The 144179-nt window shown below is 43.1% G+C and overlaps 2 protein-coding genes and 2 long non-coding RNA genes across 9 annotated transcripts; 3 read left to right on the forward strand and 1 right to left on the reverse strand.

Moving 5' to 3' along the window:
* Positions 1 to 16281: 16281 nt before the first annotated feature.
* Positions 16282 to 27784, forward strand: LOC121133063. Its single transcript, XR_005869811.1, has 5 exons — positions 16282 to 16386; positions 16550 to 16701; positions 26439 to 26758; positions 26921 to 27127; positions 27617 to 27784. It is a non-coding gene; the product is annotated as an uncharacterized LOC121133063 (long non-coding RNA).
* A 2116-nt stretch (positions 27785 to 29900) lies between these two features.
* On the forward strand, positions 29901 to 34151 carry Dlx5 (distal-less homeobox 5). Of its 2 annotated transcripts, none has more exons than XM_021234614.2 (3): positions 29901 to 30453; positions 32327 to 32429; positions 33447 to 33580. In XM_021234614.2, exons 1-2 carry the CDS (start codon positions 30099 to 30101, stop codon positions 32410 to 32412), a joined length of 441 nt encoding a protein of 146 aa, XP_021090273.1. In that variant the 5' UTR covers positions 29901 to 30098; the 3' UTR covers positions 32413 to 32429; positions 33447 to 33580. The 2 variants fall into 2 exon arrangements, with proteins under 2 accessions (XP_021090273.1, XP_005082984.1); XM_005082927.4 differs by having other exon boundaries at positions 29911 to 30453; positions 32245 to 32429; positions 33447 to 34151.
* Positions 34152 to 40319: 6168 nt separating this feature from the next.
* LOC106022226 lies at positions 40320 to 98079 on the forward strand. 5 transcript variants are annotated; one of them, XR_001197252.3, is made up of 3 exons: positions 49857 to 50069; positions 83671 to 84315; positions 93062 to 98079. It is a non-coding gene; the product is annotated as an uncharacterized LOC106022226 (long non-coding RNA). The 5 variants fall into 5 exon arrangements; XR_005869713.1 differs by lacking the exons at positions 49857 to 50069; positions 93062 to 98079 and adding an exon at positions 40320 to 40465 and having other exon boundaries at positions 83671 to 84319; XR_005869712.1 differs by lacking the exons at positions 49857 to 50069; positions 93062 to 98079 and adding an exon at positions 41970 to 42546 and having other exon boundaries at positions 83671 to 84319.
* Positions 43294 to 48709, reverse strand: Dlx6 (distal-less homeobox 6). Its single transcript, XM_013122686.3, has 3 exons — positions 47793 to 48709; positions 46352 to 46545; positions 43294 to 44636 (listed from the first exon to the last, which is right to left on the reverse strand). Exons 1-3 carry the CDS (start codon positions 48241 to 48243, stop codon positions 44385 to 44387), a joined length of 897 nt encoding a protein of 298 aa, XP_012978140.1. The 5' UTR covers positions 48244 to 48709; the 3' UTR covers positions 43294 to 44384.
* Positions 98080 to 144179: the final 46100 nt, after the last annotated feature.

Here is a 144179-nt window from a genome sequence, read left to right on the forward strand (position 1 = left end):
TCCTGGGCATGAGGCCTACCTACCCTGAAGTGTGGTTAGCGTACCCAGTGAGACTCCATTTGGAGAAAACTGATTTTTCCTTTGCCAATTGGTATCAGTTGCAGCTCGCTTCTTGGTTAGTCTATGTCCACATCCACCTCTCAGTGCTAGAACCCGATCTATCTTAAACCTTAGACCTTGTGAATGCCACCACAGTATCCATGAGTTTATACGTACACCAGCCCAGCTATTTCTGGAAGATATTGTTTCTTGGAGTCAACCACCATCTCTAGCCCTTAGAATCTTTCTGCCTCCACTTCTGCAAAGGTTCCTGAGCCTGGCAGGCTGGGGGGGGGGTTGATGAAGGCATCCTGTTTAGGGCTGAGTGCTCCAAAGTCTCTCCATCTCTGCAAATTGTCCATTCATGGCTGTCTGTGTTAGTTCCCATCTATTGCAAGAAGGAACTTCTCTGGTGATGGCTGAGTGAGGCACTGGTCTGTGGGTATAGCAGTATGTCATTAGGAGTCATTTTATGTCTGTGTTCCTTTAACAGAGTAATAATATTAGTATTAGAGTTTTCCCCCTAGACTCATAGCCTATCTAGTCTTAGGTTTGACTGGATAGCTTTGACTACTCTAGCAGTCTGGGATATGTGTAGGTCCATCTCATAGAGTAGACCTTAAGTCCAAACAGAAAGTTTTTTGTTAATCCCAGAGCATGTGTGCCGCTTTCGCACCAGCATATCTTTTAGGCATTCACTTTTGTCAGTCACGGTGTCCACAGCTAGGAGACACTGATGATACCTTTCTTCTCCAGTAGCCTGTAGAATGCCTTCCAGTACCATGAACAAGAGTCAGCAGGAGATCTGCTTCTCGTTAGGCGCCAGCTTGACTTCTTCATGTTTGATGACGTAAGTAAGTGTTGTCTTTAGCAATAGAGCCTGGCCATCAGGTTGTGAAGAGTAACCAGCAGGTAATAATAGCCTGTGATGTTTAGGGTTTTCTGTGGGGCCTCTTTGGCCAATAACTGGACAAGTCATTCCTGGCACTGGAGATTCTACTTGGTAGGATGTCTTCTTGGGACATTTTCTCCCCTATTCTTTGGTGAGTCCATTTAGATTACTTTCATACACACACACACACACACACACACACACACACACACACACACACACACATACACACACACACACATATATATATATATACATATATATGAGATTTCCACATGTTTTTTATGTGGCACATGCTTTTAATGTTAGCTGTCCCTCCCCATAGTCCCATTTTTACCTTTCTTCCATTTCCCTCTCTATTTAACCCTCATGTTCCTTAACACTATGCTCATTTCCCCTTCCTTGGGATATTCGTTCCTCCTGCCTGGCCTCTCACTAAGCATCTAACCTCTGTGGTTATGCAGATCATAGAACATATTTAAAGGTTTATATGATAATATCCACATACAAGAGAAAACATATAATATTTGTCTTTGGGGGCTGTGTTATCTCATTCGGGATGATTTTTCTGCCTCTATCCATTTACCTACATATTTCATTTTTCTTAACAGCTGAATAATATTCCACTGCATAAATGTACTACATTTTCACTATCCATTCGTCAGGTGATAGATATCTAAACTGTACCCAATTTCTGATTGCCAAGAATACTGCATCAGTGTACATGGTTTTGCAAGTGTCTCTGTAGTAGGATGGAGCCTCTTTTGAGTACATACCAAAGTGTGGTAAGCAAGTATCTCTGTAGTAGGATGGAGCCTCTTTTGAGTCTATACCAAAGTGTGGTATATCCAGAACTCGAAGTAGATCTATTCCCAGCTTCCTGAAAACTGTGACCCTGATTTCCACAGTGGCTGTATGAGTTTGCACTGCTACCAGCAATGAATAAGTATTTCCTGACTGAACACTTTTAAAAGTCTTAATTCACACAAAAAGTTTACATATTTTTCACTAAAACTCATGCTAACAGCCAGGCAGTGGTAGCACATACCTTTAATCCTAGCACTTGGGAGGCAAAGGAGGGTGAATGTTGAAGTTTAAGGCCAGCCTGGTCTGTAGAGTGAGTTCAAATGTGAAGCCCAGAGAAAAGGGAAAAAGTAATTAAAACTCTGGCAAAAAGTCCCAGGAGAGATGTGTTCTCTATGATGACGTGTCTGGCATGAGCTTTGGAAATGCATTCTGTCCGGATGCTCCCACACTCCAACCTGGGATGTGTGCCAGTTACACACCACATCCAAAAGAGAGAAGAGATGTGAAACAGAGCTTGTCGGGTCTTTCCCAATGCCAGACATTGCACAGGCAATTAAGAAAGGGTCGGGGGCTTGTGATCAACACGAGCTCTTTTCATAAAGAATTTCATAGTTTCCAGAATGTCAAATATGCTGATTCTTTTATTTTAGTTTAGCTCAGGATGGCCTGGAATACATGTTAATTTTCCTGTCTTTCTTTCCCATGTTCTGGCATTACAGCCATGAGCAACAATGCAGAGTTTCATATATACTAATTCTTATATATACAGCTATTCTGTTGCTATTGTTACTATATGGCAATGAGCAGGGAGTTCCCTCCAAAATCTTGTCAAACAAGGAATGTCAAGTGTGGGCCAGCTGTCTGCACTGGTTAGAGTTCTTGGACCTGAAGTAGACTTCCTTGGTCTAGCTCAGATATGGTACCATATGCACCAGCAGAAGCCTTCCATCCTAAAGACTACACTCTTCCCTTTCTATCCAACCCAACCAAGGTACCTAAGGAGAAGAAGCAACATTGCAAATGTATCTCCTGTGTCAACTACATTTGCAACACCCATCCAGTCCCTGATTCCTGCAAATAAGCAAATACCTTAGTAACCCAAAAACTGTGAGGTTGAGAGGAACTGATACATACTTAGGAGGGTATTTTCAGGCCTTGTCCTTACCTGTGAATGCAGATTAATATCAAAGCAGTAATCACAGAGGCAGGAAGAGCCAGATTGTTAGGTACCAAGCCGGGGAGAGGAGACCCTCCCTGGTGCCATGCTTTGCAAGGCCTGGAATGCCTGGGAAACAACTTAAACTTCTACTCTCCTACCTTGGTGCCAAAGATCAAAAGTTCAGCTGCTCTTTGGGTTAGAGTACAAATTCTCAATGGGAATGTTACCGTTCCAGTCCCAAGGAGCAAAACTTGGTTCTCAAGAGCAAGAACAATAATGATAATCATACTAATTTTATGTATGACTGTGTAGTTATTCAATCAAGAAATAGATCATCTATCTTCAGTGTCAAAATTTCATAGGAAGATGATTAGCCAAAATGTCTTCAAAGGCTTCTGGGGGTGGGGCACAATGATAGAAAACAGACTGAGAAAAATTAGATGAAAGCCTTTTCTCAGAAATGCTCAATGAAGAAAATGCTGGCAAGAAAACAGAATCAAACCATGTACCAGCAAGAGTTGAGCAAAAATAGGCCATTAAGCTTAGTTATTATAAGAGAACCAAATTGACCCAAACTTTCCTTTCGTTTTTCACAGTGTGCATAGACTAGAGAATCTAGCATGCATAAAATGTATTTCATATGGGTGTCCACATGTGATGCTGAAAGGACAGTTTCAGATATTTCGAATGATGCTAAGTAGATCATGAGAGGAGATGAGAGGTGATTAAAAAAGAAACAAATAGTAAGTCAAAGATGGCTCAAAGAACAGAAGATTCATGCAGGAAGTGAAATTTGAACTGGTCCTCAAGAGAGGAGAGGGTTTGACCCAGTAGAGAGAAGATGGGAACGTGTCCAAATAAGACAGTACTCACATCAGAACACACAGCAAGGCTTTCTCAGGCCACCGTGAACATAAAGCCTCGAGGGACCTAAGACTCCAGAGTCTTGCCTCAGAATTTGGTCCAAATGAAGGTCCCACTGGAGACTTCTGCATCCCCTTGCCCCAGATTACAACTTTGTTGTTGCTATGCTGAAGATTGAACTCAGGACCTTGGGCTTTCTAAGTAAGCATTCTACCATGGAGTTGCCCTGACTCCCATTAAAAGTTTTTTTTATTAGTTTCACTATATAGTACAAACTGGCCTCAACCCACACTCCTCCTTCCTCGGTCTTCTGAATACTGGCATTGTAAGCCTACACTACCATGCTGGTCAAAAGATTTTCGTTTAACTTCTAAGGTTTATAATTGGAGCATTTCTAGTGTGTGAGAAGTGGAATCCATTGTTGATTTTTAATTTTAGATATTTCATATAGACAACTGAAAGATTTGCCATTTTTATCATGCATGCCAGTAGCTTTAGGTACATTTACATTGTTGTACAAACATCACCACTACCCATCTCCACAACTTTTCACCATTCCATGCTGTCACTCTAAACTCATTAAGTAACTCACCATTACCTCCAACCTCTGGTAATCACTGTTCTGCATTCTGTCCCTGTATATTTGACTGTTTAAGGCAGCCCAGTGAGTGCTGACATGCACATGCACTATGAGATCTTTCATATTTAGCTTATTACACTTAGCATGATGTTATCAATGTTCATGTATACTGCCCTAAGTAGTGGGGTGTCTGTTTTTTTTAAGGCTGAATGTTGTCCGTTGTATCAAGCCATTCTTCTTGTTCTTACGCTCTTGTTAATTGGAGAACAAAGTATGCATGATTTTTGTCAAGATGCAGTATTTATTTATGCTGTGTATGTATCTGTGTAAATGTATGTGCATGTTGGGAGGATGCATATGCCTGTATGTGTACACAGAAGAGGGTGTTAGGTCTCCTTCTCTGTCACTTCCTCCCTCATCCTTTGAAGCAGGGTCTCTCCCTCAACCTGGGCTTACATTTTCTCATGCTGGAAACTGGTAAGCCTTGGTCTCCTTCTTCCTATCTTCATCCTTCTTACAGACATGCAAAGTATGCTGGGTTTGTTAGGTAGGTGCTGAGGTCAGAACGCGGGTCCTCAGGATTTTACAACAAATCACTTTAAACATTGTGCCATTTGTATGGTTCCTCCCCCCCCCCATTCATTTGTACACAAACTTTTGAAAGCCGTGGAGCAGTATTACAACTGGGGTACCAGATTGCCCAAGGTTTATCTGGTCACTAAAAAGATTAAGGGGAAAAGGATAGTTAACATTATCAACTTGACAGGATCTAGAATCACCTAGGATACAGATCTCTGGGCATGTCAGAAAATTAGTCTCTAGAGTCCCTTAATTGAGGTGGGAAGACCCAGTCTAAATATGGGCAGCATCATTCCATGGGCTGGGCTCCTGAGCTGAATAACACCTGTGTGTTAGTTTTTTTTTTTCTACAATTCTCTCGAGAATTCTGCTCCTCTGTGTCAGGCCTGGCTGACCTCACCTGTGTTCATGTGTAAATCCCCTGCTCTATCAGCTAGTCCAGGATGACACAATCTGAAATGACTTGGGTTTCTACGAGGCTTTGCTTCTTAGAAAGCTAAGCAGGGCTTGTCTTACCACAAAGGGGCTTCATATTTATTGCTTGAGCCCACAAGAGAGAAAACCTTGTGTCTCCATCTTTTATACCCAGTCACCTCCTCAGGGGTGCTTCCTAGCCTCAGTGTGAAACTGGGCATAAGAAGGCTTAAAATTTCAAGTCTTTTTCTGTTTTCCAGTCCCTTGGCAGGAAGTAACTCAGACTCTCTTGAGACTTGCTTAGTCCTGTAGATTCTCTCTGCTCCTGCTGTTCCCCAGATGTTGTCTCCATGTGGGAAGGTCACGTGACCTTTCAGCAAACTGGGCTAGAGCTGCTGCTGCTTCACTGAGATGCTGCTGGCCAAGCCTCCAGGCTTGTTGCACCCAGGCTCTTAAGGAGTGGTTGAGAAGCCTGCAGCTGGATCGCTTCACTTGCTCCGCACCTAGGGGTCTGCCCCGGCTAGTGGTGTCCCATAATGATGCTAGCTTAGCTCTGTCCTCTGTTGAATTTCCATCATTTTTTCCTGTCTCCGATTCAGTCTACGAGCAGGCTCATCTAGCCCTTCCTCTACCGCTGCCCTCTCTATAAGATTTCCAATCCTATCATCTTTCATGCCCAACCATGGAGCTTATAGACTCCTCCACATAACAGGGGGTCTGAGAAATATTCGCCACAGCTTTTCTCTTAACCACTCTTACTGACATCTCTTCCTTGTAGCCCTTCTGTGTTTGTATAAGGTCCCTATTATAGTTAGTCTTGGCTGTCAAATTGACTGAATCTAGAATCAACTGAAAGAGAACCCTCTGGACACACCTATAGGGGGTTTTCTTAATGAGGCGAATTAAAGGGGAAAGACCTATAGTAAATATTGGTGGCACTTGACACCTGTAGCCCAGTCCAAGGGAAAAGCCTTTGCTTTTTGCCTGTTTGCTGTCCAGTCTTGCCCATATGCCCTATTGTTGTTGTTGCTGCTGCTGCTGCTGCTAATGTCACAGCCCAGTTTCTTCAGTCTTCCAACTGAACTGAAAAATGGTATCTCTCCAGGAATCCTAGAGGTCTCGGGGGTCTCAGTGGGACCGCTGAGGTATCCAGAGAAGCTCCCAGATTCTCAGTCTTACCAGTATGAGGAAAACCATTGTTGGGCTACCCAGGCTGCACCATGTAAGCCAATCTAGTAATCTCCCTTTTAACATGCATTCATTCTACTGATTCTATTCCTCCAGAGAACCCAGACTAATACAGTCACTTTGCATTGTAACTATAAGCATAGCAAGAGCCTCTATTTTCTCAGTCCAGCTAACACACACACACACACACACACACACACACACACACACACACACACACTGCAAACATCCCTCTGGAGCCTGAAGCCATGGCCATGCCTCTCTAAGTTGGCTTTTTCTGAATGTCCTTCTTCTGCCCTGTTTTCCCATAGTAAAGACTTCTTCTCCTCATAGGGCAGAAGTTTCCCCTTTATCATGTTGGTCCCCTTTCCTGTCTCACAAAGAGACCTAAATTTCATCACTAGTTTGACACTAGTGGAGAGTGTGGACGGCTAAACTCGCCTGGTGACATAACTTCATTCCCTTCTGCTTTGCACAGTTTCTCTTTTGAGTAATTCCATCTATTTCAGGTTTCTGCCTGAAACACTGAGACTTCCTCCTCTTGCTCCTGATGCACCTCTAGATAAGGTCTGGGAATATGGAGCAAGATTGGGAGGGGTTTATAGAGCCTGAGGGCAGTGACAGAGATAGGGCTTAGAGCACAAACTGGCCTAAACTGCATATGTGGCTGAGCAGGTCCGGTTCCCTTTGCCAAAGAAAAGATGTTTGGGAGTCTGTGACTTTGGCAAAAACAAATCACGCATATTTTCTGTCATAATACAAGGGTTACAGCTACCTCTACCAGTCATTTGTCATCACTACTTGTAATTATGAAGATAATACATTAATTTTTAAAAAGTGTATATGATTGTACCATAGGTTAACTACTTTTCATCACAAGCAAGTTTCACTATAATATTTTGTATAGTTTTTGTTGGTTTTTTGGGGGGGTATTGATGCTGTTTTCTTAATCTTTTTTATTTTGTTTCATACATGTTTACAGTATATTTTAATCAAGTCTATCATCCAGTTCCTCCCAGATTCCTACCACCACACCCCCCTCCTAACTTGGTGTGCTTTTCTTTTTCTTCTCCCAAGATCTGATCATTTCTCTCTCAGTTTTAAAGACTATATTTTGGCTGATCTCAGACTTAGAAGATCTCTCATCAAGGACAGTCTATGTTCCTTGGCCATCTGTTCCTGGGGTTTTCCTTTGACTGCCTTCATCCTTTAGACCAAAGGTGTAGCACATTCTGCAGCCTCTTCCTTATTTTTTTCTTAGTGTGTTGTTTCTTGAGAGGAACATGTTGGCATTGTGGGGTTTTTGGTACAGGGCTTCTTATTCTTTGTTTCTGACTACACTTTGGCAGACATCATCTTTTTTAGAGAGACTGAAAAGCTTTCAGATTCTTCAAGCTCTTTTGGGCCTCAACCACCAAAGTATATCCTTCTCTCTTTTACATAAGCCAGTTTAGAACACTCATAATGGTGTCCACAATGCATCTGTGAACAGACTTGGGCTTCTTCTCTCCAGTTCTCCTTGGTCTGTAACAAGAATGCTCCTCGTTGACCAGCAGGTGAACTCTGCCTTGGGTCAAGACCTTGCTTGTCATCCCCACCACTGATAGAGACCACACAACCCTTCTAATCTTCACCTGGAACATCAGCGGCTTCTTCTGTGGCCCTGTGCTTCTCATAGAAAACACAAAGCTTCCATTCATTGCCCACTTCAATGAGTTTCTGACAGCTGGAGTTGGGAAGGAGATACTTGGTTTCATCTTGATGTGGCCAGCCACCTAGGGGACAACGTGGAAAAACAACTGTATGCTTATTTTTAATCACTGAGTGGATCTGGGTTTTTGGTTGTTAGTTTTTGAGATGGGGGCTGTTACTCTATAGCTTTAGTTGGCTCTAAATTCACTATGCAGACCAGGCTGTCCTCTAACTCACAGAAATTCTCCTGCCTTGTCTCTCCAAGCACTGCTCATAGGTGTGAGTCACCACAACCAGCTTGCTTTTATTTTTGTTCTCAGGCTGAGTGTAGTGGCACATCCCAGCATTTGGGAGGCAGGGATGTGCAGATCTCTCTGAGTTCAAGGCCAGCCTGGCCTACATAGTGAATTCCAGGAAAGCCAAAGCTACATAGTGAGACCCTGTCTTGAAAAAGCAAAACCAAAAGGTATTCTTCTTAATGGCCTATGCTTATAATCCCAGCACTTGGGAGGCTAAGCCAGGAGTATTACATGTTCAAGTCCACCCCGACTTGAATCTGTTGAGAAGAAAGGAAAAAGGTAGAGGGAGGGGAGAAGGAGGAAGGAAGGAAGAAAGGGGAAAAGGAAGGAAGGAAGAAAAGATTCCAAAATAAAAGAATCTAAAGGCTTATCACATACCAATGTATCCACGATCGTTTAACAACTGCTAAGAATCCTTGCCTGGGGTCCTCAGAATTCTTCACTGTGTTTGAAAGCAAGAGGCTCACACTGAGGGTTTGATTGGCCACCCCACCAAAAGCATTGTGGCCATCAGCATCACCACATTCCATTGGCAAAAACTTAACAACGTGGCCCTCTCTGGCTGTATGGGAATCCAAGAAATGCAAGATGTGTGTCTTGCAGAGGAAAGCTAGCTGAGTGAGCTTCTAACCAGCTATGCCTGGGGGACAAAGCTTATTATAGCTTCCTTCTCACTCCTCTCACTCCTGGAGTCCTCTGACTCCAGGGATTTAGTGCAAAGGACTCTACGCACTTGTTCTCCTACCGTTGCGTGCTCCTTGTCTTCCTCAGAAAGAAGAGAATTGCCTTCTTTTGCTTCTCAATTTGAGCTCTTCTATGTCATATCTCCTTTACTCTGTGGTAGAATTTCACTACTTATGCATCACAGCCTGAGAACAAACCTCCCTCAAAGAATGAGAGAAACTCTATGATCTAAAGTGGCCAGAGTTAGCTGTGATTATGGGAGCTGTGGACTTGCTATTAGGTAGAGATTACCAAAGAGAAATGTACATCAGTGTATACACATATAACATTCTGTTGTATAAGTAAGACACAAAATAGTAAAAGTAGACTGTCATCTTGTGACTCATTGAAGATGGCGGAGAGTCTGCAGTACAATGCTGGATGCCATTCTCATTGAGTTGGGAACTGCTGAATAGATATGCCCAGTTTGTAGTGAATAACTTCAGAAGGAAGACTTGATAAAAAAATGGAGTTGGGGTCATAAGCATAACACCTTCTCGTGGAAAATCTCAACACTAAACAATGTATTTAGAGAAGATCCCCATGGGGCTGCTTGTTTAAGAAGGCTGGAGAGTTAGTTATGTAAATAAAAACTGATCAGAAGAGTAAGGGAAGAACTATGGCAGAGAAGCAGAAGCAGAGGTCATGCCTTTCTGATAGGCATTACTGTGGTCCACGCCAACAATGTTTCAATAATGATAAAATAAAATAAACATGAACACTAGATCAGGTTGCTATCATACAATGGAAGATGAATGAGGGAGAGAGAATAATGGCCACATAATAGTGACAATATCCTACTCCTGGAAAGGGTAGATAAGTTGTCATACATAGCAAAAGGGACTTTACAGATCTGAATAAGGTCTGGACATGAGATTTTCCTAGCTGTGTGAGTGGACTCAGTTCTAATCATTCAAGAAGAAACCAAGAGGTCAAGAGATACATGAGGTTATGACTGATACTGGCCTTAAAGATGGAGGAAGGAGTTCATGAGCTAAGTGGCATTATATCCTCTAGAAGATGGGGCAGCTTCCATCAGACAGCCAGCAAGAAAACTTACCTCAGTCATACAAATAAATTTAAAATGAATTAAATTTAATTGAAATAAATTCAAACTGATCATACAAATAAATTAAATTGAATTCAACTAACAGTCTCTGAAGCAGAAAGTTAACTCTCCCTAAGAACCTTCAGGAGGAGTAACTTGAATTACTCTCATGAGACCCAGTTCAGACTCATGGCCTACAGACCATATTAAGCAATGTTATGCTTTATCATTATGTATCTAGTAATTTGTTATAGTGGCAATAGAAAGCTAATAGATAGTGTGAAAGAAGATGGGGAGAAGTCACTAGGATAATACTAAGACAACCTTCATCAGATCATTGGCTTAAGACTGATACTTCCAAAAGGGTGGCCAGTGTCCTGAAGGCTGGCATGTGGAAAGTAAGAAAGCTTGTGTGTATAGGAAAGCTACCAACTTGAGGGGAACTTTAAGTGTCTTTAATGGTGTCCTAGAAACCCAAAGGAAATACATTATGAATACTTGAAAACAGGGATTTTCTTAAAGCTAAACATGCAAGATAAAAAGCACACAGCCTTTTAGCATTAAAAAAAACTGTGTGTGTGTGTGTGTGTGTGTGTGTGCATGCACATGACAGAGAGAGAGAGATGCATGATGTGTAGGTTGTGTAAATCACAAGCTTTGTTTTTGTCCTCCAGCTACCAAAAATGACATGGAGACTATTATTAATTATGAAACCTCGGCCTTAGTTTACAGTGATGGACTGTAAGCATTTTCTTTTATTAATAGTGATTGGGAGGGCCGAGGTCACTGTGGACAATGCTACCATGGGGCATGAGGTCCTGGGATGTATAAGAAAGCAAGCTGACTCATGTGGTGGTGGTATACACCTTTAATCTCAGTCCTAGGGAGGCAGAGGCAGTGGATGCCTTTGAGTCCCAGGACATCCAAGGCTGTAATACAGAGAAACTCTGCCTTGAAAAACCAGGAGAAAAAAGCTGAGCAAGCCCTATGAGATGCAAGTCAGTAATCAACATTCTGCCTTGGCTTCTGCTTTGGTTTATGCCTCTAGATTCCTGCCCTACATGATTTCACTCATTCATGGTGTCTGGCCTGCAAGTTGTAAAATAAAATAAATTCTTTCTTCCCCAAGTGATTTTTAGTCATGGAGTCTTATCAAAGCAGTAGAAACCCTAATTAAGACATACCTGGATTAATAATCAATAATTTTAAATCATAAAAATTCATAGTAGATTCAGGCCAGGCATTAGTAGCTCACACCTTTAATACCAGCAGAGGCAGGCACATCTCTGTGAGTTCGAGGCCAGCCTGGTCTACAGAGCAAGTGCCAGGATACGCTCCAAAGCTACACAGAGAAACCCTATCTCAAAAAACCAAAAAAAAAATAGTAGATTCATGTAGAATTCTATTGTGAAAAGCAGTGTTTTGTTAGCAGATATACTTTACCCTTTTTGTGTGATCATAGAAAGATGTTAATTTCTCTATGCTTTGGTGTTTCCATTTTAAAGCCAGGCAATACAGATGAGTTCTCACCAGTTCTATCTTGAAGATTTTTCCAGCTTTAGAAATCTGTGATTCATAGACCACTTACCAACACCACCCCAACACACAACCCACAGATCCACAGTTACTGTCATTGCAGACTATGACACTGTTGCAAGGAACAACCAAGTCAGAAATGCATGCACTATCACCAAAGATGCTTCAGATGTTTGCTGCATGGGCATCAGGAGTGGGAAACTGGGTTTATCCAAAACGTCACTTCCAATCTGTTGACTGAAGCTGACTTAGTCCTTTGGTAAGAAGGATTCCGAGCCCAATTCCAGGTTAAGCAGAGCTGTGCTTTCCTCTTCCCTAGGCTGACAGTTGGTAGCATGGGAAAACAGGGTATGGCCCGGTGAACCCCGTATTTGTCTCTGCATTGTGATGTAAGGATGATAAGGAAGTAAAAAGACCTGTCATTGACATTGCTTATGATTTCCTGGAGGAGGAGACATTGGAACTGAGCCTTGAAATGAGGAAGTGAAGTTTCAGTAGACAAGGAAGAGAGACAATGTTGGGAAGGCAAGCAGGGATGGGTGACTTCTCAAGAACTGTCCACCCAATTATTAGTTCACCAACACTTCTTTTTTTTTTCCTCCAGTGTTGGGATGGATGGCCTGGGTCCAGAGGTAGGGTGGAGGGATGGGGAAGGGGCTTGTGTGGGGAGTGGCATTTGGGGAGTTGGAATCAAGTTTTGCACCAACACTTCTTTGCAGATAGGATTCTGTAACGTGGAGTAAATGGCATGCCTTATTTTCAGTCTAGAAAACAGACATGAAGGACAGCCTGCTTTTATATCCCGTGTACTTCTTCTCTGCCAGTGATAGGCTACGGAAATAAAAAATTTGGGAGAATTTTCTCCAAAACTGCATCCTAGTGTTTTTATTTTTCCTCCAACATCTTTCTCTGGGAGGTAACCAGAGCAGCAGCGATTGCAGCAGCCTTGCATCTCTGAGTGTGCTCCACCGGTGTGCCCTGCCTGTGTTCAGTCATCCAAACCCCAGCTTCCCCAGTGCTCCTGTAATAGTATCTAGACAATCGCTTAGACTCTCACTCCAGTCTCTGACTCTTTGAAAGTATCTAATATCCTCAATTAAATCCCTTTCTACCTAAAGCATCTAGAATAACATTTTATTGTTACATTAAGTCCTCACATGGGTAGTGGTGGAATAATAGAAGATGTAGAGGTACAAAGTGTGACCAGAGAATGTGAAATAACTCAAAAGGGCTCAATAAACAAGACAAAAGTGACAGGAAACGGGGGTGTAAAAAGATCTGTCATTGCTTGCCTGGTGGACAGGGTTGAAACAGTTCACATGGAGTCCATATTATGGGGAACAACTACCACTGATGAAGACTCTCTATAGAGCCCAGAGACTAGAGGTAAGAGTACCATTATCGATATTGATTGCAGTCGCAATGTGTGAGGTAGCTGGAAATTAGGCACTCAAGCTGGGCATGGAAAAATAAAATTTCAAGGTCTAAGGGGAGGCTGTAGATGCAATGCTGCTAATAAAAACCCATTTGATTAAAGAATACTAGTTCAGGGGCTGGAGAGATAGATAGTTCAGTTAGTTGTAAAGCACTTGTCTCACATAGATGAAGAGCTGTCTTCAGATCCTGAGAATCCCCATAAAAATCCAAGTGGTGCACACTTGAAATCTCAGCAGCGGTGCAACGTGAGCGGGAAACAAGTTGGTCTCCGCATGCTGCTACCCAGTTCAGACAAATTTTTAAAAGCATCTGTCTCAAAGATGGGGAAAAAGGAAGGTACCTGACACCTAAGGTCATCTTCTGACCTCCCCACATGTATATGTTCCTACCATCCCCCAATAAACAAAGATACTAGTTTGTCACAGAATAGTTATAGCTATCAGTAGGCCAGTATATACAGATATAGATGAAATTTCAGATGTTCTTAGTCCACTTAAAATGGAATTAGTATTTTCTCCTTTGATTTCTTTCTTCACAGGTGGATGGAGGAAGATTCGGTAAAAGTATATTAGTCAAGGATACTCTGACTGTACCCTCTACCACAGTTACCTTGCACTGCTGAATCAATGTTTTATAAGGAAAATTACACTTCCAACAGTTGTCCTAGGCCACAGAAGAAGGACCAAGAGTACAGAAATGTCCCTGAAAGGGCCAATGTCAAGCCACCACAGTTCCTACCTTAGTTCCCAGACCCTAGTTCCCATGAGCTGTTGGAAGTTGTACTTCCGTGAATCTCTACTAGGCCCGAACATTAAGCTAAGAATGAAATGTCTATTGCTTCTTTTCACCCTCGTGACAATCTTTGTGATATTTACCTAACAATGGTATAAATGAGAAAACAGAAGCTCTTAAGATTTACAAAACTCTTAGCAGCACATACAGCTGATTTATTTCATCCCTTGAAAATTCGAAACCAGGATGAATTACAAGATTTACAAAAAGGCAGGCAGCAAACCGTTTGCCCTATCTACATCTCACCTGGGGCTGGGATGTCAATGAGAGGACATTGTTTTAGTCCACCATTTCAGAGAGTAGGTAAAGGAAATATTGAAGATCAGTATTTAAGGTTTTATGGCCCTAAAGTTTTTTTATAGCTCATCACTCTATTGTGCTATTTTCTGAGTAACAGCTAAAAGTTAAATGTTTGGGCTGGCAAGATGGTTCAGCAACTAAACATACATGCCATGGAGATTGGAAAACATAAGTTTGATTCCTGGGACCCACATGGTGAAAGGAGAGAACCAAGTCCATCAGGTTGTCTTCTGACATCCGCGTACATACCATGGCATTCACATAAACTAAATAAATAAATAAATAGTTTTGGATATTTTGTAAGTAGAGTGCTTTTTCTTATAACCAATTAATTCTATTTTGTTAAAGATAAAATGTTGGAATAATTTCACTATACTTATCTACCAATGTCTTCACAAAACCTAGAACTGATTCTCACTGATTGTCATGACAATCATAAATTGAAAACAGGAAAGATGGGCTTCCCAAAGGAAAAGTAATTTTGCCATGTCTACCCTTTCAGGATAGTGATTCATTACTACAAATCTTTATACCCTACTTCCTTAGGTTTACAATGGTCAAGGAAGTTAAGAAAAGTACAGCCTTGCCTGGTCCCATAACATTGCCTAGGTTAACTCTTCTCATCATCTTACTTCAAAGGAAAGAAGGCAGGAAGGAAGGAAAGAAGGAAGGAAGGAAGGAAGGAAGAGATGGGGGAAGGGGGAGAGAGAAAATAAGGAAGGAAGGAAGGAAGGAAGAGAGGGAGAGGTGGGGGTATGGGGAGAGAGAAAAGAAAGAAAGGAAGGAAGGAAGAGGAAGGAAAGAAGGAAGGAAGGAAGGAAAGTAAGTTTCACTGCATCCAAGAAGCATTGGGCAGGGTGATTAATAGCTGTACAATGCTTTCAAAAGTGGAATGCTATATCTGTACATGCTAACTTTTTGCAATAATCACATTAATACCCTATTCACTTCACTGGTAATTGGATAGCACCATCAGAATGTAATGATGTGCGCCATGCAGAAGTCAGGTGAGATGATCTAATGATGCTGAGATGAAATGCTGTCAGTGCAAGTCTACAAAGATCGTGTAACACTGTCAAAACTGAAAGCAGATTATGGCACTGTGAGTTCTACCACCATTAAAAGATGTTAGAAGGAGAGGGTTCCACAATCTGGGGCAATGTCTGTTATGACAGATCTGCTCAGGCAGCTTTGAAGACAAACTGGCATTCCTCGTCTGATTTTCTTTATCCAAAGGGTTCTTACGAAAATTCTCTGTTAATTTCCTCCATGAACCTCATCAGCCCAGAATAGGACAATGATTCTCAGCAGCAATTTGTGTTTGAAATGTTCATTGTTCCTTCGGTGTGTGGCCCAATGTTAATTGCACCAGATAATCATTTCTTTTTCAGGGACAGAGAGTGCATTTTAAAAGTTTTGTAAGAGAAGAGTCCTTGAAGTCTCAGTCCTTGGAGAAATCTTGGTGTATGAGATCTTTGTTGTAGAGGTCACACTTCACAGAAAAGACCCCTCTCTTTACTCCATACCAAGAGAAGCATTTACCCTCTCTCAGTATATAGTAGATTTCAAAAATCCCTTATGATGGTTCAACCTGAAGAGAAAATGAAGCTTCTCAGTATAATATTGAGAACTTGGAAGCCTTGGCTTTCAAGTCGCTGGAGTTTTCTGTTGTATGAGGAATTTGTACCAAGCACCTTTTAAAAAAATATGCAAACATTTCTGCCAAGGCTATTAGATAATAAGCATAAGAAGTAAGGGAAATAAAATCAGCCCTTATGAAAAGCTAGATGAAGGCTGGACTGGGTGGTGATTCTGAGGTTCCACCTTTGTGTTCTGAATGTAGAAGTTCTGTCATTGACCTGGCTATGTAACAATGGTGCAGGCTGGGTTTCAGCTCTCATCCCCTTTATCGGGGCAAACATGTGAAGAACCCACACAACCATGAGGTGATAGTCTTGAACTTCACTATACTGATGGATAATAGGCCATATAGCTTAGTCCTTCGGTATCTAGAAAAATCTTTGCACCACCAACTGGGTAAGTTTCTGTCATTCTGTATTAATAGACAGAACTCTTAAAGGATTTGGGGGGTATTTCTTTATTGTTTGATTTTTGCATGTTAGAAGTACACACAAAATCAAGACTTGGCCAAGATCTTTCCAGCTGACTTCTGTTGCCATCTCTCTTTCTCTTCTAAAAGTAACCTGGCTTGGATGTTAAATTTTATTGTCACCCAGCGCATAACGTCGATAAGAAATACTGTGAAAATTTTGTCAAGATGGTCTCTAGATACACATGGGAGAAGTGTGTGTGAATGTAAAGAGGAAGAGGCAAGAAGAAACAGAGGCAGATGTGAGTTATGTCTTCCACCTCTCCTGGGGGTGTTGAAACAGTTCTAGAGACCAGGTGCAGTGATGGTTAACACCAACTCTGAAACTAAGATTTTCCTCTTTTAAATATGTTTTTAATTTTTAATTGACACAGTAATTGTACATATTTGTGGGATACCATGAGACATTTCAATCCATGTATATAATATGCAATTAGCAAATCAGGCTAATTGGCATATCCATCACCTCAGACATGTATCATTTCTTTATATTGAGAAGATTCAAACCCTGCTAGCTATTTTTAAATTCATGGTTAACCATTGTCTATCATAGCTATCCTAGTGTTCTGCACAACATTGGAAATTTTTCCATCATTCCAATTGTACCTTGTACCTTAGCTATTATCTACTCATTTTCAACTTAACTTTTTACTTCGCAAACTTTGGCATCCGTTAATGCGTTATGTTTCCTGTCAGAGCATCTTGCCTCAGGCCTCCCTTGTTCTAACTTTAATACTCCCAAACTCTACATACACAGCCTAATACCAACTGCTTCCTCTTTTATTGCTATTGTTTTTTTGAGTCAGGATCCCTGATTTTTATGGAACTTGCCCAATCTGGCCTCCTTGAACTCACAGAGAGTTCCTGCCTGCCTCTGTCTCCTGTGTGCTAGGACTAAAGTCATAAGTTACCATGCTGGGATCAGTTCAGTTTCCTAACTCAGTGACTGCTAACATCTATTGCTGTCATTCTAGATAAATAAATAGGAAAAAAGAAATAAATAGAATTTACAAAAAGAAAATGACACTTGCCATAAATAGTTATTGCCAGCAATACAGCATCATTGTAACTGTCTAAGAATACACAGAAGAGGAGATAATCAATAGGAATGTTATTCTAGTGTCTGAACTAGATACCTGGGATGTCAGACACTTTTCATGCAATCAACTTACTTGCCATGGATTGATAATTAAGTGTCCTATCCTCTCTTGTCCTCATTATTCTATAGCATGAGATAATGATGGCATTTCTGTGCTGGCTCTTGTAAGCAGCAAACACAAGCAAAATAGTGCATATTAATGTCTAATTGTGATAATTTTTATATTTAAAAAGGAAAGACTATCCTCTCTCTCTCTCTCTCTCTCTCTCGATCTGTGTGTGTGTGTGTGTGTGTGTGTGTGTGTGTGTGTGTGTGTGTGAATCTGAGGCCACCCTAGGCTACATGAAACCTTACTACATACATAATCTCCAACTGTGTATTTCTCAGGACTACCTGTCTCTATCTCTCGATCACCTGGAAAGTGATGAGATGATTTATCACCCATGCGCATAGCAGAGCTGAGCAGACATGTCTTTTAGGAGCAATTGGGCTGCAAAAGCTAGAGCTAAATGTTACACCAGCAGCCCAATGTCTAGCCTCCACAGTCATAGAGAGAGGGTTGCAAGATTGTCAATAGGAAGAAAAGAGATTAGGCAGGCTGAATTAGATAGAAGGCTCACCCAGAGGCAGGAAGCCGTTATTCATAGGCCTAGTGAGAGGTAGTGGGAGATGTCTGCATTGTTCATACCAGTCCTCAAAGGCCACATCCCTTACCAACAGCACTGGCAATGGCAATGCCACCACCGCACTGCCCAAACCCACCAAGAAATGGTGAGGTGGGAGTGTCACTGTGGAATGTGAGGCAGTTCAAGTTAATGAAAGGCAAATACATAAACACTGAATAGCTACTTCTCAAGGCCACTGTGAAAGTAAATGTGAATATCTGCAAAATCTCTGCAGGGGTGGGGGTGGGGGGAGCACTTGAAGTCTGTAGAACCTTCGGAACCCATGCCCAGTGCTCCTCGTAAATCCAGGGGCAGAGACATGGCCCAATCTGTAACAGAAAAAAATTATAGAATAGTATTTGGTGCAAGGTGGGAGACGAATGTCCCAGGAATCATGAAGAAGTGAACCATGATGGGGCTGGGGAGGTGGCTCAGCAATGAAGAACACTTGCTCTTGCTGAGGACTTGGGTTTGGTTCCCAGCACCAGCATGGCAACTCATAACCATCCCTTAACTCTGATTCCAGAAGACGTGACACCCTCTTCTCACTCCAAATGGCACTAGTCACACATGTGGTACACATACTTGCGTTCACGCAAAAACTCACACATTTCAAAATAAACAGGTTTTTAAAGTGATCCACCATCAATATCCACAGCCCAGTTCATTCTGACTTCTTTCAGAGGTGTTCTCCCAAGAACTATCTTTAAAAAAACAGCTGTCTCTTGTTCATCACTTTATTAATTACTCTCACGAGCAGAGAGCTTCATAATTCTGCTTTTTGCTTTTGTGTTTCTCTTCTAATCTCAGTCATTGTTCTTATAAACTGGGAAACTTACGGCCTGACCTGTATCTCAGCTGTATGCATAATTAACAGGAGTAATTCTCTTTAAAATATTTTCATGGTAACAAAGATACTCTCTGATTCATTTACTTTTCTCAGTACTAATAGAGAAATGTCCTAGGGAGTGTGGGATGGCTCAGCAGTTAAGAACACACTGCTCTTGCAGAGGATCTGAATTCCATTCCCAGAACCTATATCAGGAGCTTCCAAGTTAAGCTTCAGGGAACCTGATGCCTCTTCTGGACTCTGAGGGTACTGCATTTGCATGCACAAACCCACAGAGGCACACACATATATGTAAAAATGTTTAAAAAATGGAAAGGCTCAGCTCTCTGTTCCTTCATGTTCCAGAGACAGTCACATCTTCTCCTGCAATACCAGCCTCATTCCTGAGACATGATGGTAAAGGTCAGAGTGAAGGAATTTGACTGGGTACCTGATTACCAGGGCTTCTTTCCTGGCAACATAGAGACTGTTGCCATCAATGACCCCTTCATTAACCTCGGCTACATGGTCCAATATAACTCTACCCATGGCAAGTTCAACAAAACAGTCAAGGCTGAGAAAGGTGAACCTTGTCATCAATGGGAAGACCAACAGCTTCTTCCAGTACTGAGATCCCACCAACATCAAATGGGGGTGATGCTGGTGTTGAGTATGTTGTGGAGTCTACTGATGCTTTCACCACCATGGAGAAAGCCAAGACCCATTGAAGGGTGGGGCCAAAAGGGTCATCATCTCTGCCTCTTGACTGCTGCTGTCCGCATACTTGTGATGGGTGTGAACCATGAGAAGGTGACAACCCACACAAGATTGTCAGCAATGCTGCCTGCACTACCAACTGCTTAACTCTCCTGGCTGAGATCATTCATGATATCTGGTATTGTGGACAACTCATGGCTACAGTCCATGCCATCACTGCCACCCAGAAGACTGTGAATGACCCCTTTGAGATGCTGTGGTATAATGACCCTAGGGTTGCCCACAACATCATCCCTGCATCCATTGGTGCTGCCAGGGCTGTGAGCAAGGTCATCCCAGAGCTGAATGGGCAGCTCATTGGCATAGCCTCCCATTTTCCTAACCCCAGTGTGTAACACGATACCTGGAGAAAGCTACAAAGTACGACAACATCAAGAAGATGGTGAAACAGGCCTCTGAGGTCCTACTAAAAGGCATCCTGGGCTACACTGAGGACCAGGGCAACACCTACTCTCCACCTTTGCTGCTGAGGTTGGCATTGCTCTCAAGGACAACTTTGTAAAGCTCATTTCTTCATGTGACAATGAATATGGCTACAGCAACAGGGTGGTGGAACTCATGGTCTACATGGCTTCCAAAGAGTAAGAAGTCCTGGACCACCTGCTTCAACAAGGACAGGAGAGGAATGAGAGACCCTTAGCTACTGAGCAGCCCCTGTACCAACTCAGCCCCCAACACAGAGCATCTCCCCACAGTTTCCATCCTAGACCCCCAGAAGAAGGGGAAGGGTTTAGGGAGCACTACTCTCTTGAATACTGTCAATAAAGTTTACAACACACACACACACACCACAATTAAAGGCCCACAGGGGGGGGGGTGCATTCCTTTAATCATAGCACTTCAGAGATAGAGGCAAGTGGATCTCTGAGTTCAAGGCCAGCCTGGTTTACAGAATTCCAGGACAGCCAGGGCTATGTGAAGTAAATTTAAACTCCCTTCCCTCTCTCCAGGTTAACTGACAGCCGTCTGGCTCAGTTGCTCATAATATGATTCAGAGCAAAGATGTCTGAAATTCTTAAATGACAAGGAAGGTGGGGGGGACACCATTACAATAGTAAACTCCAAAGCACTCAAATAACAAAGAAGGTAATGGGAAATTACAGGGAAAATAACCAACTCAGTAACATATCCTATTCTTCCAAATGTGAACACAGCTATCCTAGCTCATGTCTGTCATTTGCTTATTTGGCTTGTTCATCTACATATACCTTCACATTTTCCCATAAGGTTTAGTGTGATGTCTACATATATTCTGTTGCTATCTGAAATTCAGAAGTTTCATAAGTACCTTCCTATCCGTGGCTCCAAGAATTCCTAAAAATTGTAAGAAAAAAATTCCAGACATCTTTAAATCCCATTTTGAACTAAAGTGTGTACAACATAGTAACTTACCTACTTGAAAATCTACAGCAGCAACTACATGCTCCTCAATTTTCTTGGTAGTTTATAGAAATGCACAAGCCCATGGGGTACATGTAATTAATTATACATCAAAACTTAAGAATCATTGTGAACTGATAAATTGACATGAATGTATATATTTACAAATGTTTTGCTGCAAGTAAGACCAGAGACCCCACTCTCCTCACACTGTGGCATGGAAATTATTCAAGATTTAATGTTGAAAAAGTGAATTTGGAATAACTGCCTCCCATGACTAGATGATCATTTCTCTGTCTGCTAAGGATTGGTTTTAACTGTGTCCAGCCTCCATGTCAGCTCAACATCATTATATAAAATTGCATAATATTTGCACATAACCTATCTATACCCTTTCTAGGCCCCTGTTAGTCTTCAGACATCTGTACTGGCCTGCCCTTGGGGTTCTGAAAGGATACACCCTCAGCTGAAGCCACTAAGAGAACCACCTGTGCACATTCACTACATTCCGTTTTCAAAGGGCCCTGTCCGCCTCCTATCTCTCTCTCTTTCCCTCTCCCCTCCCTCCCTCCCTCACTCCCTCCCTCCCTCACTCCCTCCCTCCCTCTACCCCCTCACTTTCTCCTTCATTCCTACCACTCTTTCGCCAGGGACTGGTCTCTGGCCCCTGTCTGCCCCTTTTTCTGCCCCTTCTCTCTCCTCTTCCAATAAGCCTCCTATGTGAGTCCTGTTGTATGGCGTAATTTCTCTTTGGGGCATTTTTAAAATTACAACAGTCCCTCTGACTAACGCAGTGTGCATGCTATATATCCATAGAATAACGACAAGAATACGCCTTAGATCTTCATCACACGCACTTTCTCTTCAGAAATACATTTGGTGGAAGGTTCATTGACTCTAAGGATGTAAGATCTGCAAACACAGAGTCGACTCACTAAGTCAAGTGCTACTAGAAGATTCTGGCAGCAAGGAACCCATCCTTCCTGCTCACGGCTTTAACAAGAGGCTCCACCGCGGCGTCAGCTGCACTGCACTGGGGAAAGCGATTGACTTTTCTTCTCTGTTGCTGTCATTTTCTTCTGCAGGAACACAGAGGGTTGTGAGTCCAGGTGGGCACTGTGCCTTCTCCTGATTATGCTGTGCCACACAGCAGGGGAACCTCTTATCTCAGGCTGGGGTTGCCTGTTTAAGATTATTTTTTCTTTATAAAAGGTATAAGGCGATAAACACAGCTGTAGAAAAAGGTTTTGTGTTTTCTTTCTGTTTGTTTTAGTCTATTAAAAATGATATAATTAAGTGCAATAAAGTTCCATAAAATTACAGCATCTGCCTTTGTGCCCTTCCTTGCTCTGCAAGTTTTACCTGGCTCACAGTATTTGAATACTCTGAGTGCATCTGACTTCATAAAGTTCCCCACATCTTCACATGGTGCGTGCGTGCACGTGTGTGTGTGTGTGTGAGTGTGTGTGTATGTGTGTGTGTTATGACATACATGTGTTTGTATGTGAGTGTGTACATGTGAAGCCAAAGGTTAATACTTGGTGTCTGCTTTATTTACCTTTTCACCTTTGTTTTTGTTTTTGTTGTTTCGTTTTGGATAGAATCTCTAAGTGAACCTGGAACTTGCCATTTGACTATATTAGTTAGCCAAGGAGCCCTTGGGATCTCCCTGTTTCTGCCTCCCCAGCACTGGGGTCATAGGCTCATGATGCCATCTCGGCCTTTAAGTGAGTACTCATTAAGTGATTTCTCATTCATGCCCGGAGCACATTAACAAGCCAATTACCTTTTAAGATTCTAAATTACTCTTAGAATGGGTATGCTGCTACAGTGTTGCTGCATTCCCATCCAACAGTTCCTATCTCCTCAACTGTACTGGGGCATTTGTTTATTTTTTGTTTTTCAAGACAGGGTTTCTCTGTAGCTTTGAAGCCTATTCTGAAACTAGCTCTGTAGACTCACACAGAGATCCGCCTGCCTGTGCCTATGAAGGGCTAGGATTAAAGGCATGAATCACCACCATCAGGCTACAAGGGGCATTTTTTTAAATCATTTTTTATTTTATTCTTTTTGTTTTTCACATCATGCCTTCTGATCCCCCCCACCCCTGCCACCAACCAAAAAATAAATAAACAAAAAAAATTTTAAAAGAAAAAAAGGGAAGGAGAAAAAATCTTACCATGGAAGCTGTAGTGTGGCATAATGAGTCACACAGTAATCTCCTTTATCCAGACATTTTTACATGCAGGGGTTTATCACAAAGAATCATCGGTCTGGTTCAAGGCCCCTGGTCTCTGTTACATCATCGATGCTGGGCTGTCGCTGGGACTCTTCCTGGACATCCTGTTGCTGGCCTGTGTTGTGGAGATCCTGCAGCCTTGGGTCCACGGGACTGACAACCCCACCCCACCCCATGATCCAGCAGATAGGGTGGAAGTTGGGGTGGGCCAACCTTGGCTCTGGGCCTGGGTAGTTAAAAGGTTGGTCAGCCTGCCCCCCCCCCCCGTCTTTGCCCCCAGGGTGAGCTCTCCAGCATTGCCTTGGCTAGTTGACCCTTGCAGTGGTGAACAAGGGGCCGGGCCAGTCCTCCAGTTTCTAGTACGCAGAATCATTTCTCCCACACCCACACCTACAACCCTACTGTGTTGCCCAGTCCGGGTGTAAGGGCCATTCTCTTGAGTGCTGCTGCTGATGAGGGGCAGGGACAGCTCGCCCCCTCTTATGATCTCAGGGCCACCTCTTGTATCTGCCTCAGGTGTTGATGGAGGGAGTGGCATCTCAAGCCTGCCTGGGCTGCCACAAGACAGATGAGTAGTGGGGACAGTTCTCACAAGCTCGTGCTCACCCACCCCTCTGCCAACAGAGTTAACTCTAGTGTGCTGCACAGGCCAGGTGCAGAGCCTGCTCTCCCGGGTGTTACAAGGGGCATTTAAATGGGAATATTTGTGTACACTTAAGAAGAATAAATGTTATATAAATAGTATCACAGTAAAACTTTCTTTTTTATTTTATATTTAAATTAGAAACAAGCTTGTTTCGCATGTCAGTCCCAGCTCCCTCTCCCTCCCCTCCTTGCCCAACCCCCCCACCAGCCCCACCCAACCCCCACTCTGTTCCCCAGGGAGGGTGAGGCCCTCCATGGGGCATCTGCAGAATCTTTCATTTCGTTCAGGCCAGGGCCTAGGCCCTCCCCCAAGTGTCCAGGCTGAGAAAGCATCCCTCATATTGGGATGGGCACACAAAGTCCATTTGTATGCCAGGGATAAATACTGATCTACCCCAAGCCCCATAGATTGCCTAGGCCTCCTCACTGACACCCATATTCAGGGAGTCTGGATCAGTTCCATGCTGGTCTCTCAGCCATCAGTCTGGGGTTCAAGATCTCCCCTTGTTCAGCTCAGCACACCCAAACTTTTAGAAGATCATCTGAGCGCAGGATGAAGAATGTGCCTCAATGTGTATTTGCAAAGACACATAATAATGGAAAGCCATTTACTTCCTGCTTAGATAAACTTGAAGTGCTTTCAGCTGTGCTGTGAGATTCATCTCATATAGAATACACTCGAGAGGACACTTGATGTGTGTTCCTAAATAGTTATGTTTAAGCTAAATGAATAAACACACTTTCATGTCTTAATTATAAAAACAAAATATGTATAACTCTATGATACACACTATCATTTGAAATAAGCAGAAACTCTTATTAGGTTAGAATTGAGTGGAAAATAGTTTTTGCCTCTGGGTAGTTTTTGTTCCGAATATCTATATAATTACCTAATATTGAGCCCTTGAGGTTATTTTGCTGGAGATGATCTCTAACTCCAGACATATTTTTTAAGCAAAGGTAAGGGGTGTTGAAATTGTGCACGCGAGGAATTTTTCCTTTTGTTTTCCTAGTGCCTCCTCCCTTCTTTTCTTCTCATATCCCTCCCAGCGTGAGTTCATGTCAGTTCATATAGGCTTCTAAACACGTTGACTTGGGCTACACAGATAGCAAAACCTTTGATCCTAGATGGGGAGCTAAATAGTCTTGCAAACTCAGAAGAAGATCTGTTTCTGAATGTCATTTTTGACTAGGGCAGGTGACCCAGCCCATTCACTTGTGTTACCAAAGCCAATGATCAGACACTTGTAACGTGCTGAAAAGCCCTTTCTGTGTGTGCAGTCACTGCTCACATCTTACCTTACCAATACATGGGACAGTTTTCCATGCAGCCATCATACATATTTTAGAGTTATTGCTTTAATGACTTACTAGGTTATTAAACAATCATAGTGCTCTATTTCAAAATAAAATTAGTGGTATTGAAAATAGAATAGTTACTCAGATCTACTTTTGCAGAACATGACTTAAACATTCTCGTGTTTGAGATCTGTGGAATAAAAAACAAAAATAAAAATAAAAGCCTCAATTTGGCATGGTAGGTCATGCCTTTAATCCTGGCTCTTGGAAGGCAGAGGCAGGTGGATCTCTAAGTTTGAGGCCAGCCTGATCTACAGGGTGAGTTCCAGGACAGCCAAGGCTACACAGAGGAACCCTGCCTTGAAAGAATGAACAAAAATGTCCTCAATGAATCATGATCTGTAATGACATGACAGAGAACTTCCCTGCTAGCAAAGAAAAAGCAATGGGTGAAACACTGCAAATAAGTATCAGCCAAAGAACCAGACTTTTAAAGACAGACATGCCCCCAGTATATATTTGAGACCAAGACAGACTTGCTTATATCAAGTGTGCATACATAACACCAAAATATATTATGCAGTCCTTTGCTTGAATTGTGTGCATCTGAATGCTGTGTAAACACAAAACTTTAGATATTTTATGTGCATTGAAATGAGTCTGACACCCAAAATAAGGGGTGCTTTATCCCCGTTTAAAGATATTTCCAGATGGGGCATAAAGGGAAAAAGAGTTAATGTTGGTATTAAATTTTTCTTACCTTTATTTATTATTAAGTTCATCTGACCTTTATTTGTTATTGAGTTTATCTGACCTTTATTTACTATGGGGGTTACTTTAGCTCAGCTGGTAGAGTGGGCAAACAGAAGCCCTGAGTTAGATCACTGGCTCCACACCATCTTTCACTATATAGCAAGTTCGAGACCAGCCAGGAATATATGAGATCTAAATAAGTGAATAAATAAAATGGCACACCCTCACACACCCTTTCCATAACACATTTACTGTGCAGACTCAGAGTGACACACCATTCTTCTCTTTTCTAGAACAGTGAAGGACCAGAAGCCTGCCTGGCCCCTCATTTGGATGAAAAGGGGGAGTGTTTCCTCAGATTGTGTAAGAAAGAGCGTGGCTCTCGGTGTCTTCCAATCACCCCTGCTGTGAAGATAACTGTCAGTATGATATCAACACATGAGAACTGAAAGACAGAGATTTCCCCCACCCCTTCCTGCCCAAAACAACAACAACAAAGGTAATACATTGAAATGAAAGAAGAAAAGCTGAATCTGTAGGAACGAAAGGAAAGGAAAGAATACGGTCTGGAGAAAGGGGTTTATTGGAAATTGAGACAAAGCGGGACCACCAGGTAAGTGGGCCTTTTAGGACCAGCCTGGCAAGATTTTGAGCTGGGAAAGTTTCCTGTCGGCATGCTGTTCCAGGAGGACACTGGGTGGCGCTCGTGGTAAAGGCTTGTACTTCTTTAGGGTCTACCCCACCAACGCCACCACATATCCTTTGCAAATTTCAGCTACCCAAAGATGAAATTATATGCTCCCTACATGTCTCAGGGAGAGCGTGTTGCTGGAGGAGTTTGGTGCCTTGGAACTGTTTCTATGAGGTCGGGTCAGTTGAGATTTGAGAAGCAATAGTGTCCCACCACTGGCCTTAGGACAACACTTGAGGCCTCGGTGTCAGAACTGCCTCCCCAACACCAGCAAAAATTCTGACCCCGGAGGTGAGTATCGTTTGGAGTATGTGTCCAACGTGCTGATCAGACTCACCGATGGGGCTGGTAGCTCACAGACCACAAGAGTGTATTAGTGAAATGAAATGGGACTATATATTGTGAGCAGACTCCAAGCTGTCTACAGTGACCCTCTCTGGGCTGCATTTAAGAAATGGTAAGAGAACAGAGCTCAACTCAGAAAAGCAGCCAAGAAAGTTGAGACCGGTGAATTTCAAAGAGGCACCAAAATTTGGTGATTTCACCCTGAATTGGACTTGATACAGGGGACTCGCATCTGCATAAAAGCCAATGTTTCAGCACTCTGGGTAAAGACTAAAGACATTGCATCCTTTTCTCACCCCCCACTCTTTTTTGAAGTTCATAAAAAAACGTGTGTATGTGTGTGTGTGTGTGTGTGTCCACTGAAAAGAGGAGGTAGTAAGTGAATTGTAGCGATATCTAGAATTATCTTACCACTCTAACCTTGCCTTCAACCAGATTCTGAAGTATGTCTGCAGTTTCCAGTACCAGTCTCATGGGATGTTGCCTTCTCAGGAAGCTGTGAGAGTCCTGATAGACTCATCCTGTTGATGAAGACCATCCTGACCTTATTTTCCTCCTGGGTATTGCATTTAAATCCCAATTAAACAGAATTTTGGGCAGTAGAGGGACCACCCATCTCTCTGTGTACCATTTTTATTTACCTGTAAACACTTGACCAGCCCAAGGCATTGATTTGGAAGAGAGATTTGTACAATTAGGCTCCCTGTGTCTAAGGCAACTCCACGGGCTAGGTGAGCATCTCCATAGCAGGCCAAGATCACACCCAACAAGGTCAGCAGTGTCTTTGTCTCCTTGAAGACACTCACAGCCTAAATCTAGAACCTGGGCAATGGCATAAAAATCAACTGCATGGGATCAGGACCAAGGGACAGTGGACATTTGTTGAGCACCCCCCCCCAGCCCCATCTGTATTAGAAGGGTAATCCAGGTACACCAAGACTGCAAACTCAAAATGTAGGAAAGGGAGGCCCTGCTGAATGCTAGTTCCCTCGAGCTCAGAAAAGCTGAAATTGTCCAGTCAAGGAAAGCAACAGTAGCTGTGGTTTTTATGGGGCCCAGGAGGGTATGGCTGGGAGTTCATGCTTATGTTGCTGCTTCCAATGGGAACTCCAGATTCCAGAGAGGGACCGCCATCCCTCTTCCAGTTCTCTGACACAGGGTTTAAGGCCCCTGGTAGCTCTGTAGCCAAAATAAGGCTAAAGTAGCATTAGCAAAACTCAGGCAGACTTTTCCTCCTTCCACTGGCAGAAGAGTATGAGGAGCCAGAAGATCCCACCCTGAATATTCAATGGCACCCCCAGGTTCCTGGTCATGGAGCCCCCAAGAATAAGACAAAAGGAAGCCCAGAACAGGATACAACTCACGGAGTTACATTTTTGAGGGGAGTGGAAACAGAGCACAAGTGAGGATTATGATCATCATTCCTAAACCCCCACTCAGTCATAAGGAGAGTAAAAGCACATGGTGACAAAATAAACTTCTTTTGGTGGCCTGTGTCAAATGTATGAGCCCTGTCTCCATATATGTATGTGTGTATGTATGTATGTATGTATGTATGTATGTATGTATGTATGGAACTAAGATGCTCACTAGGCAAGAAATAAAGGGGGAATGTACAGGAACACAAACTAGGCAATTGAAAAGGACATGGAGTGTGTATAGGCAATGGAACCAATCCAGGGTCATCAGTGGACATAATCCCACCTCGTAAGAGGACTTTCTTCCCTGTCTACTTTCTGGTCTTCACATTGCCATTTGGTCTGGAGAATCTATAGGTCACATACCTGAATCAATTCACTTTTGTAATAATCAGACTACTGAACTGAGACACAGTCAGTTTTAGAAGCTTCCAAACAGATGAGACTATTGAACAAAAACAGGGCTGCTCAGCTTTTCTGGAAAGCAAGCTAGGAGAGGTTAGGCAACGACCAGCTACTCAGGAATAAGACACTGGTTTTTAAGTCCCTGCAAAGACTTCAGTTGCAGGAGCTCTACCACGGACAGCTAAATGGACATCTCTATGGAGTCCTGAGAAATATTCTTCTTCAGAAGTCAATCTGTTTTCCAATTTACAAATTTGCAACACAGGTTAGTTACAACTTGCTTCCCAATATCCCACTAAAACATTTATTCCCACCTTCCTCTGACACTCCTCTTTCTCCTTGACTCCCAGTCCCATATCAGTGTTCAGCTGTACAGTCTCCTTTGGTGGAAGAGGAGAGGACACGTAGGTGTGGAGCAAGAAAAGAGCATCATGGACCTCAGCATCTAAACGTATTCTTTTGAAACTGCTGTTGGAACACAAGGTCTGTTTTTAAAAAGCACAGAGTTGGGTCCTGGGGCTTCTTGGGTTGTCTGTGCTATTCACTAAAAACAGATCGACTGAGACCCTCCCTCCCCCAACAGGCAACAACGTGTATAGTTCCTCCTTTCTCCTCTCTCTCTCTCTCTCTCTCTCTCTCTCTCTCTCTCTCTCTCTCTCTCTCTCTCTCTCTCTCTCTGTCTCTCTCTCTCTCTCACACACACACGCACACACACACACGCACACACACAATCCCAGTACTACCACCCCCCTTCTCTTTTTTTAAGCAATGCTTTGTTGTGCTAAAACTAGTTGGACGAGTTAGGGTGTTGCTCTGCTCCCGAGGCCCTGGCCAATGGAACCCGATCCACCCCGCTGTGCGTAAGCGCGCAATTAAGGATTTAACCAAGGCTGTGCTGCGCCTCAGCCAGCAGTCAGCCTGCGGGAGACAGAGCCTCCACGACTCCCAGCCTCCTCCTCCCTGCCGCCGCCTCCTCCTCTTCCTCCTCCTCCTCCCTCGCTCTCACAGCCATGTCTGCTTAGACCAGAGCAGCTCCAAGCCAATTCAGGCAGCAGCGGCCGCCGCAGCAGAAGGACAGCCACCGCCCGGGAGCTATGACAGGAGTGTTTGACAGAAGAGTTCCCAGCATCCGATCCGGCGACTTTCAAGCTCCGTTCCCGACTTCTGCCGCCATGCACCATCCGTCTCAGGAATCGCCAACTTTGCCCGAGTCGTCGGCCACCGATTCTGACTACTACAGTCCCGCGGGGGCCGCCCCGCACGGCTACTGCTCTCCTACCTCTGCTTCCTACGGCAAAGCGCTCAACCCCTACCAGTACCAGTACCACGGCGTGAACGGCTCCGCAGCCGGCTACCCGGCCAAGGCTTACGCCGACTACAGCTACGCCAGCCCCTACCACCAGTACGGCGGCGCCTACAACCGCGTCCCGAGTGCCACCAGCCAGCCAGGTAGGCGAGCGGGGGCGGGAGGCAGGTACCCAGGGCATCGTCACCCGGCAGGCGTGAGGTGGGGTGGTAGATGAGGGCTACGCTGTCCGCATCACTAGAAGGCACGCTCCGCAGAGGGGAGTGGGAGCCCAGCACCACAAACAGGAGAGCATTTCACTAGGCAATTTGGGGGTTTTCAGTGGAGGAACCTTGGGAAGGTTTAGTCGAGTGTTTTTCCCTCCCGCGCCCCTCGGGGGTCCCTTCTTAACTGGATTCCTAACTTGCCTAGCCAGAAAGTCAGCTAGGCTGGAAAGAGACTAGGGGGTGGCGCGCAGGGGGGGGGTCAAGCAGCCCCAGTGGTGTTTGCGTAATAAAAGGAAAGTTAGTTGGAATTCTGGGTGAGCTTGCTGAGTTGGTGAGATCTAGTCTGGATTAGCCTGAGAAGCGCCCCGAGGCCTCGCAGCGCGGGTGCCGGCAGCGCACCGGGTGGCCTGAGGGCCTGAGGGCTGCAGCCTGACAGAGAAGAGCGAGCAGGGAACTTTGCGGTTTATCCAAGGCATTTGCAAACACAAAAAAAGCCATTTAAAATAACGGAGGGTTGCTGAGAGGTCACGTTGTTAGAGGGATTTCTCTCCCCACCCCCCTACCCCCACCTTAGGTGCCTAGAATTTGTCTGCCTCCTCCTTCCTCGCCATCTCCTTTTTTTTTCCGTCCACCTTGAAACTTCCTCAGAGAGAGAGAGAGAGGGGAGTTACAGTGGGGTAGTGAGCTTGGGCGGTAAATGAGAGGCGTGAAGTCTCGGTGGAGAAGTTTAACTGGTCGATTTTGATCTCTGCTCACCAACACATTAATAACCCTGCTAATATTAGCTTCCCCTGCTCCAGCAGAGTGGAGACCACAGTCCTCATCCTCCACCCTTCCTCTGGCAGCAGCCTCACACACACAAGCTCTCCCACTCCTTCTTGGGGGCGGGTGGGGGGGGCGGGATGGGGCCATGTGGCCGAGAGCCGCCAGCACTGTGCATTTATTAACAGTGAGAATTCTTCCCGACTCTCTCCCCTTTAGTACGAAAATATCTTCCCGACAGATTCCTTTTCAATGTATCTGATTGAACTTTGAGTCTATCCCTCTCGCTGTCTCTGTACTAGTGCATAAGGGGGAGATTTTCTTTTTTTGGTCAAGAACATATTAAGTCTATTTGTAAAAGAAACCAGACACATCTGTGCCCTCGCAGATCTGCAGTGAGATTATGGGGGCTGCATAATCGGCTCTCTGTCTGCCGCGGCCCCGACCGACCGCTTGCCTCTGTAGTGAAGGAACATAGTTTGCTTGTCGGTCTTTGAACTTTGGAGACCTTGGCCAGCTTCTTCCCTGACCAAGCGTCTAGCCTCTGCGGGCGCCCGAACAGACGCCAACAGAAGCGGGGTCATGGCCCAGGGCCTCCTCACTTGACGCCCTGGGAAAGGAGTGGGTATTCAGGTTCCAGAAACGCCAGGGAGCCCAGGGTGAATCCGGGGGTGGGGGTGGGGGTGTCTGAGAGAAGTAAGCATAGCTCAAACGAAGAAGCAGCTGATTGTGTACAGGGTGCCTCATAGCACGCAGTAGTCATTAATTGGGGGACTCTCCGGCTCTTCTATGTGTGATTTGAAGGGACGAGTTTCACTGAGGTTCGAAAAGTCAGGAAGGTGATATTGGGAAAGAGAGCAGAGACTACATTCTTAGAAGTAAACAAAACCTCAGCGGGTTGAGGGCCTGTGCAAAAGAGCCATTGTCTGCCCAGGAGCTCTAACCTAGTCTGTTTTGATTATTTAGAGAAAGAAGTGGCGGAGCCAGAGGTGAGGATGGTGAATGGTAAACCAAAGAAAGTTCGTAAACCCAGGACTATTTATTCCAGCTTTCAGCTGGCCGCATTACAGAGAAGGTTTCAGAAGACTCAGTACCTCGCCCTGCCAGAACGCGCCGAGTTGGCTGCCTCTCTAGGACTGACGCAAACACAGGTAAATCCGGCCGCCGCCGGGTACCGGCCCCGCCTGGCCTGCAAGCCGGGCTGGGCCGCGTGGTTCGGTCCCGTCTGGCTGGAGCCGAGTCTCTAGACACTTACACATAGAAATACACTAGCCCTTGCATCCCACCCTCCTTGAGCCAGGCCTGCTGCTAAGGACACGTGGCGGTGGGCGCGGGATTCGTCGTTTGTCCCGAGTTGCCCGTCTCTTTTAGCCACCCAGGTCTGGAGACCAGTGTTCCAGAGAGAAAACAAGGGGAGGGGTATTTGTGGGGGAAATTTCTCTCGCACGCGCGCGTTCTAAAGAAATATTTGAGAAGCTTCCAGGCATAGTGGCCTGGCGGTTGTCTCCGGCCACGCAAAGGCCTGGATCCTAAGGTCCCGGTCGTGTCCTATTCTTGAGGCAGCTGGAAGCCCGCAGCAGCCTGAGGGTCGCGAGGTGGGGGGCGCTGTTGTACGGGGAAACCTTCCTAGATTGCCCCCCTTTTCCCCTCCCACTCCAACCGTCTGGGGCCTAGAATAAAGAATGTTCAAGTCGCCGCCCAGAGCTTCAGGAAGAGTCTGGCCTCCCAGTGCCGAGGGGAGTGAAGGGAGTAGGGCAGGAGGTTGGGAAATCGCTATTTTCCCTCGGCACACTGCGCCTTCAGTCTAGCCCACACCCCTTAGCCCCTGGAGCCCTAGCCTTCGAGTAGGAAAGGGTGGCTTCCTCGGTGCTCTGGTGCACAGGCCCAAGGAGCACTCAGGTCCAGAGAGAATAGAAGACAAAGCCTTGGGGTCGCACCCTAGCTTAAGCCTGGTGCTGCCGGAGATGGCCAGGGCCCCCTCTGTGAACCGGATTCTTTTGCACAGGCTGAGGCTGTCGCATCGTGGCGATAGGTGGAGAGCTGCTGGGAGATACCGAGACTGGCTAGTCTAGGGACCGAAAGTGCGAGCGCCTTCATTCACTGCCCAGGGAAAGGCGCGGGCAACCTCTGAGTGTCCCGGTAACATGTGCCTTTGTTCCCCCACCCAGGTGAAAATCTGGTTTCAGAACAAAAGATCCAAGATCAAGAAGATCATGAAAAACGGGGAGATGCCCCCGGAGCACAGTCCCAGCTCCAGCGACCCTATGGCGTGTAACTCGCCACAGTCACCAGCGGTGTGGGAGCCCCAGGGCTCATCCCGCTCTCTCAGCCACCACCCTCATGCCCACCCTCCGACCTCCAACCAGTCCCCCGCTTCCAGCTACCTGGAGAACTCGGCTTCCTGGTACCCAAGCGCAGCCAGCTCAATCAATTCCCACCTGCCGCCGCCGCCGGGCTCCTTGCAGCACCCGCTGGCCCTGGCCTCCGGGACGCTCTATTAAATGGGCTGCTTGCTCTCTCTGTCTTGCTCAGTTTTGGGACTACAGTGTTTCGCTGTTTTAGAAATCAGAAAGGAAGGAATTCATACGGGGATGTTTGGAAAATGGAAACAACAACAACAACAAAAAATTCATGTGTAAAGCTTTTTTTTTGCATGTAAGTTATTGCATTTCAAAGGACCCCCTCCCCCTTTTTTACGAAAAAAAAACCTTTTTTTTTTGCGCAACTGTGGACACTATCAATGGTGCCTTGAAATCTATGACCTCAACTTTTCAAAAGACTTTTTTCAATGTTATCTTAACCTTGTAAATAAGTGTAGATAGAGGAATTAAACTGTATATTCTGGATAAATAAAATTATTTCGACCATGAAAATTGCTCCTCTTTGGCCCCTTGATAACCGGCTAGTGAAGTCCTATGCAGGCGATTAAGGACAAAGTTTTCAGAAATCCAACAATGCAAATCAGAAGTCAGGAGCTGCATGGGCCAGAAATGTGTTTGTGTTGGCCACTGCGTTCTACGTATCTGTCTGCACATGTGGTCTGTTTATAGTACTGTCATGTTTAGGGTGTTTTGGGCATTTTTTTCCTAACCACAAAACCATTTGAATGATATTAAACATAACTCCAATTGTTTCAGACAGAAAGGAATATTGAAATCTAAATACATTTCTACTACCCATGTATGTGAATAAGAAGGCAACAGAAATCCCTTAACAACCTGGAATTCTAAGTTCAAACTGAATTTGGTGGGGAACCCCTCCCCCATCAACACATACGTGTTGCAATTAGACAAACTACAATCCTTTTGAAGAAGAGCATCCCAAGATAAGAAAGGGAAAGAAAAGGAAATTTGCTCTCATCCCTATGATATTTTTCAAAAATCTGCAATGTTGGGACATGGCAAGTGCTAGCTTATGCCTTGGAGTTCTAATGTGCATTTATGACTGTAAATGTGATCAGTTTCTTTCAGACAAGAAAACGCCATAGGGATGGAGAACAATGGTGAGCCTAAAGCCCTAAGCCAAACAAGGGTAGGGAGCATTCCTTGTCCTTAAAAAAATGAAGAGGGAACTGGGGGCGGAGAGACAATTGAGGCCCTATATTGATTTCATTTCATGTGAGATAATGTTCTTAATATAATTGTCTTTCACTATCAGCTGGGTTTTTTTTTTCTTTTGTGGCTCTTTCAGGAGGAGCTCCTGCTCTGCTTTTACATAAAACAGTGGCAAAGCTTCTTCTAAATCATAGTAGGACATGGGACATTCGCTAGGAGTTCTTTGTGAAGCCATCTTTAAGGCAGGGGTGTAGGAATTGCAGTCACCTGGCCCCTAACTTGTCCTCCCCTTACACCTCTGCATGTAGCCGGCTAGACTATACTCAGGGCTATAGCCTGGGTCCAGAGCTGTGCCCTCAGACATGAATTATAGGCGTCTTTGTAGTTGCCTGTCCTTTAGTCCACCTAAATCTATGTCCTTATGCCACCAAAGGAACATTGCAGTATTGGAAATTATTGGATTTATGGGAAATATTCCACAGATAGGAAGTCAGCCACAATAAATGTGACAAAAGAGCCCTCTTGGGGAGGGGGGATTAGAACATAAAAAATTGCACCCTGTCATCTGAGGACTTCAGAGAGGACCCTTCCAGAAGTGAGAACCAAAGAGGCAAGCCTTGTGCCCTTGGGCCATTTATGGAGTAGTCAGCCAGGCTTCCCAGTCTCTCCCTCCCTCCCTCCCTCCTTTCTTCCTCCTTTCCTTCCTTCCCACCAAGCCTCTATTTCCATTCTTCCCCTTTTCTTTTCCTTTCTTTCCACAAGTGACATCAAGCCCACCAGTCTAGGACTCCTTGGGCCTTGGGGGTGGCTGCGGTTCGCATCCACGCAGCCCGGGCTATTGAACCCTGCCTAAAGAGTGTCCTCACTGCACTCCACCTTTGGTGGGTGATGGAGTTAGGGGAGGCTCCGCCCCGTTTTGTTTTCTGCAGCGGCTGAGAGGAAAGAGAGAAGAGACGAAGGTGTCTATTTTCTGCTTTTCTTTCTTTGCTTTGCTGCGGCAGTTTCCATTACATTAAAGCCCCGATCTTTCTAAAGGCTTGGTCTTGACTTCCAGGACTTAGCTTTTGGATTGCCACACGCCTGTCCTCACCCCAGGGTGTACGTTTGGGAAGGTTGGCAGGGGAGCACCCACCGCACACCCCCAATATTTCCCGCCCACTGGTTTCCCAAGAGTGTCAAAAATGTGCTTGGAACACGCTCTTTCCATTTTGACACTCGGAGAGGGTGGATATCATCTCCCAGCTTCATTCCTGGTGGAAAGGGGTGTGTGTGGTTTCTTCACTACCTCCGACCCCCGGACTCAGCCAAGCGGAGGGAAGGGCGTGTCCAGACTCTTCTCAGGGAAAAAGGGGGGGTGCTCTTTAATCACCGCCCTTCACCCCAAGCTGGGGCATTGCTAGTTGTTAAGGACACTAAAGCCGGTTTGCTTGGGGCCAAGCCTAGCGCGGCAGTAGCAGCGGCCACGGGGAGGAAGTTGGGGGGGGGGCGGTCAGGATTCCTTCCCTTGTGCGAGCCTCACTTGCTCCACTAGTAGTGGTCTCTTGTCTTGCGCGGTTTTTTTTTTTTTTTAACTTGGTTGGGGAGCGGTGAACAAAAATATTCTGGCAAGTGAGTCGCAATGGGCTTTCCTGGCACCACGGGGATTCTCCCCAGGGAATTTAACTCCCTGCAGTCCTGAGCCCAAGGATGTAAAAATAACAGATCCTCAGCAAAGTCTAAAAATATCTGTTTCTCTTGCTCTCCCTCCCACCTTCCTTTGCTGCCCATTGTTTCTCCCTGTATCTAACACGCGTGTATCTTTCCTCACAATATTTTGGCGCCGACAGCCCCCTCTGTCCCTGGACCTCAAGCTACGAGTCGGTGTGCCTGCCCATTCTGATCCTCACCTGCCTAGTTCTCTGTCAAATGCCCCAAAGATCAATCGAGCAAACTTCGGGATTAATTTTTTTTTTTTACAGTGGACCCCTGCCTCCACTCAATACTTTCAATCCCGGTCTTCAGACCTCCTTGCAAAGCCCTGGAGATCCAGGACATTTTGGCAGGGCTTTTTTTTTTTTTCTTTTCTTTTTCGGTGCCTGGCCCGCCTCCCGTGCCCTTCTGTAGAAGATCAGATAAATTGGCCTTTGTTTGAGTCTTTGGTTGGGTTAGGCGGCTTTCTCCCCCTTTTTCCTGGCGGCCACCTCCTTGTGGGACAAGAGGCAGCCTGGGGATCCGAGGGAAGCTGCATTCCTGTGGGTGCCAGGCGGCTCCAGTGCTGGGCCACAGGGCCTGAGACACACACACACTGAAGAACCCGCAGACCTCGCTGCCCTTGATCTCACTCTCTTGCCTGCTCTTTCCCTCGCGTCGGGCATCTACCCGGGAGCCCGTCCACTCCGACTCGGATCCACCCAGGATTCGACCTCGCCTAGGAGAGCTCTGACCCACACAAAGATGTACACGCATCCTCGCCCAGTGACACCGGCCAGAACAGCATCTCTCCGCCTAAGGACAGCCTTCTCTCTCCCGCCCCTTATACCACAACCCAAGGCGCGCCGGCGAGCCTCCCATGGCTTCTTTGATCGCCCGGGACGCCCAGTGGCTCGCGGCGTCCCGGCTGTGCGGTTCAGATTTACCCACAGCGTGCCTAGGCCGCCGCTCTCTGGGGCGTCCTCACAGTTCGGGATCTAGCACTCTCCTGTCCGAATTGCCCTGGTTGCCTCCTGAAAACTGCTCTGCACTCTCCCTCTGCTCCTGGCTTCCTGTTGTTCCCAAAGAGGGACCTTTAGGAGTACTCAGCCAGCCCCCCCCTCTCGTCCCCCTCCCCCACCTCCCGGTTCCAGCGCCTCCCACTGGCCACTGGGATCCAGCCAACCTTGAGCTCTCCAGCCCTCGGGGAAGGCACACCCTGAGGGCTGTAGCTCGGAGACACAGCTGGGAAGGGCGCCACCCTCGAGGATTAGCCTGCGGTCACCGGGCTCCTCACTCGCAAGCACCCCCACCCCATCAGCTGGGTGAAGACTCCCACTGCCCAGCTCTTGGGGAGGGGGCTTTTTCGGTTCGCTTCTGCACACCCCCCCTACAGTCTCCTCCCCTGCTTCCCTCCCCTTGTTCCCAGGTTGTCCGCAGACCTTGGATATTTTCGACCCAGGCCCAGGCCAAAAAAAATTTGGGCCCCGAAAATAGCCCCGATCGCGGTGGTACTCGCGGCACTGGTTAAATCTTTTCCACACAGCCTGTACCGGCGACCCGCATCCCTCGTGTTTTCTTTTGCTTCTGACAGGCTTTAGATTTCTTAGCGGTGCCAGGCAGAAAGTATGCAATGTATCTACTTCCGGAGCTGTGCGGGACTGAGGGGTGCTTGAGCCTTTCAGTCACCGAGAGCTGCCCGTTGTAAAGTAATAACCTGTTTTATACTTTTGAGTTTGTACCTTAAAGACAGAAACAGGGAATTAATGTACACGATTACCGCTTTAAGGGACTGGAGAACCCGGTTTTTACAGCAATTAAATGTTTCTGAGCTGTTGTTCGCTTGGACTTACTTCTGATTTATGGGGTTCCGAAGGGATCTCTTTGCCACAAGCACATGTATTATTGAGTCTGTTCCACATCCTAAACCAAGATTTATATAAAACCGTGAAATACCACACATTGCGACCTTTCACCACAGGAAGGAGGGAGGAGGCCTCATGACCTGATTCTACACACAGGCACACACACGCACGCACGCACACCACACGCACGCACACACACCCCTCACACACACTCCAAGTTTCAGTAACAATTCTCTGTGGAATCCACCACACAGTCTGCTGTATTTTTTTTTTAAGAAGTGGGTGGGAGTGAAGGATGGTAAACAGTTCCCAAGCTATGATTTATTTTAAAACATTTTTTTTCCTTGAAAGGCGTGAAAGCAGAAACTGCCACTGGATGCTAACTGTCATCCTAAGTCTATTTCTGCCACTTGCCATTTGCAAGGTGGGGAAAGAGGGCCACGGGGGTGGGGGAGGCAGATATGGACTCAACTTTCATCTATAAACGGGGTCACTAAACAGGGGACATTTCATTATTGCCCTTATATTCACAGGAGGTAGGGAGCCTGCTTGCCACCCCGCAGGGTGGCCCAGGCTGGGCAGCGTGTGGGTCTCAAAGGTGGTGACAGGAGGAGAGCGAATCAACACAATTGGCCTCCAGACTGGAAAAGACCCATCAAACTCTCTGTGCTCGACATGGAAAAACTGATCTCCTGGGGATACAAGGTATTTAGGTACCTCTGGCAGGGGTGTCCCTACCAGAATTAGACCAGAGAAGTCTCTACTAGGGCAGCAGGGTTATCCTACTGGAAGCAATAGAATCCCAGAGGGTTTGACTCCGGGAGCGGGAACAGTCTCTTTCAAGCTCTCTCCAGGTTTTCCCACCCTGTTTTTGGTCTTTCCTTTAGAATTTGAAGGTCACCTTCAAACCTTGTCCGGTTAGGCATACTGTGACACAGAAGCCGCCAGATTGATTGATTTGAGGGAGATCTTAATTGATAAAGTTAATGACGGAATTAAAACAAACAGCCAAACCAGCTGAAGACGGCAGCTTCCCAGTTGGCTATATTTAATTAACATCAACTAATACATGTTCAGCTAACATCCTGTAAGATACACTGTAGCTTCTTCATGGTGAAAGAGATCAGAGACGGAGCTGGAGGACAGAAACACTTCACAAGCAGCCGGGGCATTTTGCTCTGATGACAAGAACAATTGCAAACGCATTTAAAAATATGTTCATAACAAGTGACAGGCACATTCTGAGGTGACTTCGGTGGAAACAATGGTGAAACTGACAAATGTTCTTTGCTGGGGGGAGGGGCCGTGGGGGAGGGGCACCTTTAAAATAGGGAAATGCTTTGGCAGAGGGGAGAAAGACAGGGGTATTTTAAAAGGAAAAAGAAGGAGGAGGAGGAGAAGAAACATGATTTGAAACGGCAGGCAGGCAGCAAGAGCAGCCTCTGCAAATGCATCAGCACCACACTTTGAAGACTTGGACACATAATACTTCAGACCACTGATTTGCTATTTTCTTAATTCTGGCTCTTCTTTTTCCATATGAATCAAACAGTCTTTTGTCCTTCAGGGTTTGATTTGATCGCTACTGTTCACATTTCACTTTTGTATTTTCCCCTTCCTATACCATTACTCATTGAGTGCCCCGTGAAATTACAATCGTACATTTTCAACTCAGCAACCCATTTGCAGTGCAAAAAATAGGGTCTAAATAATGGCTGAATTAGCCCTACTGGACAGTTTCAGATGTAACACTCTGTAATAATTATATTGCAGGCTGGATTAGGATGCTATTATCATAATCTGGACGTTTACAATTATCTGTAATTTGCAAAGATGCGCCAGGTCTTGATTACAGCAGCTTTTTTTTTTTTTTTTTGTATCACGCTAACCATCACTAAACAGTGACAGTAATAACAGCTAATTTTGCTGGCAATATAAGAGGTGCTGGGGTGTGCAAACAATTTCACACCTGGATGTGCTCACTCAACCAAGAATATAGACACAGAGCTTCTGCCCTGAGACTCAGAAAAATACTCTCCCGTGCTTCAGTTCAGTATAGATTTCTAGACCCTGATCATTGCTTAAGAGATATTCACTGGGGTAAGTTTTTATTTCTGGCATACTTCTAGGTACCATTTTTATTTCTCATCTCTCACTCTCCATGCTGTATCTAATGTGTTGCGATTTCCTTGGACTGCAACTTTGTTTTCTGGGTTTTGGTTCTGATCTTTTAGTTTCCTTTAATAGTAAAAGAGTTGATCTGGGGGAAATGGGCTCCTTAAGAAGCTGATTTGCGGGTCTTGCCTCTCTGCTGCTGATGTGTTTGGTGTAGTTTGTGACTGGAGAAGACCAGGTTTCTGTGAGGTGTGGTAGGAGCCTGAGAGTCCAAGATAAAAATGTATCTCAAAATTGTTACTTAAAATTGATCTTAGGTAAATACATTGAAGTTTTTACATGCCGCGGTGATTTTAGGTTTTGAGGCATCAGGAGATCAAACGGAACTGGCTGTGTGGCTTGCTTCTTTGCAGTCAAGTATGCGGATGCCTGTTAGCAAAGGCAGGTGTGCCCCCAACCTCTGGGCTTTGCAGCCCCTTGGACATCTTCTCTCCATCTGGGGGAAAGTTTGTAGAATAGCTGGCTTCTGAAGCCCTTCCAGGCTGTTCTTTAGGGCCTTGCTTAGAATCGTGGTGTGTGTGTGTGTGTGTGTGTGTGTGTGTGTGTGTGTGTGTGTAATGGGGGAGGGGAAGGGTATCAAGATCTTGGACCTTATTGCCTGCTGAACCCAAATGCAGCGACCCTGGTGCTAGAGGGGCATGATTGGTTGAGACACAGAACCAATATATATACACGAAGCCAAGGAACCAGCCTAGTCTATGCACCAAGGAAGGCACTAGCAAGAAGCTGTGCTGTTCTATTTATAGATGACGCTGTTTCCTGATCCTGTAGATAAGCAGCTAGAAATGTTTGGTGTAGGAGCCCACAATGCCGTTGACTTCCCCAACCTGCATGGAAAAGCTTTTCCACAGTGGCAAGGACCTTTGCCCTAAGTTTAGTCCAAAGAGAACGAGGTGCTTTTTATTAGTGAGGGGGAGAAAATTTCTTTCTCCTATACCCTTACCCAATAGCTATGCTCCACAACTCACCCCACCCTCGAGCACGGTCAGAACCGGGCTTTGGAACTCAAAATCTACAGCCTAGGAGGAAGTTTGAACGTGGGGAGGCGCAGTAGACCCCTCAACTGGCAACGCCTTTCACCCATGCCCCTCCTACCAATCCCTCCCTCGGGAATCCCTCCCTCAGTTTCCTAGGGGGGTCAATACATTTTAAAAGAGAAAATATTAACCCTTGAAGTTCAGGGGATCCAGTGGGAGCCCAATTCTACGGAGAGTTCCAGGGGGACTACCTCCCAGAATTTGTGTGATTAAGCTGATGTTAAGAGATAGAGATGGGATGGAGAAACACAATCACCCCGCCTCCAACATAGTAACATACATTGGCTGGATTTCAGAATTCCACACACTCACAGTGGTTTGGCATATATTTGGTGATTTTTTTAAGGAAAAATTAGTGTTGGTTTGGATATATGGTAGCTTTCTCTCTAACATAATTTGAATAATTCAGCAAAACCCCACTACCAGCTGTACTTCTGCAGCCTCTTCCATTCTTTTCAGCATTATAATTTTGGTTAATTTTCAATTTTAGGTCCTACGTCTCTGCAATTTGTGTATGAATAACAGAATAATTTCCCTCTTTTGTTTCGCCTTTCCTGTTCCTGAATCTAAATAAAGATGGCTTTTTAGTATTAAAAGTGGAAGAAAATTACAGGTAATTATCTTTGACGGTAAAAACGCTGTAATCAGCGGGCTACATGAAAAATTACTCTAATTATGGCTGCATTTAAGAGAATGGAAAAAAACCTTCTTGTGGATAAAAACCTTAAATTGTCCCCAATGTCTGCTTCAAATTGGATGGCACTGCAGCTGGAGGCTTTGTTCAGAATTGATCCTGGGGAGCTACGAACCCAAAGTTTCACAGTAGGAAGGGGGAAAAAAGAAAAGAAAACATTTTTCCTAATGTAACAATGCGAATGCTAGAAAATGACAAGACTGATCGGTTTTAAACCACTCTGAAGACTGACTGAGCGTGGAAGTTGCTCAACAAAAAAGGGAACGGGTATATTGGTAAGTAGTCTTTGCTTTGTGTCTAATTATAGTGACTGTCCTTTTGCACGACTGTATGTCGCTGTCATTATATGGAGCACTCTGAGTATCTCTATTGACTTCTGATAAATGGCTCAGTGGTTTCAAGGTTCATAATTTGAAGGATGCCCAGGTCTGTAGCCATTAATTCTCACAGTATGGGGCTTCCTGCTTGTATGACGAAAGGACTTTTTCATTTTCATTATTTCTTTGCTTTCCACGAGATCGGAAGGATGTATTTCTCCCAGGATCATACATTTTCCTACCTCGCTAGCTTGCAGTGGGTTTTCAACATTAAGTAGTCAAAATTGTGCACTTTGCTTTCTGGGTCTGTTATTCTTTCCTCTCTTTAATATTTTTTACTGCTTGCAAAGGCAAGTATAGTTGTACTATTTTGGCTGGGAAAAGGGAAAGGAGAATATTCAGATACAGTACTGGAAATGACTGGATGTTTAGAAGTTAACCTGAAAATAGGTTATAATAATACAAAAGTGTATAATCACAACAAAATTAAAATGAATGGCTGAGAAGATATCCACAGCTCATGTTAAGGTACCTAAGACAAAAGCTTGTGGTGCAAGCTGACATCTCTTCAGGCACTTGATAAGTATGTATAGAACACCCCATATTAGGAAACAGAAATTATTTTAGGAGAGGTAAATATATCTATAATGGAAAGGGATGAAGGATGAAAAGGCAGAGACCCATGGAGAAATAGAGGACACTCCCAACATTTTGTGGCTTTTACTCCGTATATGAAAGAAGACAAAAACATACAAAGTATATATACAACTAAAATTCAACAATATATACAGAAATGTTTCTTGATATAAATGTCCCTATTAGCTTAGTGAATGCCACTATTCACCTAGGGAAAGGTGTCAAAGCAACAGAATGGTGATTTTGGTTGTTTCCTTGGTTGTTCTTGATTCAGAGGTGGGTTATGCAAAAAGCATCTTTCTTGTTGCTGTTACTGTTTGTATTTAGTTGAATCATCGTTCCTGGTCATTGCATTTAGATAAGATATGCAGCGTTTCCTTTGTGGCAATGCTCTAATTTGACAGCCAATTTTTCTTCTTTCTTTAGAAAAGGGATAGTGGGGGCTCTTCTTCTTCTTCTTCTTCTTCTTCTTCTTCTTCTTCTTCTTCTTCTTCTTCTTCTTCTTCTTCTTCTTCTTCTTCTTCTTTTTCCTGCTTCTCTCAGTTGTGGATTGGTAAATAAAAATTCAGGAGTCCAAAATCCTTGTCTTTCATCACGTAATGTCTTAAACTCATTAAACAAGTAAAAATGCTGCCATGTTTGTGCAGATTGTTCTGCGGGTGTACAATGTCTGTTTAAAAACAAAAACAGACAAAAAAAAAAACAAAAACAAAAAAACGGTCATTTTGATGGAGAGTCCCAAAGAAGAGGCTCAGGGCCTGGATCCTAAGGTTTGATGGAAAATATCCTTACAGTGATGGGTTTCCAGAACACTGGCACAGAAGCCAATCTCTCTCTCTCTCTCTCTCTCTCTCTCTCTCTCTCTCTCTCTGATACAAACTTACTTATTAAGGTTACTGAAGAGAGGAGATTGCAGAAGGGGAGGGAAGGGAAAAAAGAAAAAAAGGTGGAAAGAAATAAAGATGAAGAAAGATTAAAAGGGATGAAAACAAGGAAAGAAAAGGAGGGGGAAGAGAAAAGGGAGAGAGAGACAGAGAGAGAGAGCCAGATCGCAGACATAGCTCCTCTGAGCTCATCCTTTAGGCTGTTTGGCAGATGCAGGTGAGTCCTGGATCCTCGGAGCTTCCTTCAGAAGCCCCGAGGCTGTCCACTCAGACAAGTCACATCATTTGTGGTCTCTGCATGGTGTCCTGGTGTGGTGAAGAGTACCAGTGCGAATACCCAGGCATGTAGCTGTTGGGGGGCATACTGACGCCCTTGGCGGAGGCAGAAACGTCCCACACTGGAGGCAGAGCTGGGGAGCGTGGTGACAGGGCTGCTGAACCTGGGAGAGGGTCACTCTCATGGGGGTTACTGCCCTGCTTCAGCAGTTTCTTAAACTTAGAGCGTTTATTCTGAAACCATATCTTCACCTGCAAGAAACGTGGCAATCATTAGGCCAGATAAACATCAAACTGGTGCCTTCAGGGTCATCCTAGGCTCAAGAAGCAACACTAAAAACAAACAAAACAACCAATGCAATTCCCAAAAGTCCATTCCCAGCCCCCCCCCCACTTCTTTATAGCCCTCTCTATCCCTCCACTCTAGGCCTAGTTAGGATACCTAGAGTCCTTGTGATTCTTGGGTTGAATCCTAACTTGGGTATTAAGGCATCAGCATAAAATTTAAATTAATCAAATGAGATCAGTAGACCAAAATTTTAGGGACATTTAAGCAAAGTAGATATTGGATCACAATCATACAAGTGAGTTTGCCTCCTTCTATTATTCAGTTTTTATATTTGTGAACCCCAAAGCCTGCAATGCTCCAAGCATACCTACACATAGTGTGCACATGCCTTGGGATTTCTTTCTCCAGACATAAATATTCTTCCAATCCTGCAGGCATTAAGAAATGCACCATCCCCCATTCCCTACCTAGTATGTTGCTCAGGCAAACAGAGGTCATCAATCATCACATGATTGGGATAGCTACTAAAAGTCAAAGGCCTCTGAAAACCACACGTGAATCAGAAATCTGTGTTGGCAGCTTATTTAGCTCAATAACCCCCTTTTTTTTTCTGATGAAAGAAAATCTACGATGCAGGTTTAGCTTCAAAATTCCTGAATCTGTTTTTCCAAGAATAATAAGAGTCACGGAGCATCTAGAGCCCTTTCATAGAAAACCTCAAATATTTTCAGTGGCAACATGGCAATAGAAACCAGGCTGATGGAAAAGAGCTTAGGAACGTGGCTTGAGGACACCGTTCTATATGGTCTTGGGAAATGTCTGTAAGGCCCAAAGTACCCCTGCTGCATGAAGATGTTGAATGACATAATAGGCCTCATCACCCCATGCAGTTGGCTTTACTGATGGCTTGAGAGTGCAGCCTGGTGTACTCACCTCTAGGCCCCTTTCTGTGAAATCTGAAATGTCCAGCACATCTTTCAAGTCAGCAGGACTGTTATGTGTGGCGTCCCAGGCCATAATTTGGGAAATAATTCTCTTTGTTCCTCAATTCTGTCAAGTTCTGTGATTCGGGGGAGGTGCCTCAATCTGCACTATTTGGTGCCAGGATGCTTTAACCACTGAGCCTAAAGCAATCTTCAGAAAACCCTACCTTACCCATCCTGGAGTGAATGGTTTGCACATGGATGCCTTTACGAAGCTACTGGAAAACGTGTCTAGTTTACTTTTGCTGCTGATCACAGCTCCTAAGTTTTCGTCCTATGTCAATGAGTTGAAATTCTTATTAGCTCACACGGGCCACAAAAAGGGTCCTTATTTTGCTTCCTAGCTGGATCCCCCAACACACACACACACACACACACACACACACACACACACGTTTTGTTTCATGTTATTCTGCTCTGGAATCGGATTTGATTGGACACTTTTGTTCACCAAAAGATGCTAGGCTGGGGTCGCAGAGGGTTGGTGTATATGCAAATCCAATCCAGGATTCAATACCATGTCATTTGTTCCAAACTGTGTGATCCCAGGAAAGCGCGCAACCGGAGCACAAGCATTTGCCATTATCTCCTTCCATCCTTGGTTGACTAGGCCAAGAATTCCTCCCGGTGTGCTCTCTGCACGATTTGCAAGCGGGGCCAGCATTTCAGGGATACTTGGGCTTCTCGGGAATTACCTGTGTTTGTGTCAGTCCTAAGGAAGCAGCCAGTTCGGCTCTCTCGGGAAGGGCCAGGTATTGAGTCTGCTGAAAGCGATGGTTTAAAGCCTGGAGCTGCAGGCTGGAATAAATGGTCCGAGGCTTCCGAATCTTTTTCCCCTTTCCGTTGAACCTGATTTCCCCGTTTTCGATCACTGTAGTTTTTTGTTGATCTGTAAGCAAATGACACAGAGGAGCGGTCACCCGTGAGGCCACAGCTGCCTTCCCCCTTTATGTGACTAGGCCTGCAAGGATTTCCCCTAAGTTTAAAAAGGGTTCGTCCTAGTAGCGCCACTACACCCTGAACTCCCTGGGTCCACTGTGTCCGTGTGTCCCCAGAGGCTGTGGAAGCTTCCCTCTGACCGTGCCCCTAGGCCTAACAATGCATGCTTGGCAGTGGTCGAATCTAGGAAGCCCGAGGCACAACAGCGGAGCTCCGCAGCAGCGGAGACAGCGCCGGCGGCTTTCCTGAATCCGCGGCTCTGAGAGACTTCTATTCTCTGGGAGGAGAGTGGCTTCTTGGCCTGACTTTTTACAATGTCTGAAGCTGCTTCTGAGCCACCCGGGTGTTTACGTGGCCAGTTGGTTTTGTGTCATTCAGCTGCAAGCTTAGTGCTTTAAGTCCCTTCTGTAAGTTCGAAACAATTCTGCTCGCATGGATCAAAACCCACAAACAAAACACAATCAGGAGCCCAGAGCAACCCTAGAGCAGGCTGCAACTCTCTGGACAACAGAGAGCTATCAACCCCAGGCCCTCTGCTTCGCCCCCAAGAACAAAGGAGCGGCCAAAGTACTATTTTAAACCCAAAGAGAGGGGGCCGGGTCAGGATGGGGGGCAGGGGACACCTCAAAGCTCACAGGGGTAAGAAAAAGTCCAATAGTCATTAGTTTCACTGAACCTATCTGCCGCAACAGCTTCGCTCCAAGTCACCAAGGCGCACCAGGTGCCCCACGCAAAGTAGGCCACTGCCTGCCCAGCGTGACGTGGGAAGCCTAACTAGCTCTTCAGTCCTAGCCCAGAAATGTCCCCAGTCCCGACAAACGCGGGTCACAGCGAGAGGGAAGGGGCAAGGCAGAGGGCGCTTAGAGACAGCGGGCTGGAGGAAGCAGCCAGGACCGTGGCGGGAGACTAGCGCACTGTCCGGGGTTGCAGTGGGAGCGGCGCGCAGAGGCAGGGGAGCCGGGCCGGCCGCAGGGCCAGCCAGCCAGGGGTCCAGGGCGGCGGGAAGGGGCCGGGACTGGGAGAGGCCGGCAGGCAGGCGCCAAGAGATCGAGAGCGCACGGGGCCCGGCTGGGGGCGCGCAGGGCCGCCCGCAGGAGGGGGCCGGCAGAGGCCCCGGCGTGGAGGAAGTGAGCTGGGCGGGAGGGGTGGGAGGCAGTGGGGAGGCGGGAGAAGCTAGCTGCCTAGGCGGCCTCTCACCTGTGTCGTCCCCGCGCGTCTGGGCGGCCGCGCTGCTGTTGTGGTAGGACTGGAGGTAAGGGCTGTGCTGCGAGTGGCTCATGTAGGGGTAGGCGGCGAGCGATCGGTGGTTGTAGGAGTTGCCTCCGCCCGACGCGTAGGGCGAGCCGTGGTGGTGGTGCTGGTGGTGGTGATGGTGGGAGCCGGCCGCCGCCGCCGCCGCCGCGGCCGAGTGCAAGCAGTGCAGAGGGTAGTGCGCGCCTGCCATGGCCGGGGAGGTCTGCTGCGAGTGCGGCTGCGGCGGCGGCGGCGGTGGCGGCGGCGGCGGCTGCTGCTGTTGCTGCTGCTGCTGCTGTTGCTGCTGCTGCTGCTGCTGCTGCTGTTGCTGTTGCTGCTGCCCGAACTCCATGAAGGCGGATTTGGACGAGTCCTGGCCTTCCAAGCCGTCAGCCATCGTAGTCATGGTCATCATCAAAACTTTGGGGGCTGGAGAAAGCCTTCTCCCGGGTTTCCTCCACCCTCCCCCACTTGGCTCGCGCCGCTCTCCCCTTTGCAGCCACCTTAGCTCTCGGGATCCTTGCAAAAAATTTTTTAAAAAAATTTAAAAAGGAGGGGGCGGAGGTGGTTCTCTTCCTCGCTCTTCTCTAATATATATATATTTAATATAAAGAGATATAGTGAGCAGGGCCTTGTTAACCCAAAGGGAGGAGGAAGGGGGAGGGATGGGAGAGGAGAGGGGGAGGGGGAGTCTGCTCTTTTCTCCCCCCTCTCTTCCCCCCTTGGATTTTTTGGGGGCTGGTGCAGTTTAAGGCAGAGATTTTAAGGTGGATTCTGCGAAAGTTGCGCGTCTGCTTTCAGACTTGATGCAGACGCCACGAGTCGAATGGTTCGGCTCCAAAGGGCAGCGCCTCCCTATTGGTCAGTCGCCCCCTGACGTCACAGGCGCACCGCTTCTACTGGCGTGTGCGCTGCTTGCGGAGTTCTCCTACCTTAAGCAACTACATTATCAGCCCAGAGCTGCAACCTGGGTCTGCCCGGAGCTAAAGGGACGCAGCGGCGAAGGGAGGCGCCCGTTAGGCTGCAGACGCATGCCGTCGAAGCTCCAAGCCCAGATCCTGGAACCCTTGTTTCCAGGATTGGAGATTTGGAACAGCCTGACTGGAAGAAGCTGATCCCTTTCAATTCAGTTGCACCCTTTCAGGCTGTCTGTGTTCAGAAGCAGTGGCCCTAGCATTTAAAGCCAGACCCCCCCTTTCACTTGACCTTACCCCTCCCTCAAGACTCCAACTCTACTCTACTCCCAAGGGATCTCCTTGTCGTGGTGGGTTTTCCTAGAAGTTCTTTATTGAAATCGTAGAGGGAAGAAGGACCCCACATCTGGGCTCCATCTCTTGGGGGATAGTAAAGAATGAAAACTCAGCCCTTGTTCTGGCGAGATTCCTGCTGTTTTAGGTCCTATTTCCTATATATTGACACCCCCCCTCGCCTCCAAGGGAGGAGGAACACCTCCCAGCCCAGAACGCAGCAGTCTGCTCTGAAAGGGAGTCGTTGGAGGGCTGACAGTAATGCATTTTTTTCTATTGAAAACAGAAGCTACTGTAATGCTTTCAAATATATGCAAATGATACATGTGGTTAGTGGTTTGGCAAATCTTGATTACAATATAAACTACCCAAGTAAAAGTGCCTTCGTCCTAAATTTGTCTCTCTATTACAATTCCAATTGATTTTATTTTATTGTCAACATTGTTAATGATAAAAATAGAGTCGTTTTACAGTTATTTTTACTTTCTGGAAGGAGGCAATTAGAGTTCTAATCAGGAATACACAAAAATCTCCCATGATTAACTGCAGTACTTTGTTCAAATTGCTGCTATAAAATTCAGAACAATTTGCCTGTAATGATTATGGACTGGGTTTATTTTGGGAGGTGGAATAAAAGTGGATATAGCATAAATTATCCTCTAATTATACACCAGTGTCGCCTCAATTATCCTCTTATCAAAATGGTTGTCTAACTGCCGCATTTAGTTTCAATTCTCTCCTTTTTTTCTATAAAAAGAACTTCATACCTTGTTATTATTAATCCATTTATTATTTGCAAGGGGGTTTATATCCGCACATCCAGGTGGTAGAACCACTTCTGTTTCAAACATGGACTGGGGAAAGACATTAAGTTTGGAGCAGCTCAGGGCTACGGATCTAGCCTTTCTCCCTCGGGTCTCCAGACTCACTTAGGTCCAAGCTGCGGAGCAGGGACAGCGGAGCCCAGGCAGCCACGTTCAGGCCCAGCCATCAGGTAGGAGAACCAGATCCAACTCTAGGCGGGGAGAAGGGCAAGCCAGGCCGCACCGGGGTCGGGTCCCGGGACCGCAGGTAGGCTCCGGGAACCCGCGCTATCAGTCGGCGGCGTAGTTTGAGTGGGCGAAATCTGAGGACCCTACCTTACCCCCCGGGCTCGGTGCCTAACTACGAGCTTTTGGTTACAAGGGGGAATGTGCGGGGTAGCAACACTGTGTAGGGGTGTCGAGGTTGGCGATCGTTCTTTTGGAAAAACTGCTGGGACTGCACCTTACTTCGTCTGTAGCCCATAAGCTGCACGACCTCAGGATCCCTAGAATAGAGAATTTAGTGGCTCTGCTTGCCACTGGAACTCCAGAAAAGGGTGATAGGAGCCCGAGCGGCTCAATTTCCAGGTTGCTCCGGGGTCGCTGACTGCAGCTTATGTTAATTGACTTTCTTAGCTACACGCTCGGGGTTTTCAGGAGCCCGCTGGCAAGTTTGCCTTTCCCTTTTTCCCTTTCCACTCTTTCCTTCTTTGGTTTTATCAGAAGACCCTCCGGTGTTCTCCAGAGTTTCGCGGGCAGCTACATAAGCTCCCTCTTCCTTTGCCCAGCCCGCCACGCTTAACTTCTTGAGTCCCGGGAGCCGGTTCAGTAACTCTGAATTCAGTTTTAAGTGACGTCCCTTGTTCCTTCTCTTTTAACAAGAGGTGCAGTTTAACCCGCGAACCTGTAACGCGATCCACGCGTTTACATATCGTCAGTGAATTAAAACAACAACATCTTCTAGGAAAGTGAAAGATGGGCTGGGTAAGGAACTGATGGGGTGCAGAAAGGGAAATCAGGGAAAGAGAAGCAACCCCCACCCTGTGATGCACCTGGGCTGTGCGCCCAGCTCGTAATGTCCTCAAAGCCAGCAGGTAGACATGGCAGTTTTATTACTCTGTACCCTGCAGCTTGCTGTTAACACGGTGAAGGCGTTTCTCCGGTTTGCTTTTCTGTGTCTCTCCCTTAACGCTCGCAGGTGCAGTGCTTTGCCTACTGACTCCGTGCAACTCTGATAGCTTTTGGAGGTGGTGGGGCCGGGAAAAGTCTCCTCGCCACTTAAGCTGCAGATCCAAGGCGCACAGCGTCTGTTTGCAAAGGGATTTCCCCCCACGTTTGTTTAAAGTGTGAGGAAGCCAGGCAGGAGAATTGTCTGTTCAGGTGTTCTGTTTGGGCTCTTATCCCCTCCTCCGTAGGCTGAGGACAGAATCCCTTCATTCTGTTCCTGGGATGCAAGTGTGCAGCTAGGGGGTTAGTTGTGTATGATGTAGGTTTTGTTGAGATTTGCTGGGTGAGACCGGCTGGGCTTTGAGCGAGTGCCGAGAGCAAGGGGTCTCACCTCACTGGACAGCGGTGTCGGTGCGCTCATTCGGGGTAGAATAGTAGGAATGGCCATTCCACATTCCTACTAGGACAGGGACTAGAGGACAGAAGACTACTGTTGGACCAAGGCTGGGCGACTAGTGTCTGCCACAATGTGACATCTACCGGCAGCTAAGGTGCCGCGTTATTCGTACAGAGCTCAAGTCGCATTGCTCCAACGGAAGTTGGCCAGTTCCTTTCCTGGTCGCTCACCTGGTGTCTGGGCCATCTTAGTTAAACTTCGAAGCGGGCACTAGAAGTTACCCCTACTTTACCCTGGTGCAACCTGCTGCCAGTCCCTTGGCTAGAGGCAAAACTTGCGGCTTTTCAGAGCCTAGCAAAAAGACACACACCTCAGGGGCTCTCAGCCTCGGCGCCTCCCGCACAGTCCAAGCTTCTTCTTCTTTGTCTAGCCCTCTGGGGAACCTCCGCCAACTCTTGCCAGTGGGAGGGGAAGGAGGGCGAGTAGGGCCACCGGAGCCTTTATCATTCAAAATACAAGTAAACTTACCAATCAAATCTGGAGGCCTAAGCGGTTTTTTTAAGGGCCTGTTACTGTAAGATAAGAATCATATTCATTAAAGTTTTAGGAAGGGGATTTGGAGGCTAAACTGCATTTCACTTTGGAAGGTGTTGAGGTGTTGAGATGTTGGAGCTATATCACTTTTGTCCACGATAAGTAGAAAGAAAAACTAGCACCCCCCTCTAAACACCTCCGGCTTCTTTCTTGCAGGGGTAGGATTGGACTCTTGGGTCGGGAATTGCCCCAGGTTAGTTTTGGGGGTGTTTGCATACACGTGTGGGGCTGAGAATGCCTGGATCTCCCAGAAACGTTTTCAATCTCGGTGGGGGCTGTGGCAGTACATTCAAGCCATCCAGGACTTGGCTGGGTTTGGTTGCTAAGTTGGGCTCAGTTATCACGTTAATTCTAAAGAAATTAGACCTGGATAAATGGTCTTTGAATTCAAAGAAATAACTCGGTGTTGATTTACATAGCCACATTAAGAAACCCCTTCTCAATAGGAGACATTGGTGGAAAAAAATTCCTGCTTGTTCTTTTCCTCATTCAATATAAAATTCTCTAAAATTTCCCCCCTCCCCGTGTGTGTGTGTGTGTGTGTGTGTGTGTGTGTGTGTGTGTGTGTGTAGTATATGAGTGTAAGGAAAGGATACATGATATTCTAGAGCTCAGGAACCTTCTTCCCTCCCCCAACACACACACCTGTAAAAACTCCAAGGCAGGAGAGAAAAACTTACTCTTTTTCATTTGTTGACCCAGGCTAATGATGGCACCTTCAGGAGTAGCCCAAAGAACTGGCCTAGACAGGAAAATGCTGAGACTTTGTAGGTATTTTCTCTATTAATAAAGCTGTAGTGCTTGTTAATATCTTCCTCTCCCAGGTTCTCCCATACCAAGCCTAAAAGTGGGTTTATTTACTATATGCCCCAGAAGGAAGAGTCACTGGAGTTTGGGGACATAACCCTTTCCTGGGTACCAAGAATGGGCACCTGGGAAACCATAACTCGGGACTGACCTCCAGGAGGCTTCATAGGAGTTTTCAAAGGTGTCTCTTTGAAGGATATCAACTAAACAAGTCTCAACCTAGAGGCTTCGGTTGTAGACTTTTTAAAATCTGAGATTTCCTTGTCTTAACTAGGTCCTCAGATTCATCCCTCATCTCCCTGGTCCCTGGATTCATTTCTGGATGTGTATTCACCCAAAGCTTTCTTGCTTGAGAGAACCGAGGGACAGCAAGGTTGAGAATAACTGCTCCCCACCTCTTGGCTTTGGGCTGTGCCTGAAAACATGTTTGCCTGCTTTTCCTCCCTGTCTCTCCCTCCTTCCCTTCCTTCTCCCTTTCAGCCTTTTGCTTGTCTATTTCAGCAAACTTTGGACCCCAGTCCTTACTACATAAACATTTTTTTTCTCAGCTCAAGGGAGAAGAGGGTAAAAGAACCCTATATGCTTGCTTAAACAGTTAGTTTTAAACACGATAAATGCAGATGTTTGTCTTTTCAATATGTAGGCTAAACCAAGCCTGACCTCCCTCAGCCCCACATTTGCCCTGCTGGGAAATGTAGCAGAGCAAAGGAAGACGGAGAGAGCCTTAGAACTCAGCTTTCATTTACTGTCTTTGAAAAGCAGGACCCCTGACCATCGAAGGGTAAATGCAGTCCTAGAGTGGCAGGGAACAAGCATCAACAGGAAATGACAGACTATTTTTAGGCTTAATAAGGAGTTAATATAGCTGCCCAGTGTCTTCCGACATGCCTGGAAGCATCTCCTGCTTAATTCTTTCATCTCTTCATCAGCAGTAACAATAATAAAGCCAGAGCAAGCATCTCTGAAGAGAGAGGCAGGCTTGGCATGGCTCTTCAGGGAAACCTGGATGGAAAGCATCCTCTTGTATAATGGAAACAAAAATATAAGTGAAAAACTTTCTTCACTGGTGAGAAAAAGAGGCATGTGTGGCTGACCACTTTCCTATATATATATATATATATATATGTATATATATGTACATATGTGTGTGTGTTTATGACTTTTTTATTTATGTGTTCACAGACACTTATTTCTTATTTTTGGAACATCTCAATAGATGGGAAGACAATTTATTACTCATTCTTTCTAAATAAAAATTTCCCTAGAGGATCACAGATTTGCCAGCCCTTGGAAGTTATGGTTGGAAAAAAAAAACCCTGCAAATTGCTCCTGTGCCAATTCTCCTTTCTTTTGTTCAGAACCAGATTTCCTCTGTGCAAGTCTAGGAGCAAGAAAACTGATCCCTTTCTATCCTGGGAATAAAATATTTTCCCGTGGTTTTAATAATTTCATGGACAAAAATGTTGCTAGCCATCTTTATGTCATCAAGTGGGGCTCTTTCCCTCGGAGACTCAAAGTCCTTGCTTCTTTTAAATACACTGAGAGATCGTGTCCGTTTGGCAAGCTAGTATCTGACTTTGCTATCTTTGGAAGACAGAGAATAGAAGAGCTTGCTCTATCTATCTATCTATCTATCTATCTATGACTTAAGAATAGAGTGGGTAAAAGAGGATGAGTGTGAACCTGCTTCTGTTGTTCTGCCTGGCTTGTAGATTTTCTTGTTCTTTGGGTACCATAGTACTTTAATGTTAGTTTCACAACAAATCAACAAAATTAAAACTAACAAAGGCAGTCCTGTTAGTCGTTTGCTGGCCCCTCAGTGGTGTGTGTTTACTCTTGGAGTAAGGGGGTGGGTGGGCTAGACCTGCCAAAGCAGACTTCCATTAGCCAATCTTTTACTCTAGGTTACCTCCCCCCCCACCCCGAGTCTTCAGGCTGCTTCATGCACTTGACATCACACTGACCACCTCCATAAGGTCGTAACAGAAAAACGCCCGAACAAGATGAGCTGTTCTTTAATGACAAGATTGTAAAGCTCAGAAGTGTTGGGCCCAACAATTAAAAAAAAAAAAAAAAAAAAAAAAAAAAAACAAGGGTAGCAATTCAGGATGTCAGTGGAGCAGTCCCAAGCAGGCAGGCTGGCATCCTGGGCTATCTGTGGGTCTGGGGTGAAGGAAGGGGCGAGGGGCAGGAGCCGAGAAGGCGGACCGCCCGCGCCCGCAGCTGGCTCCCACGCGCTGGCGTCTGCGGGAAGCCAGAGGCTGGATAATGGAATTCAGCAGGCAGGGATCCTCGGAGAGCCAGCCACTGTCTTGTACAGATTTGTAGAGAAACCCTCACTGTAATTAAAACCGTACAGTCAGATTAATTCAATGTGTTGCTCGGCAGCATTTTTAATAGTAAAAATCCGCTTTAAAATTGAATTAGGGTCGAATAAATTTTCTGCGAGACTCGCCGGATTTGCCAGCTTTCATTGAAGCCAGCTAGGGTGGATTTAGGCAGTGGCGCCCCTCCCTCCCCCAATAGTTGGAGGTGGGGTAGGGGTTAGAGGCGGGTGTTGATCAGCAAGGGGGCCAATTTGGTCGCTAGACTGGGCGGCGGGAGCCAGGGGGTCCTCACTGCCTGGGGCTAACTCTCTGATCTCAGGGGGCAATGCACAAACTTCTGACACCCAAGGCCTCCCCCAGTCTTTACCACCCTCTCTGCGAAGTTCTTGGCTCTAGAGGGGTGAAGGGGGTAGGGAAGAAAGACAGCCCTACTGTATCTTGAAGCAATTTCTCAGTGTGTTTCCGCGTGTGCTGGAGGTTGGAGCCCTCTCTGGCCGCCTAAGGGGCAGACATGAGAAAGTCCTTGGTCTCCCGTCCCCCGCCCCGCACCCCCCGCCCCGCCTCACTTCTTGAAAATCTTCCAAAAATTAAGGGTAATATTTCAAGCACGCTGTCAAAATGTCTCCCAAGCTTTGATTTGGCTGGCCGCCCCCTCTTTTTCCCTTCCCAAGCCCACCTCACATCCTTCGCTTTTCACGTGGTTATGAAGTAGATGTTAGCATTGCGATGTGTTCCCCCTCTAAGGTTAGACACCTCAGAGCTGAAGACTTGCTTAAAGTTCCTGCAAGAAGTGTCTAAGCGCTAACGGGCAGGCACTCGCTTGAAACAGGCCTGGGGTGGGGGAAATGGGGTGGGGGACTGGATCAGCCCTTTCTTGAAGCTAAAGGGGCTTTAGGAGCCTAGAAACAACCCGAAGCTCCCTACCCCTCCTCCCAAGATCGGGACGTAGCACAGGCTTCTTGACATACACTTACACACGAGAGCACACCGCCGGTGCAAACCTAGGTCGCAAATTCCCTAACAAGTTATTCACATCATCAGGCCTGGGAAAACAAAAACCTCTGTGGGTCCCTGTTCCTCAGGCAACAGAGCGCAGACGCTTTAATTGCGGCAAATTGTCACTCTGTCCCCTTTTCATTTTCTCACTCCTTCGTTTATTTTTAGTACACTTCAAATGCCCACACACTTTCCTAGTAAGGAGAGCACAGCAATTATTGCCTTTGCCTTCAGGGCCTGCTTTGCCAATCACTGAATAGATAGATAGAGTAAACAGGGCGAAAAGCCAGGCGCGTTATTGGTCTTGCTTATTTCAGGTGGAGGGTGGTAAATAACTCTCCCTTCCGCGTCACCCCCCCGCCTTCGGTTCTTGGGTACCAATTACCTAGAAGAAAGGAGCTGAGCACCCCTCCCTGTACTGCTCATCACATTCAATTCGTGTACACCAAGTTTTACTCTCAAATCCAGCGGGTCCCGTCAGAATTGACTGGTTCCACAGAGAGTTGTTAGGGGGTGGGGGTGAGGAGGGAGAATTCTATGGAGACCCAGATCTTAATTCTGCCCTTGAAAGAAAGATACATCTTGAGAAGGAGAGGAGCTGGGAAGTAGGCCTTTTTCCTTCTAGAGCTATACAGGGTCATAGTACAAGCACCCAAGAGATAATGATAAAGACATAATTCAGGCGACCTTTCCAAACCTAGGACCCCCTTTTAGATTTCCCTGGAGCAGTTCGGACACTGCCAGGATGGCATTTGTCGGTATATTACCTAGGAGTTCTTAAGAGAGAACCTTGTATTTCGAGATGCATGTTGTCATGGGATTCTACTGAGTCCTGTATCAAACCTCAGGTCTTCTGGCCTCATCCTAGCTTGGGACAGGCAGGGAGGCAGGTGTCTGTAGCCCACTGCAGCCTAGGGGAGTATCCGGCATACTGTGGATGGATCCGAAACAAATCAGGGCAGGATTAACTTGTCTGTCTGCTGAATTGTCTCCAACTGCTAAAGCTGCATGGGTTGCACCTGCCAGGGCAGCTTCGGGTTACACTCTGGTGCTGAGCTACATGCCCCCCCTCCCGCTCCCGACAAGCTACCTGCCAGGGTGCCTAGGGTCCCTGGCTGGACAGCTTATAGGAGCACAGAAAGTACAAAGTGCACTATTCTCACACACACACCCGTCCCCTGCTATTTCTTTCTTCCTTTCTTTTGTGAAAACATTTACAAGGAACCTAATTTCAGATTGTGGAAGTAAATTTCATGGTAGGATATATTTTACAAAACATGTAATCTTTTCAGGCCGGAAGACTTTTAATTAAAACCATACTTTGACAAGTTGAGTTTCAAAGCAAAGTCACACCAGCACGGAAGGCTAATTCATATTCAAGATATAGTCTGTAATTCAAGCTGTTTGAAAATGTGGGCCAGTCGGAACAAGGCTCTGCTGGGCCGGTTACCAGCCGAAGGGCCTGTGAACTCTAGAGTCTATAATAGAACTGAATAGAGCACCTACTTATCTACCCTAGGTTATTGATCCTAGGTTGTGTGTGTGTGTGTGTGTGTGTGTGTGTGTGTGTGTGTGTGAGAGAGAGAGAGAGAGAGAGAGAGAGAGAAACAGAGATACACACAGAGACACCCACAGAGACAGACAGACAGCAGACAGGTAGACAGAGAGTCCCTAGACTACCTTTAAAGTCCTTAGACTAACTCCAGAGGGGAGTTGGTGGTGGTGGGGAACCTTAGGGAATACAAGACTCCCAAGGAGAACATTTCTCTTCCCCCATAGGGAAGACCTTTGAGTGGCTCCCATCTTCCTTGGTCCTGCTGGCCAGTTCTAGAGAAAAGGAATCCCCATAGTACCCTGTTCCTAATGACCCAAAATCTATGGTGTGGTGTTTGTCTGTCTAGCTGATTAATGGGTACAGCCCTCAGAGTCCTTATGGAAGAAGCTCTGAATGGTACTGCATTTTTAAGTAATTGTCCTCAACAGTTTTCAGGAATTGATCAAATCAGAGAGTTAGCTCCTCCTGGGGAGGAAAGGTCTCTCCCTTCTCCTTTATCCTCTTTCCTCTCTGCTCTCTGTGCTCCCCTCCTCCTAGCCCTGTCAAGGATGGGAAAGAATCTGTAGGTACTTGGGCTTCAAACTATGAGACAAAGAGATTTTATAGGGCTCTGAGGTTAGAAGGGGGTGGTCCCAGGAAATAGCAGTTTCAGAGAATGGAGCTGCAGCAGATGCTGGATTTTCTGGTTCTGGTCTGGAGCCCACACCTCAAGGGTTTCTCTCCAGATGCCCGACCTACTGATGTAAAAGTCTACCTTAGAAGGAGGCCAAACTGTGAGTCTGAGACTTATGTTGGCTTAATTATCCTTGAAATACCAGGAAAATCTCTACATTTATCCCAGCCACCCACAGCCCTGGGAAACAGGGCTGTGCTTCAGTTGGTAGTAGTAAAATAATTGATTAGATGATACATTCCTTTTCTTCCCCTGTATTTCATTTCAAGCACACTATCATTTTCCTATTTCTTAAAGGACAGACGTACGTCTTTTACAAGAAGAACACCCCAAATCCAAGGTGTTCAAGGAATATTTTAGGCTAGGGTTGTAGCACACAAGCCAGGCCTCCAGGTCAGTGCTAGCCTTCTGTGGTTGAAGTTAGCACTCTGGTTTTTATTGGTCGGGCTTATCAAGAAAGTTTAATATTTTGCAAAGACAAGTGCAAAGTACAGCCGTGAAAGAAGATAGTTATTGTGGACAGAGGTTGCGAGACAGCATTTCTAAAGACTGAATAGATTTCTCTTGTTTTGAAAATGGACATGACCATTGACTGATAGACGCCATGTGCAGGCCTAACGGTGGCCACATAATAAATAAGATTGGATTTCTAAGATCGGGTAAGACCCCGAAATCATCTTTTCATGCCTCACATCTGGAAGGGCTGTAATCAGAATTTAGTTCTGTCACACATCTTTAAGAGGCACATTGTAATTGAGGGCCTTAATTGAGGGTGGGGAAATCACAGGCACTGATAGCGTTGTTCTAAGCATCACACTGTGTGAGCTGACCATACACGCCTGGGTATCTGGCCAAGATCACTTGCAGCTTAATCCTGTGTTGGCACTTGAGAGTTGTGCAGAAAGGGGAAGCTGTAAGTAATAATCCCCACCTGCTTTTACTGCAGCCATAAGAAGAAGCAGTCTTCTTGTTATGGGGTATGAATCCCCTTAGACAGAAGTATTAGAGGCCCATTTTAGGCAGCAAATTCTGGAAGGAAAATATGATGCGAAGAGGATGAGGAAGTGGTCCATAATGGCCAGCGAGGTCTACAGCCAGGGCAGACAGCAGCTTTGGTGTGCAGAAGGGGTGGACAGTAATGTTTCCCAGGTGGCCCACCCCTTCTGTGGACATCAACCTCACCACCCCCGGTTTGGAAGCAGGCGGGAGAGGCCCAAACAGGGTGGAAATCATGCCACTTACATACTTTCCTAGTCCTCTGCCTCTTTATAATTAGCCCCATTTCACAGATGTGAAAGCTAACATATGGGGCTCAGCCCACGTACCCCTTTGGTGTTTAGGTAAAGGTGAGAGACGGAACACAGGTGTCCCAGCTTCCCATCTCCCTGGTAACCATGTGTGGCTGGGGACAGGGCTGGCTGGGGAAAGAGTGGCTTTTGAGGCTACTTTCCTAAGACAGGCACATGCAGGTAATGATTTTGTTTTCCTGAGGCTTATTTGGTCAATTAAGGAGACATGAGTTTTTCACATGGCAGATAAGGCATCAAGGGTCTAAACCCTAGAGAAGGAAGACAGCCATCTCAGGCTTTCAGTCAGGCCCGGGAGATGCCTCCTCTCTTCTGACTAACTTTTTCTTCTATTCTGAATACTTTAACCCTTGCTTGTAGGAAATGTATTTATAGTTTAAAATGTGCCTCCCACAGAGATCTTCACTATCTAGAAGAGGATCAATACTAAAACACGCTTTATTTTTAAAGTGGGTTTTAAAGGCCTATTGTGGGGGAAATGGGATGTCAATGTGACCCCGAGGCTTAGGAAAAGCGGGATTCTATTGGTGGCAGCTCTAGGGCTGGCTCACGTGAATACCTTTGCATGCAAATCCTAAGGCATGCGCATTGTATCCCTTCAGTACCCACTTCCGTCTAGTAGATGTGACCAAAGCTTCTAGAAGCGCAATAATTGGGCTTCCTCGTTAAACAAAGGTTTCCCCAACCATCGCCAGCTTCCAAGGTTCCCAGCCTCTGGAGCTATTCATGTCTCTGCTCTCCACCTCCTGCTTTCCCCTTTTAGGGTTCAATGTTTCCCTTCCCACCATCATTCTTTTTCTTTCGATTGGAAAGTATGAAAACCTACTTTCCTGTTAGTTATAGGCCCCCCTCCTTTATATCTTCTTATATATAGTGAGCTTAAACATATGGACACACACACACACACACACACACACTCACTCACTCACTCACTCACTCACTCACTCACTCACTCACACACCACTTCCCAATGGATCGATCTGACAGAAGGGTGTCAAAACCACTGTTCTCCAGCCTGGAAACCATTGCTGCCTATCCCCCTCTCCAACCTCCCAGGCAGTGTTGATTTAAGTTCAAAGCACAGGGCGTTATGGGCCAAGAACTGGACAAACACTTTGGGTGGTCACCAGCCAAACGCACTCCCTGCAAGCAAGAATTGGGGCTGCTAAGATCCTGTCTGAAGCCATCCGCCCCCTATGGCGGTTAGTCCCTTATGTCCCCGCATCTTGACAAACGCCACGCGGGGTGTCCAAGACCCTTCAACGTAGGTACAAAAACTTCAGAGATCCTTCGCCTGGAGTAGGGGAACGGCCTTTTCCAGAAGGACACATCGATAGGCGAGAAATAGCCACTAGTGCGTTCGCAGCCTCCCGCGGGAACTCTCCGGGTTTCTGATGGAGCTGGCGGACCCGCAGCAGCGTCGGGACCTGGTCTGTGCCCACAAGTGCGCCTCTCAGCTCTTTCTTTCTGTAGACGCAGGGAGCGCTCCTCCCGCAGTCAGTGACTCTCTGCTTACCTGCAGAGCCCACAGATTTGTGTTTTTCTTCCAGAAACCTCCTGCCTCTGAGTCCCCCTTCCCCCTCACCCAGCCTTCACTAGAAGGGCGAGTTAGGGATTTGATTCTCTGATATGACACAAATAATTGTTGCATCATGTAACTTCCTACATCTTGGTTTTAATTTTCACTGAACCAAACAAAGATATTTGCAATTTTAAAATAAGCACTCGATTTAATAAATGGGAACATTGTACAGGGAAGACTACGTGCCCCCGCCGCCCCCTTCAGCAGACGTTATTAGCTCTGACAGCATGCCGCTCAGGTTTGCTAGAGGATTTTGTAAAGGGATGACAGACAGGAAGGCCAGCAATCATGGACTCCTTGGCTGAAGCTTTTTTTCCCTTTCTTTCTTTCTTTCTTTTTTTTTTTATCAGAATGTTCTGTTCGATGCCATTTATCCTTGATGATAGAAAATTGCGCTGTTGCCAGGACGCTGCCGCCGCCGCTGAAATAGAGGGCAGGAGCCGCGTTTCCATTTTCCGGCTTGAAAGCTATTCAAATGAATTTGCAGAGTGGGGGGGGAAAGTCTAGCGATAAACAAATGAGAATAAATCGAGTTCCCCTTCCCATTCTCTCCTTTAAATGGGTAGTTCTTCATTTCCCATAGAAAGAGTTTTGTTCATCAGTGTTTAGGAATACCTGGGAGATCATGGAAGCCAAAGCAGGATTTATTTTGATACTCTTTAAGTGACTAACTGCATAAACATTTAAAAAGAAGCCTGTGTCTAAATATATATGAAGTATAAGAATTATACATACACAAATCACATACATACTGATCTTCGCACAATTCTGACTCCAATGCAGCAGTTCGGTGGAACATAATTTGTAAGCAACAATACTTGTTATGCAAAGGGACGTCTTTCTAGTCACACATCTGTGAACGTTGTTGGACAGGGAAACAATTTAGAGCACTCACCACCATGTTGCATATCTCAGAATGCATTGCTTTTTGGGGGGGGAATCTTGGTACGACTTAGCTAATTTAAACCGTTTTCTTCTCTAAACAAACTTAACTAAATAGAAGTCACTGTTATGTATTTTGTTAGTTGATTTTCCAAATGCATCTTTCCTTATACTCTTCTTCTAAGTTGGGAACTGCAAGTTGAAAGAATTGGTTTTAAAAAATTAGTGGGCTATGACGCTAAATGTATAACAAAGAGACTGAAGCCTTCAGGTCTCTCCTTTACATTTTGGATGCTTTGCTAATTTCCAAAGAACACATACTGAAACTCAAGGAGTCACTGTGAAAATGGGACATTTGAAAACATGAAAATGTAAGAAAGATAGTCCCCAACCCACCTCTCTCTTTCCCTTTCCTCCTCTCTCCTCCATGAGGAGTGCCAGGATTTAAAAACATTCATTAGATTCTACCTCTGATGTTTTTCAGTAATATAGGTTAAGAAATTTTCAGCAATATAAATACCTTTAAAAATGCAAGAGCTAATCATATCTGTTATTAAGAAACAAATCCCACATTTTATATTTCATTTTAAAAATATGAACTCGTTTTGTCTCCCAGACTACTGTGTTTTTAGGTACACAGTTGTTTCTAGTGATGAGACAAAGTTGGGCCAATCAGACCTGCACAAAGAGAAAAAAAAAAAGGTGATAATGGTGTTTTGAACCATCGAGCTGGGTGTTCCAGACAGCTGTGATGTCTAGTTACAGGTAGCAGAACAATTTAAGTTTAGCTAAAATGGAATTCCCTTTTAAAATATTAGCATAATAACAAGAGAAGCATGTTGCCAGGTAAAGCCAAATTAAACTAGGAACTGGCCTTATAAAGTCAAAAGAGCTTGCATTTATTGTAGGAAAAACCAACTGGAGGTGAATGGAGAGTGTTTAGGCACATGGAGTCCTACTCCCTAGTGTATGACCTGAAGATTGTGTTCTGAATGAAGAGCCCCACTTGACAGGAGTTTTCTCACCTGAGACAACTCAAAAGGTTCTTCGAAAGAGAATTTCTTCTTCAGTGACTAATTTGGGCCTTGCAGAGGGAATCTGGTGTGGAGGAGCTACAGAACCTGGTACTCCTTTCCTAACCTCTGCACATTTGCTCTAGGAAGATAATCCAAGCCCTTAGGAGACTCTAAGGAAGGACAGTTCAGTAGGAGGTAAAACCTCCTAGAATGCCCAGGCTTGGCCTCTCCTCTCCAACGGTCATGCTGAGACCTTTTCCTGGTCAATTCCTAGGTATCTAGACACTTTCTAGACTTTGGCTGTCTTTGGTGGGTGATCTCCAATGGGGAGGAGGTAGAAAGTGGTTGCTGGGAAGACCAGGCCTTGGATTGCTAACTAAGGGGAGCCTGGAGGAGGCAGGGTTCTGCTGTTGGGATGGAGTTAGACTTTGGTCCCTCTTGGTATGTAAGTGTCTTGGTGCATGTAGGTAGGCCAGCAGACTTGTAGAAAAGTTGAGTACAGGAACTGTGTAGCTGAGATCATGGGATCACTTCCTAGGCTTAGAGACACCTCCCCCTCCCTGTTCCTGTGGTCCTACTTTGCTGGGGGAGTCCACTTAAAACCTCTTGTTTGAGCTACACTGTGGTGTGCTCTCTTCCAGGTAACACAGCTTGGAGGAGGGAAGTGCTCCCTACCCCCATCCCTAAGGGGTGTGTAAGCTAAGCATTACAAATGAAAAATGTTTCTTCACCTTCTGAGATCTCAGGAATATGGACTTGCCTTTTTCTTTGACAAAAGAACACACAATTCTGAAAGGCTGCAGAACCACTCACCCTTTAGGGGTTCCAGTATCCAGGAATGTCCCATGTGGTGGAAACACAAAAGCTCAACATTTTGATATTTTAAGAGATTTTCTCCCCTTTTAAATCCTTCTTGTAAATGCCTGGTTGTAGCAATGTGAAAGCGCTTTCCTGTGAAAACATGCAGCAGGGTTCCCCTTCCTTTTCATGTGCATTAGCAGTGGCAAAAACATTCCAAATGATCTAGAAGGTCATTATGGAGACTATTAAGATATTCAGGGTCGGCCTCCTCAGCTAGCCAAAGTCTTGCCCTAGAAAAGGAGAAAAGAAAAAGCAACTGGGTTGAAAAGGTGCTTTAAATTATGCATTTCCCTCCCAAATTCCACATAACTTTTCACAATTAGCTAACCCTTATGCTATTAACCCACCCCAGTCAGGCTTCGCTTCCCCTGTGTTCTGGGACTACGTTTGCACTTCCTGCCTAACTCTCCAGATTTGAGGTGTGCAGCGGCGCAAACAGTAAGAGTTACACTAACCTGCTTTGATCTTAGAAGGCATAGTCAGCTTCAGGTCACCACTCCAGCTCTGTTGGAAAGATGAGCCTCATTTATTTTTTTTCTTTACCTTCCTTCCTTCCTAATATCATGCTTGAATTTAGAACATTCACACCCAGTTGACAAACTCCAAAGTATCAATATGACTATGAACAAGTTGTGATGTAAGAGCAGGGCAATTAAGCATGGATGGAGCCACTTTTTGTCTTCTAGACCTAGAGAGTAGAGTTTATGTATTTACCATGTCTACCTGGTTATTTCCATAAGTCCCTTGCTCTCAATGCATGTCCCAAACACAACTGTCACGGGAAATTATTGCCTGAAAATGAAGAGTTGCATTTTCTTTCTTTGTTTTTTAACCCCTAAATCCTGGAAGCACAGAATAATGGTAGCTAATCTGAGATAATTTAAGACTTAAAGATTAGAAGACTATATAGACAATTTCAAATTTCAAGTCTGAGTGCTTTGGCTAAGCAAGGCTTAGGAGATGACAGATATGTTAAAAGAACTGCCAAAAAATAGACTTTATAAAACTAAAAAGTGTTATTTTCTGTGTGTATGGCTTTGAAAGATATGACTGTTACAAAACTCATTAATCCAAATGTGTCCCTAAATAAACAACTACAATAGTATTTTAAATAACCTGATATTTATACACACAATACAGTATTTCACTGTGCTTATATGTGTACACAGGCAAATTTTATGGTATGTTTCATTCACACAACACATTCACATACACACACACATAATCAGTTTGTATAAGTAAATATGGCTGAGCTACACATACACTCAGGTGATATATATACATAACCATAAGCATTGTGCTATCTACATAGTCTACCCCTCATTTCCTAATTTTCTGTCATCACTTCAGCATTTTGTTGAGGCCGCTTATAAAGGAAGCTGCCACAAGCTTCCTTTGGAATTTACAGCATGGAAGGAACTTATGCGGATATTTGAATTTGTTTTAAAAAAAAACTAGGTTCCTCTGCAAATCCTCATTATTAAAGTTGGTTTTTATCTAACCACAACAGGCCATCCTTGACGACAGCCCAAATCACTAACAGCCAAGTTACCTAAACCCTTTTTATAAGCAGGACAAAGTACATTAAATTGCTGTGAATCAAACATGCTCTTTTGAGATGGCTTTGCCCACTGGTTATGGAACAAAGCTTGGAAAGCCATCTAAAGTGGAGAGAGGGAATTCAGGGAGGAAGAAGGAGAAAGGAAGAGAACAGTGCTCATAGCTACTTAGGTAGAAGAATCTCGTGGTCCTAGTGTGCCTCATGTCCAGATACAGTGATTTCTCTCATCTCATCTTTGCTCTCATCTCAACCCCCACCTCTTCTGGACTCAGTCTTCCAAATCTGGTTCCAGAGAACTTGCAGTAGGCACTATCAAGATACCCCTTCATAACATGTTAGGACATTTTGTTTGAACATAGAGACAAATGTGTTGCAGTGAGCATCACAGGAGTGGTCACTTGAGTGATATTTAGCTGAGAATATCTTTATGTGACCTGACTGGTTCACTGTCTTAACTTATGACTTAGCATAGTTCTGACTTCACTTTCTATCTTGGCCTTACATAAAACTTGAAGCTCAGAGTTTCTCCAGGAAAAAGCAACAAATGTTGGTTACTTGCTGGTCATTAAACCTGGCAATAAACATTCCACCTTAATTATATTTAGAGTTTTGTTAGAAATGGCAATTTTTTTCAGTTGTCCTCCCTCTCAACCAGGATCCCAAGAGTCTAGCCTGTCTCATGTGTGTGAGAAGAAAGAATAGACCTCCTTGTCTTTTTAATTAACGTTTATACAGCTTGTAGAAAGTAGTAATTTTCTAGAAAATTAAATCATTTTAGATTGGTGTAGTTCCACTCTTCTGCCTTTTACATGGTTCTAAGCAAATCTTGCCCTTTAAAAACCATCAATTATGAAGCAAAGATTGCTGAAGAATTCTGAACTGACGATATCAAGGCTTAGGAATCTGATGCTGCCTTATGAGAGCAGATAAAGCAATGGAGTCCACCATGTTTGTGTGGTATGACAACCATCCCGGTTTCTGTAGGGGGTATAAAAAAATGTGTCCACATGGGAACAAGATGGCTTCCATTCCTGGAAATCACATCACTGTTACTGTCTATTTTGAGAGTTGTGATTCATATGGATAAAACACTCTCACTTTCTCCCTCCCTCCCTCGTTCACTCCCTCCCTTTCAAAATATTTACTCATTTTTGTGTGTATGAGCGTTGTGTCTGAATGGATGTATGTGTGTGCATCAAGTGCCTTTCTGGTGTCCTGGGCCATCACATCCCCCTAGGACCATGTCCATTGTGTCCCTGGGAGCTGGAGCTATAGAAGGTTGTGAGCTGGGCTGTAGAAGCTGCAAACTGAACCTGGTCCTCTGTGGGAGCAGTGACTGCTCTGAACCACTAAGCCACATCTCTACTTCCAGAAAGTACTTTCTTAAATCACTTTCCTAACAAAGTTGGGAACCAAATTTAGCTAGCGGTAATCGAGTATTTATCCAAAGGGTTAAAATAAAAATTGCCAAAGAATAGAAGTTATTTCTCTAAAACTATTAGTGCTTACTTTTAGGAGAGTTGCCTAAATTTTCTTTCTTTTTTCTTTTCTTTTTTTTTTTCTGGTTTTTCGAGACAGGGTTTCTCTGTTTGGTCCTGACTGTCCTGGAACACACTCTGTAGACTAGGTTGGCCTGGAACTCAGAGATTAACCTGCCTCTGCCTTCCAAGAGCTGGATTAAAGGCTCCAGCCAAGTTGTCTAAATTTCTTAGTGTCTTCCTGTTGCCTCTGGAGGAAAGACAAGCCCCTTTTTCTGGAATCCCTGGGAGGCTATAGAGTGTTCTGAGCCGTGTGAGCACCGGAGCCTGACTGTTAGGTGATACCAAACAAGTTATGTTACTCTCTTGAGCCACAGTTTCCTTTCAGAGCAACTGGAAAGCTGACAATTGGAATGGAACCAAGTGACACCGTGACTGCAAAGCGAGACAAGAGAAATGCCTGGAAAGGGCTTAGCGAGCTGTGTTGTGGAAAGGGAATGTCCAGGGAGGACAAGGCACTACTCACTTAACATCAGCATCAAATTCAGTTTTAACAAGACCTTTTGGTTTCTGCCTCCACACAGATTATCCCTCCTGCTCTAGGAAGCCTGGCTGCCTGACTGACCACTTGTCTAACCTCTCCAACTCAGCTCAAGTGACATCAACCCTGTACACTCCTCCCTGATACTTAAAATTAAGTCCTGATTTTCAAGCCTGTCTGGTACCCATTGCTTGCTTCCTTCATAGCATTTCCCAGGTTTCATTGTAATTATTGCTTTCTTTGTCTCCTTCCCTGGAATATAAATTCAACATTTAGCTTTTTTTAGAGCTCACAACTGAGTCTGTTGAGTAGTAAACACTGTGAAACATTCAGCCTTTCACTTTCTTCTTTGCATGTATTTATAAGTCAGTTGCAATTGGGTGGATTCTTCTAAATTTAATTTTCTCTACATAGAAGATGCCATCAATTCTTTAGGGAATGAGTGAATGGAACACATTATTCCCATAAGGAACTTTGTGAAAGTGTTTTGATCATGGCTCTGTAGTAAGATGATGTTTTCAGAACAAACTGTCTTTGGGGAATTTGCTAATTAATTGAAGACCTCATGGACAAGTTGGGTTACCTGTCCACTCCTTGGACACATGATTCAGATGTATGATGATTACACTGATATGTATGGATATTCGTAATTACATTTTAGCCTTACAATGCCCTGGACAAATGAACTTCCAATGAATCTGGTTAAATCATAGCCAAAGCCTTGAATGAAGGTCCTAGGTGTTTGTGAAAGTAGTTCATAGACAAAAGTACCCTTTCTACTGCCCAGGTTTCATAGCACCAGCTTCAGAGAAACTCACTGTGTAGCCTAAACTGACTTGAAATCTTGCCTCTGCTCCTGAGTGTGGGGATTACAGGTGCGGGCCACCATAGTCATTTCAAAAGCAATTCTTTAAACTCTCCCCATTGGCTCCTCCAGTTTGAATAATTCCAATAGAAATTCAAGAAAGCTTCATTATTATGGAAGTCTTATTTGAGGGCAGACCAGGAAAACATATGTACGTGCAAATTGTAGAACACTAGGTGGGCATGGTGGCTAATGCCTGTAAGCTTAGCATTGTGGTGGTTGAGACAGGAGGATTGCCAAATGTTGGAAGGCAACCTGGACTATGTAGAGAATTCCAGACCAGCTAGGGTTCCACTGTTGAAACCTTGTCTCAAAATCAAACCAAAGCAATTCAAAACAAAAACAATCATGGACTGTTGTTATCTACCGAGCAGGTCACATTTCTACAAGCCAGGATGAAGGCTCTTCATCTAGATTTGTAACTGGTCTGCTTGATACATAGACCAGAACTCTTGGTAATTATTTTATTAAGCACTAGAAACAGTGGATACTGGAGTGTTTGAAAGCAGTTTGTTTTTTTAAGAAGATTAATCACCCCCTGCAAGGCTAATTTAATTAGATTGTAAACTCTCTTTCTTCCTCCAAAGGAACAGTTAAACCCATGCCCCATCTTGGATGATTAAGTGTGCCGAAGGCATAAGGGCCACATTACAAGCTTTCAGAAAAACTTGTAGATATTTGCATTCAGTGGTAAAAGGAATGATTCCTTTTGTTCTGGTCATACACATTACAACGAATGGCTGTAGTGTTCCTCCAAGAAGAAAAGAAAGAGACACAAAATTATAAAAGAGGGAGAAATTTCATTTGCTTGTGAGAAAGTAGAATTTCCATTGTCAATGAAGAGGTCTTGGTTTCCTTAGACTGAAGAGTGAATGAGGTGTTAGGTTTGGTTGCCTAGCCAAAGAATGGATATCACAGAAATCTGTAGAACAAGTGTGGGGAGGATCTATTTTCTTGCTTTCATCTGAGGCACTCCTAAGCCGTCATAGAGCCATCTTTTTATTTATTTATTCATTTTTTTTTCGAGACAGGGTTTCTCTGTATTGTTTTCGAGGCTGTTCTGGAACTCGTGTTGTAGACCAGGCTGGCCTCGAACTCACAGAGATCCGCCTGCCTCTGCCTCCCAAGTGCTGGGATTAAAGGCGTGTGCCACCAACACCCGGCTATAGAGCCATCTTACTGACTACCCCAGATAGCTAGCCTTACACTCCCATGTTCCCACGAGGCATTTCAGCTATGTACTCCTTACAAAGGGGCCCAAGAAAGGAAGGGAACAGTCAAACAGGAATCCTTTTTTAAGCTGTCATCTGGGACCCTAAGATTAAGAATGATAAGTAGTAAAAAAACAGTGACTTTTGCCACACCTGTGGATTTTGGTTTCTATCATCTCTTTTGTGTCACTTCTTATTTACTTATACTCTGAACTTTTCCATGAATTATTTGAAGTAGGTTTAATAGCAGACATGTAATAGAAAACCAACACTGCACTCTGCCTACTCTCACCTCAGACTCAAGCTACAGAGCTACCCTCAGCGGGCTGACCAAGAAATTTCTGCCAAAGAAATAGTCACTACTGAGTTTTGTTATTAACACAACAACATGCATAAAACCATCTGTACCTTTTCTTCCCCATGTAGACAATTGATCCAGGAAAAGACAATATTCTTACCTTAGAGTTAGTTTTTGTCTTATAAGTATGGCCTACCTGATCCATCTCAAAAACCTGCTGAAGGCAATCAAAACAGCATCTGTAACCCTCCCTTGGTAGCCTACCCCTCCTCCCTCCTATGGTTACTGAAAAGTATAGTGTGAAAATGTTTTATTGTTTCCAGTTGGACCTCCCAAGCTTGTTTATGAATTTTTATGCCTGACTACCCAAAAAAAAAAAAAAAACCAAAAAAAAAAAACCCTCCAAGAAAAATACAGCTCAAACCATCACATTTTGCTTTCTTTCAAGTTCGAAACCTACAAAACCACCACATTTTGTATGGTTTCCACCCCAAACTGTAAGTTGGCATGTGATGTTGCTAGATGCTCTCCAAAACATGTACCAACCTTGACAACGTTTTGGTGAACTTGGCAGTGACTTGGGTTGCAGGTGATACAGGCTGAATTCTTAGCAATAGTTTCTTTCTTGTTGTCCCACTGAGCTGTCCCACCACCCAGCTTGGAACGTGGAGTCGTGTTGCTGTCTTCGTAGTCAGTTTTTACTTTTCCTCTGACATCTTATTCATATTGGTTTTGTCTTGGACCTTTTCCAGCTCTCTTAAAACTTACTCTTGTATGTATCATTCCCTCAGGCTGTGCACTTTGAGATGAGTCAGATGCATTTAAAAAAATCATAGGACACTAGATTGTAGGTTTCTTCTGGGCAGGTATGGCCTCTTGCTAACAGTTTAGGGTTTCAGACAAAAATGTAGAATTTGTGTTCTGTGAACATGGCACTCCATGGCCATCGGGTCTCCATTTCCCACGTAGCAGATGTTCAGTAAGCATTGGTCAAAAATCAGTACATGCAACAACTAGACACATACTTTCATATCATTAGATGCCTGTAAGAGTTGGCTCACTTCATAGATAATACAATCTCAGGCCACCCCCCCCCCCATGCTGGTTTGTTGCTGTTATTTTGTTTGTTTGTTTGTTTTGGGATAGGGTTTATCTATGTAGCCCTGGCTGTCCTGGAATTCTTTATGTAGACCCGACTGGCCTCAGACTCAGAGATCTGTGTGTCTCTGTCTCCCAAGTGCTGGGATCAAAGATGTGTGCCACCACACCTGACGGTGTTTGCTGCTTTTTGTTGGAGATTGGAGTGGTCATAGTCTGGGATTTTTCATTCTGATTTCCCATGTGGCTATTATGTAGCAGAGTATCCAAAGGGATTAGGGAGGGTTACTGTTGTCCACAGTCCTGAAACTCAGTGGCAGGGGAGCTTTAAGGGACTGGGAGGATCGTTACCCAGATCTTGCTGTTATTGCTCACCAGAAGGGGGAACTAAACTGATAACTGCTAATAGGAGGCTCCTGGGTGCTGGGAGGAGACATAATGATAGCAATTTGGGTCAACTGGAATCTTTTAGTCCTAATGCCCCAAAGTCATCAGTGTGACAATTCTTAAGGTCTCTGTGGAGAAAACTTACAAACATACACACACACACACACACACACACACACATACACACACACACCCCTGCTTGATTATCAATTACATTTATAATTGCTACTACTATAAAACTGAGTGTTCTTATTCTAAGAACTAGGAACCATTTGACTTAAAGGTACCGTTGACTCCGTCTTCATTAATTACATCAGTTGTTTTCTTTACAAGGTCCTCAAAACTTTCCTAGTACTGTATTACACTTCTCCTTGGCCTAAGTCCATAGCTCTCAGAAAACTGATTCATGGGTAATTCACCTGTAGGTGGATGACATTAGCACACATACTATGTTAACATTTGTCTTTTTGAAACTGTGACTGAAGTCATGGTGGAGACATTTTTCAGTGTCTTTCTTCTCTGAAACCAAAAAAAAAAACAACCCACATTTATTTATTTATTTCTATTAGTGTGATGTGCTGTAGGTGTGTGTGTCCCACGGTGTGCACGCAGAGGTCAAAGGATAATTTTTCTGGAAGCAAGTCTCTCCTTCCACCCTTAGATGGGTTCTGGGGAATCAAACCCAGGTCAGCAGGATTTCACAGGAAGTCTTTACTTGCTGACTCACCTAGTATCACCCATCCTTTGGTGGCCCCTGAAAGAGAAGGGAGAGGCTTTTACCCTGAGAAGAGCCCAGCTCTGGGGAAGATTGAGCCAAGAATGCACATTCACTTGCCCCGCCCCCCTCCAATTCTGTTTTGAAAGTGGATTATCTCTGCCACTTGCTTATCTGATTTCTTCAATCTGCTTCTGGCCTCAGGCACCTTGACAGACAGAGGTAAACTATGTGCCTCCTGCTACCGAATTCTATTCCTTAACCAAACAAGGTCAGAGATCCTTAAAGTCCTATGTAGGAAGAATGTTGTCAAAGGCATAGAAGTTTGGTTTTCTATACAATTTGGCTAGACATGTGAAGAGGCAGCTTTATCTGCTATTGAATTCTGGATCTGTCTCTTTAGTAGCTGGAATTAAGTTATTTTACCCTTCCAAGTTTCAGTTGTATAGTATGTAAAGGAGAGATAATTATAGACCCTACTTCGTAGGTTGGTTGTTAGGATTAAGTGACCTATTATACAGAGTGTAGTCCCAAGTGTAGGAAGTGTTTAACAAATGACAGTCATTATTGATTGTTCATATCAAAGATGAGAACAGAAGATTTTCTTTTTAAACAGAATTTCTGAGTGTTTCTTTAACAAACACTATCAGGTAGCTTGGAATGCATGCATGGAAGCAGTGGTGAGAACTGTGACATCAATGTCCCTACACCTGGCTGGTCACATTCCTGGGTCCTCCTCTGAATGTTCAGGTTCTGGTTTAACCGGAAGTTGGGACTTGGAATTAGGACATTCTGGCACCTTCTAACAGTGTGGTCAGGACTAGAGCTTGGTGGAAGATGAGGGAAGCCTGCCTGGTATCAACCCAAATTGTCTCCGACCTTCCCAGCTGCCCCTCCTACCCAGCTTCCCAAGGGGTGCTTTAAGGGGACATGGGCTTCCAGCACTGTGCAGATGGTGACTATGCCTACTGCCTGAGGCCTTGCTGGGTTCCTGGCCCTGCCCCCAAACTTCCAGTGCTCTTCTGGCTCAACCAGAAGTTCAGGTGTGAGGTGGGTGTGTTGGCCTGGAAGAGTAGGTGGGGTATAATGGAAAACACTTGAGCAATGAATGAAGAGGCCCTGGGGATGTGTGTGTGTCTGGATGTGTGTGTGCTGGCGTTGTTTTGGTTTGGGTTTTGTAAATGGGATTTTGCTTCATGGCATTATCCTTTCTATGTACTTTAAAACTTTTCAGTGGATTCTGTCCCTCCAGGAGAGTGCGAATAAGTTGTGGGGAAAGGAAAGGAAGACCTCCAAGTGGCTCTCCCTTGCAGCAGTCTCTGTCCTCCATTGTCTTTTTCATTTTGGACTGTCTAGAATGTGCGGCCGTTTCTGGATCTCACAGGAATGGAGGCTGAGAGTCATAGGTTGAGAAGCTTCCACGTTCTTATCTTTTAATGGTCACTTGCTTTCCGGAGTCTGTCCTCTAAGTTTAAAACCATTTTCTGTTTCCTTAGAGTGTAGAAAATGAGAGCTTTAAATTAATATTGGAGGCATGGCGGAGGGGAAAGTTCAGAAGAAAACAAAGGAGGGAAAGCTTGGCTACCAAAGGAAAGATCATGGAAAAAGAGGGAAATGTGGAAGAGTTAGCCCCTAAATTGCAAACAGGAATCTCCAATCAATACAGTGCAGGTAGAGTCTTTTCTTCTAAATTTCATAAAGTACCTGCCAGACAATGAAAGGGAAATGGGAAGGGCACGCAAAATGGAGAAGGAAACTTCTAGGAGACAGAACCTTTGAAAGCCTAGTGATGATGTTGGCCAACTCTGTGGTGGAACTCTGTGGAACTCTGTCCCTGGGACTCGTGCTGACAAATGAGAAGAGTTCATATTATCTCTACATATTGGTGATAATGACTACCAGTTTGCTAATATTGCTAATTTAAATTCCAGATCATTTATTGGTGACGGCTGTAAAGTTGTCTTACAGATATGAATTCCATCTGTGGATTTGCTGTTAAACAGGCTTTATTTTTCAAGCATTACCTTAGTTTAGCTTGCTTGCTTAACTTTTAGTACATTGACAAGATATACTAATTCTAGGCATGTCAAAGCAAATCAAGGAAGGGATTGTTGTTATGTATGGAAGTTATAAATCAAGGAGGAAACTTTCAGAACACACAAAGCCAATGAACTGAAGTCATCATTAGGAAAAGTGTGTTTCCTTTTACAGATTGGAGTTTATATTGCACATGTGGTAAGCTTTCTAAATGCAGTGGCGGCAGGGAACACTGCTTTAGAAAGTCTCCCAGGCCTCTACCCCAGTTTGATGGTTGTCCGTGCCTCCCCCACAGCCAGAGGCCCCCCTTCAGTTCCAAAACAGAGATACCAATGTTTCTCATGTCAAACCACACTTCGATGGAGAATAATGAAGGGGAAATTCTCAGAACAAAATGTTTGCGTTGCTTCCTATTCAGCATCTGCATTGCCTAGATGGCAACATGACTTAGAAATCAACTTTGATTTTTCTCCTACCAGTCAGTGTCCTGATAACCGTGATTACATTTCTTTGTCCCCTTGTGTCGTTAGCCGACTGGTGCTTATGTGTCTGCCCCTACATTTCCTGGGTGTTCGGGCCTTCTCACAGGTGACATTACTTCACGTGCACACAGCTCAGTGATGGGATATCCTAAATCTGTTACACATTGGCCTCTGGAGCGTTGCCAGGATTCATTGTATCATAAACAATAGTAGCAACAGCTGGGAGAGGAATCCATGCACCAATTTGTTGGAATAAATCAAAACAGGGCTTTGCCATATGGGAGATCTATCTGAGATGGGTTTATTAGATGTAGGATGCTTTGCTTGTAGCCTAAGGGCTTTCTGGAGGGAATCTGAAATCTTTTCTTTATGCCCACATCATTACCAGATGTGGATAGAGTGAAACAGACCGGTGTGTGTGTGTGTGTGTGTGTGTGTGTGTGTGTGTGTGTGTGTGTGTATTCATGTGTGTACATGTATATGTAGAGATGGGAAATTCTGGTTCATATATGGACTTTTAATCTAACTCATACTCATTTTCTTATTCAAGAATTTTATCCCGAACCTCCTAAGTATTCAGAAAAACTCTTTTACCTCCTGCATCTGAGTAAACTCATCTTCATCAATATGTAGAACCAATAGGAGCAAAAGAGTGATAAAACAGTTATATAATAAATAACTGCAGTCTTATGCTCTAGTGATAGGGTAAAATGGAGTGCTTTATAGAACTTAAAAATTCACAATGATTATTGACACTATTAATCAGAATTTGCCATGTGAACAGCTCAGGGATCTGTTATATTAAGTTGTCATGTGGTTACAATCATACCTTTTAACTGCCATCATAGGTAACTGCCAGCAACAGTGTATCTACTCTCCGGTCTATTATGGCTTCAGTCCCCCAGGGTTCCATCCTGAGTCCAGGGCGATTTGTATGGTACACTAATGACCTGCTGATTGTCTGCACAAAAGCGAAATCATACGCTGTTCAGGCAACACAGTGATTCCACACAAAAGCAAAGGACTGTCTAGTGTCAAAATAATATTGTACTCTAACTCTGATAAAGGTTTTAAAACTGACTGCAAGGTACTGTTTGGTGCTAAAGCATGTGGCAGAAATAATGTTTATTCAAATAACTAACAAGCTGGCAGCAGGTAGGTTTCAAAGTGTGTGTGAGTGTGTGCATAGCCTATCCACAGTGTCCTTCCAGACCTTAGGACACAAAAAGTGTGTGTGTGTGTGTGTGTGTTTCTAAAGGGCTGTGTAGTGATGGAGATCCCTGCTGAGACTCTGACCCAGATTCTAGAGCATTTTTTTTTTGCTGTTATTGTTGTTTGTTTTTTTTTGTTGTTGTTGTTTTGTTTTGTTTTTCTTTGAGACAGGCTTTCCCTATGTAACAGCTCTGGCTGTCCTGGAAGTTGCTTTGTAGACCAGGCTGTCCTGGAAGTTGCTTTGTAGACCAGGCTGGCCTCAAACTTACAGAGATCTGCCTGCCTTTGCATCCCATGTTCGGGAATCAAAGGTCTGTAACACCATGCCTGGTCAGATTCTAAAGCTTCAGCCAACATTTGGCTTGCTTAATTGTTCATTTGTTCACTTGTTCATTTAATTTAAGCCTGTTCTTGTACGCCAGCTTTTCTGCTGGACTCTGGGATGATAATAAACAAGTTTAGTCTCAACTATTAAGACCCTGAGGTCTTGTAGGGCTTAGAGATTGAGTGGACAGATGATAGTTTACAAATGTTTCACAAACTGTCAAGGATTCTCTAGTTCATCCTGAAAAAAAAATTTAAAGAGACTGTGGATTGTGGCAAGGTGGCAAAAATTAAGATTTCTCCTCTACCCTAGGTTAAGAACCTAGTTTTGCTTCTGTAATTATGCAGAACCCAGACCACAGGAAGCCCACAGGGCACACGTTCTTTGAGATGCTAGTGAGTTGTTTGAAATATCTTGGGCAATGGATGGTAAATTACAGATGTCAGGAGTCGAAACTCTGAAGACAGGAGAGATGGCTCGATGTTAAAGGCCTTGGTTGGTTGTCCAGAGGACCCGGGTTTTCATCCCAGTACTTAAATGAAGCTCACAACTATCTGTAAATCATTTCCAGGGGCTTTGATGTCCTTGTCTGGTCTCTGTGGGCACAAGGCACTCATGGGGTACACAGATGTACATGAAGGCAAAACAGCAGCGTACAAATAAGATAAATTAAAAAAAAAGATTCTTTGGAATGTACATGTGGTGGCACACTACTCCTCACTCAGCACTTGGAAGGCTGAGGCAGGAGGATCACAAACCGAAGGTCAGCATGGGATTACATAGGGAGACCTTAAAACAAACAAACAAACAAAAAAACCCAAAAAACTCTAGGGGCACGTTTCCGAGAATTTGACTTAGTACCCACTTGCATCCCATGCTGTCAGATTTACCCATCCACTTCGGAACAAATGTGTGGTTATCTATGACCTGACAAGGTCCATGGTAGGTGCAGTGCGTTCAGAGACAAGCGGGGTACACACAGGAAGGGGTTTGGGGTCCAGAGAACAGGTAGAGAGGAAGGATTGCAGCAAAGAGTGTTAGGTTTTGTGAAAGAAGAGAATGATAGTAGCTTAAATTGCATAAAAGGAAAGCGAGAGGTCAGGCAGAAGATGCATAAGGGCTAAGAATGCAAAGGCCCAGAGGGGAGAATAAACGAGGTGCATTCCAGGGACCCCCCTAAACACAGAGTTTCTCTGTGGAGCCCTGGCTGGTCTGGAACTCACTAGTCCACCAAGCTCACTTTATAGACCAAGCTGGCCTCCAACTCACAGCAATCTAATTTGAATGCCTCCACCTCTCTCTATGAATGCTGGGATTAAAGGCCTGTGTCATCACCACCCACTGCATTCTAGGGACTTAACTGTACCTGGAGCCACTGAATTGTCACCTTCAGAGAGGAGAACTTGAGATGAGGCTCGGTGAATGAGCAAGGCCAGTTCCGGAAGAATTTTGAAGGGTGTGCTAAGCAATTTGCTCTCTCCCTAGGGTCAAGGGAATTTACTGAGAGGATTTGAGTAAGGTGGCCCTATGATGAGATGTGTATGTTAGAAACATTGTTCATATGACATATTTGATGGGAAATAGCAGAATCTGGGTTAACAAGCCTTGGAGAATCTGGGTTAGCAAGCCTTCTGTACTCATCCAGGTGGAAGACAAGACCAGAGTCCAGCAGTCTGTTTAGTGCACAATGTACAAAGTAGAAGCCAGGCCTGGCATGGATAGGACTCTGGAGGCTGAGCCTACCGGATCACTGAACCACTGAATAGCACTGCAGCTCACCAGTCAACCGTATGGTAAGATGGCCTCAAAACAATGTACAGATGTATGCAAAAATCCAAATAAGTCACTGGGTCACTTTCTGTAAGTTTTACATAGGCACAGAAGTTTTTGTTTCTGGGAAGATTAAGTGACTTCTTCTTGGAATGCAGATGGGAAACAGTTAGCAAAATGTCAAGGAGCCCAGACCTGACTGGTCAGTGCTGGTCCCTGCTGCCCTCAGTGTTGTGGCCTCTTCCTACCTCCTTGAATTTCATTCCCTTATGTCCAAATTCGTGCCTTAAGGTAGGATGCTATGCTACTTTTGCTGGTGGTCCTCTTTGTCTCTGGGCCATGTGGATGGTGAAGGTCCTTCCCGTTGTCTTCTCTCTTCCTGCCTGCTGCAACCCCGCAGAATTCTGTGGGCCATGACAAGATTGATTATCCCTGCAAAAGTCACTTCTGCTGAAACTTCATTCCGGTTTGGGTGATGTTATAGCCAATGAAAAGGAAGCCGGGTGACGACTGTGATCTTCTCTTCCTTCCCGTTGGGGCTTTCTGGTAACGGCAGCCTCTTCCTCATACACTTGGAATGCAGTTTTGGTGTTATCCTTGGCCCTCCTCAGGGCTGCTCCTCAAGCACTTGTGGAGAGAGGACTTGTATTTCTCTTCTACAGAATAAGCTTTATTTTTCTCTTTGAGGATATTCCAAAATCCTGTCATAGTTTCCTTTCTGACATCTCTAAGACTCATCTTTCCCCATTGGTCTCCAGTAACCAAAACCCTTTCCTATATTTTGGCTGCCTTAGCGCTGCTCCTTATAAATATTCTCCACTGTGGTCTGCGTTCTTGAGTTCTGCCTCTGCTAAAGCAATCTCCTAGGAGTCCTCATGACAACACATTTTAAAAACGCCTTTGCGGGTCTCTCTCTGCATTGAATCTGACTTCAGGAGACTTTACTGTTCGTTGTCTGATTATTTTTTCCCCTGTTGGCTTCCCACATTTCTCCTTAATTTCTTAATACCTGCCCTCCTCATATGTGTTCTTGTAATTCCTCTCATTCACATTTGTTTTTCTAGGCAGTTTTAAAGCTGTCTCCTCCTGAGCCAAGAACATTTTCTTTCCTTTCTGTATGCCAAGACAAGCTCCACATGCATTTTGTCCTGAAACTTCCCCCTTTCCTAGCCTTCTTTCTCACTTATGTTAACTTCCCTCTCTTCAAGATACCAGTATATCTTTCTAAAATAAGGTGATGTTCTAGATACATGAGAGAGAATACGTAGACGTCTTCTGGACGTCATTTATTTGGGAAAAACCTCTGCTATTCGTCCACCATTCCGTTCTGTTATGGCCATCCCTGCCGTCTCTGCTGGAGGCTCACAACAGCAGCTGCCTGGGGCTCGTCTCTTATCACTCCTTCAGCCATCTTTTCAAGCTATCTGGCCTTCACAGCAGCACTGCCAGAGACGCCTTCCGATCTGATCCTTCTTCCTTCTTTAACAAAACAAAGCAACCAGGCTGCTGACTTCCCCTGACTTGTAGAAGAAGGAATCCTCAAGTCTCCTCACACCCCTCCCATTCTTGACTTACTTCCCCCCCCCTTATCTCAATCTTACCTCCTACATCTTGCATCTCAGTTATGCAGAACGGGTGGGGGTAGTGACTGCTACAGCCAAACTCGATTTGTACAATTCTTTGTTATCCTTTAAAAAGGAAATTAAAAATTGCAAAAATCTTATTTTATTGGTTTCGGCTCTGAAAATACGGCCGCGATGCTGCCTGCCTCCCATGCTTTTTAAAGCAAGGGTGGTGGTCAACCGTGGCGGCCCCTTTTGATAGAGTGGACTCTCTTAAGCCTTCCACACCTTCTGTATCTATTAGTATCCCCAACCTTGAGACAGAGTGTCATTTTCTATTCCTCATCGCTTTATGCTTTGTGTTTTAAGAAAGATTATGAGCTTGGTGCAGTGCTAGATGTCTGTGATCTAAGTATCAGGACAACAGAGGCCAGAGGATAGTGAATTTGGGATCAGCCTGGGCTAGAGAGGACAGTTCAGACCAGAATGAGCTGTTTAGTGAGATTTTTTTCCCCAAAACATAACAAAAATAAAACAAGCCAACAAACCCCAACACACACACACACACAGACGGGGGAGGTTAATATTGCTTTGCTATAGATAAATAAGAGATAGGCTGATGTTATTTTATATATAAAGAAACATTTGCAGGGCAGAAGACATTATGCTTTTATTACCCTAGTCTCTGGAGTAATAACCAGTCTGGGTATCTAGTGACTTGTCGCTAAGCATCTCTGTTGCAATTCTGGTTTCACCAGTTGCTGGTTGTGTAGAGTGTGAACACTCAGCAGAGTTTTGGTAAAGATTCTGTGAGATAATCTGTGCAGAGAAGTTAACAGAAATATTGGGAAAGTGCTCATATTGTTATTATTATTACTATTTGTCTCCAAATTTAATGGTAGAAATGTCAAAGCCATGAGAGACAAGATCTGGAGAAGAGGCTGTGTGTTTCCTGTCCACAGCTTCCTAGATATGGGCATGGTCAAGTGATTTAACCTCGCTATGCTTTTATTTTGAGGCTGTTTAAAATCTTTTTTGGAGGGGAGTGGTTGAGACAGGGTTTCTCTGTGTAACAGCCTTAACTGTCCTGGAATTCACTCTGTAGACCAGGCTGGCCTTGAACTCACAGAGATCCACCTGCCTCTGCCTCCCAAGTGCTGGGATCAAAGGCGTGTGCCACCACTGCCTGGCAGGTGTTTAGAATCTTAATAATAACAACAGTACAATAATATCAGTCATATCTTTGGTCTTCAGCTATCATCTGACACACCATGGCACAGACACGAATTTGTACTCTGTGTTGTGGGTACCAGCCACTTACTAAGCGGTTGACAAATAAATGCTCCTAGCATAAATCAGCTTTCCTTTCTCTTGTCAAGAGGATGCCACCTGGTAGTCATAAAGACCCAGGGAGCCAGATAAAATACTTGCATGTGATATGAGGCACCCATACTTCTTTATGGTTTTTTTTTAAATTGAGATACAGCTAGAAACTGTAAAATTCACTATTCAAGTGTGCAGTCCAAATACCCATCTGTAAGCTGGCTACAGAAGATTCATCTAAGGGATAGTGAGAAACACAGATTCCAGACTTTTCCTCAGGCTCACTGAATCACAGTCTTCTGCACACAGTTTAGGATTTACAAAGGTGATTTTACATGTCAGGGAGCTGGAAATTGTTGTGCTATGGAATATGTTTATATGGTACTGATCCATGTTCCTTCTCAATAACATTGCTCTGTAATGATATCCCATGTCTCTCTGGTGTATACATGTATTTGTGTGCGTGTGTGTGTACATGGATGTGGGTAAGTCTGGAGGCTAGAAGTTGGTGTTGGGTATTTTCTGCTCTTCCTCGTATTTTTGAGGGAGTCCCCCTGAATCTGAGTATCATAGATTGAGCAAGGCTGACTGAAGTCTGTCTCTGCCTCTGCAGCACCAGGATTAGACATGTTTAACTGTGCCTGCCTTTGACATGAGTGCTAGGGAACTGAACTCAGATCCTCATGCTTGCCATCTCCCCAGCCCTTGAATACCCATTTTCAAGTGGTTAAATGGGATTTTCTTTCTCTCCTCTTTACTTCCTTGTCATTCTCTTCTTCATCTTCCTCCTTCTCTTCCTTTTTTTTTTTTTTTTTTTTTTTTTTTTTTTTGCATTGGAAGGGATGGAGCCCAGGACCTTGGGCCATTGAGCTACATAGCCAGAGTCTTAATAGATTTTACATTAGAGAGTATTTTCTTTGTCTGTCTCAGTGTCCGCCCCTGCACACAATCATACGTTAAGTGGGGCTGATCACACGATGGAAGGCCAGTTTACATAGTTTTGTGATATTTGGGCTCAGATGATGACCCTTCTGGTCCTCACTATGGGATGGTTTCCTCATACAGAATGCCAGGAACTTCTTAGCATACAGATTCTCATGCCAGGCCACAGATACACCAAGCCAGACTGTTGTCCAGGAAAGGAAAGTTAGTAGCCAGATGACACCAATATGCTGCCTGGACTTTGCAAAGGATGGTCTCTTTGTGTGTGTCTGCAATAAAAGCTGTGTTGTGCTCAGGAGAGTTTACTTGGGCCTTGCTGTGAGATGGGATTTGGAAGAACTGGGCTTAGCTGTGGCCTCACCTTTTAGTCAGTCCCTGGGTGATGCTCATTAAGCCATTACCCGCTAGATCGCTTGTTTTTAAATTGAGACAGCTCACTAGGGGAGGCCCTGGGCGTGTTAGCTTCTCTATAGATACCAACTCCAAAGGAGTTGCCTCTCCTGTGTGCTCTGAAAGCAGGACTTTTCCTTGGACTAGTCCTCACAGCTGTTTTGTTTTATTGAAGTGACTATGTGTATATCTGGTAAGATTAAGCAAGAAGCATGTAAAGACCCATCCTTTGTCTCTTCCCTCTGTTTCTTCTCAGATTCTGGTAACGTAGACTTTCATGTGTGAAAGCTCCGTTTACACACTGTCAGTAGTTTATATAGTGCTAGTGTCACTGTTTTGTTGATGTGAAGAGATGCTATGTCCAAGGCAACTTGCAAAAGAAAACATTTGATTGGGGGCTTGCTTACAGTGTCAGAGGGTGAGTCCATGATCATCATAGTGAGCAGTATGGCAGAAAGGCATGTTGTTGGTGCAGTACCTGAGAGCTTATACCTTATCCGCAAGTTGGAGAGAGAGAGAGAGAGAGAGAGAGAGAGAGAGAGAGAGAGAGAGAGAGAGAGAGAGAACCGTGAATGGCTTGAGCTTTTGAAATTCAAAGATCACCCCCAGTGACACATCTTCAAGGCCATACCCCGTAATCCTTCCCAAAACAGTTCCACCAATTAGGACCAAGCATTTAAACATTTGAGCATACAGGATCCATTCTCATTTAAACCATCTCATTGACCATTTTTCTTTTTTTTTGGTGGGTGCCAGGTTTCAAGACAGGTTTCTCTATGTAACCCTGGTTATCCTGGTACTCTTTCTGTAGAGTGGACTGGCCTTGAACTCACAGAAATCCTCCAGCCTCTGCCTCCCGAGTGCTGGAATTAAAGGCATAGGCCACCACTTTCTGACTTGAATTTGTTTGTTGTTGTTGTTGTTATTTTTTGAGACATATTCTCTTCATGTGGCCCTGGCTGGCCTGGAACTTGTTGAGTAGATTAGGCTGGCCTTGAACTCACAGAGATCTACCTGTTTCTATCTCCCAATTGCTGAGATTAAAAGTGTGTGTTGCCATGCCATGCAGCCAATTATTAATAATACTCTAATATGAAAACCATAGATTTCATGATTGGAAGACTTTCCATTTAACTGCTTTCTGTCACGCTAGAGAAACTAGAGTGAAGGATAAATTAGAACATGGGTTCTGGGTTCCTGGACTTGAGAAATGGGACAGGTGGGCACAGCAAGGGTTTGGTCATTTTCTTCAATACCAAAGTGATGGCACTGTACTTTAATGCCTTTGATGATTTTGGTTGATGGGTCTGGTCTAGTTTAGTCCTTCATCCAGACTACATTTCACAGAGGGGTTTGTTTTAGCCATGTATTGACCAAGATCCCCACTTGTGCTGTGGCTTAACTTTATTATCTTTGATTTATAATTTACAGCTGCTGAGAAGCAAAAGGAAACCTACTCCTTTGGAAGACCATTCCCCTAGGTGACCTTGCCACTGCTGTGGACCCCCTTCAACACTGGTCGCTGAACACCGACTTCAAGAAGACTCCATGGATGACGTCCAGTCTTATCAACTGCAGCTTTCCCTGTACATTTCCTTCTTTGCTTTCTTCCTTCCATTGAGGCTCTCATCAGGGTCAAATCAGAGATGACCCAACTGGACAACAGACTGGAGGACTGACCTCTTAAGAGTGCCAACGCTTAACAGTGCGCTGTCAGATCCATAGAAAGATAAGAAGAAGACAATACACTATGTGGAAGGGAGAGGAATGGCTTGATAATTACTTAGAGGCTGAGAGTTAGGAACAATCAAATTTAGAAGAATGTGGACTTTCTGTTTTTTAACTGCAGGACTTCTGTTTCCCCCCTACTGGGATGTATAATCTGGGTGTTCCTGCTGGAATGTGAGTCAGAGGAGCGGCTAAGTAGTCTAGTGGTTTTCCCACTTAGCTCTTGTCCTTTAGAAAGAGACACCAAACCATTAGTCTCTATATTGCATCTCTGTACTATACGTCTGTCTGCACTTTTGACCTGGAAGACATTGGCATTGCCTATATTGTAGGATAAAGGTCAATGATGTGAGTAGTTAAAACTCCCTTGAACTTTTTGTTTATAGACCAGGTGGTGGCATCCTGCATTGAGTGAATTAGAGCAATGGAGTCACAGTTTAAAATATTTAACTGAAACTTGACATTGCTAATTATGTAGAAGAGAAAATTATAGAACATGATCAGAATCATGAAACACAGTACAACTGGTCATATTTTGCAACCCAGCCTACCAGCTAAGTACAGGGTAGACTCTACAGAGACCAGAGCAGGTAGATATGATTCTTTCCCCATGGAGCTTACACTCTACTGTCCCTGTATGTGTGAAGAACAGTGGCTATCACATATGGGCGGCTACATGGATGTTCTTGAGCACAGGCCTCTCATTGGGGAGGAGTTACTAATGCTGTAGTCATGGCCAGTGGCCAAGAATCTCTAAGCTACATTTCATAATCAACCTGTGAATGTGAACTGCTTTTCTCTAGCAAAAGTCCTTGGATGTCAGCGGAAGTGCTTGAGGTTTGCAGGGCTTTTGTGTGTGTGTGGGGGGGGGCGGATATGAAATGATTTGAACCAGGAAAAAAAAAAGGATGGGATTCAGAACCAACTATTGCTTCTATTCTATGTAGGAAACTACAGTATGAAATATTTTGGGCTGGGAAACTGACACCTCGGTTTTAGTCCTTCATTCTCTTCTTCCCTCCCACTTTCCTTCCTTCCCTCCCTCTTTCCCACCCTCCCTCCTTTCTTCCTTTTTTTTTTTTTTTTTTTTTTGGTTTTTACGAGACAGGATTTCTCTGTATTGTTTTGGAGGCTATCGGTCCAGCCCAGCCTCGAACTCACAGAGATCCGCCTGCCTCTGCCTCCCGAGTGCTGGGATTAAAGGCGTGCGCCACCACCGCCCGGCTTCCTTTCTTCCTTTTTTTCCTTCTTTTTTTCTATAATACTAAAAAGCTATGTGACTGTAGGCAAGCCATTTCCCATTCCCTGTGGATATCTTTTGAGCGACTTTAAACCCCTTCTACCCCTGAAAGTCTTAACATCAGGCCCAAGGCTACAGTGGTCAGTTTCAAAATACCCTGCCTTCAGTTGCTAGATCATATCATCAGTTACATAAACTTTTCATTTTTTATTTTTGAGGGAGTGTCTGTTTTAAGTACACATTGAGTTATTTCCTGGGGTTAAGAAGATGCTAACACTATGTCCTGCTTCGTTTTGCTGCCTTTGCTCATGCTACGTGCGATGCATCAGGTATGTGTTGCGTTTGGAAATACATGATAAACCTGACGCTTTTCCAGACTGCCTTCACTTTTTCAGAGAGTCTCCCATTTCCTTTTACCTTCTGGCATTTTCTTTGAAGAGACACAGTCGTATCTAGGCAGTGTGCTGTGGCACCCTTGATGTAATCACCTGCGAGCAGGTGCTGCATGCTGCCTAAGCAATAGAGTCGACCACTAAGATGCGTATTCAAGTAAGCATTCAGACCCAGGACGTGTGCAGAAGAACCACCTTCCAGCCTGTGTAGAACACTGACTACTCTATTCCCTGCAAGCCTTGCCCAGGTAGAGAGAGTCTAAACCCAAACTACTGCTCAATAAATAGACATATTTTCTATGCACTGTGTTTCTCTGTATCATCCCAATGAGTTGTCACTTCTTAGAGAAGGAATGGAAAAATACAAATCAGACAAAAATATTGCTTGAGCTCTAACCTCATTAGGGATCCTCTTTTTTTCTTTTTTCTTTTTTTTTTGGCAATTTCTCATTTCTATTTCATTATCAACAAATCCACTGAACACTTATCTCTAAGTTTAGGACATATTTTATGACTATATAAAACAATGGAATTTCAGGTTCAGAGCTGTTGACATATTTGTTTTGAGTATACTATTTGAATATTTTTATTATAGGGAATGACTTTAGACATTTGAATTTAGTAACTTCAGTGGTAAAAATGAATGACTCGACTTTCAATTTTCCTTTTCAGTTCAAGTTAAAGAGTAGCTACCTCCAGGTAATGTCTACACTTCCCTATGACCAAGGGCTCTAACTGTCTCTATTGCCTTTCTTTATGTAGGTATATGTCACTGCCAAGGATAATCTTCATCTTCTCTTATTGTCTTATTTTCTACCTGGCAAGCATATTAAAAACAGTATAAAATTCATGAGATAAACTTTTCTGATAGGAGATTAGAAAAACAAGGGCCAAGATAAACAAAATAAATGAAAAAAATTAACAGTCAAATAATTTTTTTGGAATCATGCCTATTGAACCGTTTTTGTATTTTTTGTCTTATTAATTTTCTTTCTGTTTTAGTTTCTTTGTATGTTTTGATTTTTGTTGTTGTTTTTTCTTCTTTTGAAAGAGAAATAACAAGAAGTTATATGGGTAGAGAGGTGGGGAGGACCTGGGTGGAGTTGGAAAGTACATGATAAAAATATATTATCTGAAAAGAAAACCTTTAAGTAAAAATGTTTGTGTTTTTGAGACAAGAGTCACAGGTAACCCAAACTGACCTTGTCACTGAGGCTGGCTTTGAACTTCTGATTCTTTTGCTTCTGTGTGGGTAGACTGCTGGGATTACAGTCACATAACCATGCCTGGCCCATTTTCAAATAATTTACTGCTGCATTCCTCCCGCTACACAGAAGTAGAATCAGTAAATCCATATAATTCTAAACATCCTAACGAGAAGGAGAACAGTTTGATGAGCATTTTCAACACTTCCAAGTATCTGAGTATTAGCTCTGTGAAAACTAAATGTAGAGATGGTGGATTGCTCTCCCAGCTTCTCATTTGGACGGTCTGGTGTGTTGTAGATCCAGTCATTGACCTTAAAGCAGCTTGTATGCTTTCTTTATCCTTCATGAGAAAGGAAAAAATCTTTTTCCAAACAATTAAAACCTTCCTGCTTCAGGTGGGATGGAAAGAATTAGGAGTTATGTCTCCTTGTGTGTAATTGCAAGTTTCATCTTTCTTGTTTTAATGATTGACAGAAAATTGATAAACTGAGACATCTCCTTATTAGGGTTGAATGTACTCTCTTGGTAGCCCCATTACTAATTTGTTTGACTATTTTGCGCGATTTCTTACTCTGTAATGGAAAGGTTTATTAAATATGAGGGTTGCAAAGCTTTCTGAATACTAATGAACTTATTTGCCAAAATTTAAATGTTCTTCTTGTCAGTGAATGCCTGTCTCACATAACAGGAACCAAATTGAATAATGAAGAAAATTAGACTCTATCGAACCTCAAGAGAAATCATGTGTGAATTGTAATAGAAAACCGAGAGAGAAAAGGGTCATATTTTAGAAAAAACATGAGATAATTTGGATTATTTTTAAAAAAGGATGAACTTAGGGAAGCTCAGGTCTTTTCACAGAAACACACATTCATTCAATTAACTCAAAATGCTGTTTTTCCCTTTACCCAAGCAGTCTATACCCATTGCCAGCTTCAGAAAAAGAAGAGCCAGATAGGTGGGAAATGCATGCCAGGTTTCTGCACTTACAATTCACTAAACTTATTCTCATATGAGGACTTTATACACCTATGATGGAGAGGGAAAATCAATAACCTGGAAAAATGAGTACTATTCTTCAGAGGAGTTCAATAAAGAGATAGAATTTGGGAAATTGCTGCAATTCTTCCTATAAGCATAATAGAACGAGTCTGCCCCTCAATGGTGCGTTTAATTCCATCATCTTGGTGCTATGGCTAATGAAGTACATGATCATGATACCTTTCCTTTGCTAGCATCCAAGGGCATTGTGGGAACAATATGCTTGCCCTCTTGACTAGAGAGATGGTGGGGGAAATTCAGCAATCATACCAACTGCAGAGCATGATCAGGAAAACACAGGGTGTGTGTGTGGAGTAAAATCAAGCAGCTAAGTAGAAGTGAATCTGAATGGAAAGGTGACAAGGAACAGTGATGGGGAATTGGACCTTTTGTCCTTGACACAAATCTGAGAAAGGGACATGTTCCATGAAAAAGCATGAGGGAACAAGGATTTTGAGGCTGAGAAAATAAAAGAAAATAATGAATGTCTCCAGTGTTAAAAGGAATTTTCGTGAGGTCTTAAAAAATTACAGGAAAATAAAGCAGAAGGATGAGGACTTTGGAGCATGTGGAGTTTTAAAAACAAAATAAAACCTACAAAAAAAATGGAAAGCTAAATGCTGTTCCAAGAAAACAATGGATAAGAAAAGAAGCAGTGAGTAAAGAGAGATTCGGATTTAGGGTTTGTTTTCAATCCAGAAGAGGAAAGGGGTACGGCAGAAGCATCTTTTAGACATCATGCTGGACTTCATCTCCAAAGGAGAAAAAAAATGGTTAATTTATCCCAGAGTAATACTATTTTACACTGTTTTATCTGAGATGCATTTCCTTTATTGCCCCTGGTGAGATTAAAAAACTAGACCTTGATTGCTTCTTTGGGGGAGAGGGCTTTCAAGTTACAAATCTCTATTTCCCCCTTGTAATGATAACTGGATTTCAACAAGTAAGTAAATAAACTCCTGGCCTGGTCTGATGGGAATAAAGAATTTAGTAAGTAGGGAGGGAGGTGGAGGAACTAGACAATTGAGCAGAGGAATAGGCTGCACAGGCAGCAAGATGGCCCAATTTGTGAGAAAATCAAATGAATAATCGGATTTGAAGGACGCGTGCAATAAGGAGTATGGAATAATAAGATATTTAGAAAGGAGAAATTACTTGGAAAAGTGAGAGTGAATGGCGAATAATATGGGGGATGATTAAGGACTGAGGAAGGAAGACAGAGGAGGGAGGAGAGATAATTGGAATGGGAAACAAAATGTGATGGGGGGATGTAAAAGGGCAAGTTCTGATTCTGCATGGCCACCCACCGACCTCCAGGGATGGTGCACAAGCTAGACAGAAAGGGTGGAAAAGACCCACACCATTCAAGGCTACCGTCTAAAGTCAAGACAATAGAGGAAACAGTAAGTGTCACTCTTCCTTCGGAAGGAAAGCACATCTAGAGAAATGCATCAGTCTGTGTTTGCCACTCATTTATGAGTAGAATAGTCTTCGTCTCCCTTTGTAAAAGGTTGATTCATAAAAGGATTGCTATTAAGGGAGAGAAAAGGTTAGCCTTATCAGGGAAGTTAAGAAAAGATTACATCTGGAGTACCTGAAGCAGGATGTGTGTGAACAAGCCTCTTTGTGGCCCTTAATGTAAGATTTCCAAATTCAGCATCCCATGGAAGAACTGGAGAGCAGGTATCCAAATCCAAGGGTAGGTACTGAGGAGGGAGGAGGTTTAAATTGTAAATATTTTATAATGTATTTTCTGAAACATTTCATCCTCCATAAAGATGGTTGTCGTTAAGTTAAAAAGCTTCCTGGTATTGTATGAAACACTTACATGAGAGGGTTTATAGCAATGTAAAGTAGTAGACACAGTGTTAAGTGGGAAAAAAAGTTCATGTTGGGAGTTGCTCTAAATGCCTGTGATTTTTCCTTTTACTTTCCCGTTTGTGCTGAGAATTCCTTGCAAGCAAGCAGTGCAGACCCCCTTCTGGGGGAAGCTGATAAAGTAATTTAGCTGGAAAGGCTTAATGAGATAATGATGCTAAGGCCAGTTAACAACTAATAAGCATGTAACCACGAGGGATGATATTGTTGCTTATTAATTATAATGATGATGTGGAGGAGAGAGACAAGGCGGCCCTCCGCTTAGCAGAGAGTACTCAGGAGTGTGACTGACTCCCAGAGGCAGAGCTGCCATCAGAGGGCTTTAGAATTAGGTCAACATAAATGTATGGCTGCTGGTTTATATGGCCACCACAGAGCTAGAGCCCATGCAAAAAGTAACGGCTGCTTTCCTAGAGGTGGGCAGAGCTGGCCTGGAGTCCTGTGTGACTTCCAGGATAAATGCAGAGGCAGACTCCAGGCCAAGGTTTGGGGACATCTGCTTGATGATAATTCCCGAAGTATTCATTCCCTGGGTAGACAGGCAGGTGTCCAGAATGAGCAAGGTATGCTTCCAGGTTGATGTTGTTCCATTTCACCAGTGAGTGTGGAGAGTCAGACATGGAGTGTGGCGATTTGTTACTTCTGTTGCTGTCGTTTTGTTTTTCTGAAACAGGATTTCTCTGTGTAACAGTTCTGGCTGTCTTGGAACTCCAGGTTGGCCTTGAACTCACAGAGATTTGCTTGTCTCTGCCTCCCTAATACTGGGATTAAAGGCATGGTTCTTTTTTAATTTGCCTTAATGAAGGAGCCCAGAAAGAGCCTGTCTGCTCCATCCATCCTTCCCTTCCTTCCTTCCTTCCTTCCTTCCTTCCTTCCTTCCTTCCTTCCTTCCTTCCTTCCTTCCTTCCTTCCTTCTACTTCATTTTGCCCCCTGGAGGTACATTAACTATTGACTTGGCTTTAAAAGTTTGGGGTGTTAGTAATTAACCCAACTCTGATTCCTGTTTGCCCAGGACAGAGAACTGTAGTATCAACACAGTGCAGACACACTCAACTGTAGCAGTCAGGAAGGTAGGAGCAGACAGGCAGGTTGTGAAAGTGGCAGATAAACTGTTATAGGGAAGTGCACTAGGCTTTTGGGAACCTTAGGGCTCCTTCAGAGAGGCGTAGGACGGGGAAACACAGGTCCAGCTTGGGAAAACTGATTGGGGGCCTGGTAAGGTGTATGAAACTCACCTCCTTATCTCCCGTCTAGCCGGACAGTTCTGGGTGGGTCCTGGAGCCTCGGCTATTGCCTACTGTTTTGCTGGGTCATTTGATCCACCTCTGCAGTGACAGGGTGATTTTCCATACCTTCTGGTGCTGTTATTGGCGAAATGAGGGCCATGCCACAGGATTTGATTTGGGCGATGTGATAATGCATACTGTATACATTATAGTAGCAGGGAATGATATTCTTACTACCAGCTTCTTAAGGGACATTAATTTCATTTTTAATTAAATGTGTAGTTTGAGAGTGCCAAGAGGTGAAAAAGGATGGGGGACAGGAAAACAGGGAACATCTTTACTTTTGACCTTCATACCAGTTTTGTGACCTTGAGCAAGACCCTTGATCTTCTGAACCTTGCTACCTCATATATAAAATGAAGAGTTACTGAGGAGGATCTTAAAAGTCATAAAGCTATATCCACATTTATAATTCTATACACATTATAGAGGCAATCCTAGAGACCCTTCATGAGAGAAGCAATTGATCATCTCTACTGACTTAAGTCTGTGGTTCAGAGTAGACAGTTAAGGTCAGTCAAAGGCAGAACTTCTTAGTAAGCAGCAGCTATGTGGTAGCCCCATGCCAACCTTAATTCAAGTGATTCTCAGGTGATGAAGTTCATGAAAAGATTAAACAAGTCCTTTGATATTATATAGTCAGTAAGAAATATAGCCAGCATTTTACCCCAGGTCTCCCTGACACAAAAGCCGTGTCTACTTCTTGTAGTTTAAAACACAGTGCTTCAATTACTGAACATAGGGAAGTTGAGCTGGTGTCTACACACTCCTATGTACTTTTCATTTTTGGTACAGGAAGGTACTCTACATGCTACCAAACAGAAATGTAAACACCAACCCAGCCACAAGCCCTTTGGTCTATCATGCTGTTACGTCTGCACAACACTCTGCGGCGATGTTGGCATAAAGCTTGTTGGAGAAACCAACCAATATCTGATTTGATTTAAGGACCACTCCAGGAAATGTCCAGACTCAACACTCCTTGTGTGACTAAAAACCTGAGTCTCAGTAACTCAGGGACCTAGAATAAAACCAAGTTTTACTGTTCTGAAAAAGAAAAAAGAGCAATAAAATGACTCCTAATGATATTCTGCTATACGCATAGACCGGTTTCTTGCTCAGCCATCATCAGAGAACCCTTTTCCTGCAACAGGTGGGAATATAAAGACCCACAGCCAGACATTATATAGAGAGTGAGAGACATTGAAATAGCCATAAATAGGATGTCTCCATCCAATCCCTTCCCCCAGGGCCCAGTGAACACCACAGAAGAGAAGGCAGAAAGAATGTAGGAGCCAGAGGGCTTGGAGAACACCAAGAAAGCAAGGCCCTCCAAGTCAACATGAGCACAGCTCATGAGGATGCACCGAGATTGAGGCAGCATGCACAGGGCCTCTATGGGTCTGCACTAGGTGCTCTGCGTCTATGTTATGACTTCCTGTTTAGTGTTTTTTATGTTTTAGGCTTTTTTTTTTTTTTTTGGAATTCCTGAGTAGGTCTTTGATTCTTATACCCTTTGGGGACCTCTTTTTCTTCTATTTGTTTATTTTGTTCAATTCCAATTGGTTAGTTTTTGTTTTATCTTAATGTATTACAATTCATTTTTTATCTCTTAGAACCCTGTTTTCTAATGAGAGACAGAAAGGGGTGGATCTGGATGGGAAGAGAGGTGGGGAGGACACAGAAGGAGTAGAGGGAGGGGAAACTGTACTCAGGGTGTATTATCTGGGGGGGAGAAATTATTTTCAAAAAATAAGTAAGAAAAGGAAAGATACAAAACAAAACAGAAACCACAGTGCTTGTTTCCCATACCCCTTGGAGCAAGCCACCAGGTCTTTGGGCAGTCTTAGAGGTGCTCAGCTGGAAAGCGAGGGAGGTAGGAGACAGGCAAGGAGTTAGTAAAACCTGCTGATTCTTAGCTAAACATTTCTTTGATTCCAGTACTGTGACTTTGAGCTACCGCTTGACCAATGATAGTAATGTGATTACACAGAAAGCACCATGCTTGAAACCCACCATGTTCACCGTCCCGTTTCTGTTTCTTCCAGCATGTTGAAGGAGAGACACTTGCTGGAAGCAAAGAGAATCAAATGATTGAACTTCACTCATCTACCCAGTGGTCACAGAGCTGGCAGCCCTCCACACTCCAAGCCTCTACTCAGCTGGGTGTGGTGAAACTCTAGCACTTAGGAGGCTTCAGTAGGAGAATCTCATATTGAAGCTCTGACTGGGCTACACAGAGACTCTCAAAACAAAACAACAGTAACAACACCCCTTCCCTTGAAAAAAGATTCCTGACATTAAAGAGCCTGTTTTATCAGCTTAGTTTAATGGTTTATTTTATATAAAAGAAATATATTTTTTGATCTTTTTCATGGCAAATAAATTATTTCAATAATTCTGACTGGATTGCAATCTATATACTATGCCCCTCTAAAAAATATTGCAATAGTCTTTGCCACACAGAGGAGTGTTGCTTCTTAGCTAGTGAGCTTGTTAACCAAAAATGACCATCTAGATCAGGCTTTCTTAAACTGTTTCTATTCATTGTCCCTTTCCTTTGAGAAATTTTTATATGACTCCATGTACATAAAGTAGTTCTATAAATCAAACAGTTACTCATAATAAATTATTAAGAAATATGTCTCAAAATAATTCTTTTATACACAGATAATTCCTACGGTTCATAATTCATAGTTTTTCAAGACAGGTTTTTCTTTAGAGTAGCTTTGAGTCTGTCCTGGAAGTTGCTCTGTAGGCCAGGCTGGCCTAGAAACTACAGGGATTGACCTATCTCAGCCTCCTGAGTGCCAGGGTTAAAGGAATGTATTACCATCATCTGACAATTTTGATACATATTAAAAATAAAAAATCTGTATACTAAAAAGATATAGGTGCTTTCTCACTGTGCCAGAAGGAATTACACCTTGATAGAAAATTTGATTTTGGCAGGACACAGAAAGTCTTCACCATTCTCCAGAATTGACTATTATTTTGATTTTATAACCATCCATGCTGAGAATTCTACTTTATATAAAAATTTGCAAAATGGTAATAGAATAAAAATGACAGAAGTATATTTAGAGTCATTTCAAAGATTGTTGGCAGTTCTATCTTAATACCAATCCAAAACTTATTCGATAAATTTAAAAATAAAACTAAGTCAGTAAACTACTTTGTCTCTAAGCTGGCAGAAAACACTGTATAGATAATAAAAGCATTGTGATACATGGAATAGAGTAGTCTCAGGTCATCATTTGTTGCTGTTGTATACGACATGTAAAGTGTTAAATGTGCATGTTCTGTGCCCTTAGATCCAAGGACTCAATGAACTTGTGGGATGCAATACAGGTGAGCATGCCCTGAAACACCTCAGATTTGTTATGCATTGGAATTTAAATTAACTATTGGTTGTTCCAGATTCAGAAACCCTTCACTGCTGCAGTATTCTTCGAAACCCCTACATTCAGTTTTGTGCCCCACATGTGGATGGGAGCCTCCATATAAGATTAGAAGCTGGGTTTTAAATACTTATTGACTGGTTTAAGAAAGATGTTCCATCAAGGTTTAGCTGGAGGTGTTGGGCGTCAAACAGAGGGGCTCATCCTCCATGCATCTTTTTTGAAACTAACAAGGACAGTCAGTTCTTTCTTGATAAGAACATTGCTGCTTAGGACTTTAAATTGTCTTTCAAGTATTTACTTCAACATCTCCTAGAAGAAAATCTAGCTTCAGAGTTTATTATTATGTATATTGGTTTGCAGTGCACAAGACTAAACCCAGGGCCTTGTGCGTATTATGCAAGGACTCTTGCTCTACCTCAACTCTAAACTTAGTCTGAATGCACCAGTCTTTGCATGCTCTCAACTACCTTTTTTGGGGGGGGTTCTTTAGTTTCAATTTATTCTCTCCTTTTGTTGTTGCTGTTCCTGGGTACGTGATAATTTTTATTTCATGTGGTTGTGGTAAGCTAAGTATGAAAAATTAGAAATGCCAAAGTGTGGAATTTGATGAAATAAAGATACAAAGTACACCATGTTGTCATGTAAGGGAATGAGGTAGTTCTCTATATGGAATCACTTTCAAGACATATAACTAACATTTAGTAGGCAAAGCATAGAACAATATACGCAGTGTGCTACTGTTTGTATATGCATATACAGAGGTATATTCAGTATGCTTCTATGCTTTGTGTGGCCATGGAAAGACATTAAGGAAGTGATAATAGTGGTTGTCTCTAGGGAGAAATTGGCTGGGAGATTGGAAGACTATTCTGCTGTCCTATTATATAGTGTAACATGTTCATGTATTATCTATTAATATTTTTATAAGGCAGAAGGCAGAGCTATTTTTACTGAGATGGAAAAATATAAAAGGCATATTGTTATGTATAAAGAACAAATTATGGAATAGTGTAACTAGTATATGATCTGGCTTTTGTAAAGTAATCATAAATATATATATTGTAAAGTAATCATAAATATATATACATACATACTTACATCCATATATATACACACATATATATATGGATGGCAAACACTTGTATGTGTAAGAACGTGAACCAAAGTCAGGGGAGATAGGAAATGTGTGTTCAGGTATAGACTTTCACTTTTTTTATCCTATGCACTTCTGTTTTCATGCCAAGCACATCACACATCGATATACTAGAAATAATTCATAAAGCATTAATTAAACTGGACACCAATCAAAACTTTGCAGATCAATGTTTTGGTTCAGCTATTCATGTTGTATCTCACAGACTCAGGTCTGATCTCTTTCTCAATCTCCTCTTTGAGGCTTGCTGAATCTCCCATTCCTTTGCCCATGCTTTTCTCTGCTTCCCAGCATTAAGAGGGCCAAGCTAAGGTTGTCACTAAGAAGCCACACTAACACCGCTATGGATTCTCTGTCAACCACTTTCCTTTTAAATTAAATTAACGAATCTTTTGGAGACAGGCTGTCTTGAGGTTGCTATGTAGATGTTGATGACCTTGAACTCCTGATCCTCCAGCTTCGGCACCCCAAGCACTGGGATTTAAGGTGTGATGGGACCAGAGCTTCATATTCACTAGGTGAGCATTCTCCCAACTGAGTTACATCCCCAGCCACATTCATTTTCTTTGTAATTAATACAAAAAAAATGAGGTTGCTCAAATCTCTGTTTGCCGACTTTACAGTCTTCGCTTTGGGTTAAATGAATCACCCCACCTCTTTAGGAAGGTACCTAGGTTTTCTGGATCATTTATATCAATCATCACATAAGTCCAGTAAGGCTCCAATCTCAACAAACAAAACCCAAGAAACCCTCTTTGCCTCCACACTTCTTCCAAAAACTGCTCCATTTCTCCAACCTCGTGGTGATTCTTAAAATGTTTCCCTTACTTTTGTAAAGCCCCCCCCCATGCCCTCATTCACTTGGCATCCCACTTCTCTCACAATTTCAATGGCGACCAAATGTTCTCCCTAATTTCTGTTTTCAAGGTCATGGTATTTGGTTGCAAAATCGGTGGTTCTCATCTTCTCAATTCATTGATCAAATGCCTCCTTGGTCTTCATTTTTCCTTCTTCTCTTCTCCTCTCCTTGTCTCTTGGATCTCCCCCTATGTTACAGTGGTTCCTTCTTTATTCTTTTCACCTTGGAATGTTGGGTTTCTCATGGCTTCACTCTTGGAGACATCTGTCTTCTTGCTTTAAACTAATTTGTGTTTAACTCTGAATAGCATTTCCATACTGCTATCTGATCAAACTCCAACTTGTACCTAGACTTACAGATTCACTGTCTTTTTGATACTAATATTTAACTTTGTAAGAGCCATCTCAAACCTAGCAGAACAGATAGACCTCTTTATGTCGATAAATGACAACTCCATTGGAGTTTTCCTTTTTGAATATGACCTGAACCTAATTACTTTCTATAGCTTTCATACCAAAACCCCTGTCTAGCATCTGCACCAGTCACCTGACTTAGAACAATAGACTCTTGTAGAACTTGGCTCCTTAAAAATCTGTGTGTTTTAAATACATAAATTACAGCATATCATTGCTTTGCACAACATTCTCAAATGGTTTCTACCACATTCAGCATAAAATCTACAGTCCTTTCTATAAACTTTAAGGCTTGCAATGCCTCTTAAACTCACCTTTTATCTCTGATCTCATTCTATCCTTACCCCCTTCACTGTTTTCATGTCAGAGCAACCTGGCTGCTTTTGGCACATGCTTCCACCTCAGAACTGGTACTTACAGTATCTGCCAGGAAGACTCTTTGATGTGCTCCTTTCCTTTATCCTGCCCATGTGTCACCTCATCAGAAAATCTTCCTTGAGCACTGTGTCTGGAGCACTAGGCTGTCTCACTCGGACCATGTACCCCGATTTATTTTCTGTATCGCCTGATATGTTGCCTATGCATTTGACTAATATTTGCTTATGATTTATCTGCCCAAGAATAGACAAAACAGCTATTTTGTCTCAGTTAATACATCTCTAATATTCAGAAGAAAATGATTGTTACAGAGTAACTTAAAAGAATTTTCTGAGTTTTCAAAAGAGATGATAAGAGGTTCTCTTTAGCATATTTTCGTTACATGAAATTCTTAAGATGGTTTATTTTTCCATTAAAAATTTCTCCTGTCTTTAAGTTACAAAAAACTGTTTCATTTTTTTTCTTTAGAAACTATTGTAGACTCACAAATACTGGCAAAAGTAGTATAAATAACTCTATTTACTCTTCATCTATTGTTTCCCAAATTGTTTTCTCTAACCATCCTTCTAATTTTCTAAGCTCTAGTTTCTTCAATCTTTTACAATTTTATTTTAAAACACAGATTGCCAGGATCTCCCTGCCAACTCTTGAAAACCTAGGAACTTACCCATAGTAGACAAGCTCTATGCCATGTCTCCCCCTGACCCAATTCCCCTTCTTATTTTGTTGGTGTATTTTCTTCTACACCAGATTCAAATTCCTCTGCCAAGATGATGTATTATGCAAGAAAGGGAAAGGATATTTTAATTAAATGGGAGAAAATAGGTTTAACCAAAGTTTTTAATAGTTAAAAGAAAAAGAAGGAAAAGAAGAGGAAGACTTCCGTCTTTGAAGCACACTGTCCTACAGAGAGGTGACTGTCCTGCAGATTTTGTGTCCTAGCTTGCTTGCTGTGATGTCTAGAGACTGACAATTTTTAGGCTGTCCTGCCATTTATCTCTTATAGGAAGAGTTGATTAAAAAAAGCTCTATGGGCTTTTTAAAGTGTATATTTATATTTCTTTTTAGTCTCTTATTTTGTTCAGTTCTTGCCATTCACTTATTCACCAGACACTTTGTGTTCCTACTTGTCCAGATGAACAGTCTTTTTCCTCCTAAGTGGATCTGGGATCAGCATCACCTTTAAATCATTATAAGTATTGAAAGACTGAAAAAACTCCCATGGTCCAGGCAAGTCAAATATTAATTGAGTATTCCCATTGGATGGTAATCATTGAATAATTGGTTTTTCAGTATTAAAAAATGTTCAAGAGCCAGTGCCCCTTACAGCATGTCTGACATATAAACGAGATAAGTAAAAGTTTGAAAAGATAAGGCTGAACCAATGAGATGACTTGGCAGGACTTGGTGAAGATTCTGCCATTCACTTGGAGCTGTTCTCCCTCATCTATGTCCATAATTAGATGTTTTGGTCTTTTCATGGTGTCCCACATTCCCTTGTTGCTCCATTCTTATGCTTAAGAATTTTTTCATATTCCTTGCTTATTTTGTCTAGATCCTGTACTTTATCCTCCATTTCAGATAGTCTGTCTTCTGCTTGACCCATTCTACTTGTAAGGCTTTCCTTCAAGTTTCCTTCCTTCCTTCCTTCCTTCCTTCCTTCCTTCCTTCCTTCCTTCCTTCCTTCCTTCCTCCCTCCCTCCCTGGCTGTCTGTCTTTCTTTCCCTTTCTCTCTCTCTCTCTCTCTCTCTCTCTCTCTCTCTCTCTCTCTCTCTCTCTCTCTCTCTCTCTCTTTCCTTCTTTCTCACTCCATAGACCTGGTTGACCTCAAACTCACAGAGATCTGCCTGACTCTGCCTCCCAAGTGCTGAGATTAAAGGTGTCTGCCACCACCGCCTGGCTTTCCTTTGAGTTTTGTAGTTGGGTTATTGGGTCTTTCAATCCCATCTTGATTTCAGCTTGAGCCTTCTTCAGTGTTTCTCTTTGTTGATTTCTGTTTTCAAGTCTTGGATTGTCTCTGTCATTTTGGTCAGTCTTATGTTTATGTTTTTTTTGGGCCTCACATAGGCATGCATTCTCTTTACCTTTCTTCTCTTCAAGTTCATTGAGCTGTTTCTTTGTGTCTTCTTTAAACTCCTTGAGTTTTTTTAAAATGAAGTTTATGACATTTAAAAAAATTCTGTGCCTTGGGGTCATCTAGGTAATTCTCATTGGCAAACATTTCTACAGGACTGGGAAGTTTTGTAGAGGAGACACTGACTTGATCTTCCCTATTGTCTGTGGTTTTGGGATAAGGTCTGGGCATGTGGACTTGTTTTCTTAGTTCAGTGTCTGATACAGAAAGAGCAGGTTGGGGCAGAAGACAGCTTGTGGGCAGGTGGGCCTAGAGCCTGGAAATGGCTTAGGTAGAAGGAAGTCAAAGGGACACAGGGGACCAGGCTGATAGGCAGGATGTACATTCTTACTCATCACTGGAAGGTGGAGGCAGATCTGGGAGTTGGGGGGGGGTACATGGAGGGGAGGACCAGGCAGACTCACCAGGCTAGACACTCAAGAAGGACATGCAGGATCTGGCTGGGTGGAGACATTGGTTGTCGAAATGGCTCAGTAGGTTACAAGATAAAGGCACTTGCTGCCAAGCCTGAAAATGCAAATTCAATCCCCAGAGCTCACATGGCAGAAGGAGAGAACTCATGTCACCAAGTTTTGCTTTCTTCTCTTCATATGTGCCATAGCATGTGTTTGCCCAAAGTCATAACTCCCACCCCATTCACAAAGGCACACAGATAATAAGTGAATATTCAGAAAGTTTCTTTAAAGTCAAGACTTGCTGATTTAATAATCACTTAAAGAAAGACATGGCCGGTACATCACTAACCACTCAGTTAAAATGAGTGTGTATTAAGCGCCTCATAAAAGCCCATTCGCACACAATAAACATTGCTTAGGTAGCTGTCTGCCAGCGTTCTCCCACAATCTCCTCTCTGGTATTAATAGGGTGAACATTTGTCATTTGTCTGAACTGTTCCTACCTGTTGTTCCAGCATAATTGTTAATTGCAGCTCCTTTCCCTCTACAGAATCTTGGCTCCGATGATAAATTATATGGTCAATTCGAGTATTAGGGTCTCTGTGATGAATGATCAAGGCACCATTCCTATTTATTGGTGTTACCTTGTCACAAGCTGTGAAAACACTTTCCCTTTTGATTGTTTCTTCCTGACTTGTCACAAAGACCTTCACATAAAATCACTCTCTCCCATTAAAGTAATTATTGGGACCCTTTCAGTAATGACCACTTGTTTTCCCTTTCCTCTTGAGACTCCAAACACCAAATGCAGAGATTGCTTTTGCTGGGTCAAGATAAAAATTCTTCAGAGACACTAGCCTTGGACAGGAGAGGTATTGTCTCTCTAATCCACAGAAGTCTGAAAGAGACATTTCTCTCCTTAGAAACATTATCTTGTAGAAAAGGACTGAGAGTTCTTCCCAGTCTGAGATTTTTTTCTCTCCCTCTGAGATTTCTTCTTCTTCTTCTTCTTTTAGAGACAGGGTTTCTCTGTGGCTTTGGAGGCTGTCCTGGAACTTGCTCTTGTAGACTAGGCTGGTCTCGAACTCACAGAGATCTGCCTGCCTCTGCCTCCCAGGTGCTGGGATTAAAGGTGTGCGCCACCACCCCTGGCTTCTTCTTTTCTTCTGCTGATTTTTAGCTCAGAGAGTGGGAAGCCCCGTGCAGTATACATGGCTTCAGTGAGTCTCATGTATTGTGGGCTGAGATTCTTAATGTCTCTGGAATTGTTCCTGGGGGATGAGTAACTGGAAAGAGAAGCTGGGTGGCCCTCTTAAGGATGATCTCTGTTAAAACTAGTTAATCGCTTTGATTCATAAGAAAAGATGCTCTCCAGTAGCCAAGTGGAGCCTGGCTGCTGCACCCTCAGGTGTCTGCAGCTCCCTTTTTTGGCAGATGAAGGAGCAGTGCTCATTATGACATCTTGGAAAATCAGTCATGGCTTTCCTTACAGTACTAAGTGTAAAGGAAAGAAATAATGTTAAAAAAGTTTTTCAAAATGTGGAATCATGGAGACAAAATAAGTTGTGAAAAGACAAAAATCTAGTTTCTCTCTCCTCCCATCCTGGGGGTGGGGGGTGGGGAACTGATTGTTTTTACTGTTAATTGTTTTGCTGTTTTGTAATTCATTGGCAAGCTATGGAAATTTCTGCTGTTTTCTGTCTTATCAAAAACAGTTTCTGTTAGAATAAGTATTTTTTTTAAAACATTGTATTTAGGATAATAAATGTGGAATGACTTTATTGTTTTGTTTGTAGCTTGTTTGAAAAAATGAAATCCACTGAGACAAAGTGTCTAAGGTGTGGTTTTTCTCTTTCTCTCCTCTCATCTTTATCTACACAAAACAAAACTACTTGAAACTGTTATTATGTGCACAGTTCACTTCATCAAACACTGATGAACTTGAAATATTAATAGCACGACTTTGGTACTGATCTAAACAAATTCCATGCCCTTGTCAAAATGGAGAAAGAGACAGAAAAGTTGGAGTCCTTAATCTCTCCGTGATTCAAGAATTCAGGTTGGACAGCCCAAGGAAACTTAACAACAGTTTTCTCTCCCCCCCTTTAGATGTCAGCTCTACTCTCTCCTCCAGACTTTGCCTGCCCCTGTTGTGGAAAAGTTGATAGCAAACCTTGCAGACATCCTCTCCACAGTCATGACGATGGCTTTCTTGCTGAGGTTTTAGAGCCTGTTTATGAAAATTGGCCTGGGCAAATGTCCCTAGAGTGTTGCAGTGTTACGTGAATAGGGACGTTCCTTGACTTGGAAGCAGTGGCATCAGGTGGTTGAAGGGACCGGGGTGTCACCTTCTGGGGAGCCAATTCTACTGGGATCATGTTAGTGTCTCATGTGTTATATTGTACGCCAAAAACACTCACAGGGGTCTTACAGAATAAAGAGCTGTATAAGGGATGTAAACATTCAACTAGATCTAAGAAGAAATTAAAAGGGAAAAATTGATTCCAAAAATTATGACCTATTTTTAACCATGTTTGTGAACTACATATACTATATCTTCCTTGACAAGGTGAATGTGAATAGCCTGTGCTCAACTTTGCAATTCTCAAGAGATTTACTCACTGTCTTCCAGCCAACACAATGACAAGGTTTTAGTGATGTGCCAAATCCAAGGCTTGGGTGTCAGAATTGGGAAATCTGGGACATGAGCATTTGGCTAAAGAACTCGGGGTTCCTTGTTATTTTTGTTTGATGAATGGTTCACAGAAAAGCTTAGAGGCTGTCATAGAAACCACAAGTCTTTAAAATGAGAGGGGGACTGTGTAGGAAGAGGGGGAGCTAGTTGCGTGTTTGTGTATTTTGTTGGGAGGCATTTTACCTCTACCAGCAAGGCTCGTTTAAGAAGGGCCAGGAACAGTCCTTATTTTGTCAAGGCTCTGCCTCGCCTCCTTTGTACACTCCCCACCCCCACCTAGGCCTGTCATTTCATTATCTGCTCACTCAAAACCCCTGTACTGTGTTGTCTCACCACACAGACTGAACTTCCTAGCATATCCTGCCCCCTTTCCCATTGACATTTGCTTCTGTTTTCCAAAGGAACAGAGATTTATCTGATAATCTAGTCAGGATGACCCAGAAAAGGTACGGACAACTCAATGTACTGTGTCTCCTAAAGAAGGCGGGCTGCGAAGATGGGGTACTCTTCATGGATAACAGAACTTTTGCTCAAAAATGTGAATTCTCAGTTAGCTGTAACCTCAGCTGCTTATTCAAGTCCAGCCTGGGCAACTCCCAAAGACTGTCTCAAAATTAAAAGAAAAATGAAGAGGGTTTATAAGCTTAACTCATTGGTAACACAAGAAAAAAGTGTATTTTAGTGGTGAACTTTCAGGAGCGGTGGAATAAATTTTGAGGGAACAAGGACACAGTGCTAAGCACCCTTAAACTTGTGCCTACAGATCACCTGCTGTAGGTAGGAAGGGCCAGCCCCGGGGGCTGGGGGAGCACAGTATCTGTTTGGTACAGCAGGTCTCATCGCAGTGGAGGGAGGAGGTGCTGTCAGAGAACAAACAGCCCTGGACCATGCCTGACTCCTCTGTTGACAGGAAGACTAAGGGCTGCCCACGCCTGTCTCTTCCTGGAGGCTGGCACTGGAGAGATTGCTGGGCACCCCTCCCACAGGCACACATCCTCACCCAGGCACTCCCAGCCTCACCCCATCATTTGCCCACAGGCTGATTCCTCAAAGCTCAGAAAGACGAAAGATTGAGAAGTGCCTGCAGCTGAGCCCTGCTTAGACAGTGTAATCCCACAGCCCTGCTTGCTTTCTTTCAAGTACTCAAGTACTTCGGATCAAATCCCTTCCTCACCATCATTTTGGAAAAGGCACCGAGGATGTGCTGTTTCTGATTACATAATGATTTAAGGCAAGGAACATTTTGTTGAAATATCCACACCAGTTCTGATTTGACACTGTGTTATGTTTTGCTCAATTCACTCAAGATTTTCCAAATATGTCGTAGCAACCATAGAACATATTCACTGAGCTATTGACGAAGCAGGGTTCTAGTTTAACTTTAAACACAGAAAAGTTTCTCCTGTGACCTATATTGATTCCCAGTGAGAACCTAAAACGCTGTTGGTGGGTCTTACTAATTATGTGGCTTTTGTATGTAAACATTTGTCTTTTGCATGTGTAAATGTGTACAGAACATACACTTTTCTAGCACCAGCCTAAGGATGCATGCAAACACACATGGCTTATGGATCTCTGGTCTCCTTTTAATAAGTATTCCCTCATGAAAGTAAGATTGCTACTGCTCCTCTATTAGCTAATAACATCAGAAGCAGGATTTTGAATCTCTAGCATCCACGTCAAACCTGAGTGTGCGCTGGGCAGTGGTGGCACACACCTTTAATCCCAGCACGTAGGAGACAGAGGCAGGCAGATCTCTCTGAGTTTGAGGCCAGCCTGGTCTACAGAGCAAGTTCCAGGACAGCCAGAGCTACACAAAGAAATTCAGTCTCAAAAAATAAAACAAACAAGCAAAAACTGAGCATGGCAGTCCATATTTAATCCCAATACTGGGGAGGTAGAGACAGGTGAGACAGGCCCCTGGTACTGCTATCTAGCCAGTCAGTATAGCTGAAGTGGTGAGTTCAAGGTTCAGTGGGAGACCCTGTTTTGAGAAATAAGGTAGCCAGCGATAGAGGAAGATGCCCAGTGTCAACCTCAGGCCTCCACACACAATCGCAGATGCATGCGAAGTCTTTAAAAAATCTGTAATCCAACCTAATTAGAGTCATGGTAAATCTTCACTTTTAAGAATGGCATTGAGTCTAGACACAGGAATTTTTCTAGGAAACCAATGAGGTCACCAAAAATACACCACATCTCCTTTGCTAGTGAAGGAATACACAAGCCATTCTGATCACTCCCTGAAATGGAGATGTTGACTAGAATATGAAGAAATGCCATTCAACAGGAATTTCCCTCGCAGTGTGGTGAAGATCTCTGTGTACAGAACCACGCCAAACGTCTTGCCTTGCTTGGGAACCGCACTATCAATGCTGCCAAGAGATATTACAGCGATGTTCGCTGCTGTGGTCATGTGCAGGAGAAAACACATATGAGAAAGCTGTCAATGATGACAGCGATTATAGATTATGGTCACAACTAGTCCCCGAGGAAAGGGAATTACTGCTTATATTAAAATATAGATCGCCTCAGAAAAGCCCCCATATACTGTTTGCAGTCTTTGGACAAGGGCATCAGATAACAGTTTTGGATTAAGGGCATGCACCAACAACACCGGCAGACAACAGTTTTGGATTACTGCTTAACCATACTGGCTTTGATCTCGCTTGAGCCTCAGAAGTACTCGTTGGCTAGAAACTATCATCGTGCATCGTGCCTTTATTACTGACACAGGTGTATATACACGAGAAATGTATGGCAAAAGTCAGTGCCTAGAACATGTGAGTTTCAAGTTCCTCCCTTCCCCCAGATCCCAGTGAGTAATTAAGGACGTTGCAGTGTTCGGTTTTTCTCTTATGGCCACAGTTGATGTGCCCTATGGCTTTAGGCTGTTTCTACGTGTGCTTGTGTGTGCAGCACATGTCTAAGGGTTTGTTCAATATTTCTTCCTTCTTTTCAATCAGCTTTGCATTTAGGTGGACGAACAGGCCCACTTGGAAGTTCTCTTGCTGTTGAATATCTATCGCAGAAAAATTTAACGGAGGTTCTTATTCCTATATTCCCAGGATGGCACCCCTAAAACTTTTGAAACATACTGTCTCAAAAATGTTTTTAAACCCACCTTGAAAGACTGTCTAAGGATCATCTTCCCAGGTGTTGTAAGACTAGTGTCATTTTAGTTGTCACCCACCCTGCGCCTTTGCGTGGGTATGTGTGCGCATGCGCACGTACACGCGCACGCGCAGCTTAGAGCCTTTCTTGCTTCTGCATGTCTTTGCTTAGGCCTGAGTTCAGGCTCCCTGACATTGTACCTCTATGTTGCTCAGAGAGTCAACTTAAAATACACAATCTCCAGACGGGAATGATTTAGGCAAATTAAAAACAGACAAGAGGCAGGGGAGGCGGGAGGTGTCAAATGTTTTCTCTACCCACTATCAGTTTGATGTGGTAGCCTTGTTCCTACCTAGTCTTCTGTCATGCTGTCCACTACCGAAAGCTAAAATATCTGAAATGGTAACAGAATACACATGAATGGAGATGTGTAGGCCCCTCTGTCTCCCTTCTAACCCACCACAGAGAGTTTTAATTGTGGTTTGTTTCAATTTAATTTTGCTTCAACCTCAGCATGAAAGACACTAGTTTCAGTGCACCTAAAGAGGTACCATAAAATATGTAAGTACTTGCAAGAATTTTCTTAGGCTCCTCCAAAGAAAATCGGTAATTCTAATCACTTATTTGTTTTTGGAGTAAACTCTTTCCAAACAAAACCATGCCATATTGGTGAGCCGATGCTAATGTTTGCAGCTTTATAGTGCACACACACTTATTTATTTTTTCATGCAGACACGAAGTTAAAATATCTTCTCTGGTTAGAAACAAATCTAGTAAGAGAATTGCAAAGAAGTTACATAATAGATCCACTTTTTAGTATGCTTTGGGTGAGGTGTGGAGTAGGGCAGTTCAGGAGGACTGAGAAGTTTAAGTTTTCCTGTGATCCCAGATCAGGAGTGCACATCATTCTGTACGGCCATCCTTTCATAATTAGGCTCACAGTGCTGACTCACAGTGGACGAGACAAACAGATGCAGAAATGCATCCCCATTGGTCTTTCAGCTCTTACATTCATCTTAAAAACCATCATAGGCTAAAAAATGACACTGATTGAGCGATGATCTATTGCACACCTCCTGAATACAGCTATAGCATGGACCCGGGACTGTCTTAGGTTGTAACTCACTTTTAACATGGGTGTAATTTCTGAGCTCTAGTGCACATAAAATCCTTGCATTCTTCCTGTTAGCACCTTGCATGCCTTTCTGAAGGATACAACCCAGGGGTCTTAGCAGCACAGAAAAGATAAGATATCCTATATCGTTCATTTTCTGCAAATAGTCTGTATTTACAATACCATGCCAGTCGTTTCTGACTACCACTTAGGGCAATTTTGCTTAGCCTAGCGGAATGTCTTGGAAACTACTGGCAATGATTTAGTCTCCAAAATTGGAACACATTTAGTAGAGACAGAAAGCCTATGAACAAATAGTGGGCATGTGCCAGAGTAAATAAGTGTGGTTCATGAGCTGTGGTCAGAAACGTCTCTCTTTCAGTATGCAGGCAAAGCCTTTGCCAGCATTTGCCATAAAGCCACCACACAAAGCAGTTTTTCCCCTCAGTGAGACAGACTCAATGAAAGGAGGACTCTGGCTCACAGTCTCCTCTTGGGGCTGTCATCACAGGTCATGCCAAAGGAGACCTGAGCTGAGAGGACTTTTTCTCCAATTACTCAGCCTGCCAAGCTTCCATGAAAGAGAAAAAAAACAAAAAGAATGAGACTCCCAAGGGAATAGTAGGCTGCAAGGCTTGGTAGAGGAAAGACTTGCAGCATGCAAAGCCCCCCCCCCCAGGATCTCACAGTAAACCACAGAATCGTTTTGCTTTGCCTCTTTTCCAAACCCAAGCTTTGGCCCATCCTGCAAAACTCCTTCGAAGCACTTGGTGAGGCTGCCATTACTGAGAGACATATGGCGTCAGGGAGGAGATCCTCCCCCTTATGGAGACTGAAGGAGACAAACTTGCACAGGGTTCACTTCAGGCTGTTTGCATTTCCTTTAGAATCTAACTGCTGGGTCATGGGTCACGGAGGGCTTTAGTGCAGTTGGGCTAGAATAGCATGTTCTCTGATACAGTGTGTGTACATGCTTGCCCACTGAGCATAAAGTGCGGTTTCATGCAATTTTCTACTCCTGTGTAGCAGACTGTGTAGTTTCGTGGTGGTCAATGAAATTCAAGAAGGAATCTCTCTTTTAAACAATTGAAGGAACCATAAATCAATACCCAACAAGATCCACTCATTGTGGGATTTTCCATGGAGCGATACAGAGTTCACCTTTAATAAAGCATACGGTAAGAGGTGCCATTTTCCAAAGCCTACTGATGAGTTCTGTAAAGTAGTAAAGCCTGGGCGAATGCTTAAAAGCTACCGCCAACACAAGAGCTTTGGGAATAAAGAAATCCAAGATGCTGTTTCTATACCAAATGGCAGATTTCCTAATCAGTTATGAATCGCACACTTAAACTACAAGAGGCTCCACTGGACAGCCACCCTATGCCAGGCATTTTGCTGGAGACTAAGAATGCTGGGAGAAAAGACAGAAAGATGTCAAAATGCTGACTATTGTCAGTTCTGCATATACCTTGTTAGAGTCTTTGTTCAATTTAGAGACAGTTTAAAATAAGTGTTTTGTGTGTGTGTGTGTGTGTGTGCGTGTGCGTGTGTGTGTGTGTGTGTGTGTGTGTGTGTGTGTGGCAGGGGAGGGGGGTCTGAACAAGCCCACAATTGCCATTGCAAGGATCCCACAGGTGGAGGTAAAAGTACAATGTTCAGGAATCTGTTCTTGGTTTTTACCTTGTTAAGGCAGTCTCTTTTGTTTATGATGTTGCACTGAATACCTTAGGCTTGCAGGACCTGAAGCTCCTGTGTAAGTTCTTGTCTCTTTATCCCACCTTGCTGTATAAGTATTGGGATCACAGCTGCCCACCAACACATCAGTTTTTATGTTTTAAATCATGGATTCCAGGGATTAAACTTAAGTTGTCAGGTTTGTTAGGTACTGAGCCATCTCCCTGTTCTCACTTGGTTGTATTTTGACAGGTAAATAAGGGACTGGAGGGATTGCTAAGTGGTTAGGGGTACCGGCTGCTGTTCCACAGGACCTGGGTTGGATTCTCAGCACCCACAATGATGCCTCACAACCATCTGTAGTTCTAGTTCCAAGGATTCCAATGCCCTCTTCTGGCCTCAGCAGAGTGCACTGAATGCAAGGTCCACAGATGAACACTCAGACAAAACATTCATGCGTATAAAGTGAGAAAAATAATACAACAAAGGTAAATAAGATGTCTTTATTTTAAACAGAAAGAAAAAGGTGGCAATTCTTTGTGTCAAGAAGCTTGAAATTGATGAAAATGGAGAAGAATGACCCAATAATTTAAATACAGTGTGATACACACGTAACAGTGCATCGGAGAAGTACTCGAAGATGGCTCAGTTTACCTAGGGGCTGGCTCTAAGTAGGATATGTATCTCAGGAGGAAGAGCAACTGGCTTAAGAGTTGGAAAAGGGAATCATTTTGGATTATGATTTCTAGCTTAGACACGTAATCCTGGACAAAGCACTTACCCACATAGCTTCCTGCCTTGTCAGGTGGGATACTACTCTATTGTGTTTACAATGTTGAGAGGATTAAATGTGAAAATACATATGAGGATGCACATGGTCTGTACATATCAATATAAAATGCTATTTTTGTAATTAGATCCACAATCTTTTTTTTGTTGTACAAACCTACACAGCCAATAGTACTTTATCATTATCTATCTATATCTGTCTGTCTATCTTCTATCTTCTATATATCATTGATCTCTCTATCATATATTTATCCATCTATTGATCAAGCAGCAATGCCACTGATGCAAAATGATGCCACATTTTGTTTAGTAACACTCAACAATCCTTCTATGACTTAATGCTAAGGAATAAGATAATCGATGTCCATGCTTAAATATAGTGACTGAAGTGATCGGCTATATGATAAGGAAGAGGAAAGGGAAGATCAAAATGGGAAAATGCATGAAAACTTAGACCCACCATATACAATTAACCCCCTGAGGATTAGGGATTGGCTGAACAGTAAATGAATGGTGGGTGTATGAGCACCAGGAGAAAACTCCAGTCTGCTTATCTCACTCTAACTTATCTGGTAGACTCCCAGGTCACCCCTCAATTTCACCTCACAAAAGGGCAGATGAATGTCCCATCCAGTTTTCCAGTCCCTTTAATTCTACCTGACTCTGTTGCTGTGTCCTTTTGTGCCGAGTCCAGCTTATGCAATAATTTTGTCTGGCAAGCTTCTACAAGAGCCCTGCAATCACGGAGCTGTTAGCCTGCTTCCCTCTGACAAACACAAAACCCAGGATGATAATATTCAAAATGCACGGGCATAAAACAAAACAGCAGCAAAGCAAACCAACTACTGCAAGGACAAAAAAGTGCCATAGTGTATATGTCATTTCCACCCAAGGTCTGCAAACACTCTGCTGCATTGTTGTGGCTGGATTTTTCTCCGCGCCCCGCCCTTCCCCCACGCACCTCCACAGTGCAGTATAAAAAAAAAAAAGCCTTCACGAAGGATGGAGAAATGAATCTTCCAAAAGCTGTCAATTCTCTTGAAAGTGGCTTGAGTTTTTGAACCTTCTCTTTTGGTGGTTTTGCTTACCCCACTGACCATTTTAGAACTGCACTGTGAGTTTCATATTAGCAGACACTTATAAAGCCTGACAAAATGTGGCAGAATCAAAGCCATCACTTTCGTATCTCAGCCATACTCTGTGATCATATTTAAAAATTATTAAAAATTTCATTTCCTTTAGAATCACTTAAAGGTATGGAAGATGATGAAGTCCTTGTTAGAGATCATGCTAGGACAGGGTAAGTATCAGGCTGTTGATTTGCCAAACTGGAGAAAGTCCAAATAATCACACACACACACACACACACACACACACACACACACACACCCTGATTGAAGAGGCCTCTGGATGAAGTTGCTTTAAAAAAAACCTTAAAATACATGTATGCGTGTGGCAGGTTTGCTCATTGTTCTCTTCTTCCCACTGAATCAGGTCCTCATTTGTTTCTGCTGCTGTGCTGTACACTGCCGGCTAGCTGGCCTGGGAGGCTCCAGGGGATTGTCCTGTGCCTGTCTCCTAGCTTGCCAGAGAAAGACTGATGTTAGAGATGGATACCGATGCATTTCCTTTTTCTCCTTCTATGTGGGTCCCAGGAACTGATGTGTGTCATCAGCCTTGCTGTGTAGGACTTGTACCTTAACTGCCCTAGCCACCTTCCCAGGCCCAGCTGGCATTTCCTTACCTGTACTAGTATCTTCCCCTATATCTTTCTCCTTGCTTGACTCAGAACACGTAGTGTTTAGGATAATTTACTCTAATTTGGAAAAAAAACACACAACAAAAAAGCTCCATTAAATTACTCCAGAGGCCTCAGAGAACAAAATTGAAGAATGGTATAAATCAAATGGATTCCCCTTTCTGCACTGTGATGTGGCCAGGGTATCTGGACACCATCAGGGCATTGCAACCATATCCCAAAGGGGCTTTGTTATAGGAAAGGGGTTTAATTTTTTTCCTCTTTGTAACCTTGTGAAATTTCCACATTGCAAAGCAATCACATCTTTCAAGCTAGAAATGATCGTGTTTGGCACCACAGCCTCTGGTGTAATGGCCTGTGCTTGTTTTCACTACAGCAAAATCAGCTTTCAAAAGAAATCATCGGTAACAACATTCTACTCCCCAAATCATATAATCCTATTAACGGAGTTTCATTTTTTCCCCCATTGTCACTGGTCTGACAAGATTGGCTAAGTTTCTGTGTGGAGACAGAAGGCCTTAGAGGATTTGGCTGTGGTGAGGAGAGCTACTCAGCTGCAGATGTGTGGGAGCTCACTGTACCTTATATGTTCTCACCTGTGTTGCGTCTCACCTCACGTGCTTTGCGAGTAACAGCTACGCAGTCACTCAACAACTCAAGATACTCAAGAAATAGCCCACGCTGGGACATAGGGAGCCTGGAAGGTTACTGTGCTTGTCACAGTGAATAAGACCTCTGTCAAGATCAAACATGCAGATTCACTGACTGAGAAAGTATCCCCCATGACTGCATGGAATCTTTACCTCAAGTAGAAATTATATGGTAAAACCTACAAAAGCATTTTCTTATGATTTTAGAGTTCTCTGGAGAGCGCGTTTTTTCCTTTGGTGATGAAAAGAAGAAAAAGAAAAATCTTGCAAAAACTAAGTAGCATGTTTTTCTTCTGCCAGTACTAAGAAAGAGTTTCTAGAAAATATTTAGGGAGTTTCAAGCCAAAATGTTCTGGTCAGCTTGGTGTGTGTTCCTTGTGAACAGTCTGAGACACGGTTGAACTTGGGTTTATCAGTTAGGCAACTCATTAACAGTTTGTGTGTGTAATGATCTTATCAAAGCAACTGCAGCATTTTTATAACCCTCCATAATAAGCGACAGGTCCCAAGTGTTGTGAGCCAGCACCACATTCTGTGGTGCACAAACCGTTCTTTGGATAGAAACTTACAGATAACCCACCTCTGCTCCCCAGGTGGTTCACTTTGCTTCAGTTCTTGGAGATAGCCTTGTCCATGAGCCAGCATGCCCAGGCATCCCATTGACATCCAGGCTGAAGTGTAAATTCAGTTTTCAAAGTCAATACAAACAGCATCAGCCTGACTTGTCCTTTAAAAAGCTTTCCCTGAGTCTGATTCACAGCTTCCTTGTTTTTAAACTCATTCTCTGGAGTTGAGCCCTGCTTTTGAATTCTATGTCTGCCACTTGTTTAGACTATTTGGCCAAGGTATTCAACATCATAAAGATGCAATTTGTCAATCCACTGACAAAGACCAATAATATTACTTTGTTTGGACTAGCAAGATGGGTCAGTGGGTAAAGACACTAGCTGCCAAGCCTGTTGACCTGAGTTTGATTCCCAGGATCCACTTGGTGGAAATAGAAAACCAACTCTACAAAGTTGTCCTCTAATCTTCTCATGTCCATTATGTCATGAGATTGCCCCATCTCCATGTAAATAAGCAAACAGATGCGATACAGAATATCACCTGGCCTAAAGTATTATTGAGATGATCAGATATTAATTGTAAACTATAAAATGTAGCTACTATTTCCCCCTTGGAATAACCATGGGACCACTATGCATTAAATGAATTCTACATAAATGCATAGTAACAAATGGCAGTAAATAATTTCACAGCCTCAAGCCTCTGCAAACATTTCTTTCAGATTTTTATTATAACAAAGGGAAAGTGAGAGGGTCCTAGGTTTTCACCATTTGCTTCTTTGAGTCACTAGTCATAGAGTGTTTTGGGTAGCAGATGAAACAGGGTCAACATCTGCTTGATTTCCAAATCCACACTAAAGCAGCCGTTTTCCTGGGAAGTGATTTTTGCATATGAAGTAGTTTTGGATAAACTGGCAGCTAGAACCATGCTTGAATGAATGATAATTGGCATCTGTAAGGTCCCATTGTTTGAAATTTTATGATCATTATTTTAAACTTGAGGAAACCACAATTTTCATTTGAGAAAGTCATATATTGCTCTTTCTAGGAAAACTTCAGAAGCTATGGAGATGTCTGGAAGGTTCCCCTTCACATCAGGAACTAGCCATATAAAACATGGAGATTTTAGTTATGCTTTAGAAATTTAAGTACTGTTTTCTTAGGGTGTAATATTTATGCATATAATTTTATTGAACTGGCATCCAAGTACATGTAAAGTGTGGTACAACATGCTTTCTATAATCATTTATAAACATGGCCTCACTTTTGCTCTTTCCCAAAGATAGAGAAATATTCACCTTCACTGCCAGACTGTCTAGGACTAAGACATTTAAAAACTTTAAAAATGGATTCTGCTTAATTGGAGATATGAGCAACCAAACACTTACTGTCATTTAACAATGGTTAATTTTATATTAAACAAGTTAAATATTGATAAATTATTTCCTATTACAAGTTAGGTCACTTAAGGTCCTCATTAATTGTATTATTTTTCATGACTGACTGATTGGGCTGGGCACAAAATTAATTCAATTTGTTAGTATATCTGAATATATCACGTTGGTCATTTACTTATACTTTCAAACAATATTGCAATTATAAACAGTACTAACATTTATTGCGACATATTTTATATACCACAAAATTTATTATTACAAATCTATGAGTCACTATTTAAAAAGTAAGTCTGTAGAATTGTACTGCCAAGCACAGTTTGGATAGGCTGAGCAATTGTTGACCCAAAGATTGAAGTTGTTTGAACAGACACTCAGGGATGTGCAGTTAAAATGGGAGCGTCCTCAAAAGTTCACCATTCCCAGCGTTCATTACAAACACATATCACACAGTGATGAAATCATTTGTGTGTGAGACTGTCTCCATGGCAGTCCCTGAGTTCTTTGGAGGGTGGGGTGGGGTGGGAATCTGGCAGAAGCAAATGGGTTAATAGCACATTTTCTTATAGTAACAATATCGGTGGATGGCAGAGACAGTACCAGGTTTTTCTAAACACTGTTTAAAGAAAATTAATAAAGACTACTAGTAAAGATGCTTGCCGCTCAGGCCTTTTTTTCAAGGGGGTGTGTCAGGAAGGGGGCTGTGTTTTCAGTCTGGTAAAAAGGGACAGACACTTCATGAACCACTAAATCCTCTCTGCTCCTCTTCAGAAGATTATATCTGGATACCTCCAGACAAAAGACAGAACCTAAACTCAGAGTTTGTGAAGTTAATTTAAATCTGAGCTGGAATGAGCAGGGAACTTACTCCATTAACCTTGGGCAGACAACCATGCTTATATCATGGTCTGGAATCTTGCCCTTAAAACCCACAATTGCTGGATATTACATTATCACTGCCTGCTAACAATTACTCCCATGTGGTAGGATGACATTCTTTTCTTGCTCGTAATAGTACAACAGTTTCCCTAGGGCACAGGTGTCATCTAAAGAAAGTCCTGTCTTCTAGAGGAGTTTTTTTTCTTCCCAGAGTTTGACCAAAACGATGCAACTCACTTTATTGCCTTTGTAGCCCATGTTTTCTGGCCTGAGCAGGAATGTCTCTAAAAAATGTAGCAGAGATGGGACTTCGTAATACACTGTATGGTCAGGCTCAAAATAAAAATAAAAATCAGACAATAAACTTTTCATTCATGAGAATGACAAGTTTTAATCAAGATCTCTCCCTCTCTTCCTCCCTCTCTCTTTCTTTCTCCCTCTTGATGATGATGGTGATGATGGTGATTATGGTGATGATGACGATGGGGATTGAATGTGCACCTTTCCCTTGTAAACTACTTGCTGAACTGATACACCGATTCCCAAGATGAGAATTTGACCATCTAAAATCCTCAGATCACAAAAACAGGCTGGTAGTGAGATGTTGGCTCATCTGTGTGAAGCAGAACAATGGCAAGGTAAGGCAAACTAATGGAACTTAGAGTCTTAGACTGTATCTGTAGCACATGTTGTAAAACAGAACACTTCTGAATTCTTACTGCATATAACTCTGTGACACAATGACAGAACTAGTATGCATTTAGATATTGCATAGCTGGACATATTGTTGTGTTCTTATGGCTGTACACTTATGTGGCTCTGTTTTCTTATTAGGCTGAGGTACTATGTGAATAAGGGCTGAGGTAATATCCAACTCTTAGCCTACAGAGTATAAGTTTGTGAAGACGTTATAGACACAAAGGATACATTTGGAATGACAAGATGCTAAATGTAGCCAAAATTCTAGGGTTGGGATTCCCTATGCCAATATCATTAGGTGAAAAGGGATTCATCTTCCAACTTTGGCTAACTCAAGCCCTCAGAGACACAGAGATTATTCTTCTCTACATTTGGGGAACTTGTACCAAATATAATGTAAGATCAAATTTACCAGATGTTAACCTAAAAATCAAATTCATTATTTGATTATTAAAAACTACATTGCTTTTTAAAAAATCAGTAAGGGACCAGCTTTAGACTATCTCCTTTTAGAGGAATCTTCCAAATATTTCAGAGAATTTGCTTTTGTGTTCATTTCAGAACGGCACTCAGAGAGGTGCTGGTAGTTATAATCTCCTTTGACAGAGGATGGCTGAAATGTTTGTGTATCCAGCTAGCATTAAACTCAAAGATTTAATAGTACTGAATATTTACTGACTCTTAGCTATTATTTCTATCTCTTAAAGAGGACTGAAATCTAATTTTACCTGTATAGTACACCAAATAAAGCCATTTCCTCTTACTTGTGTTCATCACTGAAATGACTTGGGACTCTTGGGCTCTAGATACTTATATACAACCCTAACTTACTGGATTTCTGTTATTTGTATATTAAAAAGCTCTTATTAATTTATTGCTATTATTTTTCAACCCAGAAGCTCAGTGTCAGGTTAGATAGCCTTTTGTAATCTTCATTGTGCTTCAATATTGAAATTATGATATTAATTATAGATATTATGATTAGTAGCAAAGAGAAGCCATATTGTTTACTATAGCTCAACCAAGGCAGGTATTTACTCATAACCTTTTTTGTAATTATTCCTAACATGTACCATAAAAGAGACGAAAAAGGAAATATAATAGCAGAGTATTTAAGCTTTGCGTGCTCTTTCTCTCTTTAGCAATAACCATGTACCAAATACTCTTAACTTATATTGTGTAGGATAATACTAGCTGTTTTTGTTACTGTAGTTCTGGTTGCTGTCATAAGTGAAAGGTAAAACACAGGGGTGCTTCCATACAACAGAAATTTATTTATTTTCCTGTAAAAATCCCAAATTATTTACAGTAAATGGGGAATGGAGATATGGGAATGGTCATGGTCACTCAATGATCATAGACTTGTGAGGTAATGCATAATTCAGCATTTATCATCCATCACTATGACTATTTCTCGAGACTGGAAGAAAATATACTAGTATTGAAAGTTTAGGAGGTTTTTTTATATTTTATTTATTTATTATGTATATAGTCTTCTGCCTGTGTGTCAGCAGAAGGCACCAGATCTCATTCAAGGTGGTTGTGAGCTACCATGTGGTTGCTGGGAATTGATCTCAGGACCTCTGGAAGAACAGTCAGTGCACTTAACCTCTGAGCTATCTCTCCAGCCCCAGTTTGGGAGGTTTTATGAGCAGCGCCTGTAGAAAGACCCTTCATTTGTGCTCAACACCTCAGTGACTAGACTTTAGGTTCAGGATATTGTGAGCATGCAGAGCAGGGCTCAGAAATTTTATTGCCACTGAACAGTCTATCGTGCTACAACTCTGCACCATGTACAGGGACGCACACATCATTAGAAGCCAACAGTTGTCACCGTCATATAACTTAGTAAATTTCTTCTTTCATGTTTTCACCAGTCCTGGCTTCTGCTACTGGGGTCACCAAGGTGATGATTCGGTGTCAGAGTTGCCTGGGCTGTGATGAACAGCAGGAGCACTACACTTGGTGTCATGGTTTGCGTATGTTTGCTCCTGAACCAATTTCATCTATTTAAGTCTGAGTTTTCTCAGCTTTAGCCTGCACTAATTTGGTGCCTGGCGTATGTAACTATGACTCAAGCTCAGACTAGTGACTGATATTCCTAAGATATCATTGTCAACTCCCCAGTGGTTTGCATTGCTGTCTGTATTGTGCTGTAGACCTTGTGTTATTTGTTGTGAATTATTGAAGCTCCCTAACAAACAACTGTCTCATACGAAAAAGGAAAGTGATCATTCTACTTTTTATTGCTTATTGTTGAATGGTCTTCTTGGAGCTAGGAGATAATTCTTCATTTTGAAAAATGATTATTTCCTACTTCTAGCTCTGTTTTATTCCTTTCTTCTAATATATCTTCTGAGGGCAAGAAGGTATCTTAAGCCTTCTACACATTCTGCTTTTATTATAACCAGAAGTCACAAAGACACTTTGATAGAGTGCTAGTTGGTTAGGTAAGTGCATTGTGAACAACAACCACAAAAAGACATACTGGTTCCAACTGTACATGACCACAATTAACATATAATTTGCATCTAGTACTTGCTGGCAGTGATGTTTGATTTCATGTATTTTCCTGAGCTCTGTTCATATTAAATATTACTGTTGGATGTCTCTAAAAGTCTTTCTAGATGAAGATGGGCTTAGCACCCAACATAGAGAAGACCTGAAGAGAAAAAGGGTGGGAGGGGAAGGAATCTACCTTTTTTTCTGCCTTGCATCCAGAGCTGGGACTTATTTAGATCATTAACTATCTTGGGTTTCCAGCCTTCAGAACATGACTGAATTAACCATCACTACCAGCTTTTTTTGGTCTTTATCCTTTGTAGACAGAAGATCATAGAAATGTTTGGCCTCCATAATCATGTGAGGTAAGTCCTCATAATAAATGTTTTTTCTCTCATTTTTATGTTTTTGGTTGTGAGCTCAGCCATCTCTTCAATATGTCATCCTTTAATGTCTGTGTGTGTGTGTGCGTATTTGGAATACACATCTCATTAGCTTAATACATATGCATACACATGTATATATATGCATGCATGCATATGTATGTTTGCATATGTATATATGTATGTATGTAGGTAGAAACCCACAACTAATATATGAAAGCAAATGTTGCATTTTAAATTCTCAGCAACGTATAAAAACAAATGAAAAAAACAAATAAACACTTTCATTTAATCACTGGGATCACTTTTGGAGATCAATATATATTTTTGCTGTTTTATGCATGATGAAACTCAGAGGGGGTTAGAAACCTTCCTGTGTACTATACCAGTAATAAGTGACAATGGTAGAAATGGACAATATTTGTGTGATTCCAGGTCTGTTTTGTCACCTTTTAAGTGTCTTGCCATGAAGTACAATCTCCATGTTCTACCAGTACTCTTGGTAAATGAACACTGCATATATATATTTTCTACCATATGAGCCAAGATTTGCAGCTTCAACCACAGCAGTTGACAGCATCACTTAGTAAAAAGATTTAAATCCACCTACAAATTTATACTCAAAAACAGATTACACCATCCTGTTAAAGCAAAGCAGTATGAGAAAAGTGATAATGTAACTGTTCCCTGGTGTGTATTGATTCAACTTGTGCCTTTTGATTGCCTTACACTGCTTAATTTGGATTGGGATGGTGAACTCAAGTTAAGTTTAACTGGCACTTCTGACAGAAAGCCAGGAGTCTAAGTGGGAAGAATAAATGGTACTTGCTAGCCGTAATAAAAATTTGAACCTATTTTAAGCCTATTGTCATTTAGCTATTCTGATATCTAACTGAAGTTAGAGAGATGTGGTATTGTGCATGATTTTGGGTAGGTTTCAAACAAATGGGGATAATAATAGTATCAACCTCATTGAATTATTGTCAAGATTAAATGATATCATGTATACTTAGTAATGACCAAGCAGCAGAATAGCAGGTACTTGCCTTTACTCTAATGTGTATGTGTTCGTGTGTAGAGAGAGAGAGAGACAGAGAGAAACAGAGGGCAACAGAACTCATGTCTGTTTTTATACTGCCTGCCTTTATTTACTCCTCACAGGCCCTATCTCCAAATACAGCTTGGGGTGCCAAGAGCTGAATTTTATGGAGTTATAATTAAATCCACAATATCCTCAAAGATAGTGTGATATTTTTATTACTGTATTATATATGCACTCAGGAAACGCACAGCTTTATCTTGTACGGATCTGAACATGATGAATATTTTCAAAGTCAGTCCCACTTCAGTTCCTCGAGGGACTGTCCTAAGCCAGGGAAGCTTAGGTTTTTAGCAGGGGTCACTGCTGGAGTGAGACACTGAGTTCATCTCCTGTGATGTGGTGATGGCCCATTTTTGGTTGGGGGAAGATCTTCTTTCAGAGAGTACTGGAAGTTAAAGTGGTTTCAATCTTGGAAATATTGCTTCCTGGGGTAGATATTTGGAGCCATCTTGCATGATTAAGGCCTTTGTGAAAAAACGAACACTCCTTTGTTTTCTCTTCACCATTTTCCCTCTAATTAAAACTTATCTAGGATTGTGGGTGCCCATTAAGGCTGAATTGGAAATCTGAAGTCAATGCTCAGCTAAATGCAACTGCCCCCCCCATTTTGTACACTGTCATCTACTTTCTGCGTCTTCCTGCTCCAAGCATCTGGCAGGTGGTGCAAGTCCAGACCATGGAGAATGAAGCAGCTATTCTAAAGTTCAATTTCTGCATCATTCATTTGATCCTGACATTTGGGGGGTCATTTTGCTGACCACAGAAGATTAACCACACAGAACAACTCTCAGTGAGGCATGAGGCTCCGGCATCTCAAACGAAGCAGTTTGAGGAAAAGGCCCAATCTCATAGGCGAGTTTTCCCCAAAGCTTAGAAATAGCAGGCTGTCGAGAGTTTGGGAGTGGGAGGGGTGGGATCTGTACTGTGGGGCAGAGCCACCTGTATGTCCCTGTGGAATAATTTGGAAAGCTCCCCCCCCAACTTCTTTTGGCAGGACATTAGTCATTATAATAAATATCTGGTATTTACCAGATCCATTTAGACAAATAATCTGGAAGCGACAGGAGGAAATCTGCAATAACTTACAATCAGCTCTTAATTTGGAACTGTTTAGGTTTTTCACAGTATGCCTGAAATAAGTAATGTTTATATGAAGTTCAAGACTTCCACAAGCAAATGAGCCCTCCCGAGGGTGACAGCTTGCTCCTGGCATTCTGAATGCAGGCCTGATGTTTTACATCATATTGGAGTTTCAGCATCTGGGCAGTAGGTATTGAGCTCAATGGAAGGTTTAGGGGGAAAGGACCATCTGGGGGAAAAGGACGTCCCTCTCCCTAGCTAACGCTGTGATTACATTAGCTTTAAGATGAGTGGATCCAGATCTATGCAGTGAACAGGGGGACAGATGAGTAGACAATCTGTTCTAACACCAGAAGCACATAAGTGAAGCAAGACAACGTGACCTTACTGAGCTTTGAGGCCATACAAGGAAACACTACTGGACCATGGAACTTGCTCCAATCACCATGGGCTGCAAGGGAGAAAGAAAACTTCAGCTGAGCCCTTTCATCCAACAAAAACATTTATGGAATACATCCAAAGTGCCAGACAGTGAGCCAGGCAAGGACCGGAATGAAGACAGCTTAAAGGGCTTCAGTTGACATTGGGAGGAGGCATTGAACAACCAGAAACATAAAATAGATTAGAAAATGCACGAGAGAAGTTGAACATTTATGGGATCAAAAGGGTAGATAGGCTCTGCTTGAGACAATGTGGATAAAAAGGGCTTCCATTAGGAGGTGACATTTTACCTCCTATGGATGACAGGAAAGATCCATCCACAAGGACATTTGGAAGACTTGTTTTCCTATTTAGAGATCCCCTTAGAAGTGCTGAAGCCATAAGTAACTGATTCCGGTCTAGAGTTCTAAGAGACGCCCCTTAATTATTGATGTTGTGTAGATTGTTATGGTTAGGAGATGGAATGGAGAGGGCTGGTTGGGTTTTCTATGTTTTTGCTATGTATTTGTTGTTGCTGTTGTTTTGAGACAGGGTCTCATTATGGGCTGTCATGGAACTCCCAATGTAGACCAAGCTGGGCTGACCTTCAGCTCACAAAAGTTTCCCTGCCTCTGCCTCCCAAGAGCTGGGATGGAATTAAAGGTATAAGCCATCACAACAGTCCCAAAAGGGATTGCTTTAAGGTATTGATACACCTTTTTGGCATCAATCAGATAAGCAACACTCTCAGAGCTTCTTGATGGACAAGGAGAAACAGCAGCTGACTCCAACCAACACTGGTTATACACAAGAACACCTTCAGATTTCGTGTCTTCCAAAGAGTTTTTGTTTTTCTCATCTCTAGAGCCAGAAATGCTTTATAATGCTCACTTATCATTATAATTACTCATGACATGTGAAATGAGCCCTTCTTAAGTCAGTTAATTCCTCTTTCTGTCTGTCTCTCGGTCTTTCCTTCTGCATATGTTTCGTACACATGCATGCTTGTGTAAGTAACAGCCTTGGATCTCTGAAATCAGACTTGGGCCTCAGCTTCCTTCCCTTGCCTCCTGCCATTCACTCATGTGTCAGTTGAGATGTGCCAGAGCCCCTCTCTAACTGTTCCCAGGTCTGTGCTTGGGGCTACGCAGTCAGGGCCAACTTTTCCATTGGGTGTACTACTGGAAGCCCTTTCGCTTGCTGCTCTGTGAAAGTATGACTTTGTTTTAGGGTATCTGGCTCCCATTCTTAAGAAGCCATTGTGAGAGGCTTTCATCATAGCTCTTAGAACTGGCCCACCCAAAAAGGCCCTGCATCAGTGGGAGCTCTGCCCCGGAACGGAGAATGGTGTATTATTACAGATAGGTCATTAACCAAAGACTCTGAAATTTCCTTACAGTGCTATCTGGGGCAGAATGTCACTTTAGTCTGTATTTATTTGTAAACAGCCTCAGGCTCTGAAGTAAAAGAAAGCCTTGTACCCATTAGACTGGGGGTTCAGACCCACATACCCTTCGAGGCCCCTTGGGAAGGATTTTGATATGCTTTCAGGAACAGACCACAGTTACTGCTCTTGGACCAGTTGCTGCTGGATTGCCTTCTCACGAGTCATGTGTGTCTTAGGAAAAGACCTCTTGCTGTTTGTCTTTTTTTTTTTTTTTTGCTTTTAATGAAAGAAGAACAAACACATAAATAAATGGGTGAATAAATGGAATGACAGTTCTAAGAAGCAATTCTTTTCTGATAAAATCTTTGGAAAATAAGCCACAGAGAGAAAAAACAAACTGAGTGATCGCTGTAATTCATACAAAGGAGACATGCTAATGTTATCAAGATACTAGCTATAAACATAAGCATAAACATTCTAATTAATATTCAAGAGGATAAATATAAACACCCAATTCCAGCTGTGAACTACCTGAAAACAACTAAATTATGTACATTCGGTATTTTCAAGAAGGTGATCTTTTTTTGTCACTATGCTCAGCAACATAAAATACCCCTTGATGAACATTAAATTTATCATACTGTGATTATATCTCTGCAAATATTTACATCTCCCGGTGCCTTTTAAAATGCCCTGTTTGAAAAGTCTCATCCTTTTGACCCCGCTCTTTGTATGTCCTTCCTTTGAGGAGACTCATGCCTTTGGAGTTCTTAACAGAGTTTGGGATTGTTTGACCTTTCAATGAGATTCATCGAAGTGTGTGTGACTCACCTCAGCAACCATCCAGGTTAGGAACAGAATTGGGACAAATTTGAAAGGTCCATCTCTATGGGGCATCAAGCATTGGCCAAAGAAGAGCTGAACAGCTAGGTCTGTGCAGCAGCTCCATGAAGAGAGGTGAATGGGAAGGTGACCAGGGCTGTGGCCTTCCTGCCCCTCAGCTAGGTGTTGTTGTCCATTATGGTTTCTTCTGGGCACATTTGTGCACCCAGTATTTAATAGCGTATACCTGCTTTGTTCATCACTGGGAGATTATGGGATTACCTGGGATAAAAAAATAAAAAAAGGCAAGGTCATCAGATCAGCCCGACACCAGGTCCAATTTAGGCTTTAAAATTGTAACAACTTCTAGGCTTTTAAACAAGCCCATCGGCAACTTTTTCTTTTTCAAGGCTAAAGCTGTCTTTTCAAGGGCTTTAGGAGTTGGAAGGCAACAAACTTGCCAGTATTCCTAAGACTCCACAATGAGTAGATGTCCAAGTTTCAGTTTCCTTGTCTGAAAATCATTATCACAAGTAACAATATCCACTTCTTATGTCTGCTCAGATAAACTAATAAAACTCACAATACTGTCCAGAATCTAGTTAACTTGGAATAAGCTAGGCGATTATTATTAACCAGAAGTATTTGATGCTTTTCATTCATTCCCTACTGTTTTGTTTAGAAGTTGAACTTGGTCCTATGCAATTTGTTTCAGACCATTCTATAACTAGATAAATAAATATATTCATCCATCCACCCAGGCAATAAAAGCTTATTAAGTCCCTATTACGTTCATTTTGTACCAGGTGCAGACTCAGCTGTTATGGCTACAGCAACAAGGAAACCAGATAAGGTCCCTGCTCACATAGTCTGTGATCATGTGAAAGAGATAAATGAAAAAATAAATTAAGATAGGTAAAACGGGAAGTAGTGGGTAATAATAAATCATTTGAGGGGCAAAACCAACAGGACAAAGACCATTAGCAGAGATGGCAGCTGATTCTGATTGTGGGGTTAAGCAAGCCTTTGTAGAGGCGGTCCAGTTAGGAGTGAGACAGTTGATGATCTAGGACTACAGGGTTCAAGGTCAAGGCTACAGTAATGGCAAATGTCTTGAGGTGGTGAGGATCTCTGAGTTTTCAAAAAATCAAGATAATCCAAGAGTTATATTCACCTCTGGTTCCGTAACAGCTGCCTTACTGGGCTCCTTGCTTTGGCTCTTAACCATAGTCATCACTTTGTAGACAACCAATCAGATTGCGTTCTTTCTCACGACTCTATAATGGCTTCCCATTTCACTTAGGAAAACATCCAGAATTTTCAAGTGCCTTCTGAGGGCCACCCAAGGACATCTGGGTCCTGCCTATCTTTGCAACCACCATGTTAGGTAGGCTACTCTTCTCCAAGTGAGTGAAATGGCTGTGGTAGGTATCAGCTGGGGGATTTTGTAGTAGAGAGAGAATTAAAAAGATATGAATGCTACTTTCAGTTGGGCAGTGACTGTAAGGGGATGAGTTTAAGGAAAATGCTAACAGGTCTCCTTCATGGATTGACTACAGGATCAGGGTTTATCTCTCCTCAACTTCTCTCAGTTATTAAGTAACCAATGGTTGATAAAGGCCTCTCCTACCTGAGCCCTCCTGCTTTCCTGGAGACATTTTTTTGTATGTTTATTTTGTTTTGTTGAGACAGGGTCTCACCATGTAACTCTGGTTGTCCTAGTACTCATTCTGTAGACCAGGGTGGCCTCAAAACTCACAGAAATCTACCTGCTTCAGTCTCCCAGGTGTTGGGATTAAAAGTGTGTGACACTACACCTGGTTCTCAAGACTTTTTTTTTTATAACAAAACAAAAAGTGAGAAATATAAAACTTAACTTCTTATGTTTTTGGTTGTGAACCTAGACCTTAATGACTGAGACTTCTCTCCAGGCCCAAACTCAATTTCTTAAATGATCAATGTTTTCCCATGAAATTTTATCTTAGAATGGTCTCAAAATTGAAGCCCCATCCCTAGAATTGCAGTGAAACAGTAGTTGTGTAGGGTGGACTTTCTACTAGGGGTGACCATTCTACTAGGAGTGGACATTCTACTAGGGGTTAACATTCTCCTAGGAGTGGATATTCTACTAGGAGTGGATATTCTACTAGAGGTGGGCATTCTACTTGAGATGGACATTCTACTAGGGTGGACATTCTTCTATGTGTGAACATTCTACTATGTGTGGGCATTCTACTAGGGGTGGACATTATACTATGTGTGGGCATTCTATTTGGGGTGGACATTCTACTAGGGGTGAGCATTCTACTAGAGGTGGACATTCTTCTATATGTCAACATTCTACTATGTGTGGGCATTCTACTAGGGGTGGACATTCTACTAGTGCATTATTCAGGACAGTGAAGGGAGACTGTGGAAGGAAAAGAGGTGAAATCCCAACACCCTTCAAGTATTGCTTACACTAACTATTAGACCTAAGTTTCATTTCATAGCGAGACTATTGCTCATAAGAGCTTTGGATTACACTGAATTTGGTATTTACACTATAGAGTTTTAAGACTGAAACAATTAAGTGATGAGAATGGACTTTAAAAACGACAGATGCCATGACTTGCCTGACATCATGTAGTCAGGCTCCCAACATGGCTTCATCCTTACCAGTCTCACTGCCATTTGTAGGGTGTGCTTTCTCAACTATTTGGCAGCAAATTTAAATATTTTACCTCTTCTTTGAGGTGACAAAACACTGACTCACTTAACCTGCCTAAAACCTGTTTCAGTTTTACCAGAGTCTTATCTTGATGCCTCTATTTAACTTTGGTTCCAACCTCCCGACTTACTCTTGCTCCTGGAATCCTTGTCCACTTCTATGCCTTCTGCAGCCTCTATCATAAATGATTATATAGTTTAACCATATATTTTGCTTGGTTATTGTCTCATCAAGAATAAACACCACAATAGCAAAGATTTTTTCACTTATTTTGCTCCCTGACATAGCCCAAACACATAGGACAATGTTTTGCCATACTTGATACTCAGTAATTATTTGTTGAATAAATGCATGAATTTACTTTACTATAACATGTTAAGGTGATGGGTGGTAGGATGAAAGAAGCCTCAAGATAAGGATCTGTGCTATATACCCACCACCAGGTCTCATACATATATATACCCATGAGTCAGTGTTCCTACAGGTTGATAAAGGCCTCATGGGAAGGTAAAAGAGCCAAACTAGGATGTTGCAACTGATGTAAGTCTGATGACTTTAAGTAGATGGAAGCTATGGATAACCCTGGAGCCCTGGGACAGTTTTCTAAAAGAGGAAATAACTTACAAGCAGAGAAAAGAAATGAAACTTAGGTCTAAAACAAGTGCATCAAAGGAGGCTGACACCTCCCTCGCCTCTGACCCCTCCCCTTTTGGAGCAGAGCCAGAGTCCTATGAGATAAAGCTAGAAAAATAGTGGTGCTAATGAAAAGCTAAGTCACAAGGCAGCTCTGTTCTGTGGCCTAATAGCAGGGTGTGATGCTGCTGGGGAGGATGCTTCCCTTCCCTCCCACATCAGTTGGGAACTATGGGTATGTCAAGGAAAAAACGGCCTCATAGGAAAATAGCAGAGCAGTTGTTCCAAGACTATTTTCTGGTAGCTGTATCTTCAGGAGGACTGGAGGTGACTGTGCAGTCGTCACACAGGATTCCTCCCTGGTGTCACAGTGGTAGTTCAAGAAACCATTGCTAAGGCTTTGGAAGGAACCTGGAGTAACCGCTTTCACTTCTGTAGCTTTGCTGGTGTTGGGAGGAAATTCCTCCTAGGTCTCACTTATTGCTCATCACCATGTGCAGAAAGGAAACCCTGGCCCGTGTACAGTGAAAGGTTTGCTATGCAGGGGAAGCCGTTCTGAGCACAATGCCCCATTGTCCCTGCTTCTCTATTAATACTCTGCTGTAGAGGAAATGAGTGCCCCCTGAGGGGATGACAAGGATTCCTGGCCACTAGGCAAGAAGAATCGTCCAAAATCGGTGCTGCCTTGGGAATTCAGAGAAAGAAGTAGGTGCAATCCATGGGCACTTTAGGCCTATCAGATTTCCCCTGCTCTGGAGTCAAGGTGTTGTGATGGAGTCCCTCCTACTGAGTTTTGGAAGTCACAAGAGCAAATGAAGACCTCAGAGCCAAATGGAAGAGAAGAACCCAGAAGGCACATGGCTCTAGGATGTATCCTATTTTCCTTTCCCGGCTCCTCGAAAGAGAGAGCAGCCTTCTTTCTTAGGCTTTGGCACTTGTCTTCCCTTATGAGAAAATAGACAAAAGAAGTGATTAGGCAGTAGTCTTTCCCAGACCCACACAATGAAGTAGATTATGCTTTTCCTTTACGCCCTCAAGGAAGGGCTCTGAAATAGAAATAAATGGAGAAATCAAAATTCGTTGGGAATTCAACTTTCTTTCTCATTTATGTAGCAAATTAGAGTTGATGTCCAGACTGCAGGTAGTCGAAGCACAGCTTCGGTTATTCTCCAAAAATTGAAATGCTAGTTAATTTTGTGCCATATCATCTAAAAAGGAGAATATTAGACATACAATCCTGCTCCAGTCATGGAGCTACTGATAATTGTTAGCTACTTAGAGGACAGAGTTTTCTCTAAGACAGTAGCCCCTATCTGCCACATTACAATGCAAGACCATGAATCCCAGAATATCTGGGCAGCAAAACTTGAAGGGTTGAAAATAAAAGGATATAAAATTAAATGGATAGGGAAGGGGGTGGATCTGGGAAGTGTTGGAGAAAGGGGGGTAAACATGATTAAATATGAAACTCTCAAAACACTAATAAAAATTAAAAAGAAAATAAAAAGGAAACTATGGGTCAAATATACCTGACATTTAAAAACTTCCTATTAGGCTAGGGAGATTTTTTTTCATATACATATGCATGAGGTCCTGAGTTCAAGTGTCCAGCACTCCCATAAATGCTGGTCACAGTTTTGTGTACTTGTAGTTTTAGGACTGGTGAAGCAGAGGCAGAAGAATCTTTGGCTTCATCACAGCAATAGAAACCCTCACTAAGACACAATCTGGAACCACTGAGAGTCTCAATGAGGGGTCATGTAGAGTAGGTTTGCCTGGGAGCATTGCCCTGATGAAGGTAGTTGATACAGGATGGTCCAGCTCAGTGGGGATGGCATCATTCCATGGGGTTGGGTCCTGGCCTGTATAGGAGTCAAGGAAGTGATCTTAGTAGTATGCATTCATTAATTCTCTGCCCTAGACAATGGATATAACCAGTTTCCTTAAGCTTCTGTCACTATGACAGTTGTGTTATGATGGACTAGAACCTGGAATTCTGAGTTAGCATGAACTCTCCACTAAGTTGTTTTTTACCAGGATTTATTTTTATCACAGCAAAAGAAGTGTAGCTAGAACAGTTGGTTACCTGGTAGATGTGGGGCTTGGTGAGGTTCCATATTTTCCTGTTTGATAGTATAATGGTGTTGTCTCCTGGCACCCTAAACCATTTTGGAATAACACAAGTGATAAGTGATCAAGTGTATAAAACATTTATCTCCTTTGTTTCCTCCTTGGCAGCAACAGCTTTCTGGCTTGCTGCTGAATGAGCCTGGGAAGCAGGCTTGTGCTCAGTGGTGTTTCCTTTTGTTTTCTACAATTTTGACTTGTGAGTAGTCTTTTGCAACACTGGCAGATCTGCTGGATTGCTTTAGGGACTGTTTTTGAAAACTATTATCATTGGGTCCCACCATGGACCCATGCTGGGGGATGTAGACATTCATGTTTTAATAAAGTCTCCAAGGAACTCTGGATAAATTCAAAGACTAAATGTCTAGAAGCTCCAGGGAAGGGAAGGTGGGCTCAGGACACTTCACTGAGCCACTGGAATTATTTGTGGGATGTGGACTGTATATGCAGATATGTGGAAGGAGAGAAACAGGAGATAGACAGTTGCAGGGTATAGAGAAGGGACATAAAATTTGTCAATATATTTCCCACCCAAGTGCTTACCAGTCTTGGCTCCACTTAGCTTTTGGGATTCAACAAGATTAGGCCTATTCAGGATGGTATGGCCCCAGACTCAACTATTTCTTGCAGAAAAATAGCCATTTTTGGAAATCCCTTGAGTCTGGACTTGATCTGAAGGAATGGAAAGAAGACTATAGGTCATTGAATACTTTAGACGCTGTGCTGGAAATAGTTTATTCATTCATACATTCACCATCATGAATATTAAGAGCTCTGCTGAATAGTATATTTTATTAGGGTTCTAAAGCCAAAATGTCTATCTTTATCCCGAGGGGTTTCATAGACAATTACTATCCACAAAAATGTTCTAGAAGAAGGATGCACTGGGAGACATTTGAAAAGTTTCTCAATGCAGACTAAGTGGGCTGAGGGACAGATTTGAGATTCCAGGATAGTGTTCAGGAAGAACTGAAACTTAAGTCAGAGATAGTAACCACTCATACTTGCTGCTGCAGATATTAGTGTGGCTATAATAGAGAGATTAATGGAGGATGTAAAAAGGGGTCAAGGTAGATCTAGCAAGGGCTCAAGGCAGGAAAGTCAGAGCCAGAAATGAGATTGGATAGGTTAAATGTGCAGGAGACAGGGCACATGCCTTGATGTCCCCCAGGTTCCTGGAGGACATGGTAGGATAAAAACTGTGGTTGACAAAGCTTGGTAGCCTGGAGATACCTTGGGAGAGACTGAGTCTAGTGTATCCTGAGATGAAGCAATAATTGTTAGAGTAAAAAAGAAAGACGGGACCTGGTCATTGGCTGTTTGGGGAAGAAGAGGAAGGGAAAATTAAGAACACCAAATGGTTTCTTTTTGACAGCAGGATAAATCATAGTGCCATTCATCACTCATTATTCAGATGCATGTGTAAATGTATATACATGTGTTATGTGTGTAACATATGTTATATTTATATATGTGCATATATAAAACATGTATTTGAAGTAAGTACTGGAGATTGAGCCTAGGAGGTCTTGCACATTTGGTCTTCAACCAAAACTTTCATTATATGTTTTAATCAAGTTTTTCTGCCTTCATGATAACCCTTACATCATTTAAAACAGACTGGATAAGAAACCACCAAGAGATGGAAAAAAAAAGGAAGAAAGGCTAAGCAAGCCCTTTGCCTTGAAAGTTAGGCTTCCAAGAGAGCGCTGAGACTATCCTTCCAGGAAATTTTCCAGAAAAAAAAAACAAAAATGAAAGGTTAAAAAGTAGGCACGTGGCTCTGAGTAGGACACACACATGACTGGGACATTGTGAGGTAAGAGTTGTGAAGCAGAACCTGGCATGTGAAATGTCTTTTTGACCTTGAGCGTCGTGGGGAGGGTGATCTGGTGACCTGGTTGCCAGTGCTCTCTTCTGTGCAGTTACAGCCTTTCTCTGCCTCACTAATGGTAAATAGGCAGAAGGAAGGTTTATGAAGAGAGAAACAGCAGCCATTTAAAATGAAGTAAGGCATCCTTAGCCTTGTTTCAGACATGATGTTCATGTTGCCCTCAGAAGCAATTTGTTTAGAAACAATCATCATCCTTCTAAGGAATTTTAACAGTTTAGAAGTTTTAATGGAAAATAGATTTTTACCCAGAATCTCATAATATTCTGTATATTCTGGGTTTTCTGTTTCAAGAAGTTATGAAAAAACAAGCTGGGCGGTGGTGGCCCACACCTTTAATCCCAGCACTCAGGAGGCAGAGGCAGGTGGATCTCTGTGAGTTCGAGGCCAGCCTCTACAGAGTGAGTTCTAGGACAGCCAGGGCTGTTACACAGAGAAACCCTGTCTTGAAAAACAAATGAAAACAAAAAAACCAAAAAGAAGGTATGAGAAAACAAATAAGCAAAAGGCCCCATGGTTCTCCAGCACTTACAGAAACTGCACTATTTGAAACAAGTTGGACGATGCCTATAGATACCAGGTACACATATGGCTTTCCCCGTGTGACTGGTCTGATTTTAAACTGCATCATTTCTTTGGCTGAGTTTGCATGTTGTCTACATGTCTAATATCTTTGGAATTATTATTATTGTCTTTAGATTTTTCATAAGCAGTTTCCTTACTGGTGACATGGGCTAAGGTGTGTCTGTGGTGTTCCTAGATTCCGCTGATGTGCTAAAGGTTTGTGTCACCCCTGTCCTCTCCTCTCTTACTTTTATTGCTTCCCCATACTTACTTTGCTGACTATAATTTTCTGCTCCTCATTTTGGAGCTATATTTGAATTACTTTTGTTGGTTTCTTTCGCCATTTCTTGGGCTTTAGCTTGCTGGGGCCTGCTCTGAGGTCCCCTACACTTAGTTTACCCATCTGTTGGATTTTCTTCACTCACCTTGGAAGATTTCTATGAGGCATGCATAGCTCATAAATGTCATCATAAACTATGCTGCAAAAATATGTCTCAACAACTATGATTCTAGATTCAAAAGGACTCAATTGTGTGTGTCTGGTCAACTGAGGAACGAGGAGGCTTCTTGAGTCTTGATAGTGTGGCATGGAGCTGCTGGTCTTCAACTTGTCAGAGCTGGATTTTGTTTCCTCCTACTGTCCATGAAAGCAATAAAGTGTTATAGAATCCTTTCCCACTAGCATTGGTCAACAGGCTTGCAGGTCAGTGAGTCTCCTTTATATTAGTTAGTTGGCAGGGCCATATCTTCCCTTTTTAAGAGCAAGGATTTTGAGACAGGAACTCCACCCTTTCCTAGCAGGTCATATAAAATGCCTAGATTCCACCTTCCCGCCATGTACTGCAGACCTGCTTATGCAAGAGAACAATAAGGAGATAGTTCCTTTGCTTCTGTTTTTTTGGCAATGCGAGAGAAGGAGGTGGCTGAAGCCAGACACATTGGCTCCATGCACATGCCCAAGCCTTTTTCAAAGTCTCACCCTGTTGAGCAATAAGAAGGCACTGTCTCCATATTAGCGTCGGCAGAGACAATGCTGTAACTGGATGGGTTGGTTTTTTCATTGAAACCTTGGCTTAAAGGGTGTGTCTATGTATCTACAAAAACATAAGTGGAAAGATTCAAAAGGGAAGAGAGGCAAGAGTGAAATCACTCCCTTCTTGGCAAGAAAAAAAGAAAATTCCATTTTGGAATGAAGGTAATTAACATGGGAGTTGAACAAAGAGTTAGCTTGAGATACCAACGGATCTCATAAATGCAGGGATTTTCGAGCCTGTGAACACCAGTCAAGTATAAACTGAACTGTCTAGGTAACTGTCAATTATCACTCAAGTCAAATGCACATTCTCCCACCATTTCTAGACTCTTCCCAGGAACTAGAATGTTACCACGTCTCCTGCTGGAAACACATGTCTGCCTTTGTCCCTTTGGTCTTGCTGGTCTCTCTCTTAGGAAAGCCCCATCCAGTCTTTTCACACCCCAGTCACTTTCTACTGTGGTATTCATTTCCAACATTCCACCTCAAATGTCGTCCCATTTCTCCTGTGTCCCTACGAAGAACTGGTTTCTCAGAAGCCATTCTGTTTCAAAAACATCCAGGCCCCCCTGGCACCTTTCTTGTCCCATGGGACTGGGACTTTCTTGAATTTGGGGACCATTTCTTGTTTGTTTCTGAATCCTCTATTTATCATATGATTTTGTACATTAGTAGATGCAGATTTAACTTCACACTAACTACAGACAATATGCTAGTGGCTCATGTTTTAATTAAGAGGTCATGTTTTGACATGTGTCCTGGAAGTTTGGCTTCACAGAGTGTTTTGTGTTTGTACACACTCTAAGCCTGAATGCAAGGTATTTACATATTGCTTTCTAAATAACACTGAATACTTAAGGTCACTGGTATCTCTTTTTGTATCAACATCTCTTTGGGTAAGACTTTGGGCATTTTTCTACCTTGTTGAATGAAAAGATCTGTTCATAAATAGTTGAGAAAAGCATGGTAGATTAATATTAAGAAAGGATAAAAAGATAAATTCGTCTTTAGCACAACATGATGTTCTCAAAATTAAGTGAAATAAAGTTACCTTCAGTCAGGTTTTGTCTATAAATCCAGTATATGTTAGAAAAATAGATTGACTAACTATAGCTTTGGAGTCATGTATTTTATTCTAATAAACTCTTTCATCCATTTAGTGAATACTTACCTGTCTGTATTTCTCCAAGGTGCAATAAAGTAAAGAAAAACTATGTCTGTGAATTTATCTAATTATTCTTTGCATTTAGAATTTCTTAAAATTATTGAGCATTGATGTCAATTCTCTTGAAGCATGAGCAGACAGGATATCTATGTAACTTTCACCTTAGCCCAGAGAACATTGCCGAAGCAGGAGGTGGAAAGAATGTAAGAACTGGAGGAAGGGGAGGAGTTTTGTGGAATGCTGTCTTCTGGGCATGATAGAGTGTTGCATTCTTGAATTCTTCACAGCAGCTGTGAGTTCCTAAGACCTCACCTCTGCATGAGATTGGGCCTGTCACATCCTGTTGTAGGCTGGGGATCTCAAAGGACTCAACCATAGGCAACTAATGATTGGTTTAGGGAGGGAGAAACACTTTCTTTGGTGCTGTAGCCATGGGTAAAGAGCATATGCTCTTGAAACAGTCCCGCACTCACATCTTGTGAGCAATTCTAGTGGAAATCACTGGCTCATGAAAATAAGATGGCCTGTTGGCAAGAGGAAGGGGATCAGCGGAAATGAGAGGAAGACAAAAGATGAAGGGGCTGAACATGATCAAGATACATTATGTACATGTATGAAAAGGCCATGGTGAAATTCACTACTGTGCATAAGTAATTTGTGCCAATGAAAAGATAAAAAGGAAGCTTTTCTTGAAATCACGCTCAATCAATAGATGAATGGAAAAAGAAAAGGGGGTATACCCACAATGAAATTTTACGCAGCCTTAAGAAGAGTGAGGTTATGTAACTTGCAGGGAAATGGGTAGAAGTAGAGATCATCATGTGATGATTAGTAAGCCACACTCAGAAAGGTAAACATGTGTTTTCTAACACATGTGGAATCTGAATTTAAATACCTTAAAATGTTTATATGCACAGGATATAAAGGTGAAAGGGGGACATGTGGGGAGGAAGATCAGCAAAGGCAGGGAGAGGAGGGAGTGAGGGAGGACAATGGGGTAAGAAAGGCCATGCATAATGTTTTCCCCCACATGTGGGATGCACAGAAGGGAGAGGAGATGGTTGAGATCATGATCTAATGAAGGTAACGTACAACTGTGTGCTATGAAATGTCATGATCCATTATTATATACATGATGTTTTTTATTAAATCATACTATTATTATAAAGTTTCAAACAAGTAAGATCACAGTAGAGTATAAGAAAACATATCCCTTTCCCTTTGGAAAGCTCTCAAAGTCAGAATGTTAATCGTGATCCAAGTGCGGCATTTCTACATTCCCACAAGGTTGTAATAAAATGGAAAAGAAAGCTGAAAAATCCCAATGAATGCTCAGAAATTACCAAAATCACAAGTTGCTTTGCCTTTGAACTACTTCTAGTGCTGTTTATTTTCTTCATCTATTTTACGGGCATCTAAAATTCTTGTTTAACAAGTAACCATTATATTTAAGAGTATTCATAAATAACTTTTTGTCTATAGCCAATATTTAAGTGCTGCAAAGATGCCAGCAAGCATTATTGAGTAGTACTCAAGCAAAATCCCATCTCTCACCATCATAGAGAATCACCACATTTTTAGAGTGTCAATTTTCAACTGGACACAAGCTAGCTTTGGGGAAGAGGGGCTCTCAGCTGTCTGTGGGGCATTTCTTGACTGATAATGGGTGTGGGAGAGGCCAGCTCATTGTGGGTGGTGCCACCACCCATGGACGCTGGGTCCTGGGTTGTATAATAAAGCAAACAGAGCAGGCCATTAGGAACGTGCCAGGAAGCAGAGATTCTCTAGTCTCTGCTTCAGTTCCTGTCTGGAGAGCCTGGCCCAGTTTCCCTTGATGATTGATTATAGGCTGTAGGGTAGTGGTTCTTAACCTTCCTAATGCTGCAACCCTTTAATACAGTTCCTCATGTTGTGGTGACCCCCAAACATAAAGTTATTTTTGTTGCTACTTCATAACTGTAATTTTGTTATGTTATGAATCATATGTAAATGTCTGTGTTTTCTGATGGTCTTAGGTGACCCCTGTGAAAGGGTCATTTGATCCCCAAAAGGGATCATGACCCATGGGTTGAGGACCATTGCTGTAAGATGACTAAACTCTATCCTTCTCTAGGTGGTTTTGGTCAGTGTTATGCCACTGACACAGAGAAACAAACTAGGGTATTAACATTGCTTCCTGTCTTATTTCATGTGACACTACACATGAGACTTGTTTCAGTGTTCTATATTTATAAACATACCATGACACATTTATTTATACCTATGGCTCACCGTTAGCTCCTCTCAGAGCCATGAACACTCTACTGTAACCTAGCAATCTCCTGTGAATCTCAGAGTCGTTGGTCAACCCTGACTTTGGTTCTGTACACTTACAGCTTCCATTTCTGTTTTCATGTCAGCTCTATACTGATGTCTATGTCTGAATTCTTTCAGGAAACTTAGAGCATTCTTTTTTTCAATCTTGCTGATTTACTGATAGATTTTTCTCAGGATTTAGAAGTATACCCCAATTTCCTGACATGCGCATGTGAGACATTCCCATGTTGGAAGTATTCTGTAAGTCCTAGAATTCAGGTTTGAGTAGAACTGATCCTTGTAGACTCAGGTGTGACATAACAGGGCCACCTGGGAGACCAGGAACTCAATTGCTTCATGAACTAGCATTGTCAGAGCATGAGTCAGTGTCCTGACTTCTCAAGACTTTGACTCACATGACTTTAAAATTAGCTGTTCACATTTGCTTGTGAGAAGCTGATGTCATTTCATCACATTTTATAGTTGCCAGTACAGAAATCTTGGTCAAAGTTATTTTCTTTAATCACACTTACCCCCAAGTACTATAGTTATTCTGATGCTACTGCAAATGAGATCCTTTTTAATCCTTTTTTAATTTAAATTAGAAACAAGCTTGCTTCACATGTCAACCCCAGCTCCCTCTCCCTCCCCTTCTCTCCCACTCCCACCAACCCCCCAGCCCCTCACCCAATTGCAAATGAGATCTTCTTAATTTCTTTTTTGGGGGGTTTCCTTGTTAGAATATAGATGCACATCTAATTTTTTTAATCTGTTGATTTTTGCATCCTGTAACTTTACTGAGTTAGTTTACCAGTTCTAACAGTTTTATTGTGAAGCTGCTGGATTTTCTACACATGAGATTATATCACTGGAGAGCAGGAGAGATGATTCAGAGGTTAAGAGCACTGGCTGTTAAGAGGTCCTGACTTCAATTCCCAGCAACCACATGGTGGCTCACAACCATTTGTAATGAGATCTGGTGCCCTCTCTCTGTATACATGATAAATAAATAAACCTTAAAAAAAGAGTGGATTTCTCTCTATAAAAAATAAGATTATATCACTTGAAAACTGAGGGGCTTTTGTCTCTTCTCATTTGATTAATATTTTATATTAATTTTAGGACTTCCAGTACTATGCTGAGAAGTGATGTAAGGTATTGTTACTTTGTTACAGATTTAAAGGGGAAATCTTTCAATGTTTTACCACTGAATCTGATAGTGAGTGTGTGTCATGTTTGGTTATATGTTTGTTGACTTGTTTGACAATTGTATGCAAAGAAATTTCTTTCTAATACCCAAAGTGTTGAGAGATTTTATTATGAGAGGAAGTCGAATTCTGTCAAACGCTTGTTCTGAATTGATTGAGATGATTGTGTGTAATTTTAATCCTTTATTTTGATATTGTAACCCAGCTATGAGAATTCTAAAATTGTGAAACTCATAGAGACAGGAAGAAGGTTAACAGTTTCTAGTGGAGGAAAAAGGAACAGGAATATCAAGCTTTAATTACATAAAATGAATAAATCTAGAATCTTCTGGGTCACATCATGTCTACAGTAAATCTAAAATTTGCTAAATGTTACCCAACAACAAATTACTGAATAATTATTTAATTACTCCATTTAAGTAATGTTTCATTGCCCATGTAGTAAATTTACCTCAGTAATTGAAGGACATGACTGGCCTCAGAGAGCATGTTCTCGAGGGACAAATATTGTACATCAGTATTCTGTCATAGCCAATCGTCCTTGGGAGAAAGGTAAATTACCTGTTTCTTGGGTTTTTATTTCTTAAATTTTTGAAGATTTATTTACTTTATTTTATGCGTATGACTGTTTTACACATGTACTCCTTGCATGTCTGGTGTCCATGGAGGCCAGAGGAGGGCTTTGGACTCCTCAGAACTGGAGTTACAGATGGTTGTGAATCACTGTGAGTTCTAGGAATCATACGCAGGTCCTCTGCAAGAACAACAATTGATCTTTACCACTGAGTCATCTCTCCAGCCCCTTTCTTTGGCTTTAAGGAGGTTCTTGTAAAGAAGATCTGGTATAAGGCAATCTTTCATATGCTTCCTGTAGGTTGGGTAAATAGCCTTTAAACTTTTGTGAAAAAAATTCAAGTAGATTGTGGTACTTTGAATGTAATTATCCCCTGTAAGCTCATAGGGAGTGGCACTATTAGAAGGTATGGCTTTGTTGGAGTAGGTATGGCCTTGTTGGAGGAGGTGTCTCACTGTGGGGGTGGGCTTTGAGATCTCATATATGTGAGATCACTTGCTGGTTCTACAAGAGGTAGGACTCTCAGCTTCCTCTCCAGCACTATGTCTACCTATACATCACCATATTCCGCCATGATGAAAATGGACAAAACCTTTGAAACTGTAAGCTACCCAATTAAATGTTTTACTTATAAGAGCTGTGGTTATGGTGTCTCTTTACAGCAATGAAGACCATTCGTCTTCAGACCAATAACAGAAGTGTATCCCCATGGGTTCAAATCCCACTCCTGGTAGTAACTTCTGTCTTAGGGTCTTTATTCCTGTGAAGAGACACCATGACCATGGCAACTTTTACAAAGGAAAACATTAAATTGAGGTGGCAGCTTAAAGTTTCAGAGGTTTAGTCCATTATCGCATAGCAGGGAGCATGGTGGCATGCAGGTAGACATGGTGCCAGCTTTATCTTGTCAGAAGGCAACAGGAAATAGTCTCAGGCAGTGGGCCGTATCTTGAGCATAGGAAACCTCAAAACCTGCCTCCACAGTGACACACTTCCTCCAACAAGGCCATAGCTACTCCAACAAAGCCATACCTGATAGTGCCACTCCTTATGAGCCTATGTGGACTAGTTACATTCAAACTACCACACAGATGCCCATATGTTTGGACCTGGACAGCTGGCTGACTGTTTATAGTTCATCAACGAACAAGTTTCTTAAAACTATTATCTTTAGATTTTGATTTTATTAAAACTTGGTCAAACCAGCTTAAAGTAACCAGCCTAGAATAAACAAAGTTGTTGAGTTGCACTAAAAAATGTGAATACTAGTTGTTACATTAGTAGTTGAATAATTATTTAATGATAGCTTTTTGTAGGAGCAGCAGCTGTCACTAAATTGTAAAGATGACACAGTTAGTTACATAAGGATGAATCGTCAACATTCTGGAGAGGATTTTTCTTTAAGTTTTTTAGTTATTTCAGTAATGGTTTAATCTATTATTGTATCACACCCCTTTCTACTGGAAACACCTGGAATGACTGTATTCCCTGCATTAGATCCAGAGGTAACGGGTCTCCCCAGTGTGTGTGCATGCCTGTATGTGTGTGTGTGTGTTGTGTGTGTGTGTGTGTGTGTGCACATGTGTGTATAGGCCAGATGTGAACAGTGGATGTCTTTCTCTATCATTGTCAATCTTACATTGTTGATATAGGTTCTCTTGATAAACCTAGAGCTCATCATTTAGGCTAGGACTGCTGACTAGACACCCAGCATCTACTTATCTATATTCTCCCAGCTCTGGGATTACCTTTATGCGCCCCCATAACTGGCTTGTACATGTGTGCTGGGGATAAGAACTCAGGTTCTCATGTTTGCACAATAAGCACCTTGCCCACTGAGCCACCTTCCCAGACCCCCTCAAAGGTACCTTTGACTCTACACATAGAAACCCCTGAATGCACTACAATGGATTGGTTACAAATGAAACTCCTTTTGTTCACAAACAGAAGGGAGTTTTTCTTTGCATTTCCACCAGTTGTGGATTTCTGTAATGGTCTCCATTACAAAAAGAAGCTGTTTGGATAAGGGGTGAGAGCTACACTTATATATGGGTGTAAGAATTAAGCATTTAGATTGCAGTTAGAAATAATACTAGGAAAGTGACAGCAGTAGGTTCTTCTCTAAGGTCCGTGACCTTGACAGCCACGGGTACTTGTCTGGGTTTACAGTACCAGGCATGGATTTCCTCCTGTTGGGTGGGCCTTAAGTCCAATTAGACAGCTGCTGGTTACCACTATTGTAAACCTGGGATGTATCTTACCAGGCCAGTCATTATGGTTCTTAGGCTTTACCACTGGGTAGGACTATTGATTACTTCTCTCCCTTGGCTGTTTGCATAACACTTTCCAGTCATATGAGAGCTAGTCCTCAGGGAGGAGGCTTCCAGGAGAGTTCCAGCTGGAGTCCTCCAAGTCCTGTGCCGGGAGCATGCGATGTCTTCAGCAATGGGCTGTTACCTTCAAGTTGTTGAGGGGCAAGGGCAATAGCCTACATTGTTTTAGAGACTCTTGGATCCCCACAACTAACAACTGCAGTGGAGGTTTCCCATGCCTGGCACTGTGGTTTGTGTTAGTCTATGGCTCTTGAGGGGAGCGTTATCACCCCAAATGGTGTGAATTCATTTCAAGTATATATATACGTATATATATATATATATATATATATATATATATATTGTATGTTTATGCCTCAAAGGAAAGCAACCTGGAATATTGTAAACACCAAAGAGTTAACATTCAAAGTGAGAGTAAAAGTAAGACACAGAAATTCCTCTCAGCTCTTTCTTTCTAATATTCTCCTCACACAATTTCCCGTTAGTCTCTCTGGCTTTCCCAAGAGATATTATTTTCCTTTCCAGTACCAATTTCAGCAGTGATGGCCTAAAAGGTTCTGGTGCCCCAAGTGAGACTAGATTATAGGACTCCATATGGGGTCAAAGATAGGAGGGTTCTTAAGGATTTTTACCAACAAAATAAAAGCGGTGGGGTTTCACTTCACTTCAAAGTAAAGACATCGATACAAGCAAAATCTCTTCTTGTCATACTGATAAAGAAGCAAAAATATCCGTCATGCTGTACAGTGGAATCACTGTCATCCTGAGTAGGAAGTTGAACTATAAACCGGGAATGTTTTTATGAAAATCTGACATATATCAGAGAACGTGTATATATGTATTATATGTATACACAGACACACAGTATTTGAAGATAAAGATTCTCATGTATTCAGAAATTCATATCTTGCTATTTGGTGGGTGTTTCTTTTCTTTCTTTATTTTTACACAATTTCTTTATCGATTCTTTGGGGATTTCATACCATGCATCCTATTTCCACTCATCTCCCAGTCTTCCCATATCTGCCCCTCATGCTTGCAGCATCCCCTCCCCCAAAATAAACTAAAAAATTAAAAACAAAACAAACAAAACAGACCACAAAACTCTTTTGCTCCTCCATCTCTTCAACACCTCTTCACTCACATTAGCGGCACTGGAAGCCTCGGTGCCTCCCGCAGTGTATCCTTTTGGCCAACTTGCCTTCTTGTATATGTTCCTCGTAATGAGTCATTGGTCTGGTCAAGTCCTCTGGCCTCTGGCACACCATCATCACTGAAACTCCTCTCAGATATCCCAAGGCTGCCCTGAGTCATGAAGATCCTGCGATTATCGTTCCTTAGAACCAGTTCCTTCGCAGGCTCCAGCAGGTAATAAGTAGATGTTAGCATGGGCCAACCCAAAGCCCTGGATGTTGGCCTGGATGGCCACTAAGCTGGTCAGTTTGGACCACTGGGGCCGCTCTCCTCAGACTAAAATTCGAGCCAGCTTCTAGGCCCATTGCCTAAATTAGGGCCAGTTCTCCCATGCTTCTTGTGAGGGGTGGGACCGTCTCTCCCGTGTGTGTGTGTGTGTGTGTGTGTGTGTGTGTGTGTGTGTGTGTAGGGTGGGGGGCATGTGCTGGGGGCCGGAGCTCTCCTGTGAGGGTTGGGGCCAGTTCACTCCTGTCCAGTGAGGGGCAGGGCCAGCTTTCCCAGGGCCAGCAGAGGGTGTGGCAGGCTCAGTATGGTCCTCTGAGTTCCTCACACATAGTTCCTGTGGTCCTAGTGGTAACACAGGCACAGACATCAACACAGACCCCAGTTGCAGCAGGACCATGACCCTCAGCAGCAGCTTGGACCCAGGTGACACCATGGCTCTGGGCGGCTGCAGAGGCCACTCAGATGAGCACAGCCCCAGAGGCAGCATGGCCCTCGGACATCAGCAGGGCCCCAGGTGGTGGCCTGTGGTTTTTCTTTAACCCCTTATATCTACAGGTATCTGGTAGGTGTAATGTAAGCACCAGAGACTTTCAGGAGGTTTTTGCACACAACACACCGTGAGACAAAAGAAATTAAACTATAGTGGAACAGAGATCAAGAGCAAAGAGAAACACATTAGGCTCTGACCCTATTTCTTCTTGTAAGGTCATGCTGTCTGAGAGTCCCATATTCTGCTGCCCAGGACGAGTGAGCAAAGGGCTAGTGACCTCCTTGTGCCTCCATTTGTGAAGAACAACAATGTCTTACAATACCAGCACCAGGAAAGTCCAGGCTTGGGCTCCTGTCTCTATGTCTAGGAAGGTAGCTTGGGATAGGAGCCTCTTCAAGGGATGGGTGCCATATCCTCACCTGGCAAAAGGGAGAAAAGGGTGACAGCGTCCTGTTACTTCCTTCCAGTCACATTATAACTACTCATCTCCTGATCAGTCTAGAGCTCTCATGACTTAGTCCCCAAATGCCTTATTTCTTAGTGAGGATACAACAGAAACCTCAATTTGAACCCAAGACTTTCAGGGGACATTTAGATCATAGCATCTTCCTCTGTAGTTTATTTAAAAATAAGGAAGGAGGTTGATCAGGCAAGTTAGTTATCATCTCTCTACTGAGTAGTCAATGCAGGAAGATAATATGAATGAAAAAAACATTTTATTACAAAATTCTTATTCTGGGACCATTAAGGGATGCCAATCAGTTATTAATTAATTAATATTCTATAGTCTTCTGCATTAGTTGAAAGAGTCTTGCATATTCAGGACTACAATTTGCATATGTACATGATTTAAAGAGGAGCAGAGTGCGTCTTTTTCTGTTTGTGTCTAATTTCAGTGATGACTAGAATCTGTTGAACTTAAGATTGTCAGACTCAACAGGGAGATGAGTCTTTTGTAAACTGACACACAGCCTCTCTTTAGGAATAGCTTCAGCTCCTCACAGGAGGGGAAACAATGCCAGACTCCACTTCCTAATGCTGTGTATTTCTAATTAGCTGTAGAATTCTTTCCATTCCAAATGGCCCCAGGCACGAAACAACAGCACCTATCCAAACTGGTTTTTTATTTTTGTGAAGTTATCTCAGTTGAATTGTTGTTATACTGTGAACCTCTGCCCAGCCACTTGCCAGAAACATTTAAGTGCTGCCTGTTACTTTTTGGGTGGTTAGTACCTGAGGCAAAAATCAAGTAAAGAAACATGAAAATTCTTGTACTACTCCAGGCTAATTATCTGTGTCACGAGGTTTTGTGTTCGGCTTTGGTGCGTTCTGGTTGGTTCGTCCTGGCAGGTGTAACTTGAATGGAAGTTATGCTATTGTCAGGGGCATTTTGGGATGCATACTTCTATGACTAACATAGATGAATGTGAGCTTAGTTTATTTACATATTTATTTAGTTAGTAACATAGCGGTCAAGAAGTAGAGAAGAGTCAGCAAAATCACATGTAGGTGAGAAAAATCTTAGTGTGGTGAGGGTAATTTTCATGTCTTTAAAAGTGAAAAATCCAAATCAACTTTTTCTTAATGTTGTTAATGTCTTATAACCAAGAAAACTGTGGGAAAAAACAATTTAAACAGATTTCGTTGCTCATAGTTCTTATAGGAGATATTCACTGTTTGGGGGAGCGACATTTCATAGTTTTAAAATCAAAATAGCTACATGCTGTCTTTAGTGTTGGACTAGGAATAAATAAGTACACAGTTGGGTGTCTATACAGTCAATTTAAGATACTTTATCATGTTGCAGATAATTATGAAACCAGTAGATATTTTCATAAAACAGAATTTACATTATCCCGTAGAGAAGGAGGCATCATGAACCATCTAGTCGAACATTTTTAACCCTATCAGCCCAGAAATGCCCAGTTTGCTCTCCTGGTAGGGTGAGAACTACAGTCGGCTTGTGGCCAGATTCTCCTCCGTGTAGCTGACAATCGACTGATAAATAGCATTCAAGTGAAAGCTAACATGAGTGACAGCTAGTATGAGTGACAGTGTTTCTTTAGGTCTCACACCCACCTTTGCTGGAACTCAGTCAACTTCGAGTAAAATGGCTCAGCTGTTGACATTTTGAGGAAGTAAGCTGCAGCAACAGAAGAGATGGGAACTTGGATTACGTTCAGCCTTTAGCATTCGAGGTTTCTACCAGGCTCAAGCCACTTTCTCAGTAGGGCTTGCCGGGCACTGTCTGAGCTGGATTTTACATGTGTACCTTGACCACTCAGAATCCTCTTGAGCCTGGACATAGGCAGTGAGGTTGCCTCTGACTTCAACCACGGGCAGGCAACCAGCAAGACCGGGAACGGCACTGAAAGTGTCCCATCTTTTCATGTTTATTGCAGGCGTAAGAGCTAGCTAGCTCCCTTTCTAAGCAGGTGGGAGGATGGAGATAATTTCCAGGGAACCCCATTGCTTATTTCTGTGGACACCGGCATCGACAGAACCTCACAGTGCAGTCAAAGCCCCGGGGAAAAATAGCTGTGCTGCACAGGGAACAGTAGGCACAGGAGAGCATAATTGAATTTGTCCTTTGGTCTCCTGAAATCTCAGCCACCTGAGGTCTTCATGGTTAACTTTTCCCATTTCCTCTCAAGAAATCAAGGCTGAGAACCAATTTAAAGATGTCTCTGCTAGTACCAATTCCTTCAGTGAAATGTGTAAGTTTTTCAGATACAGAAGGCTGCCCAGCATGGAATTGGGTGGTAGGGTAGGAAAGAGGAGAGAAATTGTAAGGTATGCCTTCACCCTCCCTGAGGGTTGTGGCTAGTCATTTGGGTAGAAAATAGTGATGGATGAGTCTGGCAGAAACCCTGACTGAATCAAAAATTACATAGGAAAACACACAAAACCAAAATCAATTGTTTTTCTAGCATATGTGAAAAAGATGTGAAGTGTGACA

The sequence above is a fragment of the Mesocricetus auratus genome, unplaced genomic scaffold (genome assembly GCF_017639785.1).
Source record: "Mesocricetus auratus isolate SY011 unplaced genomic scaffold, BCM_Maur_2.0 Super-Scaffold_100019, whole genome shotgun sequence".
NCBI classification, from domain to species: domain Eukaryota; kingdom Metazoa; phylum Chordata; class Mammalia; order Rodentia; family Cricetidae; genus Mesocricetus; species Mesocricetus auratus.

Coding starts and splice junctions, on each gene's coding strand:
- Dlx5 (XM_005082927.4), top strand. CDS start 30,099: ATGACAGGAGTGTTTGACAGAAGAGTTCCCAGCATCCGATCCGGCGAC. Junction 30,454..32,244: donor GAGTGCCACCAGCCAGCCAG/GTAGGCGAGCGG, acceptor TTGATTATTTAG/AGAAAGAAGTGGCGGAGCCA. Junction 32,430..33,446: donor TAGGACTGACGCAAACACAG/GTAAATCCGGCC, acceptor TCCCCCACCCAG/GTGAAAATCTGGTTTCAGAA.
- Dlx6 (XM_013122686.3), bottom strand. CDS start 48,243: ATGATGACCATGACTACGATGGCTGACGGCTTGGAAGGCCAGGACTCG. Junction 46,546..47,792: donor GACGCGCGGGGACGACACAG/GTGAGAGGCCGC, acceptor ATTTGCTTACAG/ATCAACAAAAAACTACAGTG. Junction 44,637..46,351: donor TAGGACTGACACAAACACAG/GTAATTCCCGAG, acceptor CGTTTCTTGCAG/GTGAAGATATGGTTTCAGAA.